The sequence below is a fragment of the Squalius cephalus genome (genome assembly GCF_949319135.1).
Source record: "Squalius cephalus genome assembly, chromosome: 3".
NCBI lineage: Eukaryota > Metazoa > Chordata > Actinopteri > Cypriniformes > Leuciscidae > Squalius > Squalius cephalus.
The window spans coordinates 14431472-14575650 of NC_137124.1; the positions used below are offsets into that span (position 1 = coordinate 14431472).

The window sequence follows — 144179 nt, forward strand, 5'->3', positions numbered from 1 at the left end:
ACATTTATTAATTTGTTTTTTTGTTATCTCTGCATATACAGTGCTATGCATAAGTGAATACACCCATGCTAAAGTTGACTAAAAAGAGGAATAAAAAAATCATATTTTGGAAATTGAACTTAATGCCTTAATTTAAAAAAATAGGAAAAATCCAACCTTTAAGGACACCAATTTTCTTTGTGAATGAATAATGTATCGTAAATAAATAAATGTTCTTCCTTAAAATACATGGTGCATAAGTGTGTACACCCCTATGTTAAATTCCCATAGAGGCAGGCAGATTTTTATTTTTAATTTTTTTTTAGGATACTATGCATCCTGATAAAGTTCCCTTGGCCTTTGGAATTAAAATAGCCCCACATCATCACATAGCCTTCACCATACCTAGAGATTGGCATGGTTTTATTTCAGTTAGCCTAAAAGCTAGTTTGATTTGCATTGAGAGATGATCTTATGGAAAGTACCCCATGCCAATCTCTAGGTATGGTGAAGGCTATGTGATGATGTGGGGCTATTTTAATTCCAAAGGCCAAGGGAACTTTATCAGGATGTATAGTATCCTGGATCCATGAAGTAACTGGCCTTTAAAAATAAAAATCTGCCTGCCTCTATGGGAATTTAACATAGGGGTGTACTCACTTATGCACCATGTATTTTAAGGAAGAACATTTATTTATTTACGATACATTATTCATTCACAAAGAAAATTGGTGCCCTTAAAGGTTGAATTTTTCCTATTTTTTTAAATTAAGGCATTAAGTTCAATTTCCAAAATATGATTTTTTATTCCTCTTTTTAGTCAACTTTAGCATGGGTGTATTCACTTATGCATTGCACTGTATGTATTTTTTTTTTTTTTTGGCATAATGTTCATTGTATTCTGTCTGGCCTATAGTCTGTGGAGAACCATTCCTGTAAGATTTATTTATTGTACTTTGTTCAAGGTATCTCATCTTTGAAAAGAGCAGTCAGGTCATCCTGTCAAAAAAAATCATTAAGTCATCTAGGTTAAAATAACATGATTATTTCATTTCATTTTTGAAATTTAATTTTTGGGTGAACTATTATTCACAAATCCACATGTCACATTGACATCAGTGCTAAATCAGACAGTCTGATCTTTACACTCACATTCTTACCAATCTTTCTATATCAGAAACCTTTTCATGATGATTTTCTAACGCACTTGCATGAACAATTAAAACAATAGTTCACATAAAATGAAATTTTGTCATTAATTATTCATTCCAAGCCTGTATGATTTTAGAGATTTTAGGCAGAATGCATTAACTGCTCTTTTGCGTACAATGAAGGTATTCTAAAACAGCTGTGTGTGTGACAATTACAGACAGCTGTGTAATCTAACAAAGATGCAAACCATTTATTTAAATGGTAGCCTATTCTAGTAGAATGTTGTTACCTTGAGCATTGTTTACCTACAGTGTTTTCATAAAGTTAGAAAATATTATTCTCATAAAGGTAAAAAAAAAAAAAAAAAATTCCCATTTCCAGGGGAAAGCATTTTGACATTTTAACTAATATAGTTATTTTAATAAGTAAAATAAGTATAATCAATAAGTTCTTTTCTGACTTGAAAATAATAAAATGTTGTCCAGGTAATTGTGATTTTGCGTAATAGGCCTACACTTTTGGTTTACATGCTCACGAGTAGGAAGATGATAAACAATGACCTCTGCTGGCATGTTTTAGACTGTAATGGTACATTTTTGCTTTTGAGGATTTAATTGATATAATAACGAAATATATTGGATTGGAAATATATATCCTGTAGACTTTTAGAAGGAAAAACAACATGATACTTTTCTTCTCACTCTAACTCCACAAACAATGACCAACCTAGAGGACATGCATTCATCAGTCTGTGTGCTTTTCTGCTATTTTTCTTAAAGTTATAAAAGTTTCCTTTTTTTTTTTTTTAAATGATGTGTTTCCGTGTGTAAACGATAATATAGCCTAAAACAGCAAACAAACAGCAAATTTATGGCAAATTTTCCAGTCATATCTACTGGGCACACTGGGGAGTGATTGAGCACAAAAATACCAGACAATTGTATTGTTACACGTTTTTAATATTAGCGTAATATGTTTAAATAAACATAATGTTTCATCCATAGGATTTCATCCGGAAAAAAAGGGGGGAAACGAGAAGAGTCTCCGCCCTCAACCTCGTGATTGACGTGCTTTTCGTCCTTTCGATTCGCTCCTCACAGGTGACGTCATCGGTCGTGTCGTTTTTCCGGTTTTCGCCACCCTTCCGCTTCCTTTCTGCTTGCACGAGCCCGCTTGTGAACACGCGAGTCTTCCTCTCTCCGCAAAGTGAGTGAATAAAAACACCGATTTAACAAGCACACATAAAGTTCAAACGAGCGAATGATGAATGTATTTGAAACAATAAAGACCCTCAGTCCTTCATTTGCGAGACTGATATAATACAGAAGCTCAGATTGATGTATTATACTCAGTACGCTAACGTTAGCTGTAATTCACTCAGCCATGTGGCAAAAGAGTAGTAAAAGAAATGTAAAGATGTAGTAAAAGATGGCGTGTGAGCCATTGTTTTATTTAAAGTACACTAAACACTAAATGTCCTCTTATTCTTTTAATATGCATCACTTTAGTAGGAGAAGAACTCAAATATTGTTCAGTTAAGGTTTTATGTACACATTTGTGATGCACCTTTTTTTTGTTTTTTAAACGTATGAATTGAATAAATATTGTGTAAAATTAACTCCTTTACATTCAGAAAGTTTGTTTGCTATAAATAAATTTGTTAAAAGTAAACATTATTGAGGCATTCAGCTCTCAAATATTTTTGAATGATGACCATTATTCTGGTCAAAACTGTTAATATTTCCTATATGTTAATGCATTAATTTCTCTTTATTTGATGTAGGATGCGTTACGTAGCTGCTTACCTGCTCGCTGCCCTTGGAGGCAAAGATAGTCCCAGCACAGGTGACATCAAGAAGATCCTGGAGAGCGTCGGCATTGAAGCCGATGATACTCGTATGAGCAAGGTAAATCTATTCATAAAACTGCGCATGAACACTGAGACAGGATCAAATGTTGTGCTTGTAAAGGACTACATACATTCAGCTTCTCTTTAATGTTGACTTTTCTGTATTGTAGGTTGTGTCCGAGCTCAATGGCAAAAATGTCGAGGAAGTGATTGTCCAAGGTAAGTTTGGTTGTTTTAAACTGGTAGCATAGTGGTTACAGACGTGAGGGACTTGAGAGGATATGTTTAAGTCCAGACTAGGGTTCCCATGGTCATGGAAAACCTGAAAAAATATCGGGGAATTGTAAAACAGTTTCAAAGCTTTAAAAAGTTTTGAATGTCAAATCCGCTGACTATATTGATGTTTATAAAAGCAGAGTTAAAGGGTTAGTTTACCTAAAAATGTCGTCACATTTAATATTCACCCTCATGCCTTTCCAAACCCATAAGATTTTCTTTAATTTTCTTAATTTATAGTCTATTCACCCATAACTCTGACGTCAAACAGAATTGAGTATTCAGACAGACCTTGGTATAATCACATATAAACATTGACCAGCGAACATAAACAGAAGCGCAACCGTACTTGCTTGATGCTCAAGAACCAATGAGATTATCGCGTCACACCAACATGTTTGAGCTTACCCACTAACCAAAGAGGTTTGTTCTCACGCATCAAGCAAGTACGGTTGAGCTTCTGTTTATATTGGTCAGTGTTTACAAGTGATTATACCATGGTCTGTCTGAATACTCAATTCTGTTTGGCTCGAAGGTGTGCATTTAAAGCGGTTTAATGCACAGGTATTTCCAGCCAGTTTAATCACCGTTCTATATTAATGCGCCGATTTCATTGAAGCACACAGAGATTGGAGATGGCACTGTGCACACACACACGTTCAGGAGCACCGAAATACTGGCCCGCAACTTTTATTAATTAAAATAGCTTTACTACTGAATTGCGCTACATTGTTTCTCAGCAACGAGGGGGTAAAATCACAGTTTTTGAATCTCGACTATTCTGCACAGACAGATGATTCACAAACATATTTCTCTTTCTCTCTAAAATTAATTGAAATAAAGGCTAGAATTCATTCAAATAAATGTGATCTTACGGCACTAAGATCATCTCAGTCTGATTTAAAGGGGGCATAATGTTAGATTCAACGAGCCATAACTGATGAAAATAACCGTAATTTTTACTTTTCCAGGTCAAATATTGTTCTGAAAACACCAATAACAGCTTTAACTTGTTAATGCTGGCCAATGACCATGGTATAAGTAGAATATTCATGTCTAACTGTGCGTTAAACAATTTAAATGCACTCCACTTCACATTGGGTGGTTCTTTGCCTCCATGTCGTGCATTAAAATCGTTTATTGCACATCTTGCCGTGGATTGTCCCCTACATAAAAGCCAAATTAAGCTTGGTCATCATATAAAGCGTTAGTGTCTCTTCAGAAGACTTTAAAGGTATAGTGGAGGATTTTTTACTTCCGGGTGGATCACCTATACTATTGGTCCTCCTAATTGTCAATCATTCTGGTGAATCAATCAAACTTATTAAAAAAGTGGAAAGTGCGGGTCTTATCTAAAATTCGGAAAGATCCTCCACTATACCTCTAATTAAACTGCTGGATTCATATGGATTTATTTCAGTCTTTTTATAAACGTTTTAAACCGTCAATGAGTAACAATTTTCATTTTTGGGTGAAACCTTAAGACTTATTTTCATTAGCATTTAAGGTAGTACTTTTGGATATTATGTAGGCTTTTTGTCTTGTTTTATGTAATTTTATTGTACAGCACTTTGGTCTACCTTGAGGATATTAATAATTTGAGAGAAATTCCAGCTTTAAAATAGTTTCATAGGAATTGATTTTGAGTTTATATATTTTTCTAAAAAGCCTTATCCAGCAATCACTAACAAAATTTATTCAGAGTGTATGGGAACCCTCCAGAATTCCTGGATAAGAAATAAGGGTACAGGATCAGTTTGAGCATGTCTCAGTGTGTGTGTTTGTCGCCGTCTGTCAGGTTTCAGTAAGCTGGCCAGCGTGCCGTCCGGTGGTGCTGTAGCCGTTTCCGGCTCTGCCGCCCCATCCGCTGGAGCATCTGCTGCCGCCCCTGCAGGTCAGTGCCTCATTTTACCCGGTCTCTCTCTCTCTCTCTCTCATGGGGTTTGACAGTATAGCTCACAACTTTTTAGCATATAAATGCTAAAAGCATGACATGCTTTAGATATCAATTATAGGCAAGTAGATTCAAAATCTTAAAAGTAACTAAACAGTAAAGTTGCTGAAAGTAATCGAAGTATGTTTTCACTAAATAAACACTTATGGTTGTATTTATCTATTGTGAATGTTGCAAGTATTTCTCAATGTCTTGATCATACTTTCAGCCAACAAACGTTTTGTCATTGTCTTTAAATGTATTTTATTGGCATATTTTAGATATCAGTATTATGAAATATCAATAAATGTGAACTGTTCTGGGTGGAGTGTTGGTTGGTTTCCTTTAGGTCCTGTAATGTTGTTAACGTCTTTATCCCTTTTTCTTTTTTCCTGCAGCGGAGGAGAAGAAAGAAGAGAAGAAAGAGGAGTCTGAAGAATCCGAAGATGACATGGGATTCGGACTCTTTGACTAATCTGTCTCCTCGGGACCAAAATAAAGTTTATTACAAAATGATTTTTGCTTCCTAGTACATTTCAGAATTTAAGTTCTTTTTTTAAGGGATTTTTATTATGTGGAGTAGGATGAGTGATTAGAATCTGTACTCCACTATCACACACAAATACACTAGTTACAATCTAGTTACATTTTCACATTGCCACTCAAATTTTCCTCCAGTAATTTCTATGCAAAAACCCATTGGTTGAAGACATGAAATCAGTCATTTTTAAAAACACACATTATGCTAAACATTGATTACAAAAAGCTTCATGACTGCAAGCCTGAGACTTAAAAAAAAAAAAAAAAAAAAAGGATAATCCTTAGTCTAATATTTCCCTCAGCAAAACATATTAAAAGCTCACATTCCATATAGATATATTGGATCTTTGCACATAAATTGTAAACTAAAACCTCTCAAGCACGGCATCCTTACATTGTGTTGAGGCAGTTTCTAATCTTACCTCAGTCAGGGTTTTCATTGACTATAATGGGCTTGTGCTTGGACATGGAGTTTCCAGAGTGTTATGTGATGCAAATGTTTTGGCTCTTGTGGCCGATTCCTGGCTGTGTTGCTTAACTTTTTCTGGGAAGTCAGTTGTCTTAGAGTCCAACATGATTATTTACTTGGGATCGAAAAAGGTGCAAAAAACTATCTATTTATGTAGCTATCTATTCTAATCCAAACCATTATATAACTGAATATCTTATATCTGAATGTCTTTTTTTTATGCATTTGGCGGACACTTTTATCCAAAGTGACTAGTGCATTCAAGTTACATGTATGATCAGGTCATGCATTCCTGGGAATCAAACCCATGATCCTGATGTTGCTAGTGCCATTCATCAGGATGTGAATCCAAGATGAAATTAATAATTTTAGAAAACATTTAATCCTTAAAATTTACTAGTCTCTATTTTCATTCTACTAGTACAATTTTTTTAGATGCTAGTATCTATTCCATTAAGTACTAGTACTTATTCATTAGCTACTAGTGCTTATTCTTTAGGTATTAGTACCTTTTTACTTATTCATAGATACTAGTTCTTATTTATTAGATACTATAGTACCTATTAAAAAGACACTAGTACTTATTCATTAGATTCTAGTGCCTATTAAATTGGTACTAGTACTTATTCATTAGATACTAGTACTTATTCATTAGTTACTAGTATTTATCATTAGATACTAGTACTTATTCATTAGATACTAGTATTTATTATGACCGCCGCTAGCATAGCTAGCGAAAGCGGTCATATAGGGATTGTCAAAGTTTTTTTTTTTTTTTTTCGTCATCTACTGAATTTTTCGTCAACGATGATACTGTCACACACACACATGCAGGAATACAAACAAACGCAAGCATGCACACACACTGACATCCACACGCACAGACACACACACACAAACACACACACACACACACACAAACACACACGCGCACACACATGTACGCACGCATACATACACGCACAGACACACACACACAGACATACACAAACACACACACATACACACACACACAGACAGACATGCACATACTACTACTTTTTTTAGGTATCAGCCATATACCCGATTTACCAATACCCAATGTGTTATGCTTGGGCAGTATAGGCCTACTAATGAGATGGGTGGGACATGTTTCATGCCATGTTAGATCACATCCTGAGAGTCTACGCTTTCAGAAAATATATAGTTTATATAGTTGAATCAGTTTTCTCTTCATGGTACAGACCAAAATGTATTATGTGTACACTTTCTTCACCTAAATCCATAAAATCCCATTAATTTCAATGGGAAATTTACTTAAGTGTTCTACTAGGTACAGTGGGAATGAGTTTAATTTTGTTAACATTGTTTTTTTAAAACTCTGGGACCAGGGCTACAAGATAAAACCACTTTTTGGGGGAAAAAATGTTTTTTATTTCAGTAAAACACAACAAACCCATGCCAAAGTCAGATAACTGACTTTTACCATCAACAGGTACCTCAACCGTTTGGTAGAGGTTTGTAGAAATTGAATGGGAGGGTCCTTTGAAAAAAAAATCACAGATTTTTCATACTTAGTATGTATAAGTATATTTTTTGTGGAAAGCCAGTGCAGGCCTGAGCGGCGGTCATATTTTGTACCGCCATGCGGTACATCTAGTTTCGATAGTGACTAGTAACTATTATTTTGTTACTAGTAACAAATTTTACATTTTTGCCATTGACTTCTATGGGCATCTGTCATTCCGATATCAACTATTCAGTTCTGACTAGTATGTATTCCAACTGCGACTAGTACGTATTTATTAGATACTAGTAGTTATTTTTTAGATACTAGTTCCTATTACTATATACTAGTATTTATTCAATAAATACTAGTACTAAGTCATTAGATACTAGTACTTATTCATTAGATACTACCTATTAATTAGATACTTGTACTTATTATGTAGCTACTACTTATTCAATAGATACTATTATTAGACACTAGTATTTATTCCAGATGTTACAAGTAAGATTTTTTATTTTACTAGTAAGATTTTTAATTGACCTCTACAGTGGCCGTTCTGACTAGTCATAACATAAAACAAGTAAAAAAGCAGTTGTGACTAGTAAAATAAGAATAGTTACTAGTAATAATTAAAAAAGATACTAGTGTCTAATAAATAAGTACTAGTATATATTGAATAAGTACTAGTAGCTATGAATAAGTACTAGAATCTATTTAATAGGTACTAGTAATAACTTAATACTAGTATTTATTGAATAAATACTAGTATCTAGTAATAGATAGTATCTAAAAAAATAAGAACTAGTACCTAATGAATAACTACTATTATCTAATATATATGTACTAGTCACAATTGGAATACACACTAGTCAGAACTGAATAGTTGATATCTGAATGACAGAAGCCCATAGAAGTCAATGGCAAAAATAATAATTTGTTACTAGTAACAAAAGAATAGTTATAGTCACTATTGATATAAGTACTAGTATCTAATGCATAAGTACTAGTAACTAATGAATAAGTACTAGTATATAATAACTACGTACTAGTACCAATTGAATAGGCACTAGAATTTAATGAATAAGTACTAGTAACTAATGAATAAGCACTAGTATCTAATAAATAAGTACTGGTACCAATATAATAAGCACTAGAATCTAATGAATAGCTAATGGTATCTAGTAAAAAGGTACTAGTGATGAATAGGCACTAGTAAAGAATAAGCACTAGCTAATTAATAAGTACTAGTACTTAATGGAATAGATACTAGTATCTAAAAAATAAGTAGCATGAAAATATAGACTAGTAGGTTTTAAGGATTAAATGTTAAAATGGCTTGCCATAATATTTGTGGTATTTTTCCCCCTTATGAAATGATTCAAAACAGATCATTGACTACCGTAATTTCAGTTTTGCTTTTGTATGGAATTTTGCTGTTTGCACTGCCAAATATTAAAACAGTTTGTTCTTTCAGCGTAAGCACTGAATCATCCCAAAACATGGAAATTCCAGATGCCTGCAGTCAGATGTAGCCAACACTAGCAAACCATTGTGTTTGCAACTTTCCATAATATGATATAGCCTATGATTTCACTTTTATTAGATACATGTGCAGTTTTAGTGCAACAGTACATCAGACAAGAGCATCAAACAACATAGAATGATTGCAAGATGGGAATATATTAAAAAAGAAAACAACAAAAACCTTTTTAAATATGAAGCATTTCATGTGTTCATAAAGTCTAACTTTTCTAAAGCATTTAAGAACTAAAACACTTTTATCCCTCCTTCATTATGAGTTAAAACTTGGGAATATGTTACCAAATGAAATAGAATTAACACAAAATTTAAGTTCTTTTATAATAGTCGTGAAGGGCTGGTTTAAAAGAAACCAGAATTGTACTATTTGTAAGTAATGAAATCTCATATATGCATGGTGGATTCGTGTACAGACAGTGTGCTTGAGTGACCAGCTGGAGGCGCTCCAACTTAAACAACCAGTGACGTGAATGAGACACATTAGTGGGGAAAGACGAGTGGCAGAGAGAGGGAGGATTTCTAGAACCCTCACAGTACTGTTCATCCACTCGTCTATTCCATACATTTGCTAAAGCGTTTGTCCTATTGGGTCGTGTGGAGGCTGGAGTCTTTCCCAGCGTCTCGGGTCGTACACTCTCAGAAAAAAAAGGTACGAAAGCTGTCACTGTGGCGGTACCTTTTCAAAAGGTTCACCTTTGTACCTAAAGAGTGCATTTAAGTCCCTCAAAGGTACATATTGGTACCAAATGTGTACATATTAGAACCCTTTTGAAGGGTACTGTCCCAGTGACAGCTTTTTACCTTTTTTTCTGAGAGTGTAGGCAGGAAAACACCCTGGACAGATGGCGGTCCATCACAGGGATGACACACACACACACTCACACCTACAGGCAAACTTACAGTTTCCAATTCACCTGTCCTGTATGTCTTTGGATTGTCAAAGGAAGCCAAAGTCAACACGGGGAGAACAAACTACACAAAAAGGCCTCCTGGCACATTTTGGACTCTAATACTGCACATATACATCATTGTACATGTTTTTGATGTTTTTTTTAATGCTTTATTATAGACCTACATGTTGCTGATGTTTTGTTTTTGTAATTATTGCTTCAGGAATGAATTTTTTCCCCCATAACTTTTTTGTCTTTGGCAGTTAAATTGACTGTATGCTTTCTGAATGAGAATTGTTGCCCGTGTTATGGTGGAACGAGCTTAGTTGAAGTGACATATGAAGTTCAGCTCTCATGGCTGTGTGTGTCTACCATTTTTGAGGACAAATTTGTATTTATGTCATACGTATTACTCTAAAAAAAAGTTGCTGACTTAAATTTTTAAGTACACTCAACTTGTTATCATGTTATGTTTAATTCATTTCAACTTAAACTATATTAAACTGAGTTTAAAAAATGAGTTGATCTTGTATAAGTTAAAAACTTATTTTGATGAGTTAAAGCAATGTAAAAACATTTGTTGTCATAACTTATCAATCATATATTCTTTTACAGTGTACTGTTAAATGCAAATTAAAAAAACAAAACAACAACAATGAAAATAGACATACACATGAATAAGTTGCATTCTTTAATCAGACGCTAAAACATGTTACATAGACTAAATGATGCTCAAAACAGTCAAGTGACATTAAAGATTACATTTTTGTTGTCATAAATGCAGATTTAATGAATGATAATCGTCAAGATGTAAAAAGAGAGTGTTAGTTTAATATTTGTTATGCAAAATTTAACCAAGCAATTTTAGAGCAAAAAAAAGATCCTGGAGGCACTGATGATTTGAGAGCTTTTCTGTTTTCAGTACTTCCTGGGAAGGCCGTTGGGTCTGTAGCGGTTGGGGTTTCCACCGTTACGCCCCCAGCGATTGGCCGCCTGGTCAGCTGCAGAATCAGAGTTGCCGCGGCGACTGAGAGCCTGCACAGCCTCTCTTCCATCACTGCACACATCATTAACATATCATGATTCGAAATTCCCCAAAATCATTTAAACACCCATTTTAATTAAACTAAGTGCTTATCAGGAATCGAGTAATCAAATCTGCCACAGTTAGTATGATTTTGTACGTGCCTGATGACTTTGGCTGCCCATCTGCCTCCCGGGCCTCTTTTTGCAGCATCATAGTTCCCACGTGCATGGAAATACTTGTCTGAGTTCTTCCAGTTGGCCTGCCTCATATCCCTGTAGGCTCGCCACATGTCCCCCCCACCTACGAGACACAATGAAAATGGTTCAAATATGCCTACAGTTTGACTCAACTTAGTGCTATTAAAGGAAAAATAAGTGACCTCGAGCGGCTTCTTCTGGGAAGCGGTACCACTGCGCCTGGGTCCCAACCACCAAAAACACCACCAGCACAGCAAGAATGAGCTTCATGATTAGAACTGAACACATAAACATATTTGGACAATCCTTAGAAAATGCTTTTATCCTTAGCAACTTTTCGTACACTCAAAGAGAAGTGTGATCCCTGTACATAGACATTAGATTTGCATTAATATAGAGGTGAGTGTAGTCAGTCTCTTACCTTTGGTTTGCTCAGTTCAGTCACATCATGTCTTCATGCAGCCAGCTCCATTTTTATAAGGCTCGGACTGGGCTGGGCATGGATTTTCCCAACTGTGATGCGCCAGATTGCATTAGGAAAATCTGACAGCTCTAATTCTGGGAAAGTCAGAATTTATGAAATATAACTGTTGTTATTTCAGATATTGCGTCAGAAGACAAAGCATTTTGCGATGCAACTCTCCAAACTTTGTAATTTTCATACTGAGATGTACAATACAAAATGAAACCATAAAAATGTAATACGTCTTCTTCTTATTATTATTATTATTAATAAAGAATAATTTAAAACATGCAAAAGAAGTGTGTATGGCAGAAAGCAAATAGTTTTGTGGTATACAATTGTAATTCGTAAAAAATATTGACACTGCAAATTGTGCAACCTTTATAGTTAGATGTACATTACTAAATGAAACCGTAATTAAATGCATGCAAAGGAAGTGTAGTGTGGCAGAAATGCATTAGTTTTGTGGTATAAAGTGCTTATAAAAATATGTAACGTAATTCAACTTAATATAAATATTAGAAATATACATTTTTTTTGTAATTTTTTTTTTACAGAAAAAAACTATTATTTTTAGTAAACTTCTGACTGAAGTTTAAAATTCATGCAAATAATTTCAGTTTCACTTCTTTACTGTTGTCACTTCCAGCTCTCATGGCTGTTGAATCATCTTTATAAGGGTCATTCCGGGAGAAGGAAAGTCCAGATGTCTGCACATGTAAATAAGGTGTGTGTGTGTGTGTGTGTGTGTGTGTGTGTGTGTGTGTGTGTGTGTGTGTGTGTGTGTGTGTGTGTGTGTGTGTGTGATTTTTTAAATCTGAAAGCAAAAGCATTGAAATCTTCATTATACCTGCAACTGATAAAGTTGACCCACACACGGAGAAGTGGGCTATGACCTTATAAGATTGTTTTGTCAGATAATAAATCAATTATTAGCTAAACTACAAATTCAGACTCTTAAACTCACAAGCGTACAACAGCTCACATGTTTAGTTTCCAGTTACCAAAACAGAAATGAAAATGAGAATGCATGACAAAGAATATTGTACAAAAGAGGTATTTTAAAAAAAAATCCCCTAACAAGAACTATCATTCTAAAAACGAATTTTCAAAACATTTTCTAAAATGTATCAGATTTCATTAATTATTTACACTACTAAAATTTGGGGTCGTCATACTTTTTTTTTTTTTTTTTTAAAGTCTATGCTCACCAATTTTTATATTTACTCCAATATTTACTCCAGTCTTCAGTGTCACATGATCCTTCAGAAATCATTCTTAAATGATATGATTTGCTGCTCAAGAAACATTTCTTATTATTATCAATGCTGAAAACAGTTGTGCAGCTTAATATTTTATTGGAAACCATGATAAAAAAAAAAAAAAAATCAGGATTCTATGATGCAACAGCGTTTATGCATAGAATATTTATAATTCATAAAAAAGTTGTAATTTCTTTTAAAAAAAATGAGTATGAGTAAATTGATAAATTGGTAAATCCAAAAACAGAATTGTATAGTTTATATATACTTTAACCAACCAATACTTTAATCTGCTATTCCCTCCTGCATGTGCATGGCCTTAAAAGTAGCCTAAGACACTAACCTGTCTGTTAGAATGAGCGTAAAAATAGTTTGCATATATAATCAGTGTAACAAAGCAGGGCTCACGATGACATGCAGTTTTTTTAGTTTTTTTTTTTTTTAGCAAGATCATCTTGACAAGCACATAGACGCAATACAGGTTTGGATCAAACTCTTGTTCTTGTTTCACCACGTTCTAATGCTGCCTTCCGCATATCTATTTTGTTGACAATCTGGATTATGAATTCATTATTCAGTCATGTTTAGTCTTGTACTTCGCGTTCAAAGGTTCTTAGTCACTAAATGGGATTCATCATGTGATTAGCTTTTAATTTGAATGAATGAATAAACACTGACTAGTTCAAGCCAGAAATTGACAATTAAGGTAGCAATGGTTTAAAATTAATCATTTGTATTGGAACAAAAGAAGTACACAATGAACTGAAACACTTTCAAATGGAAAATTTGTGTCAGTTTTGGCCTGCAGAAACCGCTCGTTCTTTTTTCTACATGATATAAATGCATCGTTTACTTTTTATATCAATGACAGTTGATAGAAGAGGAAGTGTATACTCAGGTTATATAAAACCTGCTTCTTATGAAAAGAGAAGTAGCCCGTTTTTATTTCCTTCTCAACCACTTTTGTTCTTTTGATGTAATGACTACAGACATTAGATGTCAGATCTGGCTGAAATATTAACACTTTCAACACTGCTATAGCACTAGTTTCACAGACAAGGCATAATATCCCAGACTAAAATGCATGTTTGAGCGGTTTTAACTGAAAGCAACTTGCAGTGACATATCTTAAAATATGTCTCGTCATTGTTTTGTCTCAAGATGGATGCCAGTAATGCTCTTTTTTTTTTAAGGCGTGTTTATAAAAGCTGTTTATATGTCCTAACTGAACTAAGGCCTAATCCTGGATTAATCTAAGACCTGTCTGTGAAACCAGGCCTAAATGTAATATAAGTGGCTTCAATAAACTCAGTGTTGTAATGGACTGAAACAACATTGGATCAGATGGGTGTCTAGATTCACTGGCATCAATGCAAGTCTACTCTAATACTGTGACGACTTTGGTCACATTTATCACCATCAAATACCATCAAACCTTAATCACTGGATTAGCCATAAAAAAATTAAAACTTGATGCAACAGTTTGGAAATTATGAGTCACATTGTGACGTGTAGAAAACCCAAACCCACACAGGAGTAAACTGAAAGGAAGATACTGCTACAGCTATGAAAATAATTCTGGTTTATTTATGGTCAACCTACACTAGCATTCAAAAGTTTGAGGTCAGTAATACTTTTCTGCAAGGATGTATTAAGTAGATGTAAAGTGACTGAAGGATCATGTGACACTGAAGAGTAATATATTCAAATGTAGAGGTTATTCAATAGCAATACTACTAAATAACTAATATTATTAATCAAATAAATGCAGCCTTTTGAACAGTAATGCATATGGAGCCCAAAACCAGAAGAAATTAACTTTTTGGTTCTTACTGTACAGGACAAACAAATTTAACTGTCACTAAAACTTTTTTTTAAACTACTTTATCACTCACTATTTACAACTCCTGCTCTCAGACCATAACTCAATATAGATTCAAATATGCAATGAAAACTAATTCAAGTTTAAATAAATTGCATTTATTTCCATAAACAACCCCCTCAAACAAGCTCACAAAGGGCTCAAATCAAAGCCTGGAAACAAGTCACAAGTCAAGTTCAGATCCCAGAGGTTTCTGTTTTATTGATATGGAGCATAATTTCATTGACGAATCACACAGCACATGCAGGTAGGAGACAGATATAGACAGCAATGGCTTATGAGACGTGCAACTTTAAACAGCAAAGCATTATGGAGCAAAACAAGCTTAGAGGTTTTTCTGCTTAAATAACTGGACACACAGGTTGACCAGTCAGTCAAACAACATAAAATAAAGTTTAATGGCATGTAGGGCATATAGCAAAACTAATTAGCAAAGGAATCAGGGCGTTTAGCTGCTCTCCTTGCCAAGTGTGAGCTTGTCGAACATGTACTCTGCCATGCCGTTTTGGGGGGCGCCCATGCGGCGCAGGTTGGTCACCCAGTCGCCCAGTTCTTTGATGGACTTCACCTGCTCGTCCAAGTAGTGTGTCTCAATGAAATCGCACATCTGCAAGAAACAAAAAGGGTGCGTTTGGATTAGGTTTAGTTTGTGATTGAAATGGTCATTATGCATTGGTTTCTGAGGTGTCACACTCACGTGAGGGTCGTTGTGCTGAGAGGCCAGTTTATGCAGCTCCAGGAGGGAGTGATTGACGCTCTTCTCCAGCTGCAGGGCACATTCCAGCGCTTCCACGCCGCTTCCCCACTCATCCTTTTCTGGCTTCTGTCATACATAAAGATTAAGTGGCATGAGCAAAATCTTATATTACAGAACATAAATGTAGTAACCCAGCAATAGCATCACAATAAAATATATTTTTTGATGTTAATTCATGCATTTAAAAAAAGCAATGCATATTTTTACATAACCCAGAGAAATACATGGTCTCATTTAATTTAATTTTATATTTTTATTGGAACTTGTTAGATGCAAATATATAATGCCTAAAACGTCCTTTAATACATTCTAACAAGTTTTAGGTCAAATTTGCGGGAAAGTTTGGATTGTAGGTCTTACGTGACACTCTTTCTAATTGAGAAAATGTTGCTTGGACGGATGCATTGAGATGCATTTTTCTCAGAGCATAGTCAGCATACCTAACATTGTACAGTTGTATCCTTATCTATACATGTTAGGAAGTCACGCGAGTAATTTCATTTCGCAACAGTCAGCAAGTGATGCGAATCTTCACAAACAAAATGAAGTGCCTGCAAGCTCACAAAATGTTTAATTGTACATTGCCTATATTTGTTTTCATTGCTTTCAAATTTGGGATGCACTGATTTGAAAATTTTGGTCGATACCAATAACTGATAATTCTTTATGTTTGAAAGCCGATAACCGATATATTAGCCGATAAATCAATTTTTATATAATTTGAGAGCCTGATTACAAAAAAGAAAAAAAGTCTCACCATTTAAGGCCATGTCCCAAGCACACAATTATAATGTTCTCATTACAATTTCATGTAGGCTATATGACAGACTTGTGATGCATGCGTTGCATTTAACTGTATTTTTCTTTTTGAAGTGATTTAAATCATATTTAAAGCAATTCAAATCCATCATGGTGAACAGTGCACATCTGAAGTGTCTCTGCTGAAAGAAATAATCCATTATTTATCAGCTTTAATATATCGGCCAAATTTTCATTACATAACATTACATGAAACATTAAAATGAACAAATATCGGCCGGTATGGTGGCCAATATACTGTGCATCCCTACCTTTAAATTGCACATTGCTTTGAGGAAAACACTGAGCAGGATGTGAAAATTTTGTAGATAATGGATTGGATAATGGATGATTTTAAATAGAGATGCACCGATTACAGTTTTCTAGGCCGATTCCGATTTCCGATTTTTCATTGAGTTTGACCTGCCGATACCGATTTTAGCCGATTCCGATTTAATTTTTTTCTAATCACTTTACAGCACACACAAATATTTATTTTCCATCTTTACTTTAACCCTTTCAAGTAATATTTAAAATATTCTAACTGACACCCCCTCCCCCCACCCCCCGAGTGAGTTTTTTCAAGGCGAACGTTCCCTTTAATGTTTCCATCGGACGCGTCACGCGATACGCGCAGCCACAATAATACTGTATGACAGATGTGTCGCTTTTATTTCGCTTTTCCTTTTTTATTCAAAATATTCGCAAACTTACTTACCATGTCATCAACTAGCCTATCTGATATTCCGATTCTCAAATAACGTTACGTGTGAGTGTGTTTGGTCGTTAAAAACCGGCGCCACAATGTTGTCCTGTCAGTCGGATTTACAGCACGTGAATTCATCAGTTTCTCCCGAAATAAATGCAAGAAAGTGGCCGGTGAACTGAGAAGAATAGAGTAAACTTTATAGTTACTTCCACTATGTTTATCTGATATGAATAACACATGTCGGCAAATTATATTTGAATAGATTATTGCTGCTTCCACAGACATTAGTGTGTATTTTACAAACTCCTAATGTATTGTTTTAATCGTGTTTATGTGTATTTAAATATCTGAAACCTAAAATAAACATTATGAGGCTGAAAACACTGCTTAGTTGTGATATATGACAGCGCTGAACGCGTCCGACTCTGGCTCAGCGCCAGCCAACGCGCGAAAGCACAGTTTGAATCTGGCAGTTACGCGACGTCACTGAACATTCTAAATGTGGCGCTGTACTCTCAGGGGCGCAGAAATAAAATCCCATATATGAGACCATACAGCTCAAAAGGTGAATCATGCGGCGCCCGAGTGCATTTGACCGGTCCGGCATACAATCGGCATATGTCAGACTGACCGGCCGGTCGCCGGTCATGGCCGATCACGTGAAAATCGGCCAATTCCGGTCACCAGCCGATCAATCGGTGCATCTCTAATTTTAAAATCAGTCTTTTTCTAATTATTAATTAAGGTCAATCTAAATCATTTAAGTAAGCTTTTTTCATCTGATTAATCGAAGAAATAAATCAACAGATTATCAAAATAATTGTTTGTTACAGCTTTACAAATATAGATAAAACAATAGACAAAATGTGGTTTAAACTTATGATTGCAATTAGTCAGAAGCCAAGCCAACTTCCTAAAAGCATTTCACGTGAACTAACCATTTTTGCATTACCAATGAAACTGATAAATCAGTTTCCAACTCATGCAATTATCATAAAGTGTTATTGCAAAATCTGTACCGATCACACAATATAACGTAACAGCGCCTGGTCCAAAGAGCATTTGTGGTTGCCCACCATGCTTTTTAATCTCTCACGATGGCAAAGCGCATCTTAATAAACATGCCTACTGTCAGTTGAAATTTAGTCAGTGTCGGTTAAAGATAAGAACCCCACCCCGACTCACTCCTCTATCTCTGTGTCCTGCCAAACTGTAATGCTATCACGTGAACACACAGACGTACCTTCACGTCCTGCAGAAAGATCCTCCCTCCCCTCTGGTTCTGAAACTTCATCAGTTTCTCAGCATGTTCGCGCTCTTCTTGGGACTGATGGCGGAAAAACTTTGCAAAGTTGTTCAGAGCCTGATCATCTCGGTCGAAGTAGTATGACTGCATGAGAGAAATGAAATCATCAGAAAAGACAATTAGCAATAAAGGAAATGAATCATTGACCAAACTTTAAAGCAAAGTTCACTCAAATACTGAACTCAATGCTCCTTCCCACCATCCCTTTCACCTAGAACACTATACTTGGAATGGAATGTTGTAATGGCCTTAGACTCTCACCATAGAAAGGTAGACGTAGGACGCATACAGCTCCATGTTGATCTGGCGGTTGATGGCCGCCTCGCAGGCCTCCTCGAAGTTCTGTCGCACCTGAGAGCTCATGTTTCTGTAAGAGAGGACACAGAGACTAAATCTTTCGATTGTAGAAGATAAAATTGACATCCCTGTTATTAACGAACACATTGTAGTCTCGCCATCATCAACTTCTGCATTACCACACATCGTTGCTCACCGCAAACCCACTAATAATAGGGTCTATTGTCAGTTCCAGGCACGGCAGCAGGTGTTTAAGTCACACAACTCTGTAAGATGCTGTATGAAATTTAATACATTCTCAGGACAGGTGGTGTTAATCTTTAGCCCTCTTATTTATTTGTTATGAGGAAAAGCACATGAGTGCATGACACAGATAATTCTACTCAAGGTTTGGCCTGTTGGTCCAGTCTCACCTACTCAAGAGATCTGGCCAATGTACATAGTCTAATCTATAATTAACTCACCTATAATTATGACACCATTGAAAAACATCTTGAGAATGAACGCATCTGAAATTTGGCCAAGGGTTACTCCTCATACAACATATTCAACAAAATACTAGACAATCTCGAAGTCTGTTTACTAAATAAAGGATTAGGAAAAACCCTTTGTAACCTGGGAACATTAAACCAAACCTGTTGGAACGGCGTCAAACGATTTTCTGAGCGTTTTGGATGGTAACAACGCCAGTCCCCATCCACTTTCATTGCATCAAAAGAGCAGCGCCCAATTCCTCAATAATTACATTTTAGCCGTGAAAACAAAAGATTGTGACGCAACTATCGAAAACAGCGGTTAAGCACGCAAAAACGAACTGTGAAATTACAGCTTTTTAATTTTTATTTAGAAAAAAAATGCCCAAAGTTAGCAAACATTTAATCAATTCTTTCGCCAGAAGACGTGCGTGCAATATATTATCGTGTACAATTATTTAACGTTGTAACGTTACACATTGGGACACTGAAGTCCCCCCACCCGCTTTTATTGGAAACGTAGCGTCACCATTTTTAAAGAAATTGCTCGATGTTATTGAATATTTTTGGCGAATATAACAAAAATGCTCCAAATCCAATCTATACACACGCGATACCAAACGCAAAATGGTTACTTAACACTATAAAAATGCATTAGGAGTCATATAGACGGGGCGGCCATTTGAGAATACTGTGGCCTTTACAAACATTACATCAATTCAAATGAACGACAATTAGGCAGTCGAAGTCAATCCAGTTTTTTTCATTAAATTCTTTTTTCCATGCATGACTAAACCGATAAAAAACAAAACAAAAAACAAAGATGGCGCCTTGGCACAACGCTCGCTAGTGATGGATGCAGCAATCTCTATGCAAAGCGAGTTAGGCTATTCGTGTATCAAAACAAAAATAAACAATTTGAATTGAATATATGAATAAATGTGTTGATTCTGATGGAAGACTTACCTTTTAGTAGGTTTTACTGCTTTTAAATGGTGCTATTTGTAAAGATGGTCAACGACGCTGGTTCGCGTAGATTTTCTTTTTTAAAGCAAGCGTCTTAAAAACAAATTTCGATTTTGACCGAAAACAAAATGAGTGGAATCAAAGAAGTTGGTTGATGGTAGAGCGAAAAGACAGAATTTCGGTTGCCGTTCAAGCACTGTTGAAGCAGGTAACCTTCAGTCCGTCCTCGTGGCTGAAACGATTATGAACTCAAGTGCAGTGGCGCAGGAGTATTTGTATGACGTACAGCATTGAGTCATTGAATGACGCAACACGTACGAGTCACAGGATCCCTCCCGAAATAAAGCCAGGCAAGACAAATGTGAAAAACATTCATATATAACAACTAAAAAAAACAAAAACAAATAGACATATATATATTATTATAATATTCTCTATGTTGTAGATTATATAGGCCTATATATAATCTACAATATAGAGAATATCATAATCTAAAATAAATAATTACAAAAACTATATAAAAAAATCCCCCTCAAAATTACATTCCTTAGAGATTCAAGGCACTACAAATTTGCTTTTTAAGATATTATTATTCCTATAACTGTTTTACAGAGTAAAAACAATTCATATTTTTTTCATTTAACCTCTCATATTTTATTAAAACAGTGAAAACTTCTTCACAATACTTTTTATCTAAAGTTCTCGTGCCCCCCAAATTTAAGTTCAAATCAAAGTTAAAGTTAAATTCTGATATCCAATATTATAAACATGCAGTAACAAGAGGAGTCCAAAAGTTTCTATACAATAATTAGAGTTTTCCTTTTCGCTAGTGCCTATATTTCAGAAGCATTAATGACATGCTTCGGAAGTGCTGGGTATTAAAATGCCCAAAAATTGCAGTCCTTTTAAACATACAGGGGAAGGAAAAATGTCTAGACGCTTCAGTATTGTACGTGTTAGTGGTATATAATAAGAGGTTTGGAATCAATAGCTTGATGCTACACAGGATGTCAGGAGTATCTGAGTATCCCGCTGACTCAACAACAGTCATGTTCATCGGATTATAGGGCTTTTTTGCGCAATAGAGAAAAAAACCCTCTGATTTCATGCCTGAAAAATAACTTGTATACATCACAATGTTTTCAATATAAACTCTTGGAAATAAAGGTCGCAAAAGGTTTTTTTCCCCAGTGATGCCATGAGGAACAGGAACCTTTTAGTGATCAATTCTTAACAACCTTTTTTGTTTTGTTTTTTTGAGTGAAGAACATTTGACATATTTCAGCATCATTACAGTCTTCATTGTCACACAATCCTTCAGAAATCATTCCAATAGCTGATTTGTTTAAGAAATGTTTATTATTAGTATTATTATCAATGTGGAAAGCAGTTGTGCTGCTTTATATTTTTGTGGAAACCATTCAGAAGTTCAGAAGAAGAGCATTTATTATTAAAGAGAAATCTTTTGTAACATTATAAGTATCTTTATCGGGCATTGGCACTTTTATGTGCCATTAAATATGTGCCATAACTTTTATTGTGCCAAAACAATGTTGTAAGATGATAACAGTATAGTGGATCATATGATCATATCACATGATCTCTGCATGGCCACTGGAAACGTGATATTATAAAGTGCTGACTATCCAAACTATCACTTATTCATTCCTTACATTGGTCAATCCAGTTTCGCACTCAATAATATGTAGAATATGACGTATGGTGGATACCAAGGTTTTCCAGAACTTGTTAATGTTGTGGAACATTCTGTTGTGTAACAGTAATGTCTGAGTCAGAGATGCAAGTGGCAATTGAACTACAGTTAAGGGAACTATTAGCCTAAATTATTATTATTATTATTAAAAAAAGAAATCAAAGAAACAAATAACCTGTACTTTTTACCCTCCTGCATATTTGTAGCATCTTCATATATTCCCTTGTGTAGTAAAAAGAAATTTAGCTTGAGCAAAGGTCCTTTTACCAATCTTTCACAATCCCAGAAGTCACAGATCGTACTGTCTTGTAGTGAAGGATAAAATGATAAAGAGTCGACAAAGCATTTTAGGTCGGTCATTAGTAAAACATAACAGGACAGGTTTTCTAATTCACACCAAATTGTTTTTTTGAAGTAGTAAAAGTGGATAATTTTAAGGTGTGATCGCTAAACAAACATAATTGATGCAAGGGTAACATCATCTCATTATATATAATTGAGATCATATATTATATTTTTCTCACTATTCATGGCACCGCCTTCCATAAAGGACTGGGAAATTAGAAGTATTTACAAAAGGATTACATTTAATGAAACCAATGGTTTCACTAAGGAATAATGAATCCTTTTAAAGCTATAATTATTTAATAAATATACAAATACTCATTGTGCATGAGATACATTTTTGCAAAGATTTAGAAATAAGCAGAGCAAATAGAGAGTCATTATACTCTGTTTATATACTCTGCATTATATACTGTTTATTTTGATTTGTTAATAAAAACTATTCATTTTAGATTTGTTTCATTGTGCGATTAACACAGCATGTTACGGAATCGACTATAACCACAAACAGCAAAACTATGAAACTATTAACTATTAGGCCTAAGACATTGATTGCATTTGCAAATACTATTTAATTCAAATTTATTTCAAAACAACTACAAGTAGTAGTGTAGATAAACTCAATTACAGTAAGTCATTCGCAGTTATTCATGGACTGGTTTTAAAGGTTTCTACGTTTTCACTGGGGATTTTTCTGTTCCAAACAAAAAAGCTACACAAAAGCAGCAGCGTGAGACAATAGTGGCTGGACTTTCATCTCTGGGCCACTAAACTTTCTATGAGGGGCAATATTTTGTGGATCTTGGAGAAAACAGCAATGTTATTCATCCTGTACTCCTGAACATGCAGCCCTGGGAAATCCTGGGACAGCACAACCCTATTCTAGCCGCTCCTTTGGTGCCTAAATCCTAATCCAGGTTGTATAATTGCATGGCAAAAGCAACCTACTTTTTAGTTTTCACTAAATGCCACTTAACTTTCTTATACTTATACTTTCTTCAAAAAGGTAAAAAAACAAAAAAAAAACAACACAATATATGGGTCTTTTCACAATGCAGATAACTTTCATCCAACAAAGTGAACTTTTTTTAATGACTGACTAATATGTTTTTCAATGCCCTATAGATAGGCTACCAGTACTGATAAAGAGCAGGGCAACCACTAATGGCCAATATAAAGTACAAATAAATTGTTGATAAAATGAAGGATCATGCTGTGTTACATATGAATGAATTAGCATTAAAATTAAACACACAATATTTTACACAAGGGCAGAGCTGATGAATATGGGAAAAAGAGACAGACAGAAAACCATTAAGAATAATAGTTAGCCTACTAGAGAACTATTATTGTAGTACTATATGTACGACATCTAGTGGTGAACTTATGAAGCTGCAGGCTAGAAGTATAAGGCTAGAAAAAGTCACATTCTCAAAAATAACTTTCACTTTGAACAGACAGACTGATAGATAGATAGATAGATAGATAGATAGATAGATAGATAGATAGATAGATAGATAGATAGATAGATAGATAGATAGATAGATAGATAGATAGATAGATAGATAGATAGATAGATAGATAGATAGATAGATAGATAGATAGATAGATAGATAGATAGATGGATGGATAGATAGATAGATAGATAGGCCTACTTTATTTAATAGATATGCCTACTCTATAAAAAATATACATTATATATATATATATATATATATTTCACTGGTTTTGGTCATCCTTCTGTTAGACTGTCTCACAGATCAATTAGGTTGAATCGCTGTCAGCTGTTTAATTTAAGTACAATTAGATAATACCAATTTAGGTCAACCAATTACTAAGCAATGCTTAATTTAGTTCAGTCTGTGGTGTAAAAAGGTCGCATTAGCAATTAAAGAAAAAACACTTAAGCAAAACATGGTCAGGTCAAAAAGTGTCTGAATAATTTTTGGTCCCAAATATTTATACATTTTACTGGTATCCACTGTATGAAGAATTTTTAGGTATAATATGTAATTTTTGGTTTGAGTGTATATATATAGCCTAAGATTTTTTTTACTGTTTTTGAAAGAAGTCTCTTACGCTGTAAAATAAAATGGCTGTAAAATTACAGCAACTTACTGGAAATTTTGGTTGCCAGTAAGCCTGTAAATTTACAAGAGTACTGTAAAACATAATCTACAATTATACAGTAAAATTTTACAGCACACCTGTAAAAGCAGCACAACTAGCAGCTGTGAATTTACAGTTCTTTACTGTAATCTTTAAAGTATGTTACTGTTATTAATAATGCACTGAATTAACTGAGATAACTCATTTCATTTGAGGAAATTGATTGGTCAATTGCCATTAAATAATTATACTGTGAGCTTATTTCATTTGAGTACACTAAGAAAAATACTTAAATTGATACTAAATCCTGCTAGTTATATCAACAGCACACATGTTGAAGTTGAAGAACTTAACAAAAAGATCATCAATGCATCAGCAACTACACAGTCACTGCCTTTAAAGAAAGCAACACACAGCATATCATCAGTGTTTCTCTGCTCATCCTGGACATAAGCACAGGCTCTACTCTTCAGCACAATGGTGGCCCACAAAACTCAACAAAAACCCTTTAAATCCCAACAGACCATTAAACACTAACAGATCTCCACTATATAATTATGTGCAAAAACACATCAAATCAAATAAAGTAATTCACAGAATTTTAGAATTTTGTTTGGTAAATCTGACTGTGATATTTTACAGTAAACAAGTGACTTCCTGCCACAGCCTTAGAGGAAATCAACTGAAGATAAAAGAAGACATTAAATGTGTGAAGATCTCAGCAGAGGAGGATTAAACAACTCCACAAACAGCATGACCAGCTTCACTAATTACTAACCAGATAAATGTTATATCTGTCATAATCAGAATGAGAAATAACAGAGGTTTTAGATGTTGATGATTTATTGAAAATATTTAGTTACCATGATCGTGATCAGTGTTTGCTTTAGTTGGGGTCTTGACTCTTGATTTATTTAACATTATAATTTTTTATCTGGCTGCTATAACCATGTGACATGTCCATAAGATAAATTTGTTATGGCAATAAAAGCCAAGGAAAAATATGATCAGGCGTTGATGGTTGTGCATCTAGTGGCTTTTTGGCCAGAGTCTATTCTCTGATTATGGAGAGGTGTTATAGATTTCACCTTATTGATTGAAGTAGTCCAGTGATTTTACAGCATGATGTTCAGTTGTGACATTATCAGTAATTTGGGTTTTAAATATATGCTATTCACAAAACATCTCAAGATACCGGAAGTTCTCTCTCACACTCTCACACTCTCACACTCTCACACTCTCACACACTCACACACTCACACACTCACACACTCACTCACACACTCACACACTCACTCACTCACTCACTCACTCACTCACTCACTCACACACTCACACACTCACACACACACCAAGAATCAGCATATGAACCTCAACAATGGTGACAAACACAATATGTGATAAATGTCTTCTTTTATCTTCGGTTGATTTCATCTAAGGTGGCTGGAAGTCAGACCAAGGCTGCATTTATTTGATAAAGAAAAATACAGTAAAAACACTAATGTTGTGAAATATCATTACAAATTTAAAGGTACACTATGCAACTATTTTTGTTCACAATGTATTCCAACCCGTGTTTTTATCTAATCCTGAGTAGGCCAGTACCTGAGAGAGAAGTAGCTCCGGCTACAATGTTCTTCCGCAAGGCGCATGCAGTTTTGTTTATTAACATCTAGAGCGCCAAAAGTTAATAGGCTATGCATAACTGTTTTCAATTTGAATACATTTTAAAATGTAAATGATTTCCGTGACGTCAAAGCTGAATGTTCAGCATCATTAGGCTACTCCAGTCTTCAGTGTCACGTGATCCTTCAGAAATCACTCTAATATGCTGATTTGCTGCTCAAGAAACATTAGGCTATTAGTATTATCAATGACGAAAACAGTCGTCATCCATGCACCACTCAGCACATTCACATCAAGCATCGAAATTACATTCAAATCGTACCACAATACAACAGACGCTTCCAATGTCAGAACAGTGAAACGCTTTGCAACATTAAAATAACAATACCAAGGTCAATTTCAGCAATCAAATAGAGAGGATGTACATTTTAAAACTTGCCTGAACTAATTCAGAAATTCAACAGAAACGAAGATTCAAAGGGAAGCTACAGTAACTATATTCAAAAGTCTAATTCAGAATTGAACATCTTAATTTTACATTAAGGTTCATTAGTTAACATTAGTAAATGTATTAACTAACAACTAACAATGAGAAATACATTTGTTACAGTATTTGTTAATCGTTGTTAACGTAATAAAAATACAATTGTTCATTGTTTGTTCATGTTAGTTCACAGTGCATTAAATAATGTTAACAAATACAACTGATTTTAATAACGTATTAGTAAATGTTGAAGTTAATATTTAGATTAATAAATGATGTAGAAGTATTGTTCATTCTTAGTTCATGTTAACTAAGTTAGTTAACTAATGCTAACTAATTAACCTTGTTGTAAAGTGTTACCAATATCTTTTCATCACGACTGATTTTCTCTCATCCCACTTTAGTTACAGACTTCACACAGCACAGTGTGTTCTCTCGGTAGGGTTCATGAAGTGCCACCAGGGGGCAGCGGATCGCTGTTAATGCTCTGCGGGTACCGGTACTCGAATTCAATAAATCAGTGGCTCCCTGGAGTAATAACCCCACTGCACTTTTTTATGTCTCTCTTATCTTAGGCTGATGAGTTGAATAAGATGTGTTTGATTGGGGAGGGAGACATCTAAAATGTCACTACTCAGTTTCACACACACTCTCTGTGCTCCTTACACACATATTCACATAATAGTCTGGATTCTGTATCAGTGCCTACCAAGAATGGTTTGTAGAGTCGTCGCATATTCCCTGAATGGATGTTCGAGCGGCTGAAGGTTCCTCTTATTTCTGTCAAACCCTGATAAAGTGTTTTTGTTCGTAAAGGGGTTCTCCGAGATGCTGCCGTGACGTATACGCCTCTCCGCCAATCACAATCCTCGAAACAAACATAACCGACTAGCACTTGTTAGTGAGGAAAAAAAAAAACCCACCGCGAAATGCAGGTCCATCTTCCAGCGGCGGTGAAATAAACCGAAAGCGTTTGAAAAATATTCATATTTGTGATTTTTTGAAGGATTGGATCACCATCTTTTGCCCCGTGAAGATTTTATTGTCATCTATCTTCGTGTTTCATTTTATTTGAGGATGTCGGTGGCGGGGTTTAAGAAGCAGCTGCACAAAGCGAGTCAGGTAAGGAGACGCCCGAGTTATTACACTGTTTATGTTATAGTCTAATACCCAAGTTATGAGGGTTTTGACAGATGACCGTGGAGAAAGCACTCATGTATTGTCATCTGAAGTGGTCTGGTTGGGGTTTGTGCTTTAAGAGGCCCATCACAGCGGCAGAAACGTCTCTTGACTTCATATCTGAATATTTCTGCCAACTTTGTCACATTTGTATCAACGCTTTTGTTGATATCTCCGCTCATTGTGATGTAACTGTACGGCTTTTAGTGTGCATATTCTCTCGCAGCTTGCTGTTGTGAGGCCTGCTTAAATGAAACTGGTAATTGTGTTCATTAATTAGTGTTTAATGTATTGTTATGGCTATCATAATCATCATAATCTATAGGGGATGCCCAAGAACTGAAGTGTGGAGATGTTATCACGACTCATGTTGCGTGATGATGATGTCATTTTTTATTATGATGTCACGTGTGACCAGGCGGTCAATGGCAAACCGTTTGGACATGTATTCCTTAAAACTTGCTAGTGTTTATTTTTGTTTTAGTTTTTGAAGAAAAGAAAAAAAATACTATTAGCCTACTTATTCCAATAATTACTAGTATCTATTTAATAGTAGTCACTAAGACTTATTCAGTACTAGTACTAATTCTGTCCTACAAGCGTATCCTATTGTTAATATCTACTAGCTATTGTTACTAGGAAATGTATACAATAATTATATAGTGTTTGTTGATATCACCTGTTCCATTCTGTGGTGAGATGTATTCCGATTGTTGTTTTTGTTACCTTTTCAAGTAGTTACCAGTATCAGTTCCATTAATACTTGTGGACTTGTCACGAGTATGTTTCCCAGTTGTCACTAGTAACATTTTTCATTTTATTAATGTGATTTCTTTTTTGAACGTTAGTAGTTTAACTACTAGTACTAGTTTTAGTTGTCACTAGTCACAGTTGGATCAACAATCTGTAAAAAAAATACGGATGAAAATGAATAAAACATTAGATAAACAAACAGATTTGGTGAAGTGCCATTACACAAACTTCATATTTCTAAGAGTCAGAATGATATGAATAAGAACCAGCTAAGCGTACACAAAACACTTAGTGAGTTCAATTTTATTGTGCTTGAAAACTGTGTCTCAAAGTGTAGAAGGATGCCTATATTAATATATTGATTAATCATTTTTATTAGAAACAATAGTTAACGTTGGCATGAAATTAAAATTTAAGCCCCACCCCTGCAGGCCCGTGTTCATCTGCCTCCACTTTTGAGTGCAACGCCCACATCTCACAATCCAATCAACAACCGATGCACAGAAGCAAGTCTCCGCCCCCTACAATTTTTTCTTTTTCGATAATCCGCTACTTTCGGGCTTATGGCACGATATGGTGGAAAAGATCTGTAACTACTTCTGTTTCATCACAATTTTAATAATTAGGCCACATTACGCAAATGCTGTTTACTGTGTAAGTGGTTCTTAATGACATAAAGGAAAAACAAATGTGCAATATGACACATTTGGCATCGGCAACAATATGGCATCGCTTAATGTTATAGAGTTAATGAATAAAGCCCAGCTGTTTTGCCTCTCAAAAAGACATCCCATTTTAACAGCTGGATAAACCCCCAACAGTAGACACATTCAGACTGTACAGTTTCAGTTCTGTGTGAGACTGTGAGAGTAGCCTTCTACGTTTAGCCATTCTGAGTTTAGTATCCTCTTTTTTTTAATAAAGACATTCAGTGTAGCATGTGTTTGTTTGGGAGAACTGTCAAATCCCTCTTTACTTGATTAATGTTTTGCCATAACTCAGGTAGTAGGTGTTTCTGCATCATTAGGCTTCAATGTTACTTCAACTGTACCTCAAATTAGTGGTCTGATGCTTTACTGTAATTCCTGTAATTTACAACTGCAGTCATCTGAAAACATAACATAAGCTTTGATTCATAACACTTCACAATCTGCAATCAGTTTACATCGCGTGCATAATATAGCTCGACTTGATCTAAAATCTGTAGTGTGTCATCCAAAAATTGAGATCAGGGAGTAAGATTTATGTTACATTATGATATTTTTTTCTTTTACATGTTTGGAAGAATTCTTGTCAGTCACAAACTCATGCCAGGGTGTTGCTATGCAGTTTCTAAGGTGCTTTGAGTGGTTTTAAAGTGTTGCTATGTCGGCTAATTGATATGGTGTCAACCTGAAAACTTAATATCAAGAACATCCAGGTAATCAAAAATACCTGAAACTAGAGGTGGACGATTAGTTTTTAATGTATGTTATTTAAAATAAGAACAATGAGGCAACTTACAAACAATAGGACAAATGAAATAAACAGTGCTTTACGTTTTTCAGGTAGGCCTACATTAGATCTATTTAACTGTAGCATTCAAGTAAGAAACGATACAAAAACTGAATAATCAAATGTAAAACTAAAACACTGCATATTCTTCACATGAATTAAATATACATTGATTCATAATAAAGCTACAAAAGTTATTCAGTCAAGAGCAGTGAGTGATTTTCTCTTTATCTTGTTGTTTGACAGACAGCAGCAGGTTTACTGTATTAGGCTGCTGTCACTTTAAAGGGGGGGGGGGGGGGGGGGGTGAAATGCTCATTTTCACTCAATCTCCTGTTAATCTTGAGTACCTATAGAGTAGTATTGCATCCTTCATATCTCCAAAAAGTCTTTAGTTTTATTATATTTATAACAGAAAAGATAGGCTGTACTGAGTCTTTCCGGAAAAAAACGAGCGTCTGGAGGCGGGTCGTGTGGGCGAAGCCAGAGCCATAGAGAGAATCCGTCGATCTGGGCTTTGTTTATAAAACATTCATCGTCGAAATGCAGGGAACAAACAGCATCCACTGTTCCTAACGCTGGGTTCTTTGGTAAGCTTTCCCTCACATCCAAAAACACACTTTGGAGACACTATGCAGCGCTGCCGATGATTTCCTGTTGAAGCGTGTTGATGTGCGCGGTCTCGCTCTCCTCTGGTCGACGTGTGCGCGGCCGCGCTTTTCCGGGAGAAATGCTCATATAAGGAGTTCCACTCTGGTCTACGTCATTAGATCCACGGTCGAAAAAAAACCAGCCGAAACTTGTACCAACCCGGAAGTAAGATTTTCGGCACAGAAATTCTCCGTTATTCGTCCAAAATATTTTAAAAAAACTTTGGCCATGTTAAGCATGAGAATCCATCTCTTTAACACTGTAAACAGCTCTGAATACATGAAACACCATTGTACCCCCCCTTTAAGACCTAATGCACAGATCCTATTGACATTCATCTGATTTCTTTCCCAACTGTTTACCTTCACTTAAGACAAAACCAACTGTGTTTACATGAATACTCACCAAGACAGGAATTTTGACACAACTGTGTGTGTATTTGACTGTTCGACTGTAATAAACCACGAAAGAGAACTGAATTCGGGATCGCGCACTGTCTGAGAGGCGGCTTTCTGTGCATACGCGTGTACCGCAATGAGTTGGTTTCCATCAGTTTAATAACTAGTGGCCGATATAAAGCTGATATAACTTCTAATCATATTACAGCATTTTTCACAAATAAATAAATTGTTTAGAAAAAATAATGAATAAAAAAGGAAGTAAAAACTGTAACCAGGGCACTCTGTAATCTGTTAAGTTTGTGCCCACTGGGGATCATATTAATAAAATCATATCAAAAAAAGACAAGGTAACACTAATTATACAGCACAGTGAAAATGACATGAATATGACAGTGGGAAACTACTTTGTTGGTTCTTTATAGTAGTAGTTTTATAGTTTTTGTGCAACTATGAATCAGAGATTTATTGTTTAAGCTATACGTTTATTCTCAGTAGCCTAGGCCTATTTCATATCAGGATATTGTTTAATCTTTTTGAGCTGTCTAGTCAATGTTGATGTATTTTGATACTCCTTGTTGGCCATTGTGCTTTGTTATGATAAGCCACATTATCGCACAAGCTAGATAATAATCATTCCAGTCATAAACTAAACAAAACAGAATTTTTTTGTGACATACATAGGCTCACCAACGCTAATCTCCAAATGTGGCTGTTGTTTCTCATTGTATTGTTTTGGAGCCCCACGCTGTGCCCACCAGCAGGTTTGCAGCAGTTTTTAAAAATATTATGACACTTGTCTTTTGGCATCTTTAAATGGATATTTTCCATTGTGTGCTGTAGAAAGCTGTTTGTATATAGAGTGTAGCTCAGTTTTTAATGTAATTTTAATGGGATGATTGCTGCTTGTGTACAAGGCCATGGTAATAAAGCCCTGTGTTTTAGTCTTTAATGACCAGCGCACTAGAACAGATTTTTGAATATGGATGAAAGCAACACATTTTAACCACCTACAGGATTTGTGATGGTAGAAATGCAAGAGAATCCAAACGCATGAAGGGAAATTTAGATATTCAGCTGAGATGTTGCTCAGTACCAATCTGTTAGTTTGGAGATGTAAGCAAGCACTTTAATTATGTATAAGTGGTGTTGAAGAAAATCATTTTGGTTATCCAAGTTCTGTTCCCTGCATGCATAGCTGGTATAGGCTACAGCATCAAAACTGCCTTGGTTGGCAGTTCAGTCTATTTCTTCTAATACAAAGTTCACTAGTTGTCATTAGTTGACATTGTTTAAACATATTTATAGCTGATAAGAACTGGGCAGGCTAGAGCTTGTTTATAATTTTCTTTTCTTTTCCCAAAGGCTCTATCCTCTCCATATTCATCAAATGACTGAATTAAATGCATCTTGTGTCAATGGCTCTTTTCAAGAGATTGTTTCACAGGAAAGCTGAACTCAACCTTAAAGAGTGAATGAGTTTTAGGAGGGATTTTTCCCAGTTAAGCAATACACCAGGATCAGAGTAACTTAGTAACCAGTTGTCAACATGAATCAGGGATAGGCATGTGTGATTTCATGAGCTTTATGTAAACCTGGCGAAAAGGCTCACTGCTGTTGAATCTATAAGTTAGGTGCAAAGGTTTTACTAGGTTTTACTTAAAATGTATTCATCCAGATTCGGGAAACCCTTCACATTTACACATGCAGATATTAGAGGAGATGGAAAAAAGAAGGAAAGATCACAAAGAATCAAAGTTCAAATTGTTCCCATATCCCCCCCGAGACCTAGGAATAGACGTCTGGCCTCTGTAGAGGACATTTTATTTTAGCGAATTTCTCTGGCAACATTAGCCTGGTCCTACCAGACTCTCGTACATTTCAGTTGTACAGAGAGTCTGGCCACTTTCCATTGACAAGCGTTAACTTCCTTGAAGGCAGATACTCTGTTGAAGTTTAAAACTATTGGATTTGCCCAGAGCCACTCTGGATCTGCCATAACCAATCGCTAACGTTTGGTCGTGACGTAACCCTACAACTCAAACAAGCGCACGACCTCAACGTCATCGTTCTCAGCCACTCCCCTCTGTTCGCTGATTGGACCGGTAAAAATGACTTGCGTAGGAGGGCGGAGCCAGGCTATGGCAACATAGCCTACATGCCAGTTTTAAGTCTGGATGTCTTTAAAAAATGACTGAATGACCAAATGCACAGAACTTATATATAAAATATGGTGATATTTGTAATTATCATTTAAATCTGACTAATTGTCAGAAATCAGCATCTCAGGAAAATGTTATGGGGTTTCAAATCAGAATATGGCATTCAGTTGTGAAACATGGCATCGATTTCATATATGACCTAGCCTATGTAGAGGACACCAGGACTTACATCATGGCATATCAGGCATTTTGGAGACACAACAAATGAATAGGGGAAAAAAATCGACATCAATATACATCTGCATCAAAAACACATTAATATGCAAATGACAGATGCATTGCATAGCATGGGAATCGCATTTATGGCCATGTTTACATTTACATGCATATTGCATAAAGTTAAATGGTATATTAAATCCTTCTGTTATATCTTTCATAACATAGTTGAGAATCATCTTTATAGTTTGGATAAAAAAAGCATGAAACCACTTTTACATTTACTCAGAGAACCATGTTTTGCTTTCATATTTCTTGGTTGGCTCCTTAATGCATGTCATGATACTTTCTAAGTAATTGTATGAAAACAGTTCATTCCACTGGTTCATTTCACAACTTAAAATATAAATATCAGGGTCAGGAGAACCTGAAACTAGCCGATTATACAGGCCTTCCTACAGCCGACTAGAGAAATTCAGGCAACTCACTGACTAGTTGGTTTTGTAGTTTCACACATGAATGGAAATGAAAATCTAATGGCTGCCTCTTTATGCTTTTACATGCATTTAGCAGATGCTTTTATCCAGAGCAATTTCAAAGAATTTTGTTTCTTCATTTTGCATTGAAAAGTGTCCGAGGAGATTGCAGCCTTATATACAATTTCTGGAGGTCATGCAGCAGTTATTTATCTTCTCCATACCAAAAGTATAAATGCAAACACAAATACAGTTTTTCAATATCAGCCAAGATGTCCTTTGCCGTTTATTACAGAGTCTTAAATTTGATAGTTGTCTTTTTTTTTGTGTGGCAGCAGAAAACCAAACTGCAAATTACAGAAAGTAGTGTTGAAGCATAATGTTTTCTTCAGCACAAATTAGTATCATAAACCAACTGTGAAATCCAGGACGCACGCTATGCAGGGAACACACAGTCCTCAGTTCCTCTCCACAGAAATGAGACCAACTGGTAGATGTTTACACAAGTCTTCAGCTCTGTTACTGCTACATTCATTATTGATTATGTCCTATCGATCCGAGCACCCACTCCTGTAGAGGAACATCATTCTTACGAGGCTGATCTATGTTTATTACTCACATTAGCTCACGGTCTGTTGGCACAGTAATAGTTTTACTGAAGATGGTTGAGACCAGACGTTACCAGAGTTATTGAATGGAATGTAAACCACTTATATGGCCCGCACAGTCTGTTTTGGATTGAAAAGTTGTTTTCTGCTCTGTCTTCAGTGCCTTATTCTGTGTACACACCAAAAGATAATCGGGCTGATTTTGGGCCGATTTCCCCCCTTCCAACAATCCTAGCTATGTCCCGATTATCTTGATGGTTCTACAGATTATTTTATCAGTTTTTCCCTTGGTGTGAGGTGTGTTAAGAGTGTCCGAACCTGCTCGGAAGAACGTCGGAGCCGCCCCGATCGAGAATCAGAAATCAGGATCAGAAATCCTGATGTGTGGGGGGAACCCCGAGGACAAACGCGCACATGCTCTGGAGATTATCACGCGAAACGAAACAATATCCAATCAGAAAGCGAGATGATGGAAGACGGAAGCATAACAAACGCAGTCATGGCGTTGACATGGCACATGAAATTGATGTGGACAGCAGAGATGGAGGGATGGAAAAAAAACTTTTTCTTTTTTTCCCATGAATTTTCTGTGAAAATCATTCCAAACACTATCTAGCAATTTCTTCCTGCATTTTCTGCCATGCTTATTCTGAAGTCTTGCAAGATTTTGCGAGATTTCCTGTGTTCACAGTCGAGACTCTGGTAAAAATCTGTTTGTGTGTGGTGTGCTGTCTTTGTCACATCATGACACACTATAGGAGCAAAACTGTTAAATCTAGGATTTTTTGTCCTCATGTTTGTGGTCTATCACATTTTGAAAATCTTATAAGATGTACAAAATCTTTTGGTGTGCACACAGCATTAGTCATGAGCATAAAACACTTTGAGAACCCTATGAACTATGTAACTGAATCGCTATTTGCATATTGTGATTAGTGCTACTAAACCTTAATATGTTGGTAGTAGTATTTGAAAAGTTGCATGAATGGTGTACAATGTTTGATGGATTTTCTAAGCATTCATACATGGTTTTTCAAATGTTATTTTCCACAAAGTGTAGAAAAATTATAAAAAAATAATTTTGGTTCACCCTCATGTTGTTCATGTTATTATGAACATGGCTATTGGAATATTAGCACACAAGTCATAGACTAGCCTACTTTTATTATAATTTTTATTTGCTTTTGCATATTTTGTGAAGCTCGAAAGTGTCAGTCAAGATCTGTTAAGTAATATTTTTATGCAATTTCATTTATTTAGCTACATGCTGAGGCTTAGGCCTAGGCCCTGTTTTCACCTGGTATTAAGATGCGTTTTGGTTGATCTGATCACAAGTAGACGAGGAAGACAAATTCCTGTTTAGTGTTTTAAATTAATCTGTCTCTTTTGTCCACTTTCAACCACTTATGTCCAGATTTCTTTGAGGGGAGGGTCTATGGGCTGGTAACTGTATGTTTTTTTTTTTCCAGATCTTTAGATCTAATAGACTAAATAAGCTCATGCAATTTACATATGAACGTGACTGGAGATGGCGGTAAAACATATGGAAAGCAGCAACTTTCGTCTCTGCTCTGACCACTCCGAACGCTGTGAGTGTATGTTAGAAATCAGGAATGGTGAACATTGTACTTGGTAAAAAAAAAATGTCTTGAAACTGAACTTGAGTCTTCAGCTGATGCTAGCATGCTTCCCATAACGTTTACACATTAGGTCAGTAGGCGGAGAGCAGGCGGTCTTTTTGGTGTTTTCGACTTCCATCCATCCAGATCCATCCATCCATCCATTGCAGTAAAGCATTATTTGTTAAACATACACATTAAGATGGTTATTTTTGTTGTTGTCTCGGACATCCTGGACATGTAAAAAAAAAAAAAAAAAAGAGTGTTTCTCATCAAGCACCCTGCTGTAACCGAAGTTACTTCACTTTCTCTAATGGCAGTTATATGAACTTTCCCCCCCGAGGGGAAGAGGCCCTCGCGTTTCACTCTGCCAGGCTGTTTAAGTAACTTTTAAAGGTAATCTTAAAAGGTTTATCCTTTCCTGAGGATCTTCATTTGATGGATAGGGTTATTTCAAGTTTTTGGCTCTCTGAACTCTTCATTGGTGAAGGTTTGCAAAAACAAGCCCCTTAAAAGTGCAACATAATAAACAGATATGGCAAAACTGTACCAAGGGAACAAATATTAACAATAACTAGTATTACCAATATCCTAAAACACTAAAAGTCAGGAAATGTAATTTATTATAAATAAAATAGTTCAATATAAAGTATTTAGATATTATGAATTGATTGATGAAGTAAAACAACATGGGATAATGTAATAATAATAAGAAAATAATAATTACAACTATGAGTTGTATTTAAAATCAATCAATTGTTGACAGAGGTTTTCTTATACATATAAGGCTTCAAGGCCTTATTCTTATACATAAGAATGGAAAAGGGCTTCAAGGAGAAATTTAATAAAAACCAAAAACAAGTTTAGAATCAAATCTAAAATCAAAATTCGATTTAAAATCAATTTTTCTTTTTCATTTTTATTCCAATTCTGAGATTCCAAAAGATTCTTACCCATAATATAATTTATATCACGGTATGTAAATAAATCCACGTAGCACTGTACTACCTAAAGTTATTGACACTTTAGAATGAAAAAGGTTTTACATTTGATTATTCAATTTTTGTAGTATTTTTTTACTGTGTTTAATAGGCCTACTCTTTCTGTGACAAAAAAAACTTGCATTGTATTTGTTCTCTTGTTTGTAGTTTGCTTTTGTTCATATTTTTAATAAAAAATAAATTAAAAAATAACTATATCGTGATCTTTATTTTTATCTATGTGTTTTTATATTGTTGCGTTAAAAAAGTGCTATATAAATACAATTTTACTTGCTTGTCATCACAGGATTAAATTATATATGAAATTATATAATTATATTTCAAATATATGAAAAAAAGTTATTTTAAATTTTAATAAAAGTTCAGAATAGTACTGTTTTACTGTATATTTGATCAAATAAATGCAGCTTTGGTGAGCATAAATTAGGCTACTTTCCAAAACAATTAAAAAAACTCACTGATCCCAAAGTTTGAATGAAAGTCTAGAAATTTTGCCCATTTAATTGTCAGTTATCTGTCAGCTATCTTCTAGTCAGCTATGAAAATTTGTTATTGCATCATGATTCAGTGTGAAATGTTTTCAAGTTGAACAAAAGTTGTTGTGCAATTCTGTTTTCATATTCAATTAGAGCTGCATGATTTATCGTTAAAAATATAGCGATCTTGATTCAAACACCCACGCAATATTTTTCCACAATGAAAACGATTCAGCTGTGTCTATTTAACCTTTGACAAGTACGACGATACAATCACAGTGAACATTCAAAACTGCGTAAGCGCTCCCGCTTCAAATAAAGATTGTGTCATTACACCAGTAGGTGGCGACAAGTGACTGTTAAAAAATGTGTCATTGAATCAGTAATGAAGTAATGAAACAGGTGAAGTCTTTTTTGAGTCATTGAATCATTCACAACAGATTATATATATTTTTAAAAAAAAACACAATTAATACTATTTTATTTTAAACCGATTGCAATACTTAATATTTTGTCAGAACCTCTAGTAAATTACATTTATTTTGTTTAGTTCGTGGGAGAATCGTGATTTCAATCTTTAAAAACACGTCATTCTCAATTTGTCCAGAATTGTGTATCTCTATATTCAGTTATCGCTGTCAGTTCTGAGTACTCAGGTAGTTGTGGGCATTCCTGCTAGTTGGCATGTTATTCTGGAACAGGTGGCATTTAGGAGTCTGTGTGGAGCGTTCATGTTTTTGTGACATTTTATTGAAACTGCATTGATGAATCAGTTCTTGAAAAGGTAGAATAGGAAATCATTTACCACCCCTCAAAAACAAACTAACAGAAAACACAGTTGTTGTTTATATTTGATTGTTTTCTTAGCTTTTTACCTGTAAAGGAAAGGGGCTCATCGCTTAGAGCTGTTCCATTGATCATGCCTCAGTATTGTCTTTATTCTCTGGGGAGGAAAAAGGTCAGAGCGCTCATGCTGGGAAACTCTTTCACAAACAACTGTATTTTTTACTCCGATACCCTGCAGGAAACTACACTTCTGAGAGAACACTGAGTCTTTGACTGTCTTTTCTCAGATGTTTGACATACGGAACTGTGTGTCCATTGATTCGAAGTACATTTTTGTTCATTTAAAGGCGTCATGAATTGAGAAATAACATTTTTCTTGATCTTTTGAAGAGGTCATTGTACTATAAAAACATTCTGTAATTTTCAGAACTCAAAATTCCTCGTTCATGTAGTCATACGTTCTTTGTCTCGTGTATTGCTGTTTATGCGTCAACTTCACATTGTTTCTCTTAGTAGCATGTTGTGCTGTGCGATATACCGGTTCATACCGATGGTGCGTGATGGTGAAGATGGATAGGTTAAACTGATAGCTGTCAAATTATATTACAGTGCTTCCCATACATTGGTTCACAATATCAACACAGCCTTTTGGACAATCTATTTGTGGTTGGCATTGACATCGTTGAATAAACATGAACACGGCACGTAATTCAAAGTCAAAAACGTGGCGCGGTTGTTTTTATTTATGTAGCCTAATATTATCTTTGAAGGGACCTGTCTTTAGGAAAGTTTCGATATTATTTTCATTCATCAATATTTCTTAATCTTTCCTGCTAAAGCAGCGTTTATGAGCGCTGCTTTGTGTACAGCCGTTACCGGGGAAACCTCTATTTCTGCCGTTTATTTCTGCCGCTGAAGCGCCTCCTACTGGCACCTCTTTGTAAACAGCCTTGCAAACCTGTATTAATACTAGTGTGGATTTTTTCTACAGTATTCACTCATGACAGCAAAATAGGGCATTCTAAGGCAATCTACTGCAGTATTTCCCCTCTCAATCAGTAGAAAATGTGGTTAACACCCAGTCATGCTTGGGGAAAAGAAAATACCGTCATATACCGTGAAACCGGTATAATTGTGAAAAATACCGTGATATGTATTTTTGGTCATACCACCCAGCATTAGTAGCATGAAAATAATCTGTTATTTAAATTGTGATTAAATGATATATAGAACGTGGTCAAATAATTCTCCCAATAATTGCTGGAGCTGTCAATCACACAGCGCGAACTCGTATCAGTGACTCTGGCCAAAATTCCCTTTATAATCAATGATGCTGTTTACACTGTACAATTAACCTTTAATTTAGCTTACATCGTGTTTGCACTGTTAGATATGATGACAGCATTGTCAAGTGCAGAAATCGAGTTGCACTGACGAGATCACTGCATTCATACGCTCAACAGACATGTCTGCCAATGGGGACAGAATTCTATAGATCTAACAAGCCGTAAATGACAAAATTATTCGGTTGTATTCATTATTCAGTAAGTCCTCATACAATCTGTGAGCAATTCATCAGTGCACATAAATCTAAAGTAAAATATCTGTCTTCCATCAAATGTAATAAACTTGTTAAAAAATTTTTAAATTGAATATCCTGTTTCACTTGGATATATGTCACATTATGGACGTGTAATGGATTGAGTCAGGATGATAATCTCCTCTAGATGAGTCACACCACACAGACGTCAAGTTGATTTCACACTTGCTGCTTATTTATCATCATGTGCAGTGATAATAAAACACTACTGGATCCGTAATGGAGTCACAGTTTCCTGCTGCCTTCAGTGACTGTTATTATCACAGGCACAGCTGTGCTCAGTGATCATTATCACCACCAGTAGACTTCCAGAAGCCTGTTGTTTCTATTGTATGTAATAGTTTGTAGTGAAACTCAGCCTCAGGTTTCAAAGCTCAATTCATTCTTTAACTGGCAAATGTCAACAAGGAATTAAAGGAAGATTGCAGGTTATTTTCTGTTTCAGGACTATGGATCGTATCTGTGGCCTGCTTAGTAACTTTGTACACATTATTAATGTGCTACTGTAAACCCACTTGTCTTTTGTTTTTACAAACTGATGGACGACTCAAAATTATACTAATTACTATGAGGTGCAGATGCAGTAAACACATTAAGTTGAAAATAACCCTTTAATAGCAGCATTTATAGTCAGCGAGAAATTACAGTCTGTGGGTGTTTACATGACCAGAGAGTCATACATAGATAAATAATTAGAAATAATTTTTTATTAATCAAATATCAGCAGCATTTCAAATCATCAATCAAATAAACATTTCAACTATAATTTCTAGAGAAATTTCTGCATAATACAGGTGTTAGCTGTATTTAAATGGTGGGAAATGGGAAACATGGTGTGGTGCTTTTGTTTTAAATGCACAATAATTTGGGCACCTCTGAGGAGAAAAAAGCCATTTAAACCAAAGACGTTAACTATAGTATGTTACAAATTTTTAAGTTTTACGATTTCGTATAAATCCAAACAGTCATGCTTAAAGATGGCCATCTTTAAATAAATACACAAAAGCCATAGCATTGAAATTAGACGCATATGTAGGCTATGCTTTCACACTTTATTTGCCTCTATTTTAGAACACTAGATGATTATCTAATCAAAATAACAAAATATGTATTACAGTGATGATAAAAAAAGAACTGAAATTTCTGATTTGATTAAATGTTTCTGTCGGCTGCGTGACAATAGTTTGCTTTCTCATGATGCTAGCTTTAAATATGGAAATTCGCTGCATAACGAAAGCATAAAAGTGACCAGCTGGATATAAACCAATGCAAATAGATTGTAACGATCGTGACATTAAACATTTGGGTCGGACTTGCGTGTGTTTTTGTCACACATAATGTTGTTCTCCACTAATGCAGCTTCTAGTCAACAAATTATATACCATATCATTTTATGAAAACACGTACAGAAGTGTACTGTTTACATACCGTTTCATTGTCTTTTTAAAATCCGCATCTGAAGTGTCCCTCTTTGTCAGCCTCAGACGCTAATATAGTTATCATTTTGGTTATCATTTGTTTTCTGTGGAATTTTCGTGCAGTGTTTGTGCACAATGAAACCATTGATGTTTATAAAAATAAAGATAAAAAAAAGGTAAATTTTGATTTCAGGCTGAGTTTAATCATTTTAACATTTATGTGTTTGAGTAGTGAGAGTGTCATTGAGTAGTGTAAGTCAAAGCAATACTGCCATATGGGGCTAATTTCCTTTGTGTGTTATGGCTAAATTTAGCCTGACCTAGTTGGTTGCTAGTGAGTGGAGTTCGAGGAAGCCACAGAGACTGACAAGATCATGGGTATCTTGGGTAGGAAGCTGATTTCAGGGACTGTTTCCAGCTGTTATTGTTATTTAGTATCAAAAACTGATTTGAAATTTTCCATGCTTATTATTTAATAGCATGTGGTGTAATCTTATGGAACATCATGAACTTGTTTATATACTATGATAATATAATATTGTAAAATAGTTCAAATTTAAAATGTTTTCTATTTTAATATATTTCAAAATGTAATTAAGCATTTGTGATGGCAAAGATGTTTCCCCTCATTTTTGTTTTGTAGAGACAGCATCCTCTAAGGTAGAACTGAAACATTAAGTGCAGCATATTAAATGAATAGGCCTACTTTTTTTTAACTAGCCTACTCAACTAAATGTTTGACATTATCATTCACTATCATTTTCCTTTTTGGACCAACCGGCTGCAAATGTCCTGCATTCTCTCACGACTTTGTCGAGCTCTTTTATGTGTTTTGTTTCATCCTCCACTCTTTAGATGTGTGTAATGGCCTTACATAAAGAACACAGCAGTAGTACTGCCTGAAAAAACATTGAGTGTTATCTGGACGGTATCCGCTTGCTATTGTGAAGCAGCCGCCCAACACCAGCGACACACAGTTCAGAGGGTCAGGTCAAATATATTGTGGTTTATTAGACAGGAACAGTTTGTGCTGATGTTAGTGTGTGTTAATTCTCAGCCAGTGAAATATCTAAGGTCACCACAGAATAAAATGGAGATAGATGAGCATACCAGACCAAAGGCCTTGGGTTTGAAGGAAAGTTTTGTTCAAGGTTTACTAAAGTCTTAGATCTAATATTTATGTCCAGAAGTTAATTTAATATGCCGCACAGTTTCTGAAATGTATTACAGATGTGCAGATCTGTTTTTGACTCGATTAGGCCTGAACGATTTTGGAAAATAATCTAATTTCAATTCCGATTTTTAATATCCGATTATTTTTTAATCTCTTTATCTTCTGTATTATTCAACAAAGACAAGCAATAAATCATAGTATAGACCTTATGCACCAGAGAAACAAGGGTGCAGCCATCTTTAGAATATTGTTTTTGAACTTCCGTTTTTGCGGTCGCTCTGTATAGCTCTATGGCATTTCTGTCCAGGAGTAATTCGCTTTTAAAGTGGATTTACTTACAGTTTTTCTCCATTGGTTTGGCTCATTTCTTGAAACAGAAATTACATTCTCAAAACTCTAAGATCATTTGGCAAAACAGTCTTAAAGTTCAGCACAACACTATAGCTCACTTGCAAAAGCTCATATCTCTCCCAAAACTGTTCATTCATGCTTCAAATCTAAATTCCTTTCCCATATAAAGAGTCAGTGCCACGAAAATGCTTAGTCACTTTGGCATTGTGTAAGCACTGCAAGTCAAAATGTTTAGATGTTTTGTCAGTATGGCAGAGGACCAATGAAATATCCCTCATCTCCACCTTTCAGTCTTAGCCCAGTCCTTCACTGACAATGGTTACTGTACTGTTTTTTGTCTAGCTAACAGAATACAATTGTGTATAAAACTGAAAAAAAGAAATAGGATTTTAGGGTAAGAGTAGCCTCCAACGTTTGACATCACACATTGCACTCATACTGCCAAGGAAATTATAACCATTATCATTCACACACATAAAGTAACTTCCATACATCAGAGTAAAAAGAAAATGTATACAGCATAATATACTGTAATATAAACACACAAACAAAAAACAATGAAAATGATATGCAGCCTACAGTGCTGTAAATAAAGCTGGAGTTTCACAACTACCGTAAAACTTCAAATAATAGCCCGGGCTTCTATTTACCCAAATCGCCGAACTGTACCGGCTTGTATTTGAGACAGGCGTCTATAAGAGACAGGCCTTTAATTTAGTGTTGAGATGTTCAAGCATGACAGTATGAGGTTACCACATTATATTATGTTTTATTTATAATTAATTCGAATGTGTTTAACAAATCATTTAATGTAAGAAATGTCTTTGGCTATTGGCAGCATAAAAAAATACATAAAAAACGAAACGATGTGACAGCAATGGGCAGAACACAAGTTACAGCTAAAATCCATCGAGCATATGAACTTGTTGCCCGAAACACATCAACAAGAAAGAATGAAGGCTACCCTGTAAACAACTGCAATCATGTGATAGAAAATTACTCTATTCATCACTATCATCATCCCCGCGATCCTCAATTACAAGTTCATTGGCGAATTCCTCCTCCACTTCTCCCTCTCCAACCTCCGCTAACTCTGCCTGCCTTGCTTGCACTAACAGCTCCCGCCCCGATGCACACGGCTCTCCCTCTTTAAAACAATGGATAAGGCGATCCTCGCTTCCATCAGAAGCTACTGTCAGGCCACATACCTAAGGATAACATCCCGAAGTTAATGAAATATATTATCTCCTCTTTCTCCCTCTGAGTCCCTCACACACACACACACGCGCGCGCGCGCGCGCGAATAGTGATGAGTCGTTCATGAACGGTTGCGTCTGTCACGTGAAATCTAATCAAAACATAGACCAGACGATCTGACGGGTATTAGAAGATCATATACAACCCGATACTAAAAAACAGACCAGGCCTCTATTTGAGACCGGCCTTTATTTACCCAAACCTGTCGTCACACCAGGCGTTTAAAAGAGACAGGCGTCTATTTGGGACTCGGCTATTATTTGAAGTTTTACGGTAACAGTTCTTCACTGGTCACTGTCCTCACCCTCCCTCTCCTGGCCACCGTCCTCACCCTCCTGGCCATCCACACGCCGCTGTCTGTCTGGCCACAGATTCTCATCCACATCACAGCGTATATTCTCCTTTGTGATGCAATGAGGGAAGAAACGGCGTGTATGTCGCAACCATCCCCCACACTGATCTCCTGTAATATCCTCACACGCAGCGTCCATTGCATGGAGCAGGGACCTCTGATCTTGAGCCCGATGTTCATACACTCTCCACCTCCAAGCGGACAAATACTAAGGAGAGTAAGGTGGTAGGAACACCATGACCATCCTTGGATGAGTAGTGAACCAGGCCCTGATGAGCAGGCCACGGTGGAAATTCACATTGTCCCATACAATGACATATTGTGGTAGGTGAGGCCCTACGACGCCTCTCTCATTTTCAGGGATCAAATCAAAATGAAGGTAGTCCAAGAAGATGAGGAGCTTCTGTGTATTGTATGGGCCAAGACGGGATGTGAGTGGCCACACCATTCTCAGATATGGCAGCACACACTTTATATTGCCCCCTCGCTGGCCTGGGACATCCACCGTGGCCCGGTGGCCAATAATATTATATGGTATATAATATATACAGGTATATATATGGTATTCATGGTATTATGTTCTTGACTAATTTTGACAATTGAACAGACTATTGTGCATGTGATGACTTATACAATGAAATGACGCTGACACGTTTTGGAGCGAACAACCATTAGACTGAGAATCAACAATCAGTTTAGATCAACAAGATCTATTCACTTGGAAATTGTGCTAAATGTAGGCTACCTGTACTTAATCATTTCCAAAGATGTACTGAGACATTGAGACATGTACTTAAACATTTGCAATTTGATGAAATGAATGAGAAATTCAATTCTGTTGTGAACAACTGCCAAGTGGTTTGGAGATTTGTCCATGTTGTTTTGAGAATGTCATTTCTGTTTCAAGAAATGAGCCAAACCAATGGAGAAAAACTGTAATGTAAAGTTAACGAAAGTTATCATGAGGATTGTAAAGTTTAAAGCAGATGTCTTAAATGTCAGTAGACCGGAAAGATTTTAAAACGAGCGGTTCATTCATAAATACGCAAGATCGCTGTGAAAATACAGACCGGAAGACAAAAGACAACGAGCGCAGCGCTGAAAGGGGGCGGGGCTACATAAGGTCTATAGTAGGGGTGGGAATCTTTAGGCACCTCACGATCCGATCCGATTCCGAGAGTCATGCACGATCCGATTCCAAAAGGATTCCTCTTTTTTTCTTATTAAAGCTGCAATAGGTGATTTTACCAAGAACTTTATTGAACAATATGAACAAACATAAATGGCCTGGTACAAAATAAGGATGAGTCACGATTTTCAAATATTCGATTAGTTAGCGGACGCATAAAGCTTGCGACAAAGAACCGGCAAAAGTAAATATAGCAAGGAGACATTTTAAATGTTTATTATTAAACAAGTGTTTTCTGTGTCAGTCTCGGCTGCAAAGATGTTGACGATGCTGACTCGCCATCTTCGCAGCAGTGATCGCGCCTATAGAGAGAAATGCACATTTCATACAGATTACATAAGAGAGTTGTCTATTTCTATTCGTTTTGAATTGTTTTGTTTAAAAGTAGACATTTCAAGCTTTCTATAGATATATTTCTGAGTTTCGGTTCATTTATGAGATGAGCTCCAGTTCACAAGCAATGCAAGTTATCGCGCCGGCGCCTACACCTGATTATATTGTTTGCTATATTTGCTATATTTCTTATTTATTAAATCCAGGCAATTGGTTGATGAAACATTGATTAAAATTAAGATACAATTTATACAAAACGAAATTCACTTTAAAGAAAGGCTTTATACAAAACAAAACTTAATGAAGTGGTCAAAATCATGTCTGACCCACTCCATATGTCTCCCGATATATTGCGCATCTTATGATCCTATCTTACTCATGCTGTTCACTTTTCATATAATCAACATAGATGAAATGAAAAAATAATATATTATTTAAACATAAACATGAAACTAAATATGTTTTCTTTAATGGCTACAACACGTAGGCCTACAGTACAGAGAAATTTAATGTCGGAGCGGAATTTGAGCAAACGCCGTTCTACCGGTGAGCATGTGGGACGGGTGCGTTTTTCGAATAATAATCAAATAATTCCCATCGATCATTGAATATTATTTTTGCTTGAAATGCCCATCCCTACAAAATACAAAATGTCTTAATCAGACAACGGACAAGCATCATAGCATAAGAAAGAAAATATAAATAAAGAAGTAAAATAAAGAAATAAAATAAAAATACATTCAAGTAAATAATAAATAAATAAATAAAAGAGGCTCAGTACCTTCTGCAGCACGAACACAAGCATGAAGTCTGTGGTTGTTGTTGCTGCTACGTGACTTAGCGGTGTCTGACTAGGGTCGACACGTAGGGTGATGACATCATCGTTTCACAAAATATACGGACTGGCTCTACACACGAAAACGCAAGGGTGTCGTTTTCAGATTTAGCCACTCTGTACCTGGTTTAAAAAAATAGCGGTTTCAGTCTCCCAAAACGTTGGATCCGCCTGGATGAAATGCCGATACATTACATTTTTTTAGAATGTCTCCATGTGGACAGGGCCATAAACTGTTCTTTCCTGTAATAGTCCAGGCCTAGTTGCATAGAGTGCCAAGTTGATGCTTCCTCTGCAGACTGCTTTACTCTCGCGTGTAATCGCAGCCTTCGCGGTTAAATTATCTTATTTTATCATAGCGCGATATTATTGCAAATGCAATTAATCGTTCAGCCCTAGACTCGATTACGATGTACAGTCATTTTTGCCACTTAATCAGTTTTTACACTTTACATTGCACCATGAAATTACAAAAGCAGCTTTGTTCAATCACACAAATCATACAAATCGACCAAAAAGAGGTCTTAACTGTCTTAACTGATCTTTTCCTCTGCTAGGCTATATAAACAAATAACTGGAATGACTAGATGCTAAAGTCAAACACCAAATTTTCACCTTTAACATTTCAGTATTGTTGGTTTGCAGTTTTTAATATTAAATATTAATTTGTATGGTTTTGTTGCACCATACTGCATTATGCTGGATGCAGTCTTCCACTTGTGTAGGTTTGAACGTCAGTCATGTGTGTTTGTAACAGAGAAACTAGTGTGTAGGAGGATTATGCTGTGGGCTATGTTGTGTGCAACATAAATGGGCATGATGTTACATATTATTGAATCACTTAATTACTGTTAAAGCCATGCTAGGGTGAACATTTGTCTTGCTAAATGATGTTCACTACAAAACATGATGTCTTAATAGATAATCTTACATCATTTAGTTACATCATATTTCCTTAAATCATCATTTCTGTTTTTTCAGTGGGCAAGTTAAGGACATATCTGTGATTTTGACTTCTGTGTTGATTGTTGTGAAATTAGTAGGCCTAATTTCGTACCAGTTCTGGTGTGTCTACTTAAATAAATAAATATACAAATATATATATATATTACCCTATATATATATATTATATTATACCCTGCCCTGAAGGTGTCCTGTGGTATCTGGCACCAAGCTGTTAGCAGCAGATGCTTCAAGTCCTGTAGGTTGTGACGTGGAGCCGACTTGTTGGTCCAGCACATGCCAAAGATGCTCAATTGTATTGAGATCTGGTGGATTTGGAGGTCAGGGCAACACCTTGAACTCTTGTTCCTAGGGCTGCATGATTATGACAAAAATCATAATTGTCGATTGTTCCCTTGAAATTGTAATTGCGATTTATTAATTACGATTATCACAATATACATTGAATGATGTTTTGAATAGCTTTATACCATTATTTGAAGCAACTGCATGCCATATTTTAATATAAAAATAAAAAACAAGCTGAAAACACTATAGCATTAAGCCTCACATGTCAACTATACATTGGTTTGGTTGTTTATTTAAATAAAAATAAAAAAGTAAAAATATGCAAGGTATTATAATAGGGGCTTTTGCACTGGGTAATCCTAGGAACTTAGTTGTAGGAACTATAGCCACCAGGGTGAGAACTGAGAACTAATGTTCCCCTTTGGCCATTTTCCTGGTTGCATTCACACCTCCAGTAGGAACTCTGAAGTGACATAAGCCACACTTGTTGTGACTTTCATTTTGATGGGATGACAGACATTTGGCGCTGAGAATGGCAGAGCCTGAGCACATAGTGCTCCCATTGTCAGTCTTCATTAGTTTACTATCTGTTTATCCGTCCTGTCTAATATGTTATTAAAAAGTAGACAGTATATGAAAAAGTATTTGCGTTTGCCATGTGGTTGATGCCCAATGTCGCTAGCTGAGCAGAAATACATAATCATGTTTCGCTTGGTCCCCTCAAATTTTCATTAGATTTTCTCCTTTGCATAAAGGTTGAGAGGTCCATCTATCACTGTTTTTCATGTTCGTAGAGTTAGTTTGTGGAGTAAATATATAGGCTGTGTACACAGCTTTTTAAAAATGGCTGGTACTGGTGTTTCGGATGTGTCTGACCAATCAGCGTACACTTACGTCACTGGTAGTTCCTATTGTGCTGGGTTCTCTGAAGTTAAGAGGTGTGTTTAGACTAGAGCAAGCATAACTTGCTCTAAACACACCTCTTAAACACACAGAATAACGTAAGTGGACTTTTTTTGTAATCGCGGCTTTGAACGATAATCATGGTATCCGTAATCGCGATTAGAAATTTTAATTAATTGTGCAGCCCTACTTGTTCCTCATTAGTGTTTCAACGGATCACGAATCTCACGGTTCGGGTCATATTACGAATCAGAAAAAACAAAACAAAAACGAAGATAAATACAATATAAAAAAGTTACAAATAAAGTAAGGTCTATAACTGTAGCATGCTACATGGGTCAAAAATAACAAAAACAATAACTGTTTTATGCATTTTGGCAGGGAAAGTAAAAAAAAAAAAAATATATTTTTTTTTTTTTACTTGCCTGCCAAAATGCACAAAAAATAAATGTTTTCAATAAATAATAAAATAATTCTAATATTGTTATATTAGATATCTAATTCTAATATCTAATTCTAAAAAATACTAATATTGTTACATTTATAAATAATAAAATAATAAATTTCAATAAACTAAATATATATATATATATATATATATATATATATATATATATATATATATATATATACTACCCTTCAAAAGTTTGTGGTCAGTAAGATTTTTAAATTATATTATTAAATTATTAAATTATATTAATATTATTGTTTTTAAAAGAAGTATCTTCTGCTCACCAAGGCTGCATTTATTTGATAAAAAACAATAATTTCAGATAAATGCTGTTCTTTTGAACTTTTTATTCATCAAAGAATTTTGAACAAAAAAATTGTACACAACTGTTTTCAACATTGATAAATTCAGCTTTGATCACAGGAATAAATTACACTTTACTGTATATTCACATAGAAAACAGCTGTTTTAAATTGGAATAATATTTCACAATATTACTGTGTTATATATATATATAAAGTTTATTGAAATGTATTATTCAGATAAACGCACTCATTCCTCCTTCACTCTTTAGCATGTTAGTCTTTAAGACACGTTTTACATCTGCCCATATGACTGTTGTTTGGTACAGCTGCTAATTGGACAGATCACAGTAAAGCAGTTACTGCTTTGAAACACATTATCACTCTTTTTCTATTCTGAGCCTCCATTTCACAAGGTGTCTGCTGCTGTCTGTCAGTGCTAATTAGTGAGCGCTTTGCTAGCAGTCTTTTTTTTTCTTTCTTTCAGGGGTTGGTTAGCCTGTGCTTTCTGTGGCTTTTCACCCTCATAGACGGAAGCCTTTTCATTTGACTTGACTCTAACAAACATCTGCAGCATTGAATATGTCTTTGACCTTAATTTAATTGCGTGTTTGTTTGTAAGAGAAAGTGCAGCGTGCTGGAGTGGGTGTCATCACTGTCTGGACTTGTTGCAATTTCCTTCCTTATTCAGATAGAGGAACGCATTGTTCATTCCTCAGTAAACTGAATATTTGTCCATGAAGAGGAAATGAGAAATAGGGCTTAATTGTGTGTGTGTGTGTGTGTGTGTGTGTGTGTGTGTGTGTGTGTGTGTGTGTGTGTGTTGAACTGCTTTAAGACAAAACCTGTCTGCTTTTAATTTCACAAGTAGCAGTGGGTCACCATCACCCAGGAAATATATATTTACTTGTGAAATCTATCTATCTATCTATCTATCTATCTATCTATCTATCTATCTATCTATCTATCTATCTATCTATCTATCTATCTATCTATCTATCTATCTATCTATCTATCTATCTATCTATCTATCTATCTATCTATCTATCTATCTATCTATCTGATGCAAATTAGGGCATAGTTATACAGTAACGGTTTACTTTATTTTGAGAACCTGCAATTTAGTGAGTGAGCCATCTGATCCGATTCAGTCAGTGAGGACCCTGCGATTGATTCAGTAAACTCTTGCCAACAATTTCTCCTGATCACGTTGCTTATGACAATCTTGTCATTAGAAGCACTTTCTGAACAGTGTGAGCGTTTCATGTGGGTGTTTGAACAACCTCTGCTTGCAGTCACCATTAAACAGAGAGAGTTTTGCAAAGACCTTCTGACCTCACGCCTTCATCACTCGTTCAGAGCGGTATGGTAAACAAACTGAAGTAGGTCAGTATTCTGACTCTGACAAGTGTGTGTTAGTATAAATGTAGGCCACTTCATACGGCCACACTTGGTGCTTTGTGTTACCAATGAGGAAACAGATGAATTTCTGAGCTATAGATAATTGAAACAGTAGGTGTGAAAAACGAAACATTTTCAAAATCAATTAGTAGGCAGTTTATCAACTTGTCATTCTTATAGAAGCTCTGTATAGTGAGACAGGTGATGAATTGGAGTGTAAGATCAAAATCAAAACTTTTCAGACATGATTTCAAAGATTTTTGAGGTTTGATGGTAAAAGAAATGCATTTTCTTGTTTTGTACATATCTGCAAGGAAAATAAAAATCTTCCCAAAAGTCATTGTGCAGAGCCGTTCTCTACCTATTTACTTCCATAATCCGACATTCTGTACTTCGTATCCTATCCACCATACACAGGTCTATTGAACAATAATTGCAGATTAAAAATCTTTGTAATCGTGTATACTTTTTTTTGGTTTTTGGTCATTTTTCAATCTACACTCACTGACTTGCATGGCAAAAATGTTAACCTAATTCACGTCTTACTATGCAAGATATGTTAATCCTCTTAGTGATTATTAGTGCTGCTTAACTAGTCTGGATTGTTATGTTTAGCACCATTTGATGTGTCACACGCTAAAGGAAAAACTATTACCTCAGTATAGCCTATAGTTTTTCCTTTAGCGTGGTCATTCAGTGTAACATATAATGACATACTTTAGCCTAGTTGTGTGTGTTTCGAAATAGTTTTCAACAAACAGTCCAGTGAACTATTTATATAATAAATGTCATACAGGGACATTGAGATTCTGGCTAATACAGAAATCAAACGTATAGAGTCAGTTCTGGCTGGTCACGTTAGTCAAGCTCGCATGAGCTGTCGCTCAGCTGATCTATGTCTACCTATATGACGCCTATCACAGCATTCCCATTTAAAGGGGACATATTATGCAAAATTCACTTTTATAAGGTGTTTTAACACAGATGTGTGTCCACAGTGTGTACACAACCAGCCAATAATAGTAAAAAATCAACCCACTCCTTTTTTATAATCCCCATAAATCATAAACAGTCTCTCCAAACTAGTGGCCCCGCCCATGTGTCATCTCTATAGACTCCTGGCACCCGAGTCATCTCTATAGACTCCTGGCACCCGAGTCATCTCTATAGACTCCTGGCACCCGAGTCATCTCTATAGACTCCTGGCACCCGAGTCACTGAGGACACCATGGTTGAATTTCATTTATGAAGGAAATGTGCCGAAGAAAGTCGTTGAAGTGTTATATATTTGTGCAAATCATTTTATGCTGTATTGCTTCTCAAACGAGAGTCATGTTTAGGGGCGTGACAATATAACGTCGATGTCCCTACAATAACAGACCGGCGTGCATCTAATAAATTATTCATTCAAGAACTTTGTGCTAGTTTACTGCAGCAATGGAGCCGCGAACTTCACATACTTTTGAAAATCCAGCGTTTAGTTGATCCTGGTAAGTGCTTATTGTCACAGTTGTAAACACAACGGCTTTCTTCTTCCACGAGGGGTTTTGGCATCACAGCATTTGTTTCCAGGCGTTTCTTTTGTTTCTTTTATTGATTTCCAATAAAAGAACGCAACACACACGTCTCCCCAGACATCCTGCAGAATTCAACCAATCAGATCGCGACTTCGAAACTCCTGAAGTGTTTCCAGAAAAGTGTGCCTTATGCATCAGACGTTCAGCCAACGGTCCGTGGGCGTGACATCTGAGGCTGAGACTAGGAGTTTTGCCGTTTTTGAGCTGCGGTCGGCTTCGTTTTTTCCGCACCGTTGTCTCTAGTCGGACGCCATCAGGGTATTTTGGGCCGATTCAGCATGTTGAATATCGGCAAAAATCCAATATTGTGCTTCCCTAATATTGTGCACCACAAAAAAATGTGTATACTATCATCTTATAACTGCTGGTTTGAACACACACACACAAAAATTTAACCAATGACGTCTGGTATCATTTCTATAATATGCAAAGATAGAGGCTTCCGCCCTCCCCAGTTTGTGCACAGGAAAACATCATGTAATTTCAGCCTGCTTAAACTTCCTGTCCCTGATCTAATATCTCTCTCTCTCTTTCTCTCTCTTTTTCTAGTTATTAAGTGAAAAGATAAGCGGTGCAGAAGGGACAAAACTCGATGAAGACTTCATGGAAATGGAGCGGGTGAGAACTGCAGAAATGAACCCCTTCTTCACACGTTACAAGCATATTTACTCTTAACATCTTTAATCTTTACTCTATTTACTCTTTCTGCGTGTCCCACCTTTACAGAAAATAGACGTCACCAACAAGTCTGTTTTTGAACTTATGACTAAAACCACAGAATACCTTCAACCAAACCCAGGTATGATTCAGAAATCAGACTTATTTACAGCAATTTGCACTGGATTGCATTAAGTCATTAACATTACTTCTAAAATGAGGAGGCTAGGCATGGTTTTTAATAACTTGTTTATACTACCATACTATTTATTAAAACCCAGTCACATCAAAGTCTAAGCAGATTCACACTACTGTTCAAAAGATTTTTTAATGGTTTTTGAAATAAGTCTCTTGGTCACCAAGGCTGATGTAAACATATTTTACTGCATATATTAAATTTATGAAATAATTTTTGAATTTAAAAATACCATTTTCTATTATTATATATTTTTAAAATGTAATTTATTCCTGGGATGAAAAGCATCATTACCCAATTTCAGTGTCACATGATCCTTCAGCAAAATATTTTAATATGCTCAAGAAACATTTCTTATTACTTCTTATCACTTTCTGTTATAGTACTGACCCCAAACTTTTGAACGGTAGTGTACGTGTTTTAAAAAATGTTTTTTATTTTCTTCAAAAATGACTACAATAGAACAGTAAAAATCAGTCATCAAATCGATGGCTGCAGACCTTCAACCAAACTCAGATTTTTAGTGCATTTCGAATTAAATGTAATCTACAATGGTGAGTGGTGGAATTGTTAACTAATGTAATCCATCCATTTCCACCATTCTGACTGATTTGTGGACCTGATTGTCAAGTCAAGTCTCTTTTATTTTATATAGCACTTGCTTTATACAATACAGATGGTTTGAAAGCAGTTTTACAGTGATACACAGGAACATACTGATCATTGATGCAAACAGAGTTCATTTCTGCTGTTCAGTCAGTTCAGTATTGATTCAGTTCCATTGTAAAGATCATCAATTATTAAAATAGTTCATTGCATCTATAAAGAAGTTCTGCAGAAAACAGTGATGTCATCGTCCAGTTTATTTCAGTTCTCATCCAATAATGTCAGACAGTGCAGTCAAATCAATAATATTGTTGAATATCGTTACATATTTTCTCATTAAAATTATGATCTCACTCATTGAGAACACTAGGCCCAATCCCAATTCTACCCCTTACCCCTTCACTTTCCCCTACCCCTCTGTTTTGCGCGTTCCCGTGAATGGGTAGGGTTGTCTCAATTCTCTTTTGGTTGGAGGGGTAGTGGGAAGGGCCAGATAGCCCTTGAAACGAAGATTTTTCGGGACCACACTTGGGTATGAGAAATGTACCTGCATACACCGACTACAGAGGAAACATGGCTGCCAATAATCATTTTCTTTATGTCACATTCAATCTTGTGTTCATATTTACGGTCATGTTCTTCAAAGAAACGTTTACAAAAAATTCGCTGAAGTTCGTTAACGATAGTCCCGCAACATATTTTCATGTCTGTCTGATAACTGGTGAATGTAATTGCGGCAGGGAATTGGCTTATCTTTTACCGTACGTCTGCTATGAACGCATTGTTTTCTTGTGGTTATATGTGAACACGATATAAACGAACAGTGCTTACACAGTTTCATGCTTTTTGCAACATGATCAACCAGTCTTGTATGTTCTTTATCAAACAGGGACACCTGAGGAAACCCGGAGGCTCATTCGTTTTCGCGCTGACAACGAGCAACGTTTCCTGAAGTCCAAAAATACTTAGGCGTCGAAGATATCGTCATCTCTGTTGTTTTCTGCGAACTTCAGAAGAAAAATGAAAAAAAATAGCTGTAACCCACGCAATTGAGATGACCACAGCTGACGACGGCATCTTGGAAGTTTGTGATAAACATTGGCGCATCTCCTGTGACGTAGGCGCTAGCGACGACGTATAACGACCTGTAACGGTGTAGTAGTGGTGTCCTATTTCTTCAGGGAATATTTTCACCCCTACGCCTTGCCACTCTGTTTCAAGGGGCAAGGGTAAGGGGTAGGCGAAGGGTTAGGGGTAGGCGAAGGGGTATAAAATAGAATTGGGATTGGGCCTTACAACTCACCTCCCTCTAAAACGTCATCACTGTTCCACAATATTAATTTATATTACAAAAAAGTGGTTTACACTGTTTTATCTCATATTTGGAAATCGTATTGTTTCTGTTTTCTTTTTACATGCATCATTTTTATTTATTTATTTTCTGAGTAGGCACTGATTCCCTGCTGCTACTAAATTACTGTAACTTAGTTCAATGAGTCATGTTTAGCATGCAGTGTTATGATTTATGGTTTAATCATGAGTGTATGTCATATATATATATCTGCACAGCATCAAGAGCCAAACTGGGAATGCTCAACACCGTGTCTAAAATCAGAGGGCAGGTAAAGACGACGGGTTATCCTCAAACCGAAGGCCTATTAGGAGACTGCATGCTGCGATATGGACGGGAACTGGGGGAGGAGTCCACTTTCGGTAACGTCTGCACATACCAAAAGTCACGTACACACATGCACAGACATGAACCACAGGCCAACAGTTGCAGAAATCCAGCTGCAATGTGTTGGAATGCTAGTCGATCTCTCTCTCTCTCTCTCCCTCCCTCTCTCTCTCTCTCTCTCTCTCTCTCTCTCTCTCTCTCTCTCTCTATCTCTCCTTGAGTCACACAAACTTGCACATTGTGCGTTGTGAAACGTGTTTCCTGTAATAGGGCTGTCCTTCCTTATAACATTTAAACACGAGTCTGACACCTTGTGGTGCTTTGTTGATGCCAGATACAAATGTGCAAATACCAATTATTTTACAGTGACTTCCAATGTGGCTCATCCAGTCAGAATTAAGGCAGATCTATTTGTGTTATAAAATTGGTTTTAGTGTTGTATGGATTCTGCTACATTAATTTGAAGCATTTGCATCCATCCATCCATCAAGAAAACACTACTTATTCAAACAAACAGTTCTTTATTTACACTTGCATAGAGGTAGAGCAGGGAAATATGGAGATACGAGGTGTGACGATTTACTGTGTACTAAAGGGGTGTAAGTCTGGTATATTATCCAGAATTTTTTTTAATTATTCTTAAATTAAACCATCCCAAAGGAATCTAATAAATGTCTATATTAATTTATATGATCCCTATCATATCATGTTTCATATAAACAACATGTATTCACATATTCTTGATGAAGTCCAATACTAAATTCATAATACCCATACATACATATCATATAAAATCCAAACATATCAAATAGAGACAACAATTCCAAACATATCGAATAAGCACAAAAAATACAACTCATGTATAAATTCAAAACTCCCTCAGTGTGTTGAAAATACTTTTAGGAACGGCCATTTAGCTTGAGTAGTGTTCAAAGCTTGAATTGTATCCAGTTCAAAATAAAGGAAACACACCCCTAAATATAAATCAATGAAAAACAATTAGCACTAAGTAACTATCGAATTTACAATCATAAGAATGAACAACAGCAAAAAGAGGGTTGCACTTGCACTTTCCCTAACTGGTTTATCTTCAGTCTCCATTTCAATCAGGTTAGATGCACAATTTCTTCATTAAAGGGGGAAAAAACATTTATTAGCAGAGTTAATCACATGAAGGTTTCCGCTCGACAGCGACTATATATATATATGTGTGTGCATATATAGTAATTATATATATTTCCAAAAACTTGCTTGTGTTACCTATTTTTAAATCACAGTTAAATTATTTTTTATCTTTTTTATGGAAGTAAATCATTGCTTCAGTGGGTCTACATCATCTTCTCAGGGGCTGCGCTGGTGGACATTGGTGAAGCCATGAAACAGATGGCCGATATTAAAGACGCCCTCGATATCAACGTGAAACAGAACTTCATTGACCCACTTCAGACTCTACAAGACAAAGACCTCAAAGAGATTGTGGTACCACATCATTTCGCTGTTTATTATCATTATTATCATTATGCAATAGGATTTTGCATTTAAAAGTGTTTTATACTTAAAGGTCTTTTGAAATGAGGTTTAAACTCACATGAGATGAAGAATCCAGGCATATCAGTGGCCTAGAAAAAGCTGCTTGCTTGGAGCACGTCACCCCCTCATGGTGGCCGTTATTTTGACCAAGCAAATACTTCTCATTTTATTTCCCTGATTCCCCCTATTAGTAGACACTGTCATTTACAGAATGAAGTTCGTCTTTAAGGTTTAACATCAAGCAGTTTGTGCATTTGCAGTTTTTGTTTAAGTTTAGTGAAATACAGCTATATTGACTAGGCTGATTAATTGATCAGTGTTTGATCATTTTAAGATAATAAGCATCGGCCAATTATTTTGCCTTCTTGGCCTATTACTTAATGAAAGCATGTTGTGTGATTTCCCTGATAGCATCATTTGAAGAAACTGGAGGGACGACGGCTAGACTTTGACTATAAGAAGAAACGCCAGGGCAAGATTCCTGATGAGGAGATCAAACAGGCTGTGGAGAAGTTTGAGGAATCCAAAGACCTTGCTGAGAGGAGCATGTTTAACTTTTTGGAGAATGATGTAAGAACATTTTATTTTGGTAACACTTACAGTGAGGTTTTTACATTAATGTATTAACTAACATGAACTAACAGTAGCCTGTAGTCAATAATTCTAACCCATAAAACTCATCTTTGATCACCAAAATTACATATTTCAAAGTTTTTTCCTTCATGCCTTAAAATAGCTTGTAACTACACCCTTTAGTATTTAGTATATGCGGTTCTATGAATATGCAAATAAGCCCCGCTTCCACTCACTCACACCAGCTCAGGGATCCACTCGTTGACGATCACATGTTGACGTGAATGATTACAAGGTAGTTTATGACGTCAGAAACCCCAGCGATTTCAAACCGCGATTATGAAACTATGATTATGAAAATGATTATGAATTATTGGTTCACTGCAGTTTTAAGGAGAAAATACTCAGCAATGGTGCTGACTTATGAATTTGCACATGGTTCGTCTTAAAGCATATTAAAAACAACACAGACATATAAACAACATTAAAAGCTTGATTTTCACCACAGGGGGACTTTAAGTTTCTGTTCTGGGGTTAACCTCTGTAAACGTCATGTCTTTCACTCGCCTGTAGGTGGAGCAAGTGAGTCAGTTATCGGCTCTGATTGAGGCAGCTCTGGATTACCATCGACAGTCCTTGGAGATCCTGGAGGAACTCAACAGCAAAATACAGAACAGGTATATCTTCAACTGCACATCCTGGCAGTGGCAATTCAATAGATGGAGCTGAAAGTCAGCTATATTCCCAGTTAATATTACATGTATCTAGTATGACAGTAACAGTATGTGCTGTTGGTCAATTTTCATTGGTCAACAAGGAAAACACATTTTGTGAGAAAACAGAAAAAGATGAATCTCTCTTTCTTTTCTTTTTTTGTAGCCTGTTTTGTTCCACTATTCAGACTTTGTTGGTGATTTTGATTTCACTTGCTTTAGAAACCAGACAAAAAAAATTGTGATGTTATCAAAGTGTTCAAAATAAAAAGGTGTCTTGCTAATATACAATTGATTTTATTCACACATATTGGCATCTGCTCTCGCAGGATATCTACCGCAAGCAGTCGGCCCAAAAAAGAGTTCAAGCCAAAGTCGATCGTGTCCAGTTTGGAGACCGTCGAGAACACACAGCACAATGGACTTTCCCACACCTCATCTGTCAAAACCACAGGTATCAACGAGAAAACATCTTGACAGCTCTCAAGAGGAGAGCTTCTTATGTGCTTCAATCTAAGCAAGAAAATCCGTCCCAGAAAAAGTACAGAATATTTATTTTATATGTTGTGTTTTATCATAACATTTATAAAAATATAAAATATTTTTTAAATCATAAAACATTCACGTATTGTCTAGGTTTAAATAATACATTTACATTTTTAAATGTGGTCTAATTTTGGATAATATTAATAAAATAATCAAAGTATATATTTATATATACACTATATATATATATATATATATATATATATATATATATTAGTGATACATTTATTAATCATAGTTCATGGTTAGTAGCAAATTATATTATATTATATTATATTATATTATATTATATTATATTATATTATATTATATTATATTATATTATATTATATTATATTATATTATATTATATTCTTGGTTTACCAGCCATTCACTAATGGAAAAATCACATATTCTGCATTAATGGTCTTAATAGAATTACAGTGTTATACAGTCCATTTTTTGGTTTTCTATTCACCTGTTTCACTTTGCGATTTGTTTTATTTAATTTTTATTCTGGCTGTCGTTATTTCTTAGTAATTTAAAGTAATTTAAAATCAAGAGGATCATGATTGGCTTTCATTGTGTGTGCTCACATTTATCACCACCATCATGTTGTCTTACATAATTCCTTCATATTCTTTTCAGATATCCAGGTCATCCACTCTGTAAATGGAAAAAGTAGGTGGTAATGTTTATCATAGAATGTTTTATTTGTAGGACTATTATATTTCAGTTGCATCATGATGATGCATGTAATCAGACTTGAAGAGACTTTAAAGCTACACTGTGTAATTTTTTTAAGTTGATTCTTAGCAAAAAACACTTTGTTTTTTCAAAATTATATGTGCTCATTAATGTGTAATTACTTCTACCAACTAATCAAGTATTCTCGTAAGTGTAGAATCTGCCATTTAGAATACATACGACCGAGTCGCTCGAATGGCGGCAGCCATGTTGCTCCTCCATCTTGAAAATACATTAGCCAAAGAGGGACATACCTGGAAATTAAAGCTTTGTCTTTCGCGTTTTTACACTCAGTAGCACCGTGACGAATGTGAGGGGGAGATTACTCGCGACTGCCGGCAGATTTGAAATAATACAGCCACCTTAGGAGTTAAAACGCCCTCGGAATGGGAGGGGCTAGAAAGTAATATTCAGTTGGTAGTCATAAACAATTTCACCGCTAGATGGGAGAAAATCCTACACAGTGTAGCTTTAAAACTAGAAGTATTGGGACAATTTAAAACTTAAAAGAGATCAAAACATAAAGGGGTGATGAAAGTAAGCAAAGTAAAACAATCAGAATTAAAACCAGACAACTTTAAAATTCCCATACATAATTCATAGACCACATGGTTGTTTTTTGTGGTCATGTTCATCAACTGTGTTTGTGTGTATGTGTCTGTCTCTCATGTTTGATCTCATGTGTTTTTGCTCTCAGTTGATCAGTTCACACACACATCACCCACAGTATCCAATGTATCATGGCCTGAAAGCACCAATGGTAATTGCAAACGTGAGTATTGTCCTGTAGGATCATGCCTAGACACTTCAGTGAATGTGAGGTTGTGAGGTTGTTGGCAATACCCAGCCCTATAAAAAGCAGGAGATGTGTAGTATTTTGTCAGTAATGGCTATTTAAATTCTGCAGAAATATGTGGAGCTTTTGTTGGATAACTGCGGTCACAGATTTCATGTGAACCTAATCATCTCATCTACCCACACATCAACTCTCAAACTACATTATTCCATGATTTTCTGTTACTTTCCTCTCAATAACCTGGTCCAATTTTAAAATGAGTTGTTCTGGCTGTTTGGAAGCAGCCCAGTGGTGTTAAATATTTCATTTTAAACCCAATTTTCTCATCCTCATGTGATTCAAGACCTAAATGACTTTTGTTTGTTCTTTGGAAAACAAAAAAAAAGAATTTCTGAAGAATTTTTTAACAACATTTCTTTTAAGTGACCAAAAAAAAAAAACATTATGAAAACAGTCCATGCATCTTGTTCACTATTTACAAGTTAATGAACTATATTTGTGAATTATTATGCATTTTTGTGCATTATAATTGAATTATATTTGATAGCTTTTTATGAAGAATAGACTGAATACGAATGAACATTAAATGTAATGAGAACTTAACTTTTGATCTCTCACACAAAGCTATAATATGACTTAGAATATAACACATAAATACAACACGTGAGACTTTTATGGTGCTTTTTTGAAGTTTGACAGGTTATTGTTGTAAACTGAATCTATGAAAACCATTTTCATTACTTGAAATAAAATAAACAACACAGGGTTAGTTCACCCAAAAATGAAATTTTTGTTATTAATTACTCACCCTCATTTCATTTCAAAGCCGCAAGACTTTCGTTCATCTTCAGTAGACATATGAAGATCTTTTTGATGAAATCTGATGCAAATCTGATGCAATTACTACCTTTCTAGGGTTTGAAAGTGGTAGTTAGCCTATGCAGCTACCATTTTCAAGCCCTAGAAATGTAGTAAACCGAGAAAACGAGGGACAGAAAGCTCTCAGATTTCATCAAAAAGATCTTCATTTGTGTTTCGAAGATGAACAAAGTCTTATGGGTTTGGAACTACGTGAGGGTGAGTAATTAATGACAGAAGTTTAATTTTTGGGTTGGCAAACCCTTTAAAGGTGCAGTATGTAATATTGACAGCTAGTGGTTGAAATGGGTACTGCAGTCCAAATAACCAAATAACTGGTGGTAGCATTGTTTTTCAGAGAAACAAGTATTTGAAACTTAGCATGTTTCCTAAATCTCTACAAACATATTTTGGTATTTTTATGCTTTTTGTACAGTCAAAAAATGACACGCAGCACCTTTAACTGAAAATTTTTTTTTTTATTTCAGCAACATGTCTCATTTTCACTTAATGTTGAAGTACTAAAATAACTAAAACTAAATTAACTGAAATGAAAAATAAAACCTAATAAAAATATAGACATTAAAAAATATAAAAACACTGCAAAATTAATAAAATATCATTCAAAATATTTACAAAATCTATAACAGCATATCAGTGGTACTAAAAAAAACACTGGTTTGACAGCAATGGTCACTATGAACGTTGTAGGGTGAACAAAATTATTCCAATGGAAAATGAACAGCATATGGGTTTGGAACAACATGAATAATAAGTAAATAATGACAATATTTTAATTTATGGGTGAACTAATCTTTTAACAAATGTTGAAATCTGTGACATGGTTGTATTTTCCTCATTACAGAGATAGAATCACACATGGACCAGCCCTGTTGTCGATCGCTCTACGACTTTGATCCGGAGAACGAGGGTGAGCTGGGTTTCAAAGAGGGCGACATCATCATCCTCACCAATCAGATTGATGAGAACTGGTATGAAGGCATGATTAACGGTGAATCGGGCTTCTTCCCCATAAACTACGTAGAGGTCCTAGTGCCCCTGCCTCAATGAGCCGAGCCAACAACCAGTGGTCACCGACCACACAGCCAAACTAGACTGTCTCAACCGTCCACGCACCCAACATCCTCTGCTGCATTCTCACCAATGAAAGCCTTGCTTTTTACCACAGACAATTTTGAAGCTTTCACATTTCAGTATTTAACTTATTACGTTTTCCAGGCGTCATGGTGCAACATCTAGATTTTTACACTGCGAAAACATTTTAATCAGTATTTATCTAAACATCTTTATAACTAAAATAGACCCATACGTCATCTTAGGCCCTGTTTTCACCCGGTATTAAGATGCGTTTGGTTTATCGGATCACAAGTAGACAAAGGAGACACATTCCTGATTACACCTGCTGTTTTAATCTGTCTCTTTTGTCCACTTTCAACCACTTCTGTCCTGATTTCTTTGAGGGGAGGGTCTATGGACGGGTAAATGAATGGCCTTTTTTTTCAGATCTTTCGATCTAATGGGCGAAATAAGCTCACGCAATTTACATATGACCTCGAAAGAAGACAAGGAAAACACACGGAGAGCAGCAGCTTTCATTTCTGCTCTTATAGACGCTTCTTAATACCAGATGTAAACAGGGCTTTACATATCATGCAGTTTAGAAAGAACATGATGCAGGGCACCAACTGACCATGTGATGAAGCCGATTAGAATGCAGCTAAAATTCAAGATATAAGGCAAAAAAAAAGCCCCTGCATGGGTTTTTGTCTTGAATTGATTTACCAAAATTGATGTGCAATTAATTTGCGAGTAATTCGATTAATTAATTGGCACATCATGTAATTAATTAGCTAAAAATTGTAATAGCTTAACAGCCCATACATGCATATATACATATATATGCTTGTAAGTATTTTATTACACAATTTTGTTTCTCCAGATTTAGATTTTAGGATGTTTAGCTGGATGTTTATTGGAAAATGATTACGATTATTGGAAATACTGCATTTTTTTTTTTTTTTTTTTTGCAGTGTAATTTCAATGCACAGTCATGTTTTATTTCAGCTTCAACGCAGCATTCACCTTGTTCATTTGGAAATGTGTTGCATCCAATGGGGGTGGATTTGTATTTCGCTGTGTCCGTATGTTTTTTTTTTTTGGCTCTGATATGGGGTTTACCTGCCTGCGGTGGTCTTATGTGTTTTTTGAAACACAATTTTTCTAAAAACTGTGACTATCTTGACTGCTACTCTTATGAATGTCTTACTCTTACTCTCTTCCTGTCTCCGTTTACAGACTTATTGTGATCTTGGGTATCATAGTAAGCATCGCGGGTGTTTTAATGGGTTTTGCTCTCTCGCGCCTTCCAGTGCTTTTTTTGAACGGTGGCTGTATTGCACTAAAGCTTTAGAATAACACACCCATTGATGTGCACATTTTATTTTTTGTGTTGTGTTTTTTGGTTTTAGGACATTGCACTTTCTACTGTATCTCTTTCTGCCATGCCGATAAATACAAAATTTTATCAGTCTTATGGAGTGCTAAAAAATATATATATATAAATATATATTGATATGGATCATAACTTTGTACTGTATGTAACAAGAACTTTTTGCTCGCCTATGTGGTTTGTTTGACCTATGTCGTACTCTGAATGACATTTTAAAATTTGCAGATGTTAATCAAACATTCTCGCCCTAGTTAAACCGTCCTGTGCTTATAAACTAAATTGGACATCTTTCGAATTCAGACCAGTTTTGCTTGAAATTACAAAATTTGTCTCTGTGTTTGTCCACCAAAATTAGACTGTATTCTATTAATGTCAAACATTATTTTTGTTACTCTGAACAGTATGTTTCTTGTGCATGAAATGGAACTTTGAATGACTGTTTTTGTTTCTGTATTGGCTAGATACTGCCATCAACTGTCACAAATGTTGTAATCATCTCAGACCAATAACTTTTTGACTTGTCATTCCCTGTTGTATCTTTTTCTGGCCAAATTAAGCAGTCAGAGAGCAAAAAGGGAAAAAAAGAAAAAAAGTTGAAGAAACAAATTATGCTGAAAGCTGCAATGTGGAATTTCTGTGCCACTAACAGCACAAAACCAGTTGCCAAAAGTACTATATTTTTGCATTTACAAAAAAAAAAAAAAAAAACATGTCAATGATCATTTCATGACCGCTTACAAGGCTAAGTTTAATTCTTAGGGTTACAGGTTGCAATCCCGAACCCTCAAAATCATGAGCCGTAATAATAGTGATGCTTCCCTTAGCAAATACCACTAAATATTTTCAAATAGGCCTGGATAATAAATATTTCCTGATTCGATTCAAATCACATTCTCAAGCTCTTGATTTGATTTAATCTGATTCTAGTTCATTTGAATATTTTTCAATTATACGATACATGAGAAAGAAATTCTCTCTAATTGCTATAGATGCCGTGAACATTCCAACTTGTTATATTACGAAATTATTCTTTTTATTTTTTAAACAGCAGGCCCAGTGTTGTTTTAATGATTCATCAAAAGGACCAGCTAAAAAAAGTCATTCGTTCAAACACTGGTTTACTTTACACAGTTTTTTTTGTTTTGTTCAGCCCACAGAGATAACTTAATTGAAAGATTTTTTTGCCATTATTTCACCATACAGGAATGTTTTATTTCTTCACATTCAATTCATACTGCAAGTTATCAGGAAAATATCACTTCTTTTGTTGCAGGTTTAGCAGCGGGGACGCACAGTTAATGAAAAGCAGTGTCACACAAAAAAAGGATCGATCTAGGAATTAAAAAAAATTATATAGATATTGTTTAAATATTTTTACTTGTCCCATGTTTCAGAAATTCTTATCAAACACCTATCTTCCATTGTTTGGAAAAACGTGTTCAGATCGACCAAAAGTTCATTTTACAGACCACTTAAACCAAACTGAGCACTATTTTGAAAGTGCCTCAGTGTTTACAATCCTCAGGAAGTCAACCTACTTACACGACCGTTCAAAAGTTTGGGGACGGTACTTTTTTTTTAAAGAAAAAATAATAATAATAATATTTTTATTCAGCAAGGAACATTAAATTGCTCAGAAAGACGGTAAAGACATTTATAATGTTGCAAAAGATTTATATATATATTTTTAATAAATTCTATTGAACTTTCTATTGATCAAAGAATCATGAAAAAAAAAACTTCCTCAAAATTAGTAATTAGCACAACTGCAGCATTGATAATAATACTGAGCAGCAAATCAGCATATTAGAATGATTTCTGAAGGATCATGTGACACTAGTAATAATGCTGAAAATTCAGTTTTACCATCACAGGAATAAATTACATTTTAAAATATATTCAAATAGGAAAGAGCTATTTTAAATTGTAGTAATATTTTACAGTTTTATGGTTTGTGTATTTCTCATTAAGAAAAATGCAGCCTTTGTGAACAGAAGAGACTTCTTTCATGAAAAAATCATTAAAAGAAACGACCCGAACTTTTGAACGGTGGTGTATAATTTTCTCAGCACAAAATACTGAAAAAAATACAGAAATAGACCCTGCACAAAAACTACCTGACTACTTTCTGAAGATGATTGTGAAAACGATGTGAAATTGCTTGAATCAAAGGAAGATGTGGCACCCTAATCATCCCGATCTCAAACTTAGAATAGCTCTTTACTTCCAAACACTATTGCTAACTCCTAAACCAATTTTACAGTGTTCTCATGAAATTTCTTCTCGAACGTTCATCACTACATCACTGAGTGAAAGGAAAGGCTTGTGAGTTGTTTTCTTTTTTGCTCTCTGGCGTAATTTATACACAAAGTTGTTTATAGATGTTGTAAATGAATATATTATTACACACTGTATATTACATAAATAAATGACGTGGAAATATGATTACATGTCATGGCTGATTGTACATTGTATAGTTTATTTTTTTGTCTTTTTAAGCTCATCCAAACAAACGAGCAGCAGCTGCCTTCAAAAATCTATCATACGCTAACATTTTGTAGTCAAATTTAAGACTCTTCGAATTGTCCGTAATTGAGTTTATATCCAAACCTCAGTGCTCCTTTGTTTTGATTTTCTTTCTTTGTTTGGCTGCGATTTACCCTTGAGCAATTGTGTTCCTCTGTAGGCGTCCTTGTCTTTCTTCGTCGAGCAGTTCCCAACACAGGTCCAGTCAGGCTGGTGGTCCACCACTAGATCTAGGGTAGGAAGCGAAGTGGTGCTGGTCACGTCTCTGAAAGTTAGAGAGGCTATGGACTGCGAGTCTTGGTTTATAGCGCCGTAACCCCTCCAGGAGCTGTCCTTGATGAGCATTGACTTCTTGATCATTTTCCAGCCCAGATGATTGAGCTCTAAGAAGTTGAGGAAGATGCAGAAAATACCTACGCAAAACATGAAGATCAAGAAGATGGTTTTCTCAGTGGGACGGGAGACGTAGCAGTCGACCCTCTGTGTGCAAGGACTCGCCGTGCACGCGAAGTGAGCGGGAACGTTGAAACCGAAGAGGAGCCACTGCGCCACAACGAAAGCGACCTCGAGAACGGCACGGAAGCACACGTGGAAGACGTAGTACTTTGAAAGGACTCCCGAGGAGATCTTGGATGGGGCGGCGGTCTCCCTCTGCGCCTGTGAGCTTTTCTGCCCGCTCTGGTTGGCGATGCCTTCGAGAACATCAGCAAGACTGTGACCCAAGTGCTTGTGCGACTTAATGGAGCAGCTGTCCGAATCGCAACTGCGACCGTACGCTTCCCTCGCCTGCTCGCCCTCTGGATGCTTGGATAAGTTGTGCCAGGTGTAGATGATGAAGCAAAGAGAAGGCGTCGACACCGTGATGATCTGGAAGACCCAGAAGCGAGGCTGGGAGATGGGGGCGAAGGCGTCGTAGCAGACGTTGGGACACCCCGGTTGAAGGGTGTTGCAGACGAACATCTCCTGCTCGTCCGTATAAACGTCCTCAGTCGCCACAGCCACAATGAGCAGGCGGAAGATCACCATGACCGTGAGCCACAGGCGTCCGATCATGGTGGAGTGCTGGTGCACGGCGTCCAGCAGCCGCTTGAGCAATGTCCATTCTGTCATGTCTCTACGCACCGGCCTCCTGAAGTACAGCACTTGAAATAGATCCACTTTAGCTCTGTTGCCAGCAAGGACGGGTGTTTTCATGTTACAGCTCTGGCCAGAGAGCGAAGGTGCCATCACTGCTCCCAGCCATCCCTTTCTCCTTCAGAGATAAGGCCTCCGCTTGGGACCGTGCCGGCCACTTCACATTGGTCACGTGGTGCTGTCGCTTGTCTTTAGAGTCCATTTACAAACCGCAGGAGAGACGGCACTCTTCCTACTCTTGATAGCGTCGGCAGATTACGTTCTTTTCAGATTGCCGCCGTACGTGATAGGATGGGTTCCTTCTGAAGGCCACTTTTAAAAATACGCCACAGATAGCGGATACGTGCATGTGCTAATCTATATACTTTAAACTTGGCATTGCGCGCTATGAATATTGTTGGCTCTTATGACAAATTGCTTATGTTCCTCAGTTGTAAGCGGCTTTGGATAAGTGTCTGCTAAATAGATCAATTAAAATGTGATAGTTGCCTAGTGCGGGATTTTGTCAGTCATGTTTGAAACTTTGTAATCGGTTTGAATTGAGTTAAAATTACATACCATTAAAAAATATATGTTTTTGAAAAAGTCTCTTATGGTTTCCAATGTTGCTTTTGTTTGATAAAAAATACAGTTAAAGCTTTATAATTTTGACATATATTATTTGGTATACAATATATATTTGTTTTCTATTACGATATTTCTTTTAAATATATATATATATATATATATATATATATATATATATATATATATATATATATATATATATATATATATATATATATGGAAAAGCTGGATTTTCAACATCTTTACTCCAGTCTTCAGTGTCACATGATCCTTCAGAAATCATTCTAATATGCTGATTTGCTGCTCAAAAAAACATTTCAATGGTTCAACATTATAAATGTCCTCTTTACTGTCATTTTTTTTATCCGATTAATGCATCCTTGCTGAATTAAATGTATGTGTGTGTATATATATATATATATACTTTTTTCGTTTTTTTTCTTTTTTTTTTTTTTTTAATCTTACTGCCCCAAAACCTTTGAATGGTAGTGTATGATAGTAAATGTCTTTTACCAGTATAGGATAGAAATAAAATGTTTCCAATACTGATGATACTGTTTGTTTACAAAAGTGATAGCAGCTATTTTGAATCTTAAACTAAAATAGACAGATGATAGCAGTTATCTTCATGGTATCTGCTAACTGGTCCCCGTTGATTATTTATGAGCCCTTAAAAGGTCTGACACGAGTGGACGCCAAAGAAAAAGCAGTAACCAGGGGCTCTTGTTTCCAAACAACTTAAAAGCCAACTATGTAGACTGTAAGGCAGCTCACTAGGTAGTATTTTGAATGATTTGGTACGCTAGATTGCCAGCAACTCCATGCGTCATATAAATAGCATTCCTAGAGCAAAGTGCTGGAGACTAAACTCACAATTGACTTCAACAGAGCTTGGAGTTGGCATGTAGCATCGCACACTAATGAAAATGGTCTAACTTTTAATTTAATAGTTTATAATAAAAATAATCATTTTGTTTGCCATCTAAAGTCTTTTCAGCCCATCGCAATGCATTATGGGGTTGTCTTTTCAGAGAGGAATGGATCTGATGCTGCTGAAGAGAAAAGGTACAGTATCTTAGAAGCCATCGTTCACATTCAAATCGGAAGCACCTACAATATCTTAAAATGATGTTTATGTAGTCAGGTTGTAGAACGGAGCATGTCACACAACCCCTTTTTTTGCGCTGCATTCGTTGTGTTGTCTTTCGGTTTGTTTTTCCACAGCAAGAAGGTAAGATCCTACTGGTTTTTGAATGAACCACTCATTTTAAAATCTTCTAGGTCTACTTCTGTTAGGACATCCGCTTCAAACATTACAATGCTCATGATAATTTTAGTTAACTCTACATTAAGTAAATCCACTTCACCAGCTAATTACTCTTCGACAGCAATGCCATAGAAAAAAACAGCTACCGGAAGAATGTAAGTGCAAAAACACAAAATAGTTCGGTCATAGTCCAACTGATATAGTCAAAAATGACCTATAGGAAATTAATGGGAAATAGGCAACAATCTACAAATCATCCACAATGCAGAAAAAATGCACAGGAATGAAGGGGTGGCACTCTAAAATAGAGTACAAAATGGACATGCTCTAACACACACACACACACAAACAAATGACCTGGTGTTGCTGTAACAATATGGCAAAATTGAACCAGAAGACTCAAATAGGAGGTTGAAATCAGATAAAGCATTTCTGTTAATTTTTGTAAAAAAAAAAATGATTGAATTTTGATGTTATGTGTAGAAAAATGTGTTTCTCTGTGTTCAAGTTTGACTGTAGTAAAATGAATGTAAAAACTGACTTTTCAAATCAACATCAAATCAAAAATATATAAATCTTGACAAAAGTGGTCTTTAAGAACGTCTAATATCCAAATCCACAACTTAATAAAAATAAGTATTCATGTCTAAAAACACCTAGAGAGTTAATAAGCATCTTTATATAGAGCTATATAGGAATACACCACAGCATTACACAAATGTATCTTTATTTACTCCCACCAGATGGCACTAATCTGGATAATGGATTTTTCAATGCGGAAAAAAATATCATAATTATTGCATAAATATTAGAAATTCTCTCAAAATAATAAGTAAAGATAATTATTGAACAAAAATAAATTACATTGATTTGACTGAAAATAAAATAAGTTACATTTCAGATGTTCGGTCACATTTGACCGTGAACACCACAAGTGTTACTCCCAAATGAACAATACCAGAGGGCTAAACAACTTTTTAGAAACTTTTTTTTTTCGTTTTCAACCTGGTGATATCTATTAGTTTTTCGCAGTATATCGTTTAGGCTAATATGTGGGCCCTTGTTCTCCTCTGAACACATAAAGAACATTTGGCTCATAGGGCCGGTGATGTTGAAGTACTCACCATGACTAATGGCTCTATCAGTAACTTTTGCTGTGATGTTGCCCATGGCAATCAGACATGGATGCAGGTCTCAGGTCAGTATAGGAGTGTGTGCGTGTGTGAATTCTTGTCCATGTTGTGTTTCCAGGAAGGCTGTGCTCACTGCTCAGAGAGTTCCTGTTGATCTTTGATGAGCTGTCAACAGTGTCTGGACCTTTATCTCACACGCACATGTGTAACCAACACATTTAATATTCAATCAACATTATATAACAATATTTGCATGTCGTGTGCAGTAGATGTTTTGTTAGATTAAATATGGCTGAAAATAAATAACTTGTTACATTTACTGTAGTGAGTTTCATACTGATAACGTACTAGATACATTCTCTGAGTTTTACTCTGCAGCAAGTTTTAATAATCTACAATTTAAAAAATCTTATTTTGAGGATGTTAAGAATACAGTTCTGCACAAAAAAAATCGTACTTGTTGCTTGCATGGTTCATCACTTTTTCTAGACATTTTAATGAATATTTAAATTGTCTTGGCAGATTATGACTACATTAGGGAACTTTTTTGGTCTGTTGCACCTCCTGAAATTAGAAACTAAAGTATTTTTGTCTAAATATGTGTTGAAATAGAGAAAGAGAAGATAAATTAACTTGAAGCAACAAGTTATTTAGACTTTCAGAGAACATGATTTTAGTATATTTTGTCGTACTACAAGTTAAAAGTGCAGTAAGGCAAAATATACTGAAAGCAAGTCTTAAATTTTAAAGTGTATATATATATTTATATATATATCCCCCCCCCCCCCCCCCCCCCTGGAAAAGCAAAGGTGTACTTATTTAACCCCTCTTTCACCACCTGCATTTCTCTCTTTTTTTTTCTTCAGTAAATTCTCAATGGATAACATTTTTCTCAATAGATGTCCTGTTACACTCAATATTAATCACATTGTGGAAGTAAAATAGGTTGTGAAACAGTGTTTCATGTTGACTTTAAGAAATGACCAATTTGAACCATTTACTTCTCGTAATTTCTGTTAAAAATAAATATTCAATTTTGCACAGAGAAGGTTTGTCATGTTGGAGCAGCACATTGAGTGTTTATGCAGATGGTGTGAGTTCAAAGCTGGCTTGTCTTTTCCGATCCTTTCCTTATTGTTACTTGTTTTATCTCTCATTATCAAATTAGAAGTAGCCAGAATGTAGGCCTACAATAGCGCCTCAGCCAGTCACACCTCACTGAATCCCACAACATTAAAGAGGAAGTTCTCTTTCACCAAAGCTTGTTTTATTCCAGTGGTAATCCCTGGTGTCTGGGTCTCTCCTGCAAGCGTCTAAGAGGTGTCAAAGGAATTATTCACCCCTTCACGTGGTTCATGAAGAAATCCACATTGATGTCCGTCCCCGCCGGCCTTTCTAGCGAGCAGCTTGGCCATGAATAGCAGACAGGATTAGTGCCAACAGGACAGAAAGAAAAGCGAGCAGACAGAGGGAGGAAAGAAAGAGGCAGATTTATGGGGTGAGACTCAATGAGAGTGAAAGTCTCTCATATGACTACTTGTCTACAGTGTTTCCCTTCTGCACTTTCATCTAAGCTAGACCTGCGGTATAAAGAAAGATATTATGAATAAATCAACCCTTTACTGCCTAATCTCTCGTGATTGTCGCAGCGGAGTTTCTCACGTGTTCAAAGATCTGCTCTTTTGTCCTTTATGCTTCTGTTGTGTCTGCGTCGACTGGCTTTTTGTAGTCAAATAATCAGACCTCCAGACAGGGGCAATGCTCAGAGGTTTGAACGACAATTAAACAGGCCTGTACAAACACTCGAGACTGTTACACGTTGATTTTTCAACACTGCCTAACAGTGCTTAACTGTGTTCAATTCTCTGTAACACTCTGCCTTACTTTAATAACATTTTGATATGGGTTTTTAATGCCAGTATCTTGATACAATGTGTGCATGTATGTATGCATGTATGTAATTAGGATATATATACACACACACATTATGATCACTGGTGCTCTTTGAATTTTTTATTTATTTTTATTATTAATTCATCGGAATGGTACGAAACTTGGTAAAGGTTTGGGCTCTTGCTATGTGAACACAAAAAATATCATGGGCATGATTTGAAAAGTTTAAATGGTAGGCTACTGAAATTTTTTTTCACATTTGTGCTCCTCACGGTCAAAAATGATCACATTGATGTGAATGGGAGTATGACTTAAATTGAAATGAATGGGAGACGTATTTCATCTAATCTGTTGGTACTGCGGCCAAACAAAATCTTACTGAAAGCTCATTTTTTGAGATATCAAGCTCAAATTTGGAACACTATTTTTTAGATTTATGGTTTTGTTTTTCTTGCAGTTTTAGAGTAAAACGTGTTTTTGAAAATATAGATTTCATATACAAATTTAAAATGGCATTTTTGTGGATTTTTCATAACAATAAACGTAAAATTCTGTAACTTTTTTTAAGTTCACTTTTTAAAACTTATTTTCACTGCAGCAATAATTTGCCAAGTGTCGTCTTTTAAAAGAGATCAAACTTAAGTCTGTACTTAAAGCATTCAAGAATTACGAATAAATGGATTACAACTACTGCGTAAATATAATGTAGTACCATAAAATCCCATAAAAATACCAAATATTACATAAAAAACATTATCAAACTAGAATATATTACATTCCTTTCATTGAAAAAAAAAACAAAAAACAAAAAAAATCGGTCATTTTTGACCACCACATGCGAAGAGCACCAGAGGGTTAAAGGGATTCAACCAAAAATTTAAATTCTGAATTACTTTCTTCTCAATATTGAAGAAAATATTTTAAAGAATGTCGGTAATAATCAGACAGTTGATGGACCCCATTGACTTCCATAGTATTTATGTTCCTACTAATTGAAATCAAGAATGGGGTCCATCAACTGTGATTACCAACATTCTTCAAAATATCTTCTTTTGTGTTCAGCAGAAGAAAGGAATTCATACAGGTTTGGAACAACTTGAGGGTGAGTAAATGATGACAGAATTTCATTTTTGGGTGAACTATCCCTTCAAGAGTAAAATATGTCTTTAAAATGAAGATACCACTGATGTTCCACTAGAGCTGTAAGTTGGCAACATAACAACACTTTGGCAAAAATGATCTGCAACTCAATGGATTACTTTGAATTATTGTTGGGTACGTGTTTTACAGTAGTGTAAACATGGCTGGACAAAGGAAAATCTCTCAAAAACAATAAATGCTCACAATGCTGAACCATTTTAGACGTCAGTCAGCGAACAAGATAAAAAGGTATTTAGCAAGAGATCAGGCCGCTCTTATAGATCAGCGGGCTAAAATTAGACCTGGTCCGTGAGGTTTACACGCTGCCAACACTTTCACCGTTTGTTGTTGTTATGTCTGCAACGGTTTACAGTCAAATCTTAGGACCCCGTTCGATTAGCATAATGTCAGGAAAATGAAAAGCCATTGGTGTCAACTAACTGGATTAAGGAAGCCTGAATGAGGAGCTGCCCGGGGTGTAACCAACGGTGATGTGAGAAGGATTTCCCTTTGTCGGTTCTGTGCCTGTGCTTTCCTGGCCTTCCAGCTAATCCTCAGCTATTCTCACCAACGACCTTGGGCTCATGCTAATCTGACCGTAGAGAGAGAGAGAGGGTGTGTGTGTGAGAGAGGGAGAAAGTCTACCTATCTTTAAACCTTCTTCAGAGGCTGATTCTGCTCGTGTTATGGGGAGTTTGGATGAAAAACAGCGTCTGTCTGATGGTAAGTTCATAAATTTCCTGAAAACTTTGAATTAGCTTTTCATTTGCAAAAGTCATTGAATGGTGTTTTTGAAGTTGCTTTAGATGTCCATTTGGTAAAATGTTATATGTGGCTTGTGTGCCTATACAGTAAATGTTGCCTCCATTGTGAATCCATTGACTTGTGCATCACAAGGATGCAGCAGAGAAATGCAATGGTTTGCAAAAAAAAAAAAAAAAACCTGATGCTCCAGCATGCAATCAAAACTTCAACTTTTAATGTTTGCTCTCTGACGTAAGCATCTATTGACCAATTTCAGAGAGGCAAGATGTGTGTCCTTCAGAAACAACTTTTGGACGGTCTTCATAAAACTAATGATTTCAATGACCTGGCATTTTCCACACTCTCAGTGGATCTTTTGCATCGCTTACAGTTTAGTTTCAGTTCATGAAGTCTTACATCATTCAGTGGAAAATAGTGTACCTCAGTTAAATCCTTCACTCTCAGGAGGTACAAAAGCTGTTTCTGGGGCGGTATCCTTGCAAAAGTTACGAATATACCATTTAGGTACTCATATGTACCTTTAAGACCTTTAATATGCACCGTTTAAGGATAAATGCATCACAAAAGCGTACCTTTTGAAAGGGTTCCGCCCCAGTGACAGTTTTTGTACCTTTTTTATACAGCAAAAGTTATCATTATGGACCCATGATTCATATGTGACTGAGCCTTAGCAGCCTAATTATCTAAAAAAAACTGATAAAACATGCATTGAATGTGAATGATGTATGTGCATGCAGTTGTTGCAAATATGCATATGCAAGTGATCATCATTTGCGATAGTTTAAAGAGGGAAACACACACACATATAATATAATATATATATATATATATATATATAGATTTATATATATATGTATATGTATGTATATGTGTGTGTGTGTGTGTGTGTGTGTGTATATATATACACACACACACACATATATATATATATATATATATATATATATACACACACACACACATATATATATATATATATATATATATATATATATATGTGTATGTGTATATATATATATATATATGTATATATATATATATGTATATATATATATATATATATATATATATATATATATATATATATATATATATATATATATATATGTATATATATATATATATGTAGATGTATTAGGGCTGTCAAACGATTAATCGCGATTAATCGCATCCAAAATAAAAGTTCATGTTTACATAATTTATGTCTGTGTACGGAGTATAATTATTTTCTATATATAACACACATGCATATATATATTTAAGAAAATGTGTTATTTATATATAAAATATTTATATATAATATAAATATATATACACAGTATATACATGCAAATATTTCTTAAATATATACATGCATGTGTGTGTATTTATATATAGAAAATAATTATACACCGTACACACACATGTATTATGTAAAAACAAACTTTTATTTTGGATGCGATTAATCGTTTGACAGCCCTAATATGTATATATGTATATGTGTGTGTGTGTATACAGTATATGTATGTGTGTATATAATTTATAATTTAAATATAATTACATTTTTTGTTAAATCTGTCATTCTATCATATCTCATTCACATTCGTGTTCAAATTATAAGTAGTTCTTCTTATAAATTTGCGAAGCGATTTTATCCAAGCTCGCCAAATTATATCTCAAGAGTAAAAAAACAGCTTTTTCAGTCTGTTCCTCACACAAAGGACAAGGCTAACGCAAACAAACTTCAGGTTCCTGTCTGTATTGTTCTGTCAGTGTCTCTTCATTGATTCATGTCTCCGTCTCTCAGCTTGCGGTTGCTCAGGTATGAACGGCCTCGTGTGCAGCAGTCATGCTCTGTGAGGAGTCTTCAGCTGGGCTCAAGGCTGCTCTGGATTCTCTGGATACTGAGGCCTCCACAGATCCTGTGCAGGAAGTCATTCACAGTAGCACTTATGTTTCCTCTGTGATCCCTGCACATGTGGGCATCAGGTGGGTCTAAGCCATTTATTCCGAATACCCATTAGGCACTGGTGACATAAATATGTGCAGTCATGAGTTTATATTCATCTGATGTCAGAAAGTTGCAGAAAGTCTCTCACCAAAGCTGCATTTATTTGATAAAAAATACTGTGAGATTTTAATTATTTAAATCTTTCATTATTTATTATTTCAATTTTAAATACCTGTATTGTATTTTAATGTTTTAAAGGGGTGGTTGAATATGATTTCACTTTTCTAACGTTAGCAAGTGTGTAATGTTGCTGTTTGAGCATAAACAACACCTGCAAAGTTACGACGTTCAAAGTTCAAAACAAAGGGAGATATTTTCTTTTAAAGAAATTGCTTTTTAAGGACTACAACAAACGACTGGTTGGGACTACACGACATTTCTCCTGGGTTAGTGACATCATAAACCCTCAAATTGACATAAACCCCGCCCCCGGAACACGATTTATAGATTATCAAGACAGAATATGCTAATCAATGACTAGAAGATAACTACACATCAGCTACATAAATTCACCAACTAACCATTCAGAAATGTTGTCTACATGTTGTCACTTCTTGAGTCACTCCATGTTTGTCTGACTCTAGTTTGAACATAAAAGGTTAAAAGTTTTTGAAATTTTCAGGACACAAGCTGTTGAAGCTCCGCCCCCTGTGCTGGGAGCAGTAGCTCATTTGCATTTAAAGGGACAGAAACAAAAACGGTGCGTTTTTGCTCACCCTCAAAAAATGACAACTTTAACATGCTGTAACATGCTGCTTTAAACTTTAACATGCTGCTTTAAATATCTGTGGGGTATTTTGAGCTAAAACTTCACATACATACTCAAAGACTTATTTTACATCTTGTGAAAAGGGCATTATACCACCCCTTTAAAATTGATTCATGTGACATCGAAGCTGATTTTCAGCAGCCATTACTCCAGTCTTCAGTGTCACATGATCCTTCAGATTTTTTCAGTTGTTTTTTTTTTGTGTGGAAACGTGATACATTTTTTTCAGGATTCTTTGATGAATAGTATTAATTCCTTTAACTTATAATATTGTATATCTCACAGTTGAAACTTTATATCTCATAATATGCATATATATTATTTTTTAACTTTATCTCAATTAACTTCTGTACCTTTTTTTTACTAAGGTACAAACATGCACAAGGTACAAATAATGATAATGATGAAATGATTAAAATACTGGTAACTTAACTTTTAAACAACCAACAAAAGACTTGCTTATAATCTGCACATTTAAATCTAAATGAATTGATTTGGCCAACTTAAAAAGACTTCTTTCAAAAACGTGAACAAATCGTAAACACCCCAAACTTTTGAAGATAGTGTGTGTGCATGCATATGTGTGTGTATGTATGTATATATAATTTAAATATATGATTAAAAAAAGAAAGAATTGGAAGTCGTTATTCTAACACATCTCATGCACATTCATGTTCATATACTTATCTCACAGTTGAAAATATATTCTTTTTAACTCTATCCACAATTAACATCTTTATTTATTTATGTATTACTATGGTGCAAACAGGCTTCCATACCAAACAAATAGTGTGAACATGATTTTTAAACACCCCATGAAAGACTTGCTTATAGCCTGCACATTTCAACAACCATCTACATCATGTGATTTGGCCAACTTATTCAGCTCATAAATATTTAATTTTAGTTGCCCGGAGTCCTGTGTGATCTTCAGTTATTGTTTTCTGATGGATATCCTGGTCTCTCTTTTCAGTCTGAACAGCGAGGAGCCGTTCTGTCGTATCTGTCATGAAGGCAGCAGTGCGGGCGATCTGTTATCACCCTGTGAGTGTGCCGGGTCTCTGGCGATGGTGCACCGTGTTTGTTTGGAGCACTGGCTCACGGCCTCCAGCACCAGCCACTGTGAGCTCTGCCACTTTGAGTTCTCTCTGGAGAGACTTCCTAAACCACTCACAGAGGTACAGGAAAATAATCAGCAGTAGTGCTTTTGAATAATTGAATCCTCTATTTGCTTTAGAGTCCAGACACTTAATGGCCTAAACACTTTAAAGTCCCCCTGTAGTCAATAATTGTATCCCTTGAAACTCATCTTTGATAACCAAAATTACATATTTAAAGTTTTTTCACCCTTGCCTCAATTATTATACGTGGTTCTATGAATATGCAAATTAGCCCCGCCTCCACTCACTCACACCAGCTCAGAGATCCACTGGTTGACAATCACATGTTGACGTGATTGGTTACAAGGTAGTTTGTGACGTCAGAAACACCAGCGATTTCAAACCGTGTTTTTGAGACTGTCTTTGGTTCACTGCAGATTTAAGGAGAATATACTCAGCAATGGTGCTGACTTATGAATTTGCGCATGGTTTGTCTTAAACCATATTAAAAACATCACATAGACATATAAACAACGTTAAGAACTTGATTATCACCACAGAAGGATTTTAAAAAATATTTTCTGTGAAACCGGGCCTAAACTTAATTGACTGTGTGTACTGTGAATGACATTAAAGCAGACGAAGACAATGGTGTAGAGGACCCAGGTTGATTATTCTAAAACTTGAAAAATGAACTATAAACTTGAGCTTTTAATAAAACAAACGCCTAAACATGATGACTTGAACTTGAATTGACTGATAACAATAACCTGATATGTGGAACATGGAAACTGCAATATATACAAGACAACTAGACAGACAGACATGAGGGCTTAATTACATGATGGGGAACATATGACAAGACAATAGCTGTGTCCCAATTCAGAGGCTGCATTCGGATGCGAACTTCAAAGGCCAAGCTTGCGAAGGCCATGAAGGTCGGACTGAGCGTTGTTAAATGGGACAGTCTAGCCTACAGAGGGTTGTTCTTGTCGCCTATAGCAACTGTGACAGCTACCGTTGATGAGTAGAAGTAACGTTTGTCCTAGACTTTTTTAAAAGTTATATTAAACTGTCTGAAAACAAAACAGGGTACACAAACTGTCTAAATATGTTCAACATGGTCCATTTCTGTATATAATAAAGAGTATAGACTATACATGTGACCCTGGATCACAAAACCAGTCACAAGTCGCATGGGTATATTTGTGGCAATAGCCAACAATACATTGTATCGATTTTTCTTTTATGCCAAAAATCATTTGGATATTAAGATCATGTTCCATGAAGATATTTTTATCCATGCAAAAAAGAAACCTATAATATATAAATATAATATAGAATGAGTTTTTCTTTTATTATTATTATTTTTTTTTTTACTGTGTATGCAACATAAGATATGACCAAAGAAATGAACACACACCTTTTAGTAGTTCCTGAAATGTGTATGATTCATTAGTCATTAGTTTTTATTTTTTCATATTGATTTTCAATTCTGATGAAAAGAAAAGCTTTAGAAATCAGATCCAGCACAGATTTCTGTCTATGCAAATCAATTCTGTACAAATATTTGTAAAAGAAAAGAAAAGAAAAAAAGAAAGAAAGAAAAAGAAAGAAAGAAAGAAGTGTTTTGGCAGTCATAGAGAGATTCCTAAAATGTAGCTAACAGTTATATCAGGTCCCAGTTTTTACAATAGTTAATATTTAGTATAAATAATATATTATTTTAAAGTAGCTCCATTTGCTATAATTTTGTACATTTAGCAGATGGTGAAACTGCATCTTGGCCACTGACTATTTACTCCTCTATATCTTCTAATTGTGTTGTTGGCTAAATGTTGCTATGGAAACGCAGATATTGTCCGACCTCAGCTGAGACATAATTCACTGCGAGTCTGTCAATCTGCCCTCACAAATGACTTTAGAGTTTATTTAGAGGCATAAAGAGATCTAAAACTGCAAATGGACATATAATAGCATACACTCTGCAATAGTCGCAAGGAATGTGTTTTAAGCAACATTATCACCAGCCTTCATTCTCATGGAGTCAGTCACTCTTGAGTCCTGAGTCGTGTCTCTGCTTCACCTTAAGGCACACAGCAGATATTGGCAGGTCTGCTTTACCTCGATGTCTTTTTAACACTAATCCACTTAGCAGGAAAATGAGATTAGATGAGGAACGTATCCCTGTCACTGCAGAGGCTGGACGGGGACATGCCGCTTTATTAATGTCCTTATCTCATGTTTGGGCTGGAGGACAGGAAGATGATACTAGAGCCCATGTGCATCACAACAAACCTCGCATGCCCTATCAATGCTGTGCCTTGCACTAAAGTTAGAGAACAAGCAATATTATGACAGATACAAATACAGATTATAACTGTCTGATCTGATATACTTATGCATCATCATTAGACTACAACAATAAAACCATAATATTTATGAATAATAATATTCATAATAATAATAATGATCTATCTATCCATCCGTCCGTCCGTCTGTCTGTCATCTATCTGTCTGTAATATATCTATCTATCTATCTGTCTGTTTGTAATCTATCTATCTATCTATCTATCTATCTATCTGTCTGTCTGTCTGTCTGTCTGTCTGTCTGTCTGTCTGTCTGTCTGTCTGTCTGTCTATCTATCTATCTATCTATCTATCTATCTATCTATCTATCTATCTATCTATCTATCTATCTATCTATCTATCTATCTATCTATCTATCTATCTATCTATCTATCTATCTATCTGTCTGTCTGTCTGTCTGTCTGTCTGTCTGTCTGTCTGTCTGTCTGTCTGTCTGTCTGTTATCTATCTGTCTGTCTGTTTATCTATCTGTCTGTCTATCTATCTATCTATCTATCTGTCTGTCTGTCTGTCTGTCTGTCTGTCTGTCTGTCTGTCATCTATCTGTCTGTCTGTTTATCTATCTGTCTGTCTATCTATCTATCTATCTATCTATCTATCTATCTATCTATCTATCTGTCTGTCTGTCTGTCTGTCTGTCTGTCTGTCTGTCTGTCTGTCTGTCTGTCTGTCTGTCTATCTATCTATCTATCTATCTATCTATCTATCTATCTATCTATCTATCTATCTATCTATCTATCTATCTATCTATCTATCTATCTATCTATCTATCTATCTATCTATCTATCTATCTATCTATCTATCTATCTATCTATCTATCTATCTATCTATCTATCTATCGCCTGTCTGTCTAAATATAAATATAATATAAAATATAAAATATAAATATATACTTATTTATTGGTTTTAAAAAAGTAACATTACCTGCTCAAATTGCTGTACGTGTAATACCCTTCTAATCATCTGTTTTTCATGGCTCCAGTGGTTCACTACACCGTCCATGCAGCACCAGAGGCGGACGCTGTGTGGGGACGCGATCTGTTTCCTGCTCATCACACCATTAGCCAGTCTGTCGGGATGGCTGTGTGTGCAGGGAGCCATGGATCTGTACTACAGCAACAGCATGGAGGCCATCGGACTCATAGTTCTCACACTCACACTCTTCACTATTTACTTCTTCTGGACTGTTGTAAGTTTATTCTTGTTTTCAGTCTAGCTAAATGAAAGCGCACAGAAGCTGCGTTCACGCCATGTCGTAATTACCGTAATTACAAGATGACAACCCGCTATGTTCTGCCTGGAGCTTTTCATGTCCTCAGAATTTTGCACTTCTACGGCAACACTATCAACGGCAAAAAGAATCTGCAGAGGTCAAGTCGGAGTTTATAATCTGTAATTACCAGTTCTACGAGGACTTGATTTTTACACATCGGAATCTCATAATTACAGTTATTTCAACATGGCGTAAACACACCTAGATATTTTTATTTGCAGTGTATGGAACCCCTAAAGGGACGACATGGTGCTGGTAATAAAAAAAAAAAAAATGTATGGAAGGAAAAAACATATTTCAAAACTTTTGCTTTCGCTTGTAACACTTTGCGTCCCCCGAGACACTTTGCATTCTCTTGCAGAAATTTTGCGTTCCCACTTTCTCTCATGATAGGAAGGCACGATAGAATCTGGAATTTGGTGAACAAATTGTAAAAGAGTAATAAAAAAGTCAAATTTTCTGCATAATCTTCCTTTTTTACTGCAGGTATCCCTCCGTTACCATGTTCACCTTTTCAGGACGTGGAATGCGACGAATCCCAGCGTCCGGCTGCAGATTCCCCGCCCTGTGAAGACACAGCAGAAACAAAAACATCTAACGATGCACTTCTTGTGCAAAAACAATAAAAAGGAGACCATGGTGTAATGCCGGCGACAGCATCAGGAATAAAAAAGCCCAACGGTTATTTCAGACACCCTGATTTCAAGATGTCTTGATTTTGTGTGAAGCCCTGATTTAGTCACACTCAGATTTGGAGAGACATTCTGATTTGGGACTCACACACTGAATTGAAGCGATGCCCTAATTTGGAGTGACACCATCATTTTGAGAGCGATATTGAGTGACGTCCTGATTTGGAGCGACATTCTGATTTGAAGTGGTGTTTTTACTTGTGTTCACTTGAGTTTTTAAATAATGGAAAACTCTGAAGAAGAAACTTTTCAGTCATGAAATTTCATCAAAACATTGGAAAAGCATGTCAAACCACTGGAAAAGAACATACCTGCATAATTATTCCACAGAACAATGGTGTTGAGATGATAACGATTGAGCTATTTATACCTGCAGGTTTTATTTTACAAGATTGTTTCATAATTATTCAGAAGAATATATATCTAGGTGAACGTACAGTAAATAGGTAAGACAATCATACAGATATGCAGATCATTTCATTACTGTTTGCTTTATCATGGAAACACTGGAATTATATAGAAAGTGCCCCCCCTCACCCCCACCCCCACCTGAATTGAAAAGACTAAAACAAATTTACTTTAAAATCTTGTTACATTGTGTGCATTGTAAATGTCACATCAGAATATCCAACCCGATCTCATGAGAAAATATAGACTATCGTTCAAAGGTTTGGGGTCAATAAGATTTTTTTCTAGAATTAATACTTTTATTCACAGAGTATGCATTCAATTTATCAAAAGTGACACTGAAGACATTTAATATGTTGTTATAAAAGATTTCTGTTTCAAATAAATGCTTTTCCTTTTTATTTTCAGGATTCTTTGATGAACTGAAAGTTCAATGTATCACGGTTTCCACAAAAATAACACGCAGCACAACTGTTTTTAATATTTATAATAAGAATTTTTTTTTTTTTTGAGCAGCAAATCAGCATTTATAATGATTTTTGAAGGATAATGTGACACTGAAGACTGGAGTAATGATGCTGAAAATTCAGTATAAATCACAGGAATAAATTATATTTTAAACTGTATTAAAATATATTTTTTTTTAATTCTAATAATATTACACAATATTACTGATTTTATTGTATTTTTGATCAAATAAATGTCGCCCTGGTGAGCATTAGACTTCTTTCAAAAACATAAAAAAAATCTTACTGACACTAATAAATCTTACTGTTTTATTTTGTGTTAGCCTAATTAATTCATAATTCACCACAAGCCAAAATTTCTCTTTTAATATAAGAAACCTTTTTTTTTTACTTTTCTGTTCTGCCTAAATGCTGTGGACATAATTTAATTCCTATTGTGAAAGTGAGAAACAAGCAAATAAAACAAGTTTTACTTGTTTTCTTTTTTTACTCTTTCTATCTGCAGACACAAATATCCCGGGGTGTTTTTTTCCCACTGAGATCTGAATCATTCAGAGACTTAACTGGCAGGATAACTTTCTCCATTTCAACCATTTCAATCCTGCCAGAATACAAATAACTGCGTTCAGTGAGGTGAATTGGTCTGCAGTCAGAAAAAGAGCAGTAACTGTTCTTCATGCTTTAAGATGATTTATAAACCATGAATATTGTTCAATGTTAGGCTAATGTGCACAACATATGAAATTACAGGGGTAGCAAATGGGTAGCAGTAAATCAAAATGCTAACTAGGCTAGAACCGTGCATCACTGCTATTGCAATCATTGTCCGATAATTGCATCATGTGCACAGTAACAGCTCAGAGTCTAGAGTAGTGGTTCTCAACGGGGGTTAGGGTTATGGAAGCAAGATTTTGAAAGAGTTTACACCAAAGATCCAGGCAAGACAAGATCAATCAAAATCATTTTATACAACATTCTAAAATCTGCCAGTTTAATGCGACATGTAAGCTATGTATCGTTTCTTTTGCAACGACTCTGTTATTTTTCCCGTCATAGACCAGCGCTCAAGCACTGACAAGAATCAGCATTCACGTGCTCAAAAATGTGTTTCGATCTGACAGCAATCCAGCGTTGACTAGAATCACGCAGCGGAGGAATGGAAAGTTGACAAGCCATTAAAAAAGTATTGACTAAAGGACCACTTATATATTTTCAACATTTTTCAATAAATCATGTTCCCATTAACTAATGCCAATGCCAAAATGTTTTCTTTGTTCTCCAAGTAATTTACTGGTCAGGCATTATTGTTAAAGGGGTGGTATAATGCCCTTTTCACAAGATGTAAAATAAGTCTTTGATGTCCTCAGAGTGTGAATGTGAAGTTTTAGCTCAAAATACCCCACAGATATTTTTATATAGCTTGTTAAAATTGTCACTTTTTAAGGACAGATACAAAAACGCACCGTTTTTGTATCTGTCCCTTTAAATGCAAATGAGCTACTGCTCCCAGCACAGGGGGCGGAGCTTCAACAGCTTGTGTTCTGAAAATTTCAAAAACATTTAGCCTTTTATGTTCAAACCGGAGTCAGACAAACATGGAGAGTGACAACATGTAGACAACATTTCTGAATGGTTAGTTGGTGAATTTATGTAGCTGATGTGGAGTTATCTTCTAGTCATTGATTAACATAACTAGAACAGCATCTAGACATAGATCATGTCATGATAATCTATAAATCGCGTTCGGGGTTTATGTAAACTTTAGGGTTGGTGATGTCACTAACCCGGGAGCCTAACCAGCCGTTTGTTGTAGTCCTTAAAGAAAATATCTCCCTTTGCTTTGAACTTTGAGCGTCATAACTTTGCAGATGTTGTTTATGCTCAAACAGCAACATTACACACTAACTAAAGTTAGAAAAGTGAAATCATAATCAACCACCCCTTTAACTCGCAAGACTGTAAGGAGAAAATTACAATTTGATGGATAATTTAAATAGCCTATATTCTGTAATCACATTATGGTAATGCATTAATTCCACCGTCACATCTGAGCGCGAAATGCTGCTTTGATTTCAAGATAGTTAAAAATAATTAATAGCCTAATACAACAAAAATGTAATTGTTCATATGTGTTTATTCTTTGTAAGGGACTTGGATAATGGATAGGGGGCACTGGCCCAAAAAAAGGTTGAGAACACTTTTCTTTTTTTAGGCACTTTAAGAAAAATTCTGAATAGAAACAGCCAATGTTCGTCGCCGGGCCAGCATGCAAACAAACTGCGTCTTTGGTGTTAATGACAAAAGAATCTGCAGTAAATAAATAATGAATAAAGACCTCCCCATTGTTTCCTTGAAATAGTTGGTGCAGCCTGTGAATAAGCTCGTTATGTCTCTGGAAACCATTAACTTTGATAATTGCAGTGAACACAAAACCGCAATTGCCAAGAAGTGTCAACAGAGGGCGCTGATCAGGCGAAACCTGTGAATTAGGCAACTATTATTTACGTTATGCTATTGCTCCTAAATAACTTTCAAAATGTGATTCTATATTTGTGTCTTGTGTGCTTTATTTTAGGCTAATTTCACAAACCTCTGGATGTTGTGTCTGTTTCAGCTTTTTCAGGTGAAAAGTGGCGCGAGGCTGAAGCGGCTGTAATTCTTTTTAAAACGTGCTAATGAACCTAGAAGATAATAGGCCTAAAACTTAATGCTTCAAATCAAAATGTGTAATGTTCTTGGCTTAGAATTCTTTCATAAAGAATTTTGAAGAACCCTATGGAGAAAATGAAAGACAAAAAACCCTTCTTTCTCATTATTATGACTTATTAAACATCCAGCAATCCTGCTGTGTTCCTTTGGACACCATTCTGTCAAAGATGTGTGAAAGATTCTTTAAAACAAGTTAATGTTAGATAACTAATAGATTAAACTGGAAAAGTATCATTGTACTGTCAAATGTATATGCAAAATACTGCATAGTTAAAGTGCAAATATATTTTATTCATAATTTTAGTATGAAAAAGGGACCGTGCAGCTGGACGAGTGACACAACGCCCCCGTCTGGAGGATTCGGTTATAGTCTAAAACTAACCATCGAAATGTCTGAGTCCACACTCTCAAAATTCTGATTAAATCAGTAAATTAAAGCTTTTTTTATTTTATTTTATTTTAAAATAATCTAGAATAAAGAAAAGTTATGCTGTAAAACGAATAAATATTAAACATTTACGATTCTTCACTACTTCCGGGTCACTAATCAATTAAGTAAATATAGATGTATAATTCTCAAATCGTGTTGGAGAACATCATAAGGTTCAGATTGCTCAAATTACTCAACTTGATGGGACAGATCAAACGTAAGACTATAAATAATCTGCAAAGAAAAATAGTTTCAGATGCATTTTCACTAGTGGTCTCAGACTTTTGTATCCCACTGTACGTAAACATCATGCCAAAAAGGTATTCATCATGTTCAAACAGCATGTTAATAGATTTAACAGATGTCAAATATATGATTTAGCTGGGAAATTTGAAATGTCTTCTAGTTTTGGAATAGAAGAATTGCTAAATAAGGAAAAGAAGAGAATGAAAACTGTTGCATGATTTTCTTCAACAGCAGGTGGAGATAAAAGTCCATGAATCCACTGAAAGTGATCTGACTCTAATATTGATGATGACTGATTATTTCTGTGCTCAGAAAGCAAACACATGGATGCATATTATGTATCATACTTTTGCAGTTCAAACTCTAACATCTAAAATCTAAAATACACATCCGTTGTTTCAGTTTGCCACTTGAACACTTCATCATAAATCTGCTGCTAGATCTGTGTAGAATAATAATGACCGTATAGATCCCAGAACTGTTTAAAAGAATGAAAAGCTTTGCCTGTCTGCTGCTCACTTTGACTTCAACCAGGACAGGTGAAAGCATATCAAAGCCTCTCGCTGCCAAACTCTACTCTACACTTCATAATAAACAGATATGCTGAGCCCCAACAAGCTCTTTTGATCAATCGCAGGAGCATTTAGAATGATAGAAGCTGACTTGAAGTGCTCTCTGGAATTGATCCAAATAGTTTAATAATGCTGGGAAAGTAGGCTATTTGAACACTTCAAATGTCTGAAAGGCATTGCATTAGATAAAAAAAATATCAAACCAAGATTCAATTTCAAACCAATTCTTGCTAGATTTTTTTGGCTCAATGTCTTTTGATCAACTAGTGTTTTGGGGATTTTGTTTTTATTTTTTTAGAGAATCTTGTGCCTCTTGGTTTGATATTTTGTTAGCTAATATGCAAGGACATCCTGATATTTTTAAGTGTAGCTTAAAGCGATAGTTCACCCAAAAATTCTGTCATTTACTCACTTTCATGTTCTTCCAAACCTGCATGAGTTTCTTTCTTCTGTTGAACTAAATATATATTTTGAAAGAATTTTGTTGTCTATATTAGTATTATATATAATATATATATATATATATTATTAAGTCAATATATATATATTAAGTCAACTATAAATAAAGGTAAAGTTTAGTTGAAATGTTGCTGTATTTTCAAAACAAGGGTATTTCTAATAAATCTTAGATCGGAGCAAGTTGTCACATTTTCATTGGGGCAGTTTTAATGTGTTTTAAATGTTCTATATTTATATAATTAGATAGGCTACGTATTTATGGACTAAAATGTTGATATTTCTATAGCCTATAATTATATATATATATATATATATATATATATATATATATATATATATATATATATATATATTACCATTTATTAACTTTTTGGGTGCAAAAATAGGCACTTTAATTACAGGTTCCATCGCAACACCTCACCCCATGAAGTGTGACAACATGCCCCGCTATGGGGGTGCGTTCTAGCCGCGTCGCGTCCGGTATGGGACGCCTAGTGGACTATAAGCTCAGCACACGAACTTCTGTCAACTCAGTGTTCGGTACGCAGACGTGCGCTGAGGATATAGAAGAAACTCACAGTCATTCGACCTGCGTTCAGCGTTTATAACACCCGACTGACCGCTGCGTGACGGCCACACGACATTCAAGTGCGGCGCGCGCGTTTCATGGATTAAAATGTGAATCTATGAGTTACTTTGCAGCAAAGGTAAGAGCTGATCACATAAACGCACGTCTTTTCTTAGCTTTGCATGACGAGTTTTTCTACAATGATATCAGCTTGTCTATTGCTTTTTTATCTTCATGTTTTTAATATGAGTCATTTATAAAGCAACTTTGATTTGTCTGTCAAATTATTAAGCTGAATGTGCGTTTGGGCAGATCGTTCATCTCATACTGTTTGCAGCATCTCATATAGGCTATGCATTGATCTGATAATATAAAAGCTGTGTCATGTAAATATGGGTACATAAGACATTCACTGTTGCACAGAAATGATGCACAGAAACCTATTGCACTGCATTCCTACTGCTGTTGCATTATGCATGGGGAATACCTGAGATAGAGGCTGTATTTTTTCACTGTCAAAAACCTTGTACCAGCCTAGATAGGGTAATTAAGTCAATCAGGAGTACCCCTGCCTGGCACTTTCAATCTAGATTCAACAGAGGTAAATAATCAAGCATCATTCTTACAGCAGCAATGATGCCTAAACGCATCTCTCTCTGTCTCTCTTCAGGCTGATATCTGACTGACATCATTCACCAGACAGCTCTGGAACGGGATTTTAAAGATGGAGTTCTGGATTTTGCCCATATGTCAGATCAGCTTCATGTTGACACTGATGTCATCCACTGGTCAGGTATGATATACCTGTTAGTTATCGCTCACCTGAACCATCAATCAGATTTTCTCTACACTGCATTATACTCGGCTAATAGCTGCTGTACTTTAATCATTTTTACAGCACTGGCTTTACAATTACATTTCATATGTGTAGTTCATTTTATAATCAAACACTGTACTGTGACATTACAGCAAGCAAGGCTGGGTTATTACTGTGATGTTTCAGCATTGTTTAGCTTGTTTTAAACTCATTTGTCCTCTCTAATGTGCTATATTGCCACATATAGTGTGGATTAATAGTTTTTACGTTGGCTAAACATCATAATGGTGACATCACGTTATCCAAGCACAAGGGTTAATAAGTGTTCGGCCATTTTTGAAATCTACAATGTAGCCTGATCTGATCATTTGTAATTTGTTGTCCTCCGACAGAAAATTAGGTTGATATTGCAGTAAAAGTTAGAATTTTGTGTTTTATTGTAACAAATTACCGCAATAGAGAAGAGTGCATGAAGATTTGAACGTGTACAGATGTATGTTTTTGTATAATGAGCGTATAATTATAATCGTGCACCCGTGCATTAGAAATCACACCTTATATTGGACACAATGTTTTATTTATATAGTGCTTTTATAATCCACATTGTTTCAAAGCGGAAATATTTCATAAACGTATAACGTATATTTAGTCTATATCTCACATTTTGTATTTTATTAGCAGTTTTAGGGATTTAGAGTTAGTTTAGTGAGTTTTAGTGACCAATCCAGACCAATCCATTTCATACTTGACCACTTTGAGATTACCAGCATTTTCATATAGTTTATGAATAGTAATGAAATGTAGCAATTTTATACATTTTAATGTGTACTAAAGTATGAGGTCTGCGAGATGTTTTTAAAGAAGTCTCTTGTGCACCAAGGCTGCATTTATTTGATATTTAAAATTCAGCAATAAATACATTTATTTAACAAAACAGTAATGTTGTAAAATATTAGTACAATTTAAAATGTACTGTTTTCTATTTGAACAGATTTTAAAATGTAATTTTTTCCTGTGATTCAAAGCTGAATTTTCAGCATCATTACTCCAGTCTTCAGTGTCACATGATCCTTCAGAAATCATTCTAATATGATGATTTGCTGCTCAAGAAACATTTCGTATAATTATCAATTAAAAATTGATAATGTAAATTAAAAATGTAATAGTCTTTACTATCACTTTTGATCAATATAAAGCATCCTTTCTGGCTAAAATTATTACTTTATTTGAAAATCTTACTGACCCCATATACTTTTAAATAGTACTGTATCTGTCATTTAAATGGAATTGCTTGATATCACATCTGCATCAGCCATTTAAAATGCCCATATACGTTTTGTTGTTTGAGAGGGAATATTGAATACTTGCATCCCAGTTCGACTTGTGATATTTACAGACCAACTCAAATATTCCAGTCAAATATCTCAGCAAGAGACAAGCTCCTCTAGCCTCTAAGTCAAATTATAGCCACAGACTGCATCTCAGGTCTGGAGGGAATGGTTGAATCTTGCCTTCTTTTTTCGTGTTAGAAACAGGTTATAAATAGAGTCCTGGTGTGGATGTTAATGGAAGAGCTGGCATGAACGTGGACGCCAGCCTAATCCACCGCAATAGGGCCACTCGATAACAGCCATTTACACCGCAGAGCTGCCACCTAAAGTGGCCAAATCTCTTTGTCCTACGCGCCGGTACATGAATAACGACAGCTGAAACCCTAGTCTCTCCTTTGTGGGATACTGCCGTGGCTGAATGAAATGCAAGTGGAAAGACGGAGGAGAGAGCAGGTAGCAGGTATAGCGTTGTGGCATTAGTGAAGCAATGCACTCTGGGATAGAGTTACAGCCGGCCACATCGAGCACCTTTTCCATGCACGCACCTTTCGGCTAGTGTCATTCATTCCCTGGTTCCTACTTTTGCGCCATCTTTACCACATCAGAATTGATCATATGCATTCTGCTGAGTGAAGCAGGTGACTGGAGTCATCCATCTTGGAGGGAACAGGTTTCTGCTGGAGTCTAAATTGAAATTTGATATGCATTTATCCAGAGTCTCCATTAAAGCTCTTTGCAGTAATCTTTCAGAATAATATTTATTCTATGGGCTAAACACTTCGGCTTGATTTATGCACGCGTGGGAGCCGCCGCTGGGACTCTTTAAGAAGCTGTGAGTTTCAGCACTGAAAGTGAAGCAGAGTCTAACAGGTGTTTTCACTACTCTTTTCCCACATCTCCGATTTTCCTGCTTTTCCTATTAGAGTGCGGCTCTGCTCTTTCACCTCCCTCTGGCAGTGCGCTTCTCCTGGTAGACACGCTCGCTCACACACACATGCTGTCACTTTCTCATGAAAGGGTTTTTGCAAGGTCAGTGGTGTTAGATGTGGGCATATGTATTTCATTTTACCTTTTGTTCAGCCTGAATAAAGGGATGAAACTCACAAGGCCTCGGCTGAATCGGTGTATATAGTTCTGTCAGTGGTTTATCAGTCTAGTATTAGGCCAGAAACATGTTTAATCAAATACACAAATGCAGATGTGAATGCTTGGCAAGCACATTGCAAGTATTCACACTTAAAGTGTTCTTGTGTTAGGGTGGCAGTCACCAAACTCAAAGGGGAGGATGTGTTATGATTCAGGTAACTAGCTAGAAAGATGTCAACAATTTAAAGGAACAGTTTACTAAAAAATGAAATTTCTGTCATTATTTATTTCCTCACCCTTACCTATTTTGTCCATGAAACACAAAATGAGAATTTGTGAGAATTTGCATATTTTCATAGCTTTGTGATGAAAATTAAGTTGTAAGTTCTTTCATATCTATCTATCTATCTATCTATCTATCTATCTATCTATCTATCTATCTATCACAGTATGGCTATTATGTATGCATATTGTACACTATCTAGATTTGAAAATTAAGTTGTAAGTTCTTTCAAATCCATCCATCCATCCATCCATCCATCCATCCATCCATCCATCCATCCATCCATCCATCCATCCATCCATCCATCCATCCATCCATCCATCCATCCATCCATCCATCCATCCATACATCCATCCATCCATACATCCATACATACATAACCTGTTGCATACAGAATGCTTTGGGTCTTAGTTAAACTGCTGTGCTTTCAACCCTTTCAACCCAAAATACCGGTAGTTTGGTGCACTTTGGCAGCAGGTTCGTATTAAGCTCTTAAATTCACTTGTTAGAATTAATCAGTACCTAACACTTTATCTCAGCTGGACAACCTTTATTCTGCTGGGACAGAAAGCATGCACTTCTTCGTCCGGAGGAATGCAACATTTAAGGAGAAGCTCAGAGGTTAAATGAGTACATAGTCAACAATTATGGGCCAGAGTAGATTTTGAAATAGCAATTCTTGCTTGGCTTATAGCATAGATTATGACAAGCAGATGTTGCACTAACCCTGTGCCTGATTGCTTTTTATTGCATTCTGTTTTCAATGGTATTGATATTCTCAAGCTTTCAATTGAAGCCACTTGTGCTCTCTTTTTCAATGTCACCATCTCCTCTATTATAGGGAGTGTTCGCTTCGCTTTCCATTTTTCACATTTTTTTTTTTATTCCCAATTTACAGATTCGTAAACACTACTGAAGGGTTGCATTGTAGGCGGACTAACAAATGAGCCTTTTGTTGTCTCTGTCTTTCAGAGACAGGAAATGCATAACAATATGCTCTTTCTATGGCATTGTGAAGTTTCATTTTTTTTGGGGATAGTTTTCAACGCTTGTTATTGACAGAGACCATAGAGAGATGGCCGGAAATGATATGGCATTGAGAGGAGGAATGAGAATGGGTTGAATTAGAATCTTAGAGGTTGCTTTTTCATTGCAAACAAATGAGGTATGTTAATATGCCGCCTACCTTTTGGATCAGCCACTGTGTTAGGAGCGTGTTTATGATGCCTTAAAATGCGCACTAGCTTGGAACAGAGACATTATTTTAAACAGTTATTTGTCAGTAGAGACGTGTTCATCTACACACAAGTGAACAGTCAGAAAAACAACAGCTCTATCTCCCATGTCATTTCTGGCTAGCACTCAATAGGCTCTGAGAATGTGTTTGCGTGTGTGTACATTTTAATAAGTGAGTGTGCTGTGTTGGGCACGGTGTGAAGTTTTCCGTGGATGTGTCAGGCAGCAGTACGAGAGCTTTGGTTTCTCATTGCTGTTGTATTGTGGGTTCAGAGACACTACGGCTGAAGCTTCAGCTTGTTTGAACAGCTGACACCTAAAGCAGAGACAAAGAACTGGCTCCAGACAGCCTCATTGCTGTGAGCCGGGAATAGGTTGTGGATGTTTGAGTGCGTTTCAAGTGTGCACTTGTATGTCTGTATTTGTTCTTTATGGATGGACAAGAAGGCTACAGGGTCCCACAAAATATCCCCCCCCCCCAAATATGGCAGGTTATATATTTGACATCCATATGAAAACTGAAAAGTGTTGCACATAGTGTCATGGAAGGATGACTTTACAAGGTTTCTAGGTAGCAAAAAATAATAGACTTTTGAGGTACTTAAGATCTTGACATTGACATTTTAAACTCACTTTTGCTGCTTTGTACCCAGGAGACGATTGATGAGGCAAAATCCTATGGTTTTATTAAGCTTTCATGTGTTCTGTATAGCTTCACAATATCTATTGATGCTTCAAAGGGTGTTAATGTTTTGATTTATTGGTCCATGCAGGGCCATAAATACACAGCTGCTTTTAATGACAGTTTTACAGATAAACACTTAAATCAGTGCAGCACATGTTACTCAGAGACAGTCAAACTCAGAGTGCAGGATAATCGTTCTGCAATAAATGATCGAATCCCAAATATACATCTTTAAACTCATGCATGATGTAAAACTGGATGTATTTCCTGTAGCTGTGGTTTGATCCGTGTAAGAAAGCAGTTTGTGGATAGTCATCATGTCTTGTTATTGAATAGCACAATAGGTGAAATTGTCGGGTTTAATGTCCCCCTGTGGTGAAATTCAAGTTTTTAATGTTGTTAAGTCTGTGTGGTGTTTTTAATATGCTTTAAGACAAACCATGTGCAGATTCATCAGTCAACACCATTGCTGAATATTTTCTCTTTAAAACTGCAGTGAACTAAATGTGGTTTGAAACCGCCTCTTTTAACCAGTCCCATTAACGTGCAGAAAATGCAGAAGAAACTCTGCAGATTCTGTCTGAGCCTTCCTTGACATCCGTTATGCGAAAGGGTAAAAGAGCTCTTATCTGTATGTTTTGACATATACTGCTCGTCATGAATTCTCTCTCTCTCTCTCTCTCTCTCTCTCTCTCTCTCTCAATATTCGGTAGGTCAAGTTAGAACTGAAAGGCTCATTCATCCACAGTTACTGTGTGGCCATTCACTCTGACCAGCTGTAAACAGACTCACTGCCTTTTTGCACCCTCTGCACTGCTAATCTTTTGGATGGGACCCTCTCTCACTCTCTCTCACTCTCTGACATGGCAAATTGGCTCTTGACACTAAGCCCTGGCACATATTTCATGAGCCATTAATGGGCCCAGTCAGCTTTTGATAGAGAGAGTGGCATTATGCTTAGAACATGACCTTAAAGGAATAGTTCACCCAAAAATTACAATTGTATCATCATTGACTCAGTTCCATGCCGTTTCAAGCCCTGTATTATTTTCGTTCTTCCATTAAAGAGATGTTTAGCAGAAATGAATGATTTATACCATCATGCTCCAAAAAGGACATGCAAGTACTGTACCATGCAAGTATGAAAATAGTCCATAAAGTCCCCCTGTAGTCAATCATGTTATCCCTTAAAACTCATCTTTGATCACCAAAATGACATATTTAAAGCGGCGCTATGCAGTTTTGGCAATTTCTTCGCCGTTTTCTTGCTTTTTGCCTGCAGGCTTCAGCTTTGGAATAGATATTTGACAACACTGTCGTAATAACTCGTTGGCTACTCTCCCCCCTTCCATCTTCTTCCTCTGGTCATGTGCATTTGTTTTCAAAGAAGCCGGCGAACGCACGGAGCCATGTCCACTGAGCTATATATGATACACAGAAGGCGGACCACCGGCCCAAAGTTGCAAGGGTGGTTTTTCCGCTCACAATCGCGAGACGGCCACCATTCAACCCGAAAAAAGTAATATAACCATTCCTATGAAGCTGTTCAGTTAAGGTAAATTAAGATAAAAAAAAAAAAACTGCATAATTCCCCTTTAAACGTTTTTTTTTCCTTGTAAATAATTTGTCATGCCTTAAAATAGCTTGAAAGTAACTCTACACTCTTGCTTCATTTAGTATTCGCGGTTCTATGAATATGCAAATGAGCCCCACCTCCACTCACTCACACCATCTCATAGATCCACTCGTTGACGATCACGTTGACGTGATTGGTTACAAGGTAGTTTGTGACGTCAGAAACACCAGCTATTTCAACCCGCGTTTTTGAGACTTTCTTTGATTCACTGCAGTTTTAAGGAAAAAATACTCAGCAATGGTGCTGACTTATGAATTTGCACTTGGTTCGTCTTAAAGCATATTAAAAACACCACATAGACATATAAACAACATTAAAAGCTTGATTTTCACCACAGGGGGACTTTAAGATTCTGAAATAGTATGATAGCTTTCAGTTGTTGTTCACTGATAATTGTCCTCTCTAGTCTGATTTCCTGTCACACTTTTTTTTAATTGCTGTGCATTTTTGTTCCAAAAGTGTTTTTTCCAACAAAGAACTTTTATTTTTAAAAGTGTAATATGATTGGTCACGACACATAAGAAATAATGATGTGTGTGCATCTAAAGAGGCACTATTTTGGAATTGAACACAAACATGAATGAGATTTGGAATACAGCGCACAATGCTACTTTAATGATTTTAATGTTTAGTATATTTTACATGACTTTAAAGCTAGGGTAGGTAATCCTGTTCAGAAAAAAAAACATTCCAAATTTGTTTAAACTGTCTTTATATACCAATACATAATTAAAATGTAAGTACTCTGAAAAAGAAAGTATAAAAATCGAGTGTCTGTAGACCTCTCACGACTGTTGTAAACACAGGTCATTATTTCCATTCACTCCACCCCCTCCCTTCTGGGCTCCTTCCAAAGCCACGCCCCCAAAACACATGAACGCGCGACGCCAAACGCTCAGGCTCAGCTGGAAGACGCATTTATTATTTACCTGAGACGAGCGGAGAGGAAGGAGCGCAGTGCATGCAGTGACATCATGTCAGAATCACATGTAATAAAATACCTAACTTTATCACTATGAATATAAACAAATATGATGGCTTTTAGTACTCACTATCAAGCTAGCATATCGATACTGGTAAAGTTTAAAATATATTTTGTTTGATTCGGTAACGAGCTATATTTAGGCTATAGGTAACGAGCTATATTTATAAGGCAAAGCTAGGTTGCATTGATACACGTTTTTCCATTACCATCAGTTAAACTGTGATGAAGGTGAATTTCGTGTAAGAGTCATAACATATACGGTGTTTTGCATGTAAGAGTTTCCATGATGAAAACATTGTTGACTCTGATGAGGACTAACGTTACACTCCGGTGACAAGTACCGCATCGTCGGTTCGAGGACAGGTCCACTCCGGGGTCGGGGACGAAGCAGAGGAGGTCGTTCAAGAGTGCGGGCAGGGTCCGAGGAAGTAGTTTAGCAAAGTAGCAAAGCTGGCATTGGTACTTTTTGCTGCATTTTCTCAGCCATTGTGCCGCAAACTCCTGCTTACTCGATGTAGTGAGCTGAATATTTCCGGGAACGGTGACATGTGATGATGAGTGCACGCAGGGCTGTGCACGCAGTGGTGCTCGGGCACGAGACATGAAGGCATCTGATTGGTTCTTTACATTCGCACCGAATGGCAGTGATTGGTCAGAGTTTTTACTGTCCTACAGCTGCTACAGAGGTCAGATTTTTTCCATTCCTTTTTCTGAACACATAATGTATTGACTACTATCAGAATGGAAGGACCATTTCACCCAGTATAAAAAAAAATGTTTCTGAACAGGATTACCTACCCTACCTTTAATGTTGTTTATTATCATTGGAGTAGAATAAATCATCCAATTTCGCTGTTTCAAAAAGAGCAGCTCGGATATTTTGTCTAGCATCTCATTTTGAGGTTTAAAGCATAATGAAAGTAATATGAGATAGGAATATCAGAGTGAGTAAATGATTACAAAATTTTCATTTAGGTGGGAGGGATTTTAAATTAAATGTCTAAGACAATTCATTTGAAATGTAATCATCTTAGATTTAAGCCTATGTGATCGCTGATTGTGGCTGAGCTCTTTGGTTCTGCCTCATTTCACACAAATCTCTAGTTGTTGAAAGGACTGTGATATCTCACTGCCACCAGATCCTTTGTTGTTTAAAGGTAAGATAACTGGTTTAGGACCAAGTGTACCAAATCCCAGTGTTACTTTAGTATAATTTTAAACATAATATTATCATATTTTTTCATATTTTGAGTTAGCTTTTATTTGTATATTTTCAGTTTGTATTATTTTTAGTTCACGTTTTACCAATTTTGTTCTGTGCTTTTGTCATTTTTACTGGTTTTAGGTTCATTTTAAGTTTTATATAACAATGAGCAATACATTTGTTACAGCATTTATTCATTTTTCTTTCCATGTTAGCTCTGGTCCATTAAATCATATTAATATATTAATATTCATATCTAGTTTCTAATTTATATTTATTTTGGTTTTAGTTTGAGTCAGTTTATTACTTCAGCTTCAACTTATTTTATTTCAGTTTCCCCCAACTTGTTAGGGGCATGCCCTTTTAGAAATGTTTACGTTTTTCACTCCATTTTCTGGGAAATCATTTTGTATTTGTGTGGTGTTTTTTAATGTGCATAGTTCACTATTAGTAAGACATTTTGTTGGATAATTCCATGAAAATTGGAAACGGCCTGCCTGATAGTAATGCAACATTGACTTTGGGGCACGATTACCTGTTTGGAGCAATGATAAATGGGAGGAAACCTGTTTGAAAACTGTCATTGTTTTTGCAATAGCACCCACTAGGAGTGTTTTTGTAACTTGCGCCCACTTAACTGGCTGATAAGATTTATGACTTAAGCCAATTTTTTGATCATTCTTAGTTCCTTGACACCATATAATTTTATATTTCTTGCACTTATATTGATCTGCATATGAAGTTGGCCTGTTAGCATGCTCTTTATTTGCGTCGCTACACTTGTAGTGTTTTATTCAGTCATGTGGAATGCTTACCCAGCACCGAGGCACTTCCTGAAGGAGGCATGCTTAGTAAATACATTAAATTGTGTGTTCTCTCACCTTTACTGTTTATCATTCTAGTTAAGTATTTCAGTATCTGCATTGAAGCGCCTCAGGCGGTTTTTGGATTTGCATATGGAAGATATCCAGCAACAGTTCACCTCAGTGTTTTTCGACCTCATGGAATCTGTTAGCTTGTGCTGAAATTTAATTGTGGAGGAGGTCGAGATCATGACTGCTCAGAATGGCTGGGAATCTTTTAAATTATATTTTATAACAAGTTCTTCTCCTCAGGGGCTTGAGTCATAACGATAGCAAACAAGCCGATTCTTCACATCCAGTCTTCATACTGGATTTTTAGTGTTCAAATGATCCTGTTAGAGTGGGTGATTTACATTTATGTTTTTACCAGAGGGTTTCTTATCAAATAGATTTGCAATAAAATACACATATGTGTATGTTGAGCTTAAGCTAAGCTTCTGAAACTAAGTACAGACTCACAGTAATTGCAAAATTGCAGTTCAGATCATTGCTGTGTGCAATAATGAGAAATTTTAATTCAGATTTACAATTTCTAAAAACCATAGAGTGCTGCAGAGATGACACATTTTTATAGGCCAAAATCTCAAAAACTACCAAAAGAATGTGATAGAACTCTATTGTCATGACAACCAAGGTTTATAAGGACCATTTACCTCAATAATATAAAAAAATATGGCAAAGTAGAATTATAAAATTGAAGTCATGCGACCGTGGTGTTGTTCATTTATAGCCTAACTTTAGCTTTTTACTTCTGCTGATTGTATTTAGATTTTAAAATTCATAAAATATGTTAATTTGTGAAGAGTATCATGATGAACAAAACATGCAATAATCATAAACTTTTGTTGGTCACAGAGCTTATTGTAATCAATAAACTAAAAGGCAATGTACATATGCATGTACATATGCTTGTACGAAGATTGTTTTCTTGTTGAATATTCTGTTTCACTTATAAGGAAGTTAAATAAAAAGTTTAATAAAAGGAAGGAAGTTAATAAAATAGGTTGCAAATGCAGTTTCATGTTGAATTTGAGGATAATAAAGTTGAAAAGGGGACTATATTTTCAGCCTCTCAACCCCCCACTTTATTTTGGGTGGTATGGACAAGCGTGAGTTATGGATTTTAGGACCATTAAATGCTTAGCGGTAAATCCTGGGCTTCCTGCTGAGCCAAGGCTGGACTTTTCCCACAGGCAGATGCTGTGGAATCAGGATGGAGACTTTTTTGTTGGTATTAGAGGTGGAGGAGGCAGGGTTAAGAGTTAACCGAGGTGGAGTGGCGTTAAGCAGACGTGTTAAGGGGTGTGATTAGAAACAGAAGAGGTTTGGTCAGTGCCGAGCCGGGCTGGAGTCAAATGTGCCAGTGTTGGTGCTTGTAGGGGAGGATGATAAGAACCGTTAACAGTTAAGGAGGTTAAGAGCAGACGATGTGGGGTCACAGACTAAAGTAAATATAACAGTGGAAGAATTATCTTGGGCTGCTTCCAGACATATTTCAGAAATGGAAATATTTTAACGTGATTAACTGTGAAATATTGCAACAATGTGTATAGTTTGTACCTTCATAAATATATCTCAATTGTAGAGACTTTGCCTTAACAGGCCAATGTGTGCAAATTCTTTTTGTTTTATTGTTTTGGTGAAAAGAATATTGGTCTGTTCCAAAACCTAGACTGCTTTGCTAGCTTCCTGAACCTTACAAGTGAACAATTTTAAACATAACATCCTTTAGAAAAGTTCACACTGAAATGGCTAGTATTTTTATTTATTATATATACCCCCCCCCCCCCTTACTGCTTAAAAAAGCTTACTGATTTAACATTTGTAAAGACATTTTGTGATATAATTGACTTTGTTTCATTGAAAATTTTCAAATTTGATTGGCAATGATTTACAATCATAATGAACTATTTATTGATACATTTTGGTACTGAATTATACTTATAGTTAACATTTATCATGTTCCCTCTACTATTTTTTTGGCTTCTCTGCTGCCAATGAAGATGTTGCTTAGAAAATGTTTACATTTTGTTACAGCCTTCACATTTCGGGTGCACCTATATTGTTTTAAAAAGGGTTCTCATTAAGGCAGCTTACTAGCCTCAGTAGCCTATGTCACTTCAAAAGAAATATCCTATACTATAGAATTCTGTACCATGCCCAGGTACTCAAATAGATCAAGAACAGCTGTTTGCAGATCCTCACATTTACCCAACTCCCATTCTCAAGGTCAGCCAGACCCCTCTCAGAATTCCTCAACAGGATTTTCCCTGAACACGTCACCCGACCTCTGCTTACACGGCTCATGGGGTGGTCATCAATGCTGGAGGTAACTGTTGACTTAAGGGTTATTGTCCCATAACCTTTTTTTATTGGCTTTTCATAACCTCAGCAGAGCACATAAGCCATCAATCACTATCTCAAACTGGATTATTGGCTGGCTGTGGAGTCAATGGCTCACTCTGGTGTGTTTTTCAGAGATCTACTAATGTTCAACTTAGTCCACAAATGGATTGATGTGTCTAAAAATGAATGGTTGTATTTGATTGGTGCTCAGAAAGTTATGCCCTCTTCCAGTGCTCTTGTTTACACATCTCGGTGTGCAGCTCATGCCATCAAGTGCCTTCTAATTGCTTTAGGAAGCAAGTTGTGTGTAATTACCTTGTAAGTATGTAAGTTTATGTATGTTTAGATATGTGAATGAGTGTTTGGCAACTGCCAAGCTTTACCTTAGTTACTCAGTAACACTTGCTGGCATGCTGTGAGCACATATGTCACAGGTGTCAGGTTGATAAAAGTGTTACCATGACATGCACCTCCATCCTCTTAAGCTCTTGCTTATTAAAGTGCCTTCTGAATATAACAAAGATCAACAGACAGCTGGAACAAGCCAAAAAAGGTCCATCTTACTGTAAGACTAATGACAGTCCAACTAAGGATGTCTGGTACTAGAGGTGTGTACCGTCTGCGATAATATCGTAATTGTTGTTTTAATGGTGTGGAAGCTGACTTTATTGAGTGTCACTCACTTTTCAAAAAGAAATAAAACATTTCAAAAACACACCTTTATATAGCCTATTAAAAGGCCCCAAAAATTCTAGATTTGAAGGCAAAAATGTACCTGTATGAGTTTTTGTTTTGTATTCCGATATGATATAGTTAAGCAATGTCACATGAGCAAGAGTACTTTCCCCCCCAAAATAGAAGTGAAAATGTTATATTGATTTTAAACAGCAGTTCAATAAACAAGAACCTAATATTGTGAGTTACATTTTAGACACAATATTGTCTGTTTTTGCTCTATTTTGCCCACAAAAATAGTTCCAAACAAGCGATAACTCAACCGTTGTGTATGTCCGAGCAACACACAATGGTGTTTTGTTCCTGAATGAATCAACATTTTTTCAATGAATCAATGATTCCATGATCTATTCATAAAGACAGTTCCTGTGCCTGAATATGCCTTCTTCTATACTATATTTGAGGATTTGTGAATGGCAGTGAAGCAACACAACTGAAGCCGTAGGTCACATGACAATGACAACATGGCGGATGTATTACGTCTGAATTTCATTCGTACTATACATAACACACATTCATAACATTCTTTTTTTACGGTCGTGAAGTAAGTTTCAAACCAAATATAGTACCTATATAGTATGCAATTTCATTTGCAGAACGTCACTTGCTTTGTTCCTGAATGAATCAGCCAATTGAATGAATGACTCAATGAATCATATATAATATTTTTGTAATAAATATCCAAAAATCACTTGCACAGTGTGATATATTTCCTGCAGTTGTGTACTAACAGTAACCCAAAAGTTCCCAAAGATGTTTAATTTCAGAGAAATTCCAATTTTAAATAATGGCTCGTCCCTGGTCATTGTCGCCTGTCAATGACGTAATATCCGCTTTATCCCTGGTTTCCACTTGTACTGCCATAGTAACCATGGCGACAGACATGGAGACAACTGCATTACGTCTAGCGGTATGCTCTCATGCTGTTGTTGTTTCATTCAAACATTATGGACCATGGCCAGCAGACTTGCAGATGCCGAGAGCTCCATGTCCGCGACTAACTTGGACTTAACAGAGCTCTTGTATGTACTTTATTAAACAGGTGAGCAAATGTACATAAAACGAATCAATGTTATATAGCTCAACATGATAAAATGTTAGAATATGATCAGGATGTTATTCTGATGTTGATCTAGCTTACTCCTTGTCTAATATAGCCAACAAACTAACACATATAATATCATTATTACTTTCAACACACTCAAATGCAGTTTAGTGTGATAGTGTAGACCAAATGAAACAGCGCTGCGCTACCTCACAAGTTTAATTCGTCAAATAAACTGACCTGTGTGAGTAGTTATTCAGCACTTGCGATTCGGTAGAATGAAATGTCCTTATTTCTTTATATACGCGGGTCTCGCATGTGGTGCTGATATCTGTCTCATTAAAAATTCAAATTAAAAAGCATCAATGTATTCACTCATCCATAAACATTATTAGATCCATCAGCATGACGACAAGTTCCATAATTCCGCTTAGCATCATTAACCTACGCCTTTGTTATTGCAAGAGGTTAGCGACCCCTAGCGGCGAAACAAATTACATATTGTACCTTTAAGACAGTGACTTGCCGGTAAGAACTTGAGGATGACATGGTTCCTCACATCAGGAACTTGAGGACAGCCTGCCGGAAGCTAGTTATTTTAGTCGATAAAGTTTTAAATATGGATATTTTTCTTACATGAACGCATCACTTCGCTTCAGAAGGCCTTTAATAACCTCCCAGAGCCGTGTGGATATCTTTTATCATGGATGGATGCACTTTGATGGACTTCAAAACAGAAATGGCCATTCACAGCCATTATAAAGCTTATAAAGGTAAACTATGCCTTTAACGCTGACTCGCTTTAAGTCCTCTTTGAATGTTCTTTGCCAAGTCTTCTTCTGCCTTACAGGGCGGTATCCATGTCAGTGCAATTTTTGCTTGGCATTATTACGATCGCCGCAAAATGTGACCTGCCAGTTTGATGCGACTCTCAGACACAACGGCGGAAAGTCTGTGTGTTTTAGCCCTGTGCAGAATCTCTTCTATAGTAACGCGGTTATGGTATGTGATGTGGAGAATGCATCTGATACACTGCTGTTGGAATGCATCCAGCTTGTGGATAATTCTCACTATGTTTTTCCAGATCTCGCAGACATAGATTGGCATCGGTAACACAGTGGACATATTTAGTTCCAGCACAACTGTCTGTACCCAGACAGCAACATAGTGTCGGCCCAGATCCGACCCATACCTGGTACATGTGGATCCACACGTACCAGATGTGGGCCGGATCTGGGCAGACACTATGCTGCTGTCTGGGTAATTATCAACTGCTCCTGAAGATCTTAATTCACTGGTTCAGTTGCGTTTGATTAGTGTTGAAGCTGAACTTTAAAGGAAGTATCTCCAGGAACAGGATTGGATGGATGTTAAAGGTTCTTCATGGGAACCATTGATGCCAATTAAGAACTTTTATTTTGAAGAGTGTGGGATGTTGTGGACTAAATTCATTGAATAATTTTGCAGAATCATGGCCTTTGGGTTGGTGATAGCCTGTAGGTTATGACTCAGGTTTTTTTTCCCAAGAATAAGCCACATCTCTGTTCTATTAATCCCTGCATACCAACCGCTTCGGGTACGAGAAAAACAGTCACCAAGAACATCAAAGTATAGCCATAGGGAGCAAGCTCAACCCTGCAGGGCAGTTTTGCTCACACTGATTGGAATATGTTCAAAGAGACTGCAACATGCTGAGATTACACTGATGAATATGCATTATCCATCATGGGCTACAATCAGCATGTGGGTGGATGATGTTGTCACCAGAACCATCACCACACATCCCTGATTCCCTAATAAAGGCTCTGGCTATATACACACTCTGTACTCCGCCACTGAAAATCCAGCACCACACCAGGCAAAAGAAATTATAAATGTCTGAGTTTTGACTGTGAGTTTGCAGTGTGAATCAAATGTCCCATGAGCCAATTCACAAGTAACTGACCACTCAAAAAGTATTCATCACTTAATGTATTCTCTGAATCAGTTAGAACAGCTACTGAATCAACATCTGACTCATTTACTAAACTACAAGTTTTAAGGACTTTCAGTAGTTTCAGTCTCAAAATGAAGCAGGTTTTGAAACTTAAATACAAATTTGTTTTTAAGTATATACGCTAGTGTTCAAAAGTTTGGGGTCGGTAAGATTATTTGCGGGGAAAAACACTAACATTTTTGAATATTATTACAATTTATAACTGTTTTCTATTTGAATACATTTCAAAATATACTTTATTTTTGTGATGGTATAAATAGAATCTTTATCAGTCATTACTCCAGTCTTCAGTGACATGATTCTTCAGATTCTTCTTTGATGAATAAAAATTTAACAGGGTGTCCTTCCTTTTTCACATGACTGTATATATATAAAAGGAAGGACACCCTGTAAAATTTCTATGGTTTTATGTATCAGAACATAAAAATAAAAATCATCTGGTCATTTGCAAGTCTTAAAATTAGGTAAATACAACCTCAGATGAACAACAACAAATGACATTACACAATGTCATTATTTATTTAACAAAAATAAAGCCAAAATGGAAAAGCTATGGGTACACACTATGATTGAATTGCTTGTAGAGCCACTTTTAGCAGCAATCAGTTGAAGGAATTGTTTTCTGTATGACTTTATCAGTCTCTCGCATCATTCTGGAGGAATTTTGGCCTGCTCTTCTTTTACAACGTTGCTTCAGTTCATTGAGGTTTGTGGGCATTTGTTTATACACAGCTCTCTTAAGGTCCCGCCACAGGATTTCAGTCAGGTTGAGGTCTGGACTCTGACTGGGCCATTGCAACACCTTGATTCTTTTCTTTTTCAGCCATTCTGTTGTAGATTTGCTGGTGTGCTTGGGATTGTTCTGTTGCATAACCCAATTTCAGCCAAGCTTTAGCTGTCTGACAGACGGCCTCACATTTAACTCTAGAATACTTTCAAATGCAGAAGAGTTCATGGTCAACTCAATGACTGCAAGGTACCCAGGTCATGTGACTGCAAAACAAGCCAAAAATCATCACCCCTCCACTACTGTGCTTAACAGTTGGAATGAGGTGTTTGTGCTAATATGCTGTGTTTAGTTTTCACCTAACTTGGCACTGTGCATTATGGCCAAACATCTCCAATTTGGTCTCATCTGTTCAAAGGACATTGTTCCAGAGGTCTTGAGGTTTGTTCAGATGCAACTTTGCAAACCTAAGCCGTTCTGCCATGTTATTTTTAGAGACCCCCTTCCAAACATGCCATTCTTGTCCCGTCTTTTTCTAATTGTATTTTCATGAACTTCAACATTTAACATGTTAACAGAGGCCTGTAGAGTCTGAGGTGTAGTTTTTTCAGTTTCTATGAAGTTTCTATGTCTGACCTTGGGGTGAATTTGCTGGGACGTCCACTCCTGGGTAAGATTGGCAACTGTCTTGAATGTTTTCCACTTGTGAATAATCTTACTCACTGTAGAATAATGGACTTCAAATGGTTGGAAACTGGCCAAATAACCCTTTTCAGATTGATGGCAGCAATAATTGCTTCTCTAAGATCATTGCTGAAGTCTTTCCTCCTTGGCATTGTGTTAACACACACCTGAATGCTCCAGACTAGTAAACTGCCAAAGCTTCTGCTTTTACAGAGGTGATCAGTTAATCAAAGAAAGGCATTTGATTAGAAGCGCCTGACTGCTACTTACCCTCTTAATTCCTATGGAAGCAGTAAGGTTGTACTTAGCTTGTCACCCATGGCTTTTCCATTTTGGCCTAGTTTTTATTAAATAAATAATGACACGGTGTAAAATGTCATGTGTTGTTGTTCATCTGAGGTTGTATTCACTTAATTTTAAGATCTGCCAAGGACCAGATGATTTTTTACTATGTCCTCCTAATACATAAAACCATGGAATTCAATAGGGTGTCCTTTTTTTCTTCACATGACTGTATGTATGTATGTATGTATGTATGTATGTATGTATGTAGAGAGGCCTAAATTTGAAGTGTGCTATGAGAAAAAAAGTAGTTTTATAAGATAAGTCACAAGAATTTTGCAGCTGGCAGGATTCATTGATGACAGTACGCTTCTAAGGTTTCTGCCAATGGTAACTGATTGTCATAAAAAGGGCCTTAAAAGCATTTATGTGACGTCAGGGACATTGTGTTTGTTTAAAAAGGGGTATGTGACTCAAATTGTTGTTGCCGCTTTTTCAGAATGATTTAGAGTCAGGATGCTTTTGCCAACTCGTGCTCACATTGCTCAGAGTAAATGCCGAATCTTCATTGTCTCACTGACTTCAGAGCTGAGGAATGCTAGAGTGACCAGATGTTAACCTGGCCCTGTTTTAAAAGAGAAGCGCCCTTTCTGGAAGTTATGATCCAGGATTAACTCTTCCTCTGACTGTACTGATCCTTGGCATCGAGTACTAAAAGTCGAAAGCTTATTTAGGGTTAGTCCGGTCTGAGAAAAGGCACTGGCCTGCTGCCATTAACCCAGAGACCAGCTGGAGTTTTCTCCACATTATTGAGGATACTCACTCTGATGGCGTCGCCACATTCCTTCGGTCAAAGCGGAGCCTTTTACTTCCAATCTTTGATGTTAGAACTAACGGCGCTGCCGTCAACTTAGTTCTTTACTTATTTGGCACTTATGCCCCGCTGAGACAATGTATCTACAGTTCCCTATTAGAGTGCCTGATGAAACATCTTCTGGCACATGAAAACAAGCACACCTGCGCCTGCTCTTGTGAATGCCAGTGGAAGTGCGCTGAGCCTTTAGTAATGAGCTTGTGTGTGGCGCTAAGTTGAACGAAACCCAGTACGGTTACTCACATGCTGCCTGAAATTTCAGTTGAATCAAAACCAGGTTAAATTACGGCAAGATTTAAGGGCCGTTCAAACCAAGGTTGAAAACTATAATGAAGAACAATCAATATAGCTCTTTTTACTATTGTTACATATTGTTTCAAAGCACAAAGTGCAAGGTTATGGGAATATATTATGTGAATGTTTGGCTAAAGAGATGTGTCTTTAATCTAGATTTAAACTGGGAGAGTGTCTTAGCTCTGAACATTATTAAGAAGGCTATTCCAGTGTTTAGGAGCCAAATGCGAAAACCCTCCTTTAGTGGATTGAGAGAACTTGGTTACTACCAAAAGTCCAGAGTTGTGTAATCTTAAAGAGCTTGATGGATTGTAGAACGATTGAAGATCGGTTAAATACACAGGAGCTAAACCATTTAGGGTCTTATAAGTCTGTAGCAATACTTTGTAATCGATACAGATCTGAACAGGTAGCCAATGTAGAGATGATCAAATTTGTGTTATATGATCATATTTTCTTGACCTGTTAAGAACTCTAGCAGCTGCATTTAGGACTAATATAACTGTAAAGTTTTAATAATCATTCTAATTCTATGAGATAATGGAAGTCCACACTACAACTGTAACGCTAATGACAAAGAATAACGATATTGTTGGAATCACTTTCAGAATCACTTTTATTCCAGCTGATGAACGATACAAATATTGACAGCCAATCAAAATCCACCTGACATGAAAGTGCTCAAGCATTAAAAGCAGCAGACGACATAACTGCAGCGTGTTCTCTTAGTTATTTATATTAATATTTTGAATGAGATTTTATTTTTATATTTTTTAGCTTTCATGTTGATTTTAGTAACATTTCTAGTGCTAGTCATTTTATTTTAATTGGCCATTTTTAATTTATTTTTATTTCAGGTTTTAGTGCATTTTTTTATTTATTACAACTAATATTTTATTTTATTTCAGCTTTATTTCAATTAACAGAAGTTTTAGTTTTAAGACGCTAATAATATAGTTTTTGCTGTAGTAATATTTCTTGAATGTGCCTTTATACTCTTTCAGAAGCAGCCCAGCATTAACACTATCTGATTTGTATAGAAGCAGAGGTGGTGATTGTAAAGGGAAATTTGAAGTCCTCATCCGTTGAAAGACTTTTTTTCTTGTTTAGGGCACTTAACGGATCCAATGTCAGACTGAACATCCTCAAAGAGTTTTGTGCAGCTCTCAGAGCCTCCCTTCGACTTCTATTCTTGGTTATGAAATGAAAGTTATTCCTGTTAGCCATATTATTTTTGCTCTGTCAGGGCTGTTTCCTGTAAGAGATGATGAGAGATGGCTGAGCTGCGCGACCTTTCCTTTGCTTGCACGTAGAGGAGGGAGTTTGTTGTCGTAAGTCTGTGTTGGGCCCCCGTGAGGTACCTTGGGGCCTCATAGGGAATTTACTGGTGAAGATGCCCCCTGCTAATGCAGTCAGCACCTGAAGGATTTCTCTGTGTGTGTGTGTGTGTGTGTGTGTGTTTTTGAGGAACACAGATGGTGGGGTGTTTACAAGGGTGACAGATGACACTTGTTTAGGCTGTAAGCAGTCTGGATTGATGCTTCTGTTTGGGGACAGATTGCGAAAACGTACAGTACATGACACACACACACAAACACATTTATGCATACGCACACATTGATTGTAATTTTGCCATTAACAACAACAACAACAGAGGGTCTTTATTTTGACTAGATCAGGGTTTTTAATCTCAAATATACATGCATCAGGGTTGCATCGCAAATGCATCACCATTTATATTAATATTTCTGGACACATTAAATGATATTAATAAGTGCTGTGCTGGTGCTGGGTAGATTACTTAAAAAACTGTAGTCCATTACTGAATACATATTACATGATGAAAAAAAGTATAGTTAGTAACCTATAGTATTTAAAAAGTATTTAATTTTACATTAAATATTTATAATTATTTTGGTAACACTTTACAATAAGGTTCATTAGTTAACATAAGTTAATGTATTAACTATGCTGTTTGTTCATGTAAGCTCACAGTGCATTAACTAATGTTAACAAATACAACCTTTGATTTTAATAATGTAATATTAAATATTGAAATTAATATTAACTAAGATTAATAAATGCTTTAGAAATATTGTTCATTCTTAGTTCATGTTAACTAATGAACCTTATTGTAAAGTGTTACCATTATTTTTAATAAATCAGTACTTCACTAGTTTTCTTAATCATTAAAATGTTGTTGTCAATAATTATTTCTATGAAGTTATCTAAGGAAAATTTAGTGGTGCTCTACACAATGTAAAATTAAAAAATCTGTTATGATAACCATATTGAATTCAGTTTAGAAATAGATGTCTAATTAGTTATTATGCGTGTTCTACAAATGAGGAAAGAAATAGACATAATTATTAAAAATGGTGTAATTATTTATGTTTAGTTGAAAAACTTATGTTAAAGTAATGAAGTTCTTCCGTGTTGTGACTGTGAATTTGGAGCCGGTGCTTAAAATTCTTCTGAATTTTGCTCTGCACTCGCACTCGCACACGCACACGCACACGCACACACACACACACACACACACACACACACACACATGTCTGGTGCACTATCTTTGTGAGGACTCTCCATAGACGTAATGGTTTTTATACTGTACAAACTGTATATTCTATCCCCTTACACTGCCCCTATCCCTAAACCTACCCATCACAGGAGACATTCTGCATTTTTACATTTTCAAAAAAGCTAATTCTGTATGATTTATAAGCTTTTGTACCCATGGGGACCTCAATTTAGGTCCCCACGGTGACACGAGTCCCCATGAGTCTGTGTGCATTCAGGTTTAAGTCCCCACCGGTGTAGAAAAACATGTCCACACATACACACACACACACACACACACACACACACACACACACACACACACACACACACACACACACACACACACACACACACACCAGGGCTGTTAATTCAGGCTTGTCAGTGAAAGTCGGTGTGGCTGATGAAAGCATGCCGGGCGGCTTCTCTGAGCGTGTGCCAAACTCCTCTGATCTTTAGGGCGTAAGTGCTTGGAGAAGTAACCAGCGTTAGCATGTATCCATTCACACTTGCACCAGCAGACGCTCCCAGTGCTCAGGTGTAAAATTAGATTCGCTTTTGATACCCAGGTATATTTTGTTTTCAAGCTTCAAACGCTTGTAAATAGTTCCCCATTTAATGAGAAGGGAGGGAAAAAAGCTTTTCAGGAGCTTGCTGTGATTTTATAACCTCTTTAACTTGCATGAAATGTTTATAAGAGTGTCACCACCAGGCACTTCTGAGAAACCCGTCAGCCTGGCATCAATACGGTAAACTCATGGTAGCCAACTTCAAATTGGTCTGTACGATTCAGGATTTGGTGCATGTGCTGCAGCTAATCTTCCTCAATAAACCTCTAAGACAAAAGGGAGTTTCAACTCTGAAAGACCCCGAACCGCTTTCTTTTCTGTGGGCTTCTTACTATCTCACAGTGAACTTTTGACACTACTTTTAACAGTTGCAATTCCTCTTAATTTGTCCATGCTGTAGTCCTTTATTTTCTTTTAGTTTGGGGGATGTCATAGATGGCTTGCAGCTGGCAGGTTTTGAGGTTCATTTCATGAGTCAGGAAAAGGATGATTATTTTATGTACTGTATAAGTTTTTTGATATATAGACACTGGCTGATATATGTGTGTGATATACAGTACATTAATTGCATATGCATACATCATATATGTACATGATACATTTATTTGATTTAATACAATTCCAAATCCAGTAAATAAGACACACTCTCACACTCTGTCATGCACAAAATGTGTGTGTGTGTGTATATATATATATATATTCAGTTTAAGATGTCTTGCAACTGTTTTCTTCATGCTTGATATATATCTTCTTTTTTTTCAATTGTCTATATGAATGACCTTAACTGTTTATTGTCTAATATCTAATGGTTAGATTGGGGAAGATATGGGTGGTTTAGGTGTGATGGAGAGCTTTTGTCTTTGTTCTGTTAGTATGTATGTATGTATGTATGTATGTATGTATGTATGTATGTGAAGTATGTTTTTCTTGAGGTCCCCTCGAAAACGAGATGTCACATCTCAAGGTGTTTTCCTCTTAACAATATAATATTTAAATAATATATTATATAAAGTAACCCAATTAACATTCGAAAAGTCCTTAACCGACTTTTAAATCTAAATCTTACAATTACAATTGCAAAATTATTCAGCTTGACCTGTATGTACAGTAGTTGAACACTGTTAACATTTCATAACATCTTACCTCATGGTGTGGCAAATGTTACATGCAGGCCTCCACAGTACTTTTCGATTAGGTTTAATGTGGATGTTGTGGTCTTGTTTTACAGGGGTTAGCGAGCCAGACGCAGAGTGCTTACTTCCTACCTGAATTTGCTCTTTCTCCACAAGGAAGCTTTCTGGAAGACACAACAGGAGAGCAGTATCTCACCTATCGCTATGATGACCAGGTCAGAATAACAGAATTACACACACATTCCCTGTGAATATTCATCTGGATTGTGTCTATTCAATTGAGATGATTTCTAATTAAAGTCATACTTGCCACTTCATATTGTGGTGATTAAATTGCACTTTGTAAAAATGCTGCTCTGTGAAATGATCGTGGTTCATTAGCTTCTTGAATTTAATACTAGCTAATAGGCTTTGTTCTAACACCTCGTGAGCTGTCTTGATGTGTGTGTGTGTGTGTGTGTGTATACAGTAGGGCCTATATGTAGAAAATGTTAATTTTTTTTGCATATAATATATAATTTTACCTAATATACGCTGGATAATTTATGTAAATTTTATATATAAAAATTTGTATCAGTATTTTTCAGTATTGATTGAAAATGTACATTTGACTTTAGAGTTGCATGATTTTTTTGTAGAAAAGTAAACTCAGTAAGAATGTCCTCGGGGCGTATGATTAAATGAGTCAGTGATTAATTTCACAGGATGGCACAAGTCAATGAATGAATCATTTCTGTTTGTGCATATCTGTTCTGCACTAAGGGGAAAACAGTTCGAAGGATAGTGAGAAATAATATCAGTTCTACAATGTGTCATAATTGTGCTATGAGTAACTTAACATTTAATATGATATAACCCTATTATATGTCTTCAACATTGATAATAAGACATGTTTCTTGAGCAGCAAATCATCATTTTAGAATGATCTTCCCAGCCCCATACGAGTGTTTTTAATATATTTTTATATTAACTCTTTCCCCGCCAGCGTTTTTTTAAAAAGTTCCCAGCCACCGGCAGCATTTTGAAACATTTTCATAAAAGTTTCATCGCCCCCATTATATTTTGTTGTATGAATATCTGAACATGCAATATATCAAAAGAAAGAACAGAGCCTCTGCTTTTAAACAGAAAATTAAAACATTTTATTCTAGCTTAGTGCATTCTTTTTTCAATCAATACATGAATGTGGGTAAGTTTCATTAAAAAGGCAACATTTTGAGAAAAACACGTTTTTTTTTTCCAGACTACATCCAGATGGGATTCAGAACAATGATCAAAACATAGATGGAGTAGATCGAGTTCATCAACACCTCAAAAGCTTGCACAGTCCTATACCTCATCCTAGATTTACATTTCATTCAGTAACTTTAGCCAGTTTTGATTTATAATGTTTATGATCGCGTTATTTTACATATGCATCTGCTTACATATGCTATCGTTTGTTTCTGCTTATTTTTCACCTGTGTTTTGATCCGGAGATTCAGTACTCTTTCAGAAGATGTGTCATAGCGCCCCCTACCGTATAACAGTGAAAACACGGAAAGCAGGACATTTCCGTCAATGGCGGGGAAAGAGTTAAGCAATATGTTATGAGAAGCTATATTGTGTTGTGAATATAGTGACTGCTGAAAGGCTTTGTCAGGCACGGCATGTTTCGTATCAAAGCAGTTACTGTTGTGTGTATCACGACTGGAATGGTGTATTGACCAATCAGAAGCCTGGACCTAATCTATCTGTTTTAGGACTATGACACTGTGAAAGTGTTAAAGGTGTAAGGGAACATCGATACATCGCTTCACAGAAAGTGGAGAGGGAAAATCACCCAACTGTCACACCGTCACCAGTCAGAAAGAATAATGGATCAGAGCCATTGAAAGAGTTTTTCAGTGGCTCTTCAGTGGAGGAGTTTACATACAGTAGTGGCCAAAAGCTACAAGTTGGATGAAACCATCAAAATATTTTAAATATGAGGGAAGAACAAAAGGTTAAGGGATTTATGTGACAAAAATATTTGGCAAAAAAAGCTACAGGTTTTATTTTACTTTGCAAAAATATTCATAGAAAAACAAAAACTCACAGGAAAAAGTATACATTAACAAAAAGATAATCAGTTATTCATATTTTGTTGGTCCTCTATTGTTTTTGCATGTGTTCAAAATTTCTTTGTATGACAGCGTGGACAAAAATTATATCCGCACAATTTGGCCTGTTTCACTTTAACACATTTTTACTAATTGAAATAAAGAATGACAATGTCAATTCTCCAAGGCTGGACATCACTTTTGGCCACTACTTTGTGTTTGAGTATTCACAAATTTGGTTATTATTATACAAACTAAAGTATTTATGCATGTTATGGCGATGAATGTTACATTTGCATATTTTGTTGTATAGGTATGGCAAAGTAAAAGTGTTGAGAAGCAGCTGAGGCTCTGTCCTTTCTTATTTTACTTTATTTACCTCAGGAGTTTTTATGTAGCTGCACGTGGGAAAGAAAACACATGATATAAGACCGATTCAATGCGATTATTATGACCATGGATTAACACATATACACATGGCTAAACAAATCAGAACCTGGAACGCACCTTTATTGAAGGCACAAGACCTGTCAATGATGTAGAGACTGATTTGTCAAATTTTGAATGATCATAATTCACAGAAATAATATAACCTTCCGTGACATGCTCTGTGTTAGCGGCGGTTGGAGCATTTCCACTCGATGCAATCAGTTAAGACTTTCAGATCAGCCCCTCGGCTTAAGGGGAATTTAGGCCAGGCCGTCTCGGTAAACCCTCTGTAACAGGAAAGTCCAGGTAAACCCAAAGTTTATAGGCATTATAAAGCTCTGCCTGAGTGTTTTCTTTTGAACGCCTGCCCTGGGAGCCATTAACCCAGACACACTCTGTGCCACTGAACTGTTTTGGGGCCTGTTATGGAAACCTTGGTTCACTTTAGTTCAGCACTGATGTCTGTTTCCAGGCCAGTTGTTATGTCTGTGACGTGTTGGCATGCATGTCCAGGATGGCTTTTATTATGGTGATTTAATACTGGAATGCGGTGGTGGCACAGCAACCATGCAAACACATGCTGCTTCCTGTTGTTATGACAGACTTCCAAGCATTTCTGCTCGTATGGGCTCATACTAATGCACTGCTGTTGTATATCAATGCTGATAGGTGTGTGTGTGTGTGTCTCTGTGTGTGTGCACGAAAACATACTCAGTGGCCCTGTTTGCAATAGAATTCTACCTTACTACTCTTACTTTTGCTGCAGCATATATAGAGTATATGTGATTTTCAATTTCTAATTGATAAATTTAGCATTGTTTTCTAGTTTCAGTTTATTTTAGTTAATAGTATTTCAGGGCTGCTAAAGTTAATCCGATAGGATCATTTAAAAAAGGTTGTTACATTGGAGGTGGATTGTTTCACGTTTTAGAATATACCCTGTATCAGAAGTAGTAAAATTAATTTCCAGCCATTTGTGAAAATGTCATTAAAATGTATTTGACTTTTTTTGTAATTTATTATTTGATCAGGCATAAATTTTGATACATTTTTTTTTTAATTTTTATTTAAATTCACAAAATTTGATTGGAAATACAACCTTTTTGACTTCTAAGATGATAATTAGACTTCTTTCGCTCAATTAAACAAATTTGTGTGGACTTTTATTCCAGACTATTTTTTAAAGGAGTATTGTTGCACAATTTTTTTCCAGTTTCGCACTGTTATTTTCTGTTATTTTAGTATTGTTTATATTCTATTATATTCTATAGTATTTATTAATATTTTGAATTAAATTTGTATATTTTGAATGTCATTTGATTAAATTTTTTTCTTCATTTTTAAAAAAAAAAAACTTTTAAAATATTTTCATTTAGCTTTTATTTTAATTTATTTAAATTTTAGTTTTAGTTTTAATTTTAGTAATTCAACTATTTATTTTTTAGTTAGTTGCCAAGGAAACATTTCTAATTTTCATTTTCTCAGTTAATATTTAAATTGTATTTTATTTTCAAAAAATATATAATAACAACACAGACACAGTGTATAATATATTTTCCTTTGACAACATCTCTGTACAGTGTATATAGACAGTTCCCAATAATTTCAACATAGTTTCCATTCTTATGCAGACACAGAAAATGTCCTTGCTGAAAAAAAGCATCACATTCCTGTCCATTATGGGGGAAAAAACTATACGACTGATGTTTTAAATTTAGAATATGTCAAAAGATTGTAAAATCATCCCAGTTGTGCCGTCTGAAAGGTAAAGGCATCAAAAGAAAATGCCACCGGCCCCAGTGCCGCTGCTTGCATGCTGTTTCTCTCCATTAGAAAGAAGGTGGATACCATCCAGGCCTGTGCCTGCTGAGGTTAGCCACAGATGGAGGGCTTTCCCCTACAGACACGGGGCTTAAACTAATAGATAATGCACATGTTCCCTTTGGGCATCTCCCCGGCCATCCGAAACCGTATAAAGCAGCTTTCCTCAGAGAGCCCCGTAAAGCATATCTAATGGTTTTTTGTGTTGCGCTACCTGCTTGAGACTTTGAGTTTAGCCAGCTGGAGATTTTTGGCTCAATGCAGCACGCTAGTGCCAGTGTTTCCACTTACAGCCAGTCCAGTTCTCTCTAAAATAAGTTCTCATTTGAAAAGACGTGACACAGTGCAGGCAGAAGGTGGATTTTTAATGGATGGGTTTGGAGTGTGTTGATTAATTTGGGTCAAGGGGCGTGCAACGGTCGGGGAGATTTGAACGTCTGGGTTTGAGAAGGTGTTCACCTTGGGAAAGCCAGTGCCAGGTTTCATCTTTGTGGTGTTTGACGGGTTTTTTTGTAAGAGTGGCCCCCGTCTGTGGCACGCCGATGTGCTGGAATGGAGATTTTAATTGAGAGAGTCAGGCTCAGCATGGCTTAAAAGAACTCAGAACTTAAATACTAACTATCACTGAAGTGAACAATAATGAACAAAGCAGGAGGGTGTTGCATTTTAGCCATAAAGTGTGAGGGGCCCTGGTCTATACTGAATGCATCTGCATAATGATATACAAAATAGCCGGTAAACAGGTGTTTTGCATCATAGCTGTTTTTATATTGTGTGTTTTAGCACAGTTGGAATCAAAGCATTGTTCTCTTACACTTTAGATTAGGGCCAATTCTCACTATTAACTAACTATTAACTATGACTTTTGCTATAATAAGCATCCATCCATCCATCCATCCATCCATCCATCCATCCATCCATCCATCCATCCATCCATCCATCCATCCATCCATCCATCCATCCATCCATCCATCCATCCATCCATCCATCCATCCATCCATCCATCCATCCATCCATCCATCCATCCATCCATCCATCCATCCATCCATCCATCCATCCATCTATCTATGTGAGCGTTCATGCATGGCTGCTCCTAATTGTCTCTAATTAAAGCCTGAATTCTTTCCAACTGCTAAAAAACCCATTTCATCACCCCACTGCCTGCTAATGCTCATAACGCCTTTTTATTCAATGACACCCTTGATCTATTTTTAATGTGGATTAAAATTTCCATAAATGCGCTTCTCTGAATGCCTCCTTTGACTTTCAGGTCCGTGTGCCAAAGAGGATGTTGGTATTGCCAAGGTTGGGATGCTAATCAAGACTCTCTTAGTTATATGGGACATCTAGTGTTCTACCCTGAGCACTTTCAGTCGAGGGTTGTGTAAAGTCCCATTTGCCTAATCCTCAAGAACGCCTGACAAGATGTGGCTCAGTTATAAGTTAATGCTTGACATTTGAAATTAGATAGCGATGCAAGCTTTCTAGTTCAGCGTTGGTAGGCAGATATAAGCTGCAGATGTTTTGTTAGTGCTGTGGAAAACAAGGGCGTTGATGCCAGAAACATTGACAAGAACAAGTTTGGGGTCAGTAGGTTTTTTTTTTTGTTGTTGAAAGAGTTTGATACTTTTATTCAGCAGGGATGCATTCAATTGATCAAAAGTGACAGTAAAGACATTTAGAATGTAGCAAAAAGTTTTTTGTTCCAAGTAAATGCCGTTCTTTTGAACTTTCTATTCATCAAAGAATCCTGAATAAGTTTCCTCAAAAATATTACGCATAACAGCTGTTTTCAACATTGATAATAATAAGAAATGTTTCTTGAGCAGCAAATCATCATATTAGAATGATTTCTGAAGGATCATGTGACACTTAACACTGGAGTAATGATGCTGAAAATTCAGCTTTGCTATCACAGGAATAAAATACATTTTAAAATATATTAAAAGTTAAACTTTTTCTGTAGTTTTAATCATATGCAGCCTGGGTAAGCATAACGTCTTTAAAAAACATACAATTTTTCATTAAATTTTACAGACCGTAAATTTTGGACACTAGTGTGTGTTATTTGCTCACTCTCATATTGTTCCATATTCTTCTGTGAAACAACCGTAGTGACCACATTTATCAAGATCCAAAAAGGACCATAAAAATAGTCTAAACAACTTCTGTGCTATATTGCAAATCTTTTGAATATAAGCTTACTGTGAGTCTAAAAGTAGGGTCTTATTCACTGATAATCTTTCCCTTTGGCAAAGCTTTAAAATCTCACTTTCAGATTCAGATTCAAAAATCAGGTTTGACCTAATTTGTCTTTTTTTGACTGAGCCTTTGATAAATACAAGGCAAAAATGTGTCCTCAACCTACACTCACAAAGTTCAACATGAACTTCAACATGACAACAAAACCTCCTGCCTGAAATGAAATGTTTTTTTATTGAATGATGTTTCATTCATTGTTGCCAAATCATTTTCATGGTCACACCGCATAAAATTATCCTCAGACCTTGATGTGTCAAGTTGTTGATAAGACTAGAATGAAGATGGAGAGGAAATTAAACATGTTGGTATTGGTAGAGGAAGCATGCCAGGCATGTCTCGTTTTGGGTTGGAATGGAGCGGTAAAATATTTTGATCCATTTCTGAAGTCAGGAGTTTTCTTTGCCATATTTAATTGAAATATTTCAACCTCAACTGCCCCCAGCACAACTATAATAGCAGCTAATGTTACTAGAACCCAGATTTATCTTTTTATTGTTCCATTCACCATATCTGAACTACTTTATTAATAGTTGTTCACAGCCATTTCATCCAAATGAGTCATGTCATGAGTCATTTTAACTTTTTTCTTTACTTTTTGGTGTTTTTATGGTCATTCTGGAGCTTGATATTCATGGTAACTACAAACTGTTGATATATGGAAAAAATAGCTGTGTGAAGTGTGTTCCACTGGAAATATAACAGCATATGTGTTTGAAACAACATGAGGGTACGTAAATGATGACATTCCATTCTTGTAGTGCGGCTGAATGCTGTTATTTCTCTGAGAAAAGCACAGAGTCACAGTATGCAGACCACATGATGTTAGTATTAACTTAGGAAACATAATTGTGTAACTTCATGTAGATTAGTCAACCGTGAAGGCCCTGCATTACAGCTGCCATCAATGATATTCAGGGAAAGTGTGTGTATCCTATCAGCCTCTCTCTCCACCATTATTAATCAAATCTGGAAAACTTCTGGAATTTAACCTGGGCCGAAATGACTGGGTGTTATTTTAGGTCGCATGTTTTTGCTCGAGGAACAGGCCTTTTTGAGGTTCTGACTTATGGGCAGGGAGGGCAAGTTGGATTGTGTGTGCTTTGCTTTGAAAAATATTAATGTTGCATTGCATTAAAGTTGGCATGAACCGATGTTCTTCCCGATTGTGACGTATATCCAAGAGGAACGGCTTCTTGAACAAGAAAAAATGTAGGACAGGGACTTGATTTTGTCATGGGGAAATTGATTGGATGTTTGGATCATTGTGGTTTGCTATTGGTCGATCTTATGTGAGTACTGGTTGTCCCGCCCTCATATCAGTAAACACATCATCAGAGAAGAGAAGAGATGTCGCTGCAAGAGGGAAGGCAAGTTATTTTGAATAAAGATTACTAGGGCACATGAATTAAAAATAATGATGTGCATGGATAAATCATTTTTAATAAATTCTGCAATTTTTCATAAAAAACAAACAAATTGAACTGTCAATTTTGATTTTATTGTGACTTTAAGGATAAAAAATTATCTTACTTAGCCAACTTGGGTATTAGCACACGAGGCCTTAAAATGCTGTCTAAGTAGGGAGCTCACTAGGCTTTGGAACAGAGCTATTTACACTTACATTTTTACAGTTAAATTGATTTAGCTCATGTGGGGGTTTTCATCTAAAATATTTAGCTGTTTTTGTCATTAAGGCTTCAACTTGTGTGTTTTGCTGTTCCTGCTCTGTGGGGGTATGTGTGTGTGTGTTTGGGGGGGCTGTTGCTGTTCTCAGATCAGCTTGTTTCAACTTAAGGGACCTGCTCAGGCTGCACACCTGTTGTGTCAATTCCCTGCATTCAAGTTCACTCAAGGTCATATTTTTAACATGGTGACCACGTTTGAATACATATGCGAACTGCGTTATGTTTTATGTGTGTGCGTGTGTGCGTCTCCTGTCCCCCCCCCCCCCCCCCCCCCCCCCCCCCCCCCCCCCCCCCCCCCCCCCGGACAACAGGTGTGGCCCCTGGAACAGAACAACCATCTGGATCTCGTTTGCCTGTCTTCTGAGAGCACGCCGATTTAGCAATCGCCTCATTTTGCAGCCCTTTTTCACGTTCTCTGACACGGCCTTCTTTGGTCGCGGTTTAACATGAATACATTACGGCAGCGCCCCCTTCACCATCACTGCGGCTTTGGTATTACGTTGAATTTGGGCAGCGGTTGCGTTTACTTTGCAGGACGTCAGCGCTGACCGTAGGGAGAAGATTGAGCCGCTAAGAATTTATTGCTCTGTGAGGAATTCCACTGGAACAAGAGAGTTTGAGAAGCAGGAACAGATAACAAAAGGATAGATGATGCCAGGGCCGTCTCTTGGGTTGTGAAGCAGAGGTTCAACAAGGTTTAACTCAAACAGAGGCTTCTTTAAGACATTCTTAACATGCTGGAGAGATCAGATATTGTCCTCCCTGTGTGCTTTATGTGTCTCAGTTAGGACTTCGCATGAAACACTGGTCTAAATTAAGTTGTTGCAAACAATTCGAACAAAGGGACCTTAGAATGCAGGAAGAAATATTCAACTCAGCAAAAGCAATTACCTGCTAAATCAAATGAGGTCGGAGAATGTCTCGCTCCTGCCCCACTGCATCATTCACTGATATTTTATGTGTGAGGACAATCAGAAGGACTAATTTTCTGTGGGGAAGTGGAGACTGCAGGGAACTACATCTTCCTAAAAATGTAATGAGAAAATGATTTTCGGTGTAATTGGTGCATATAATTTTAGTTTTAGGTGTGTAGTTTAGTTTGAGTAGTGCGTTGCAACACACTTTCCCTGATTTTGAAAATAATCAAATGCAAATAACATAAACTACAACATTTACGTGTGAATTTACAGTTAAATTAAAGATTTACAAGGTGAAGTTTTGGAAGACTCTGGCCTCCCAGTGGTCAGAGCCGCAATTAATTGAGTGCATTGCTAAAACTAACACATCCTTGTGGAGCGCCAGAGTTGATCGTGCGGTGGTTGGATGTGAATTTTTGCAGCCTCACTAGCTACTGCCTGTCTGTCAGGAAGTTGATCACCTAACTAATGTAGGTGGGCACAGAGAGCTGAGTTAATTTGGACAGGAGGCCAAACTGAAGTCCACAAACAGGATCCTAGCATAAGTCCAGATGTTGCAGGATGTAATGCAGTCCCAGTCCCATTACAGACCTGTTTGCTCAATAAGAAAACTGAAGGGGGTTTAGCAAGGGTCCAGTGATGTCCTTCAGCTGGTCCAACACCAGTCTCTCGAAAGACTTCATGACCACAGACATTAAAGGATCAGGTCTGTAGTCGTTCAGTCCTGTGATCTTGGGGTTTCTTTGAATGAGGATGATGGTGGAGCATTTAAAGCAGGTACTTCACACAGCTCCAGAGATTTGTTGAAGATTTGAGTAAAGATGAGTGACAGCTGGTCTGCACAGACTTTCAGACAGGTGGGCGAGACATTGTCTGGGCCTGATGATTGCCTGATCTTCTTTTTCCGGAAGAACTGGCATACATCCTCTACACAGATTCAGTGCAGGTTGAGCAGTAGGAGTGGGGGGTAAGCAGGAGGTGTTGAAGGTTGTGTTGAGTGAAGGTCAGAGTGGGTATGGGCTGCGAGACAACCTTTTTCAAAACAACAATAGAACTCATTCAGGGGTGCGTTTCCCAAAAGCATTGTTAGCCAAATATGTTCGCAAGTTCTGTCATTATCAGCATAGTTCAACGAGCTGGTGTTTCCCAAAACCAACGTTCCAACGGACATTCGCAAACAGCATCGCAAAGTTGTGTGGATGGAATGACAACTCTCGACCTGTGGTTAGAAGCAGAGTTTCTAGTTTGCATGTGGACTATTCTGAGTAAAATAAGCAAGTTGACATTCCGTACAACCTATGTCTTTTATTTAGTTTCTTTTGTCATTTATGTCTTTTAGTTTGTCAAGAGGTTTAAAGCTCCGTTTTTGAAGACTGCACATGTGCGTACATACTCTACTACATAAGAACGAGCCTATGATTGAATCTGGAAAAATAAGAAATAGTCCTCAGATGCCATGTCTGTAATTTATAGCAAAATATAGCATTAATTCGATCTCAAACAGATTCTTTAAAATAAGTTATTACTCCACCACGTATGTGACGTCATTAACCAACGTGGTTGAACGACACTTTGCGACAATATGGTTTTGGCAAACAATCGTGACTAGCAACGTACTATGGTAGTTAAGCAGCGAGTTACGTCGTTGTACGGGAAACACCCCTGATCATCAGCCAGTTGTTGATTCCCAGCATATAAAGATGATGATGTCTTGTAATTGGCGGTGTCTTTGACACCTTTCCACCTTCTCTTAGCTACTCTTATCTCTTGTTTTTTTGGCCTGTTACATTTTTTTTACATTATATGTTTTGCCCCCCCAAGGCAAGCTCACACTACAGGACTGTAAGACTACCTGAATTGTTGTGGTGCTTACACAACAGAACAAGGTTTCTTGTCATCTGTTGTCTTATCATAGCAGCACGCATACTACACAACACAGTACTGAGGGGGTGCACAAACTACCAGACATTTGGTCACGAGGCAGTCCCGACCAACAGTGAAAACGTGGCGATAATATCAAACAGGTTTGAAAATATCACATTGTATGTGACTTTTTGAGACAGGCTCAGGTCACGTCACTGACCTGCTCATACTTAACGTATGGTGACCACAACAAGCATATTTTGGACGCGATCCGGGGTTTTTGTTGCAGACCTTGGAAATTTGTCTGGGAGAGCAAAATCCAGCCAAAAGTCATGTAGTGTGAGCTTGCCTTAAGAGATATTATTGAAAGATATAGATGCTCTAACATTTTATGTATTTAGTCTGTTATACTATTATCTCATTGATGTTTTGGCCATATAAATAACAATATCTGGCCAAATTTTGCTCTGTTTGGGCCTCTATATAAACCTGAGATTATTTTTTTCAACTTTGAGTATGAGCACCATAGACTCACTATAACTATATCATACTGTATGGGCTTTAAAAACCTGATTTATCAAATATGATGCAAAATCTATTTTTAGATTTTCAGCTGAGATTAAATAAACTGTTCCATTTAAAAAATATTTCTGACTATCCTTTCCTATGCCAGGCTTAAAAGGGTTAAAAACAGATTTTCAGTTGGTTATTTCTTCAGTTTAGTTAGATATAACTTCAGGTCATACAGACAGAATGAACAAGCGTGCAAGTTATTGTTGATGCTTCAACAGCTTTACACCCAAATTCAATTAGATTCATTCAAGACCTAAATTGTATAAATATAATTTTTTTTCTTAGCCTGTTCTGTCCTTATCATCGCGTCATGCTCGCAGATCCACCCCCCCAAAAGGCTTCAAAAAGGGCCGAGTTCTAATTGAGGTGGGCAGCATTGAGTAACCATAGCTACAGGAGCCGTGTTATCCCAGCCGAACTACGGCCCACTTGCTCATTCCGGGTCTCAACAACCAGTCGCTAACTTTTATTACAGGGGAGCTCAGATGGATTAGGCCTGAATTGCAACAAAGAAAGGCTGTGCATAGATTTTACGCCACGTTACCCCTTCCTGGGAACTGCCCGTCACCGGCTTTGTTTGAGAGTGGACGTTTTTGGAGAGCTGTGTATACACCTGCTTTGTGTCTTGCTACTACACACCCTCAGACACACATAGACACACACGAGCACAGGTTCATCCTTTATTCAACCCCCGTAAGCAAAATGAAGACAATGCACGCTGCTAAACTGTACAAAATGAGGTCTATAAACCATTTTACTTCTATAGTGTGAATGAGAAGTCTTTATTTTATTAGAAATAGCATGGATTGTGAAACTTAGGTGTTTTTTTTTTATATAAACAAAAAATAATGACATTTATTTCCAAGATTATAAGTAGACGCTAAAGTTAGGTTGAATTCAAGTTAATATTTTTTTCTTAAATGCACATGCGCAACACTCTACCTGCTCCCGAGAGGGAACGCCTATTAAACGTGTGCACAAGCTAATCATAGCTTACATTAACTTTTACTAGCAGTGATTTTAAATGGATTTCTCCAAATAGCATGCCAAACTTTACCTGTCAAGAAACTTCGCGACTGAGGCATCAGTGGGAAGCCCAACCTGTGTTTTGAGCGCACGCCATCGTGTGAATCATGTGCACGAGCACGTACGACGGCCTTACGTAAACATATCACCAGAATGATTGACACTTAGGAGGACCAATAGTCTTGATGATCCACCCGGAAAAAGAAAATCCTCCGCTATAACTTTAATATTAATATTTTGAGAGTTTCCTGTTTTGTTTTATTTTTTATTTAAAACATGTAATACATTTGTTTTTCAATTTTTTATTTAACGTATGCTGTTCCCAACAAGCAAACTATTCTGCATATTGGGTTGTTTTATTTAATTTTTAAATATTTTATTAATAATATTATATTTCATATATTTTTTTTTATTTTTTTTAATTTAATTTTAAATACATAGACTCTTATCAGAGTCTGCAGTCAGTTTTCCTCTTGAAATACTGTCATTTCTGTCAGGACCACTATCGTCAAATACGATTGACAGTTAGCATACAGTTTGGATTGGCGTTATGGTTCTATTCAGGGCAGCAGCAATAACCCCCCTTAGGGTAAACAGAACAGAACCAACATGAATGAATTGCAGATATCATTACATCAATATTTTAATGTACAACATAATTCGAGAATTTAGTCTGATTCAGAGAGGAATCAGAACGCCAAATCCAGACTGGACGAGAGGAGGAGCTGGGGATGGAGGAGGGTAATTAGCTCCTGAGAAACGCGATAGCTGCTGATAATATTGAGGAGCTTATATATGTATACAGTGATATAGGCGTCGTATTCCCATAGGTAGACGTGGATCAGCTGATGCGAGCTTGACTAACGTGACCTGCCAGAACTGGATATTTGGACACTACACTTGATATTTAAGCACCCTTGGTATCAGTCTGAAAAGTTGTGCATTTTGGTGAAGAATTACACAGACAAACATTTTGTTTCTTTGGAATAGCATGCAATGAGTCATGCACAATAAATAACATGCATTAAGAAAATAAATAGGGACAATTATGATTTCATGTTGACTATTAAAGCCAGAGGTCATCTGTTGATTTGATTTTGGCTGATGTTTTCTGTTTTTACTGAGGTCATTTTGTTTGTTCTGGAACGGATGAGCCAGTGTGTCGCGCTGATCAAAGGCTGTAAATAGCTCAGGATGAGTGTATATGTGTATATGGTCATTCTGAATCTAGTGTTTGATATTCAATCCAAATCCAAATTAAAGTAAACATTTAAGTGCTTATACAGCACCCCATTTCTTTCGATCATTATTTTCTCTTTCCTTTCAACTTTGCATAATAACACTTCTGAGTCTAATATAGGAGAGATAACTGCAGGATACAGGTTTCTTGGACGCTCAAGATTGCATGCTACTAATATTATACTTCTACACTACAGTATTTATGTATACTGTGCACAGGGGATTTATTTTACTTCACGTCATGTCACGTCACATCACATCATGTCATGTCACTTCACTTAACTTCACTACCAGAGCACACTGCTAGGAATAAAATACCCCACAATGCAATGCACTCGAATTGACCTTCCATTTCCATCACTATGATGAATGAACTGGACATGATATCAGCTGCGATCTCTTTTATGACTCATTGTTTGAACAGTCTGCCAAAAGTTTAGTCAGTTTTTATATAAAAAAATTAATTATTAAGTGGACGAACTGAGGTAAAGTTGAATTCCAGTTAGTACGATTTTTGGGTGTAAAATATATTTGAAACACACATGCTGTTCTCACTGGGCATTAATACAATTTTGTATTTTATTAATATTATGTTCAACAATAATATTAATATTTTGAGAGTTTTATGTCTAAATTTAGGATATTTTTAATTCATATTTTAATGCAATACATGTTATACAAACTGACATCATATTTTGCCTTAATTAATGAATTAATAATAATATATTTTTTAAAAAAATATTATATTTTTTATAAAATACATATAACATATTTGTATTTAATGATTTTATTTGAATAAATAATTGGATATAAGATATTCCTGAAATACGTATGCTGTTCACACTGGGGAAAACTTAGATTATGTCATGTTTGTTGCTGTTTTTAATACTGATATTTATATGAATACTCATATAATAATTTATATTTCATGAGTTATGTTTTTAATTTGAAAATATTTTTTCATATTTCAAATAAATATATTCAATATTTTTGTATTTGATAATAATTTTATTTTATAAAAATAATGAATATTATAATAATTTTATTTATTTATAATAAATCAAATAAATACATAAAGAAAAATGCATTCAGACTTTCAAAGCTTAGAATATAACCCTGCTGGTTTACACTGGTGTTGTGTAACGGTGTGGTATACTCAGGAACAGGCTCAGAAGATGAAATCCAGAGGAGTGCAGGAGAAGGAACAACTTTAGTGAACACAACGAGGATAATTACTAAATACCTAAATGACCTAATAATGACGGTTGCCAAGGAGACGGACAAGTAGCGGGAAACTGAACTAAGAAACATGTGTCATATGAAATCACACTGAAAGTCCATGAACAAAACAAAACTGAACTGAATGTGACAGCTGTATGTGATATTGTTGAATATAAGAGTTGAAAAGCAGCTCATAGATGCTGATTAGAAAGTTCAATTGGGCTTGTGCTTTTCTGTGTTGAGATTTGGGCTATGAGCCCAGACGCTCTGTGGGGTTCTCCTCCGTTCCTCCTCCTCTCGCGCTCGCTACCTCTGTTTCTCATGCGCTCTCATCCTGTGTGTGTACTTGTATTTTTGGACTCGTTTGCGATATCGTAAATCTGATAACCATGTAGTAGTGTTGTTACCTGGGAAACCCACCCTTAGGATGTGTGCTGTCGGGTGGGTGGAAGAGTGTGTTATTTGGCACATCAGAGCACATTCCATGAGATCTCCAAACACTGCTACTAATGCATACAGACACACACACACCAGCGTCACACCGTTAGATAAACCTTCAACACTCAGACAAATACTCAAACTGTCACCACGCCGCTAGTGTGTTGTAAGTCTGATCGCTTAGAAAAGTAAAAGCACATTGCTCAATGTGAGGTGTAATGTCCGTAGCACAAAAGGTGCTGGATAAATCACACACTGAAGTAGGTTTGGGGTCTGATCACTAAGCACTATAAGCACTATAAGCACTAATAGTATTAAGCACAAGTCTCTGTTCCCTTTCTACACACACACACAAAAAAAGAAAATGTAGAAACAATGTTCACTCAGAAATGTCTCTGATGTGAGTTTCACAAAGAAATTACAAAAAGAAATTTGAAATTATGAAGTAGAAAAACGCTCTCCAATAATCTTTTATTTACAGAAAAAAAAAAAAATTATTTACTTTATTTATTTAAAGCTGCAGTCCGTAGTTTTTCCTCTTTGTCGCCATCTCTGTTTGAAATCTGCAATTGCAGTTATTCGCGGAATTATCAACTTTACATGGGTTGAGCCTCGCCGCCGGTGTGGATACTGGCATTCGCAATCACAGATTCTACTTTTCGGAAGTATGACCAACATAAGAATTTTCACCGGAAAATGTCGTCTGAACAAGTAAGTAACATCCACTTTTGTTCTGACCAACTAAGGGGAAAAAAGCATTGCAGTAAATTGCGCTGATTAAATCTAACGATCGCTTATCATATCACGTCAAACCGTGCAAATTATACTTTGTTCCCAAATTGTTAATGTTAACAACATCAGCATTGCGTGACTACATTTAATGCCCTCCCGATATTTATCCTTGTTTTCGCACCCGGTTGCAGTCTCTTTTTTTCTGTAGCCACTCCGAAGTCCGAACTGTCTTGTATTTTACAACGGGTGAATCTCCAGTTGTCACTGGTGATTGTCGTTTGAACCTTTCTGGATCCGCCATCAAATTGATAAGTTTAATTATATCAAGTGCTGTGAGAAAAGGCTATAAATCTCCACCTCCAACATCCTCACACGCAACACAGCCTACTAGCCGAGACACCTTTATGTGTACAGATGTGATGTAATGACGCAAAGACATGCTCGAATTTCCAGCGGAAATCCACCTGTACCACTGGAATTAAAAACGTTACTACAAGCTTACCGTTTTGAATCGAGCCAAGGCAAGCAGATAGTTTTGAACACTGGTTGGTTATGTTCTTGCTCAAAAATTTATTTGGGATCATTTTTAACCCCAAAAAGTTACGGACTCCAGCTTTAATAAAGCATTTTTGCTTTACTACATTTGCTTTATCATACTATGGTAAACTCACCGTAATAAAGTTTAAGTTCTCAGTTATGTTTCATGTAAGTGTCAATTCTTTTAAAGTCTTAAATATTTCTCCTTATGAGAAATAGCGTTTTTAAGCATTATTTTCTACGCATACTACTAATAACTTTTTAACAGGTTGTATAGGCCCACATTAACATTAGTTAATGAATTGTAATGGGAGTGAGCATGAATTAACAATAAACAATATTAATAAATTAACAACATTGCATAAAATGCTGTTAAAAATGGTTAGTTTTCAGCATCATTACTCCAGTCTTCCGTGTCACATGATCCTTCAGAAATCATTATGCTGATTTGCTGCTCAAGAAACAATTCTTATTATTATCAGTGTTGAAAGCAGTTACGCTGCTTAATATTTTTGTGGAAACCTTTTTACATAATTTATTTTTACAGGATTCTCCGATGAATAGAAAGTTTAAAAGAAAAGCATTTATTTGAAATATAATTCTTTTGTAATTATTTTAAATGTCTTTACTGTCAAAACAATTTAATCTGTTCTTGCTGAATAAAAGTATTAATTCCTTTTGAGTCTTGGAAGAATTAGGTGAGATTTCTGACTTTTGACTGCAGACTTTGGTATCTTGGCAAATGTGAGCACAGTTTGAGACACTGCTGAGATCTCTATTGAAACTCTACAGAGGTCTTTTTCTCAAGAGTCAAATCTGATTCATGCAGTTTCCATTCACTCGCCATTAAATCTCTCGGAGAAACATTTGAGATACTGAAGAGATTTCACACTAACCGTCCTTGATAACGAGATTGGTCTAATTTGTCCATTGTGTCCTTCCTCTTTCCGAAATACTGCTTGGATTCGTGTTGACTCTGTGTGGCAGTGGAAAATCCCCCAGCATTACCCGACAAGGTCTCGGCATCTGGCCAGCGCAGACCCACAGCGGCCCACTTGTTGAATAGGTCAGTCGGCCCTCAGGGAGCGAGGTGGATAAGAATAACTGAATGTCATGGAGGGCTTCGGTGGACTTAACTTAATTAGGGGACATTTTTAGATGAAAAGCCTGCTTCACAGCTGCTATAGCCCTGCAGGTACATGCAACAGGGGGCCTCAGAGCTTCCATGCGCCTTTCCTTATTTAACTACTTCTTCCTGATATAATGCTGCTAAAAAGGCCACCTGGCATTCCCGCTAAATGATAGAAGCTCTCTGAAGGATTTGTGGGGTGACCTCAACGACCTGATGATATTAAAGGAAAGATCGGCTCGGATGGAGAGCTCTTTCAAGCTGGAGAAAGGTGAGCCAGAGGTGAATATTCAGAGTCTTTTTTTTTCATGTATATCTTTCAAGACAGTAGCTCTAGTATGCATTAGTTGTGGAATTCGTTGTTAAGCTCACCCGTATTAAGTTGCATAATCTTCTATGGTTAGTTTGCACTGTCATCTCTTAATATTCTTGTACTCATGGAGACTGTAGAGCAAAGAATATCCCATAAAGCATATTGGCAGCTGTAATCAGACCAACTGACCATCACTAGGATCATGCATTATAAAGTTATTTATAATTCATAATTAATCAATATATATATATATATATATATATATATATATATGAGATTTAATACTTAATTATGTTTTAATCGTTAAAGAGGGTAATATGAATTTAAAGCATTCAATATAATGCATTGGCCATATATGATACATTAGATACTGTAAGTATTGATTGCTGTGTTTACAAATATTTAGAACAACATACCAGCACGTGTTTTACACTGGTTCAGTGTTGGTACACATACCAACATTGGTTCAGTGTTTGTCTACGGCAAACACTGAACCAGACTGTTTAAATGTTGAGCAAGCAATCTCATTGGCTGCAGGATCAACAGAGGCCGATCAGCTTGATGTGAGTAATGATGTGATTGCTTGCAGATTTAAAGTACCTATCAGCCTGTGCCCTCTAGAATTTCATGAGTGACCAAGATATCTAACCCTCTTTAGCCATTTTCGCATGCAAGGTTGGTTAGTTGATTCTCGTACATGATTTTGACATTTTATTTAGCCAAGCTAACGATATTACGATATCTCTGCTCCTGGTAGCAGACTGTTCTTCAGCAGGGACAGATGGCTTACTCATGACTTCATCTGGAGCCGCATGAGATCTGCCTGCCTTTGGGCAGCTGATTAGCTGATTGATGACATTAGGCGGTCAAGCTCAGGATAGGCGCACACATCAATGAGAGAGCCGAAAAGTTTGGTTAACTGACTCTTTTCTCCACACACTGTTGGGAATTCTTGTATGATGGGAGGATTTTCATAGCTCTGCATCTGTTTCTCACCGATGTGTTGCTTGATGATGTGCAGATTGTCTTCACTGTGTCTGTGGTTTTTCTTTGCTGGTGAACAGTGGGATGTGTCACTCTAGCTTGAGAAAAAAACACTTGATGCTTTGCACTATCCCACATCCTACCTAGTTTTACCCTGCATCTTGGAAATAATAAATCTGCTGATTTGCAAAAAAGGCCTAATAATACCTAATTTTATGAAGCTGAGTTCAAAAATACCAATTTTTTTTTATTTATTTTTTTACAACATAAGTACATTTTTTCTTATCAAAATTACAAAAGCAGTTAAATATCAAGTTTAGGTTTTAATGACAACATCTGTAATTTACTGTTGCTGTTTGGATGTAGTAAAACACATACACGTGTAGCAGGAAACATATGGGTCATGCTTCCATTTTCTTCTGTCACTGGCCATAATTATGGAAGTTTGTTTCCGCACAGAATAAAAACTAAAAAAGCTTATTCCAACTTTTCATCTCACAATTCTAACTTTTTTTCCTGCTATTGTGAGTAATAAAGTCTGAATTTTGAAGTAAAAATGTCAGAATTGTGAGATAAAAAGGTGATTACCTTTTTTTATTTGCGAGTATATCTTGCAATTCTGACTTTATTTCTCTAATTTGTGAAATATAAACTTGCGATTGCGAGTTATAAAGTGCAAATTGCGAGTTAAATCTTGTAATTTGTGAGATGGAAAGTCACAATTACCTTTTTTTTATTTTTTAATCCGTGGTGGAAACAAGCTTTCATACATAATTCTTCCTAATTCTTGAAATCAGGATTAGGTGTAAAATAATGTCATAAATGTGAAAATCGGCTGAGAATTAAATGGATAGTTGTAACCCGGTTAAGGCAGAGTAAGACTGAAGGATAATACAATACTTCTTCCTTAAAAATGTTTGCTGAAATCAAAAATGCTAAGAAAAGCACATCACATTTTGTGAGAAAGTGTGACGTGCTAGAGCAAAATAAGCACTATTTTTGGAATCAGCACCCTAAAATAAAAATGAAAAATGAAAAAAAGAATAAACAAGCATTGGATTTCATTCAGCAAATAAGATGCAGAGCGAAAATGATACATGCTCAACGAGGGTTTACGTGTCTAGCACACAGTCTCATCCCCTGCAACTGCCTTTCGTCAGCTGTGACGGGCTTGTCGGATGTTGAAGTCTTCTCCTCCACACACACTGCAGACTGTGGTCTGCTCAAATGAAAGAGTGAGAGTGTATGTCCTGCAGCCAGGCAGTGGTTTCACCAAGCTCTCCACATAAAAGCTGTGGAACATGTCCAGAGCACTTCATTACTGACAGGGACCTGGGTTCATTAACCTTACGGGAGTTACACCTTGATTAGTTTCCCATCAGGTCCAGCTCACGGTAATGCAGCCTGATACATCTGCGGCACCGCTTGAATATGAGGTTTCCATGGTAACGCTGTGTGGATACAGGCTGGTGTCAATGAATTCTGTGAAGATTTTAACAGAAGTCTCCTAGTAGGCTCAGTGGTTTTAAAACTGGATTCAGATTTTACATTAGACATCAAGTGGACAGTATCTTATGTGTTTTGGTCACGTTAATGCTTTGTGCCTTTCTTTTGAAGTCTAATTTGTGATTATTAGAATATGATTTGCAGCGAAGAGACATTGAACTCTGTAACAGTTGCACACACTCATTTTTGGGTTAAAAGAGCAAAACAGCAATAGATATTTTTCTTATGCATGGATTTTATGTTCAGAGAATTAGGACAAAGATCGTGCTGCTTTTGGCAGATTGTTTTCTCCTACAGGTCCAATAAAAAAGATGGATTACAAATATATGTATTGCAGCTATTCCAGTTCCATTTCATTTGTCTCCTTAGCATTAACAATTTTCCATTTGCTGGGTTTGAACCCATGCTGCACCCAAATAATGTTTATAATATTTTGCTGGAAAAACACCCTTTCGATGTATCAAGCTTTATGAAAAATGAAATCCAAACAAATGTGTGTTACTTTCTTTATAATTTTTCCTGGTTTTACTGCACATCATTTGTTATTCTTTACCAAAATATATCTTGTGCCTTTCAACCTTATTTATTAATTTACTCTTTTATATATATATGCACTCACCGGCCACTTTATTAGATACACCTTGCTAGTACCGTGTTGGACCCCCTTTTGCCTTCAGAACTGCCTTAATTCTTCGTGGCATACATTTAACAAGGTGCTGGAAACATTTCTCAAAAGATTTTGGTCCACATTGTCATGATAGCATCATGCAGTTGCTTCAGATTTGTTGGCTGCACATCCATGCGAATCTCCCGTTCCAGCACATCCTAAAGGTGCTCTTTAGGATTGAGATCTGGTGACTGTGGGCATTTGAGTAAAGTGAACTCATTCTCATGTTCAAGAAACCAGTTTGAGATGGTTTAAGCTTTGTGACATGGCGTGTTATCCTGCTGGAAGTAGCCATCAGAGGATGGGAACGCTATGGTCATAAAGGGATGGACATGGTCAGTAACAATTCTCAATATCCTGGCTATAGCGTTTAAATGATGTTCAATTGGTACTAAGAATATCCCCACACCATTACACCACCATCGCCAGCCTAAACCATTGAAAAAAGCAGGACGGATCCATGCTTTCATGTTTTTTTTTTATGCCAAATTCTGACCCTACCATCTGAATGTCACAGCAGAAATCGAGACCAGGCAATGATTTCCAATCATGCATTGTCCAATTTTGGTTCTCCTCTGACATCAACAAGCCATTTTCGCGCACGCAACTGCTGCTCACTGAATATTTTCATTTGTTCTGACCATTCGCTGTAAACCCTAGAGATGGTTGTATGTAAAAAGACCAGCCAGTCTGGCATCAACCATGCAACGATCAAAGTTACTTAAATCACCTTTCTTCCCCATTATGAAGTTCAGTTTGAACTTCAACAGATTATCTCGACCAAAACTTTGGCAGCCGACTTGTTGCATTGCTACCTTATAAGACATGACTTTGTAGGCAGCGTTTGCACAGGATTGTGGGATATCAAAGGCGAAAAAGGATACATCTATTCTGCCTTCAAAAATCGGATCAGATGAAAGTATCTCATGAGACAGGAAATGAAGCTAACATTTGATATAGAAGTGCCTTGATGCCTTCTTACCTTGGAATGCATTCTCCGAAGGCAGCATTTTACACTTTTGGACGATTCCAATGTCTATATGCCTAAATGCATTGTGTTGCCGCCATGTGATTGGCTGATTATATATTTGCATTAACAAGCAGTTGAACAGGTGTACCTTACGAATTGGCCGGTGAGTGTATACATATAGTTGCTGCCGGGGGAAAAACTTGAACTTGAACTCAGGTCACCCGAGCTGCCCACAAGGCTATCGGCGCAGACGATGGGACATTATTTTCAACTTGACTGAAATGTTTTATTCTCCATCATTCACTGCATATTGTCCGTACATAAATTAACATTTATGTTATGTCTTCGCAAATTAAAATCTACAAATCTAAATATTTATTGCATTTGTAAGGGGAGAAGGCTCAGCACCCAAGTCAGCAACAGCCAATTTAGGATTGTTTGTGATTTGGCTTTAGTGACTTAGGAGTCCTTGTGACTACCCCTAACTTTTTACAGATTTAGGAGCTTGTTTTAGGGCTAAAATACTTTGGGAAATACTCCTAGGAGTCTTAAAATTAGGACTGGCCCGCGCCCCACCCATTATTTTTTAAGATTTTCTCCTAAATCAGCAAGTTAGGAGCTACTTTTAGCCTTAAGATGTTTTGTGAATACGGCCCCAGATGGACAGATTGCATGTTTAGGGCTGGTAATCTACTAAACCAACTTGCATCTGCTAATAAACAACTTAGACTTGTACAGTATAATATAAAAAATATATAGACCATTAGCTGGGATGCACCTCTTTAAATTTTTTCCAGTTTTTACCAATCTGTTTTGGTATACATGGTGCTGTTTTTCCATGCCAGCTTATTATTGTGGTGTTATGGATTTCTTATTCATCTGCTCCTGTGGTTGGTAGCTTCTAGATGAATTAGATGAATACCATTTTTTATATATATATAATTTTTTAGGTTTATTGCAAGTTGCTGGACTCATCAAGTTGTTGGTGCTCTGGTGCATGTGGTCTATATCCCATGTGTTTCAGTTTAGTCTTCATATTAGCCTTAAATCATATTATGCAACTTTTGTTAGTCTTCAGAGGTCTTTTTTAATTCTGAAATAACAACCTCTCAAACCTCAATTACTGCTGTTGCCTCTAGGGGAGCGGTGTAAGTATCACAGTCTCACTATCAGTGGATTCCAATTGATGAAACTTGACTCGCTTCATTTCTTGTTTGTTATTGGGATGCTGTGGCTTCTGGTAACTAGAATAGAGACTGTTTGTAAAATACATTTTGAATTAGATTTATATTCAATTGTTGTATTTCACTTTAATTCATGATGCATCCCAGTCACTTTAAGAACATGAGGAGTCATTATTTTTCAGGTTTGTATATGTTGTAGAAGTGGGTTGTTTAGTTCTATCTTTCAGCAAGAAATCCAAGACAAGTCATTTGTTTTGATTTGCTTTCATTTTGTCTTTCATTTTAAGTAGAGTATATTTTGGGTCTAACCCTATCTTTTTTTGCAGAACAAGGTTTACCGTCTTGACACGATTGTAGATCAGAGAGTTTCTGAGATTGATCTGTAAATGGTACATAGCTGACATCACTTTAATCTAATCTGACTGAAATCTTCAAGACATTTATCATCGGAGACTCTCAAGCCAAATATAACCGGCATGTTTATTAGTCCGTTTGTTTATTATGTCTATTTTCTCTCTCTATTGATCTTCTGCTTTCCTTTTGGCATATACAATTACTCTCGCTCCATCCTCTACCTTTGCTTTTTCCCACTCTGTGGAAAGCTTTTTAATCAGAACAAATTAATCTCTCATCCTCTCGTTTATTTTTACTTGAGCCACTCTTTTACCTTCTTTCCAGCTAACAGCTAGCTTCATGATCAAAGCTAACTTCAAGGAACATAATTATTTCCCCTGTTCCAGCCAAAAAAACCAGGCCATACTGGCTTAAAGTGGACATTCACTGTGTTTGTTTTCATAGCCTTCAATATGAACATTGTTTGTAGGACAACATTGGGCAGGAGGTGAAATAACATGTTTTAAAATAAATACAGATTTTCTTTTTATCCAAATAGAAAATACCGAGATATATACCGTAAATCGCCATTCAACCAAAAAATACAGAGACATTATTTTTTGGCCATATCGCTCAGCCCTAGGTCAGACCCCTTCAAACTGCTTGGAAATGTGGTTTATCAGCTCAATCGAGCCTCCACTCCCTTAGCCAAAGTTGTTTACCAGTCCTAATCATGCAATTAGTCCATCTGATCAACCATCTAAACCGACTTGAACCAGCTTACCAATATCTTAGACTATGGTATTGTATATACACAAACTATTATTAATATGTGTAATATATTAATTGAATTGTTTATTTTATATATTATACATGGTTTCTTGGTAGTTTAAGTTGTTTATTAGATGCATTAGATGATTAGGTACAAGTTGGTTTAGGTGATTTATCAGATCACCAAAGGGGTTTAATGGTCTCAATCACGTAATCAGTCCATCTGATCAACCGACTTGGAAGAGCCAATGACCATTTAAGACAAGCTATAGTATAAACCATATAAAACCAGCTATTGTATCTTCAGATGCTGTTTTTTCTTGAATGTTCTGGAATAGGGTGACTGGACTGGACACTATTTGTAAGTATCTAGCAGGCTTTACACATGTTGTTCCAGACAGATGTTCACCTTTGTCCCGTCTGAGAGCGAGGGAGCCCATCTTTTCCTGCCTGTTTTATCTTATCTTGATCTGCTATGCATCGGCCAGGACTTGCCTCTTGGCTTGGACTCCGATTAGTTATTAAGACCCATAGTCAGCCTGCAAAGTCGACCCTGCTAAATAGCAAGAGTGTACAAATAATCTAGCCAAGGACGTGTCCCATCTGTGCTTATAGCCCTCCATGTATTTGGCAAAGAAAGACGGCAATAAATCAGGACAGCCTGTTGTGAAGTAGTGAGAAACTATGGCATCTTTAAGTAGATGTGCAACTGATGGTCTGTTATACAAAAGAACTAGGGAATATATGGGCTCTGTTCCAAAACCTATTGAGTTCCAAAACCTACAGTCTACAAAGGCAACTGCCTTCTAAGGCAGCATCCTAACTGAAATGGCATCTTGTAAGTGACTAATTTGTAAGTCACAATAGGCTCTATGCACGATCGCCTCCGCATTTTTGTCTCAGCCCGCCCAGTTACATCCGGTGCCCAGTTACATCTGTTTTGGCATTAGGTGGAGATAATGCCAAATTACACTCGCTGTTTACAAGAACTTCCAGCGGTTAACGTAAATGATGTTAACAATATTGTGAGGCAATTAGCTGTCACACCTAAGAGTAAGAAAGAGAAGGGCTTTAAATGATATATTTCGAGCTACATCGACAACTTTGAGGGTGAGTATTCTCTCAGCGAATCGGTTTCTAAAATCGTTGTCTCCGTTCTATACACTTCGCTATAGAACGCGCTATGCGGAAGTAAAGACGCTGGCTGAGATTCTACCGGAAATACGTCAGCAGCGTTTGTGCATAGAGCGTATTGATTTCATTAGAGTTTGATGTTAGCATTTTGCTAATGACACTATACTATAAAGCATAAAATACTGTACATTGCACACTCAAATACGGGAAAACAATTTTTAGTTACCGCATTATTGTATTATTATTTATTTAATTGTTGTTTTCATTTTATTGATACTAAAATATTGTTTTTTTATTGATATTTTTGATATTTAAAATTGTAAGTATAATTATAATATACATTTCTCTCATCTGTTGTAATCTTGAAATGCTTTTTACAATTTAATGTGAGATTGCTTTTTCTGCAAATTCTTTTTATATTTACGTTTTCAATCTTTCTAGTTTGTAATATAGCAGTTTGGGAATCTAAAAGGTCTGCAAAGTTTCAAAAGAAAGAACCGATTCTGAATTGCCTGTCCAGTCTTTCCTGCTTTAACCTATATAGGTTTGTACCATAATTGTATAATGCCAGCCTATGGTTTCTGACACGCTCTGTAAGCGGTAAACCAATCACAAACAGACTGGACAGTCTGACCAATCAGAGCAGAGTAGACTCTCGGAAAGGTGGGGTTTAGAGACCAAATGTGACATTGTGTAAAAAGACATCATGCAACAATGAATATAAAATAATATTAAAGTGATTTTTGACCTTGGATGCATGTTAATCCTATTGTAGGAGACCTGCAAAACTAAATTAGGAACCTTTAAAATAGCAGTATAGCGGCACTTTAATACATTTCCATTACTTTTTAGTTTTTTGTAATTACCAAAACGGATCTCAACTGAAAACAATATTTAATATCTTATAATCCCTTTAAAATTCTGTCTACATAGGCAGCACGTTAGGCTTTTGAACAGAGCCAGGTCAGGGCTGCATGTCTTATATCATTCAGATCAGGCAATGTGTGTTTAGTTAAGTTGGCACTGGTTGCGGCAGTGACCGGACAGGAATCTAGGCCAAACATGGCATGTGTCTGTATCTTTCATTAGACTTTGGTCTCATCAAACAATTTTTGAAATCCAAGTTATAATAGTCACTTGAAGCATTTGTATATATATATGTATATATATGTCAGAGTTTGAACGCGGCCGAACAAAGTTTTGCTTGGACAGTTTCGCTGGGTCCTCTACTTAAATGAAAGAAAAATAAAATAAAATAAAATACATAATTATACTTGCTATGGGATTTTTATCCTCTAACTTTAATGACATTTATGAGGTGGTGTGGTTAAGTGGTTAAAAATCTGATATCCAAAAGGTTATAGAGTAACAGTAAACTATCACCATTGTGCATATTAGCTAGAACCTTGTTTCTGCAACGACATCTGACATGTTTATGTTTTATGTGGTGTTAGAAAGTGACATAAGAAAAAAAGCTACGCAAAATCCGATCAGAGCGGTCAGACTGAAACAGATTTTCAAAAATTAGATATGAATAGGATTTCAAACCACATACAGATTAAAACAGATTTGTAAATATCAGATTTCCTGTGATTTATTTTTTTTGTCGTTCTACCAAACGGATAGATTATATGTCCTTCTACTTACAAGTTTCTCAGAAGCTAATTGTTTAATTATAAATCTGGGATTTGATTGTTCCACGTTTACAGATTTCCATATTTTCCGACCTGAGAAGTATAAGTCAGTCATGAAATGGCCTTAAACAATTACTAAACAAAGTGTGTTTTCTGTGTGTTATTTTCAAATACATTTATTTGCAAGTGGTGCCAGCTATAATCTAATGTTTTCCACATTATTATAATAAAGTTAATTTTATAATAATAATAATTATTATTATTAAATAATATTTTTTACAGCACATTTGTTTTGCCCTTTGCTCATGTTTTTTCTTCTTCAGATATTAGCAATATTTCATGTCCAGTATATACCTGATATTATAATTCGGGTATATACTAGCACGTCTTTACTGGTTTTCCTGGTTAGTGCTGGTTTTATGCTGGTCTATCTGGTAAAGTCATTTCTCCGGGAAGAAAAGGTCACAGTCTACTATTCAAATAGGGTTTATAGACTTAGAATCGTGCTGATTCTTAAATCTTAAACATTTTACATTGCAAACCAAATCTGAGCATTAGCAGGGATCCGTTCCGCCCATAGGGAGGTGTACAGCAGGACATATTGGGATAGAGCACTGTGGTCCTCTCGTTTCTGAGTTCCCAGACCTGACAGTCGTGAGGGTTCAGTGGTTGCTGCGCAAGCTGATACGGCTGTAATACGTTCTGCTGAAATTTCCAGTTGTGTTGTATTTCCTGATTCGGGGAGATTTACAAGCAGAGCCTTGCACATCTGTATTAGTGTGCTGTTAAGTTGTGGGCCTGGAAGAGGAGGACTGCGGCTCTTCTCCAACACACACACTGTTGGCTGTGCCTCTGTTCTCCTGACTCCTTGTTCACTTATGGTTCACTTACAAACTTGTCATTCTTCCTGTTTCGGTGAAGCGTGTATTTAGCTACAATCTAAGATTCTGAAATGAATGTAACTTAACAGGTTTTATTTCTTGTTAGAATTAAAATGCCATGGATCACATGGAAAGCACATGGAATGCTAGTGCATATTAATATACTGAATGAGAGGTCATGATTTTGCTGCTTAATGAAACTCAATCGCAGTCCATTTACATTTGCAAAACAAAAGTTTACTCAATTCATTTGTGTTGGGACTTCTTCAATAATTTCCATTAGTGTTAACGTAGCATTACTGAAACTGGGCAGAGGATTTGTAGTTCCCAGCATGCTTTGCTTGAGACTGGATGGGGAGAGTAAATGTTGAAATTAGGTGCTATTTTATGTGTTTTTGAGCAAGCTGAGAAAAGAGGGAGAGCTGTTGGAGTTTAATGTTCTGTTATGTTGGGATTTAGAGGAGTTTGCTATGTTGGAGTTTTGGTGGTTACCGTTGTGGTGAAGAGTGGAGATTGATTGCAAAATGCCTGTAGGTGGCGATATGCAGTAAGAATATAAATCGGCATTAGTCAAAATAACAAGCAGGCTTTTTTTGTTGTTTTTACTCAAAAAGCAATTCATGTTCAAGCAAAGTGGAATCATTTCACCCATTCTTTTTTTACCATGTGCTGTTTAGCATGCTAACTTGCTAATGCCACTCCTTTCTAGTAACTTACTGTTGTTTTTAGTTTTGCATGTGCAATGCCAACACTCAATCCATTTAGCTTTCTGCAACACAAGGCGTTAGTCAAAATAATTCTTGTATTTGGTTGTGCGTATTACAGCCGTATCAGCTTGCGCAGCAACCACTGAACCCTCACGACTGTCAGGTCTGGAAACTCAGAAACGAGAGGACCACAGTGCTCTATCCCAATATGTCCTGCTGTACACCTCCCTACGGGCGGAACGGATCCCTGCTAATGCTCAGATTTGGTTTGCAATGTAAAATGTTTAAGATTTAAGAATCAGCACGATTCTAAGTCTATAAACCCTATTTGAATAGTAGACTGTGACCTTTTCTTCCCGGAGAAATGACTATACCAGATAGACCAGCATAAAACCAGCACTAACCAGGAAAACCAGTAAAGATGTGCTAGTATATACCCAAATTATAATATCGGCATTAGTCAAAATAACAGGCAGGCTTTTTTTTGTTGTTTTTACTCAAAAAGCAATTCATGTTCAAGCAAAGTGGAATCATTTCACCCATTTCATGTGCTGTTTAGCATGCTAACTTGCTAATGCCACTCCTTTCTAGTAACTTACTGTTGTTTTTGGTTTTGCATGTGCAATGCCAAAACTCAATCCATTTAGCTTTCTGCAACACAAGGCGTACATGAATGGAGTTCATAAGAAAATGTGAAGAAAATCAATTTACAATGTGTCTGCACTGCACAGTCTGTTGTTGCTTTGTTTGCTTTACTAAATACAGCCCTGCAGTTATTGCTGATAATAACTGCAGGGTTGATATCTTTTTTCTACAATATTTAATATTTAATCGTATTTGATTGATGGTATTTGCTCTGTATACTGTATATGTTTTACACTTGGTTGTCCAAGGACTATTTGAGGTATTTTAGCAGTTGAAGAGTGTTTGTTATTTCTCATGTCTGTTGAAGAAGTCATTGGACTTTTTGGAAGTATCTGTTTGTGTATAGAGCCTCAAAATGATTAGCACCAGCGATACTGTCAAGTACTGTATGTTTTCATGAAGACTAAGTTGTTGATATATATTCAAAAAGCAGATGTCCTTGTCTTAAGTGCGTGTAAACCTTAGATTTTAGATAAATAGGAAATGATGGTTTAATGTTTAAAACACGAAGAGAAAACAATTGAATCACACATCAAACAGAACATCCACTCACTCTGACAGCATGTTAACATACTTTATTTATGAAATCAGTTCCTCTTCATGATAGGTGCTGGAAAGACTCTAATGCAGGAAAGATGTTCTGGTCTAGTTCAGCCGTGGTAACGATGAGCCAGTTTTCATCAGAATCTGTGTATTCTCAAAACCACCTCCTCTTTAGACAGACTCCTAAATTCTTGACACATGTATTTGGTTGTGCTAGCAACCCTTAATTTTTCCCTCAAAACCCACATGCAAGCTTCTCCGATGCTTGGGCAGCATTGAGCATCATCTTTTATCAGTGTTATCTTCCATTCAGTGATTGCTTGGTTATTCCCTGTTTTATGTCTTGAATATCTGTAGTGAAGCCTTTGTGAAGAGTGGAATGAATCATGACTTCTCTTACACATAAAGGGGTTTGAAGCCTGAAGCTATAGGGGACCTTAAGAAGTTACTATGATGCCATAGGAGAATTTTTTTCTTTAAGTTTATAAGATCACATTACCAACACATTCTCTTAAGGAAATGCCACTCAAGCAACTTCTGTCCTGAACTACTAAAATATAAAGAATTAGATTCATTTTCAAAAATATTTTTTTTAGAACAGTAAGCATTTTAGATGTTTGATTGTACATTAACTTTTATTTAATATCATATTACTACTTTAATCTTGTAATGTTTAAACTTTATTCTCAAAACTTTTACTTTTTTCTTATAGAAGTCTATTGTGAGATTTTATTATATCATTTATATGACTTCTTACTATGCTAAAAATCTTTCTTTATTTTAGATTATTTTATAAACATGGCACTAAAATGTCATCATCTACAAGTATTTTTGTCAAATTAATATAATAGAAATATATCTTAGTTGCATCTACTTCTATGTTTTGCATAATTCAAACTCATTATTATATCCAAATATTACCCTTTTTTTTCAATATTTAGAGTAATCCTTTGAGCTGAGGAATGTCAGCATGCTTTGGTGATCCAGCACAAAAGTCACTATTAGCTATCAATAAGTCAATATTTCTCTTATGAGATGGCAATGTCATATGCCAATGTCTTAAAGTGATCGTGCACCCAAAATTTTTGATTCTGTCATCATTTACTGATTTTACAAGTCAAATGTTTCACGCTTCATAGTTGTGCTTTTTAATCTATTAGGTGCCATTCACAATCTTGTTCTTGAGATGTTAAAATGTCTTTATTCTTCTCTTTTTTGGTTAATGAATAGTTTTTTCACTCAGCTAGGTTGGCTGTTTCTGTGTTTATAGTGCAAATAAATTAAATTTTTAAGTTACATTTCTAAACTCAATGGTTGGGTTTGTCCATATTTGAAACAACCCAGCATTTTTTAGAGTGTAGGTATGGTGACTCCAAAGAGAGCACTGTGACCATTGGTGCAAGGCTTTTGAAGTTCCTATGATGCCATAGACTAGCCTGGGTTTCCCCATGCTGCCTTGCGCGCAGCGCGATTTTATTCACGCTGCTAGGCAGCCTGGACACCATGGACCAGATTTTCCCCTCAAAAAGGGAACCAATCACAGAACGGGAAGGGAGCAGCAAGACGATGACGACGTCTATGCGACACACCGAAGCAGTTTGTTTATATCTATGGATCCAACATGGCATCAGACGCTAAGTTACCTTCCGATGCAGCCTTAGATAGTGTTCTAAGTAGTTTAGGACGCAAGTTTATTTCGTCTTCTTCCTCGTCGAATTTCTGTCGCTCTACATACGTCATCTGGTATAATTGAAACGATTGGCTATGAGCTACGTACAGGTGCATTTGATAGACATTCGTAGCGCCCAATAAACGGCTCTGGGCATTCGTAAACCACGCCTCAAATACGAGAAAATGAACATGTGGTTCCCAGACCACGTCTCAATGAGAAGAGGTCTGACATTAGCCAGGCTAGCCATAGACCAAGATGTCAAAAAAACAAAAACAAATAGCCAACTCAAGAACCTAAACAGCAAATAATGGTTCTTAATAACAAGCATGTTCCTTGATGAA

General features: G+C 36.3%; 7 protein-coding genes across 9 annotated transcripts in view; 4 read left to right on the forward strand and 3 right to left on the reverse strand.

The window, feature by feature from the left end:
* Positions 1-2242: 2242 nt before the first annotated feature.
* rplp2b (ribosomal protein, large P2 b) lies at positions 2243-5705 on the forward strand. The gene is made up of 5 exons (XM_079866536.1): positions 2243-2337; positions 2915-3038; positions 3151-3199; positions 5055-5150; positions 5588-5705. The coding sequence occupies exons 2-5, from the start codon at positions 2916-2918 to the stop codon at positions 5662-5664; spliced, it is 345 nt and encodes a 114-aa protein (XP_079722662.1). The 5' UTR covers positions 2243-2337; position 2915; the 3' UTR covers positions 5665-5705.
* Positions 5706-10794: 5089 nt separating this feature from the next.
* saa (serum amyloid A) lies at positions 10795-11873 on the reverse strand. Its single transcript, XM_079868030.1, has 4 exons — positions 11762-11873; positions 11523-11618; positions 11305-11443; positions 10795-11173 (listed from the first exon to the last, which is right to left on the reverse strand). The coding sequence occupies exons 2-4, from the start codon at positions 11608-11610 to the stop codon at positions 11035-11037; spliced, it is 366 nt and encodes a 121-aa protein (XP_079724156.1). The 5' UTR covers positions 11611-11618; positions 11762-11873; the 3' UTR covers positions 10795-11034.
* Positions 11874-15122: 3249 nt separating this feature from the next.
* Positions 15123-20553, reverse strand: fth1a (ferritin, heavy polypeptide 1a). Its single transcript, XM_079867642.1, has 5 exons — positions 20254-20553; positions 18779-18884; positions 18455-18601; positions 15645-15770; positions 15123-15554 (listed from the first exon to the last, which is right to left on the reverse strand). Exons 2-5 carry the CDS (start codon positions 18878-18880, stop codon positions 15396-15398), a joined length of 534 nt encoding a protein of 177 aa, XP_079723768.1. The 5' UTR covers positions 18881-18884; positions 20254-20553; the 3' UTR covers positions 15123-15395.
* Positions 20554-27421: 6868 nt separating this feature from the next.
* Positions 27422-65879, forward strand: sh3gl3a (SH3-domain GRB2-like 3a). 2 transcript variants are annotated; one of them, XM_079866523.1, is made up of 12 exons: positions 27422-27653; positions 53294-53362; positions 53471-53543; positions 55773-55916; positions 57227-57360; positions 57823-57981; positions 58558-58661; positions 59027-59151; positions 59871-59903; positions 60667-60741; positions 62489-65190; positions 65251-65879. In XM_079866523.1, exons 1-11 carry the CDS (start codon positions 27609-27611, stop codon positions 62692-62694), a joined length of 1167 nt encoding a protein of 388 aa, XP_079722649.1. In that variant the 5' UTR covers positions 27422-27608; the 3' UTR covers positions 62695-65190; positions 65251-65879. The 2 variants fall into 2 exon arrangements, with proteins under 2 accessions (XP_079722649.1, XP_079722650.1); XM_079866524.1 differs by lacking the exons at positions 59871-59903; positions 60667-60741 and having other exon boundaries at positions 27446-27653.
* A 673-nt stretch (positions 65880-66552) lies between these two features.
* gjd6 (gap junction protein delta 6) lies at positions 66553-68075 on the reverse strand. Its single transcript, XM_079866525.1, has one exon. The coding sequence runs from the start codon at positions 67844-67846 to the stop codon at positions 66692-66694; it is 1155 nt and encodes a 384-aa protein (XP_079722651.1). The 5' UTR covers positions 67847-68075; the 3' UTR covers positions 66553-66691.
* Positions 68076-73992: 5917 nt separating this feature from the next.
* Positions 73993-83520, forward strand: LOC307156135 (E3 ubiquitin-protein ligase MARCHF3). 2 transcript variants are annotated; one of them, XM_079867355.1, is made up of 6 exons: positions 74098-74476; positions 76305-76486; positions 77131-77208; positions 78251-78455; positions 81730-81936; positions 82507-83520. In XM_079867355.1, the coding sequence occupies exons 2-6, from the start codon at positions 76347-76349 to the stop codon at positions 82663-82665; spliced, it is 789 nt and encodes a 262-aa protein (XP_079723481.1). In that variant the 5' UTR covers positions 74098-74476; positions 76305-76346; the 3' UTR covers positions 82666-83520. The 2 variants fall into 2 exon arrangements, with proteins under 2 accessions (XP_079723482.1, XP_079723481.1); XM_079867356.1 differs by lacking the exon at positions 77131-77208 and having other exon boundaries at positions 73993-74476.
* A 4992-nt stretch (positions 83521-88512) lies between these two features.
* Positions 88513-144179, forward strand: part of adamtsl3 (ADAMTS-like 3) — a 162160-nt gene continuing 106493 nt past the window's right edge. The window contains exons 1-3 of the mRNA XM_079866508.1: positions 88513-88710; positions 89242-89364; positions 112037-112156. Of these exons, the coding sequence (XP_079722634.1) occupies positions 89296-89364; positions 112037-112156 (189 nt within the window). The 5' untranslated portion in view covers positions 88513-88710; positions 89242-89295. The remainder of the gene's footprint in view (positions 88711-89241; positions 89365-112036; positions 112157-144179) is intronic.

Coding starts and splice junctions, on each gene's coding strand:
- rplp2b (XM_079866536.1), top strand. CDS start 2,916: ATGCGTTACGTAGCTGCTTACCTGCTCGCTGCCCTTGGAGGCAAAGAT. Junction 3,039..3,150: donor ATGATACTCGTATGAGCAAG/GTAAATCTATTC, acceptor TCTGTATTGTAG/GTTGTGTCCGAGCTCAATGG. Junction 3,200..5,054: donor CGAGGAAGTGATTGTCCAAG/GTAAGTTTGGTT, acceptor GCCGTCTGTCAG/GTTTCAGTAAGCTGGCCAGC.
- saa (XM_079868030.1), bottom strand. CDS start 11,610: ATGAAGCTCATTCTTGCTGTGCTGGTGGTGTTTTTGGTGGTTGGGACC. Junction 11,444..11,522: donor CCCAGAAGAAGCCGCTCGAG/GTCACTTATTTT, acceptor TGTGTCTCGTAG/GTGGGGGGGACATGTGGCGA. Junction 11,174..11,304: donor TGGGCAGCCAAAGTCATCAG/GCACGTACAAAA, acceptor TGATGTGTGCAG/TGATGGAAGAGAGGCTGTGC.
- fth1a (XM_079867642.1), bottom strand. CDS start 18,880: ATGAGCTCTCAGGTGCGACAGAACTTCGAGGAGGCCTGCGAGGCGGCC. Junction 15,771..18,454: donor TCTTTCTGCAGGACGTGAAG/GTACGTCTGTGT, acceptor TATGTATGACAG/AAGCCAGAAAAGGATGAGTG. Junction 15,555..15,644: donor CTCAGCACAACGACCCTCAC/GTGAGTGTGACA, acceptor TGTTTCTTGCAG/ATGTGCGATTTCATTGAGAC.
- sh3gl3a (XM_079866523.1), top strand. CDS start 27,609: ATGTCGGTGGCGGGGTTTAAGAAGCAGCTGCACAAAGCGAGTCAG. Junction 58,662..59,026: donor AACAGCAAAATACAGAACAG/GTATATCTTCAA, acceptor CTGCTCTCGCAG/GATATCTACCGCAAGCAGTC. Junction 60,742..62,488: donor CACCAATGGTAATTGCAAAC/GTGAGTATTGTC, acceptor TCCTCATTACAG/AGATAGAATCACACATGGAC.
- gjd6 (XM_079866525.1), bottom strand. CDS start 67,846: ATGGCACCTTCGCTCTCTGGCCAGAGCTGTAACATGAAAACACCCGTC.
- LOC307156135 (XM_079867355.1), top strand. CDS start 76,347: ATGCTCTGTGAGGAGTCTTCAGCTGGGCTCAAGGCTGCTCTGGATTCT. Junction 76,487..77,130: donor CCTGCACATGTGGGCATCAG/GTGGGTCTAAGC, acceptor TGAAATTTTCAG/GACACAAGCTGTTGAAGCTC. Junction 77,209..78,250: donor AAGGGACAGAAACAAAAACG/GTGCGTTTTTGC, acceptor CTCTCTTTTCAG/TCTGAACAGCGAGGAGCCGT.